This window comes from Primulina tabacum, unplaced genomic scaffold (genome assembly GCF_025594145.1).
Source record: "Primulina tabacum isolate GXHZ01 unplaced genomic scaffold, ASM2559414v2 Contig332, whole genome shotgun sequence".
Lineage (NCBI taxonomy): Eukaryota > Viridiplantae > Streptophyta > Magnoliopsida > Lamiales > Gesneriaceae > Primulina > Primulina tabacum.
The window spans coordinates 12,518-135,017 of record NW_027459730.1 but is presented as its reverse complement, the minus strand read 5'-3'; the positions used below and the strand labels follow the sequence as shown (position 1 = coordinate 135,017).

The 122,500-nt window shown below is 35.5% G+C and overlaps 2 protein-coding genes, 1 long non-coding RNA gene and 1 pseudogene across 3 annotated transcripts; all 4 read left to right on the top strand.

Annotated features, from left to right (window-relative positions):
- The first annotated feature begins 12,141 nt into the window (after positions 1 to 12,141).
- Positions 12,142 to 78,844, top strand: LOC142534093 (serine/threonine-protein kinase ATM-like). Its single transcript, XM_075640999.1, is given in 55 exon segments — positions 12,142 to 12,147; positions 15,582 to 15,734; positions 16,392 to 16,500; positions 16,607 to 16,750; positions 18,723 to 18,884; positions 18,971 to 19,027; positions 19,030 to 19,150; positions 19,259 to 19,415; positions 19,497 to 19,633; positions 19,750 to 19,822; positions 20,814 to 20,887; positions 20,889 to 20,915; positions 21,166 to 21,264; positions 21,785 to 21,841; positions 56,193 to 56,293; positions 56,838 to 56,902; positions 57,255 to 57,296; positions 57,417 to 57,487; positions 59,817 to 59,865; positions 60,703 to 60,774; positions 61,107 to 61,253; positions 61,345 to 61,410; positions 61,504 to 61,651; positions 61,654 to 61,690; positions 62,210 to 62,464; positions 62,466 to 62,803; positions 62,903 to 62,966; positions 63,073 to 63,238; positions 63,668 to 63,793; positions 63,932 to 64,059; positions 64,444 to 64,601; positions 64,814 to 64,856; positions 64,940 to 65,003; positions 65,087 to 65,161; positions 65,238 to 65,357; positions 65,703 to 65,888; positions 67,175 to 67,249; positions 67,503 to 68,032; positions 68,503 to 69,793; positions 70,091 to 70,953; positions 71,036 to 71,177; positions 71,240 to 71,422; positions 71,569 to 71,667; positions 71,781 to 71,827; positions 72,170 to 72,353; positions 72,454 to 72,523; positions 72,526 to 72,665; positions 73,835 to 73,889; positions 75,173 to 75,243; positions 76,221 to 76,290; positions 76,905 to 76,929; positions 76,931 to 77,020; positions 77,132 to 77,225; positions 77,228 to 77,254; positions 78,283 to 78,844. Coding segments are annotated over 55 exon segments (8,136 nt in total). The 3' UTR covers positions 78,466 to 78,844.
- LOC142534097 (uncharacterized) lies at positions 22,575 to 37,571 on the top strand. Its single transcript, XR_012816908.1, has 3 exons — positions 22,575 to 22,599; positions 23,061 to 23,094; positions 37,512 to 37,571. It is a non-coding gene; the product is annotated as an uncharacterized LOC142534097 (long non-coding RNA).
- Positions 78,845 to 96,327: 17,483 nt separating the features above from the next.
- Positions 96,328 to 102,812, top strand: LOC142534095 (serine/threonine-protein kinase ATM-like; annotated as a pseudogene).
- Positions 102,813 to 103,481: 669 nt separating this feature from the next.
- Positions 103,482 to 120,037, top strand: LOC142534096 (serine/threonine-protein kinase ATM-like). The gene is made up of 6 exons (XM_075641000.1): positions 103,482 to 103,929; positions 104,016 to 104,118; positions 119,158 to 119,230; positions 119,562 to 119,707; positions 119,795 to 119,872; positions 119,955 to 120,037. Exons 2-6 carry the CDS (start codon positions 104,083 to 104,085, stop codon positions 120,021 to 120,023), a joined length of 402 nt encoding a protein of 133 aa, XP_075497115.1. The 5' UTR covers positions 103,482 to 103,929; positions 104,016 to 104,082; the 3' UTR covers positions 120,024 to 120,037.
- Positions 120,038 to 122,500: the final 2,463 nt, after the last annotated feature.

Here is a 122,500-nt window from a genome sequence, read left to right as displayed (position 1 = left end):
CGAGTTTACTTACACCGCGCTCGGGCGGTCACAAACTACCGCTCGGGCGCAGAATGTTCTGTTCGAGCCTCAATTGCACCGCGCTCGGGCGGTCAAAAACTACCGCTCGGGCGCGGAAAGTTCTGCCCGAGTAATAACATATTCTACACTGGCGCCCGAGCGGTCATTTTCTACCGCTCAGGCGCCACATGTTCTGTCCAAAATATTAATTTTGTATTGTTTTGGCGTCCGGCTTCTCCACTCGAGCTCTTACAACGTCCATTCATATTCAATACTTATTTTCTCACTTTCATTGTCATGATATACATCATATACATAATCACAGGACAATTTCATAATTATCGATAATCAACATGTGATTTACGATAATACGATACACGGTCCTTATATTTCTCCCCCACTTAAAAGATTTCGTCCTCGAAATCTCAAACATCTCTATATACATAACATTGGCAAACATATATATGTCACCAGTTATAGTACATATCAAAACTAAAATCAGTAAACAGATCAGTATACATTGAATACAATGGAACAGATGGAAGAGAACCAAACAAATGCGGATATGAATCTCGCATCTTGCTCTCCAATTCCCACGTCGACTCTTCCACACCATGCCGTGTCCATTGCACTCGAACTAGCGGAATCGATTTATTTCGCAATATCTTTTCCTTTCGATCCATAATGCGAACATGCTGTTCAACATAGGAAAGAGAAGGATCAAGTTCAACCTCATCAGGTGCAAGTACATGTGATGGATCTGGTTCATATTTGCTCAGCATAGAAACATGAAATACATCGTGAATGAAAAATAGAGCTGGTGGCAATGCCAATCGATAAGCAAGATCACCAACACGATCAAGGATCTCATATGGACCAACATATCGAGGAGATAATTTCCCTCGCATGCCGAATCGAACAGTGCCTCTAGAGGGAGATATTTTCAAAAACACTTTGTCACCTGTCTGGAATTCCAAGTTTCGTCTTCGTTTGTTCGCATAACTCGTTTGACGATCCTGAGCAGCTTTCATCCGCTGTCGAATTAACTGAACCTTATCATTCATTTCCTGTATCATTTCAGGTCCAGTCATTTGTCTCTCACCAATTTCATCCCAGAATAACGATGATCTACATCGTCTCCCGTATAGAGCTTCAAACGGTGCCATACCAATACTCGTTTGAAAGTTATTATTATAAGAAAATTCAACCAGTGGTAAGGCATCTTGCCATCCCATTCTGAAATCCATCACAATCGCACGCAACATATCTTCCAATGTTTGAATTGTACGCTCAGTCTAGCCATCGGTTTGAGGATGATAAGCAGTGCTCATAGCCAAACGCGTACCCATCGCTTATTGGAAACTACCCCAGAATTTAGAAGCAAATATGGGATCACGATCAGATACAATCAAGACTGGCACACCGTCCAGTCTCACAATATTCTCGATGTATAAACGGGTCATTCTTTTATAAGGATAAGTCCGCTCATACGGAATGAAATGTGCAGATTTCGAAAGCCGATCAATAATAACCCAAATAGCATCACAGCCCTTGGGCGAACGAGGTAAATGAGTCACAAAATCCATAGCAATATGTTCCCAATTCCATTTCGGGATTTCGAGACTATGGAGCAATCCTCCAGGTTTCATTCTCTCGGCTTTCACTTGCTGGCAGACAAGACATTTCGAAATAAACTCAGCAATGTCCTTCTTCATACGTTTCCACCAGAATTGAGGTCTCAATGTCAAATACATCTTTCGACCTCCAGGGTGAATACTGTATTTGCTACAATGTGCTTCTCGAAGAAGGGCAGATTTCAAATCAGAATCATTAGGGACTACCAGCCGACCATTAAGTCGTAAAGAACCATCAGAAGAAATCTGGAATCCAGACTGATGTCCTGCAGATACAAGTTCTTTCGACTTTTGGATCTGAGCATCGCTTTGTTGGGCCTTTCGTATTTTCGATATCAAGTTCGGCTCAATTTGCAATGCTGAGACAGTGACAGAATTCCAATTTGAGTGAAAAGTCCAACCAGAAGTACATATATCCTCATGTACTTTGGCGACACAAACAGAAGCTAAAACAGAATCATGAACTTTCCGACTAAGGGCATCCGCCGTAACATTCTCCGATCCAGGGTGATATTGAATCTCACAATCAAAATCCTTCAGGAGATCCATCCACCTGCGTTGCCTCATATTCAAATCAGATTGAGAAAAGAGATATTTCAGTCTCTTATGATCTGAATAAATAACAAACTTTTCTCCGTACAAATAATGGCGCCAGATCTTCAAAACAAACACAATGGCGGCCAATTCAGGATCATGAACATGATAACGTGTTTCATGAGATTTCAATTGACGAGACGCATAAGCAACCACTTTGCCGTGTTGCATCATAACACAGCCCAAATCTTTACCAGACGCATCTGTACACACTATAAATCCTCCGGTACCTGAGGGAATAGTAAGCACAGGTGCTGTGGTCAATCTCGTCTTCAATTCAAGAAAACTAGCTTCACATTCATATGACCAAATGAATCGTTGATTCTTCTGTGTCAGTTGAGTAATATGTTTAGCTATTTTCGAAAATCCTTCAATAAAACGACGATAATATCCAGCTAAACCAATGAAGCTACGGATCTCAGGAACATTCGTAGGTCTTGGCCAATTCAATACAGCTTCGACCTTCGCAGGATCAACAGATATGCCATGTCTCGAAATGACGTGGCCCAAAAATATCACTTTGTCCATCCAGAATTCACATTTGGACAATTTAGCATATAAATGACTAGTACGAAGAGTTTGAAGCACCAGTCTCAGATGTTCAGTATGCTCCTTTTTCGATTTCGAATATACAAGAATATCATCAATAAATACAATAACGAATCGGTCAAGATAATCTCGAAAGACGCGATTCATTAGATCCATAAAGACAGCAGGAGCATTCGTGAGACCAAAAAGCATAACCAAAAACTCATAGTGGCCATACCTCGTACGACAAGCAGTTTTGAGCACATCTTCATCTCGAACTCGTACTTGATGATATCCAGAACGAAGATCAATCTTAGAGTATACAGAAGTACCCTGAAGCTGATCAAATAAGTCATCAATACGAGGAAGTGGGTACTTGTTTTTCACAGTAGCCCGATTCAGTTGTCTATAGTCGATACACATTCGCATAGTACCATCTTTCTTTCGAACAAATAAAACTGGAGCTCCCCAAGGTGATACACTCGGTCGAATATATCCCTTATCGAGAAGATCATGTAATTGTTCTTTCAATTCTTTCAATTCCAATGGTGCCATGCGATAGGGAGCTTTAGATATGGGAGCAGTCCCCGGCACAAGATCAATATAAACTCAATTTCTCGATGAGAAGGAAAATCAGGAATCTCATCGGGAAATACATCTGGAAACTCTTTCGCAACAGAAATTTCAGATAAAGAAGACTCCTTTTTAGAGACATCAATAGCGTAGATAAGATAACCTTCATCTCCGCTAGTCAAAAGTCGAGACATTTCCAAAGAGGATACCAATGGAATTTTGGCTTGAGAACCCTTGCCATAAAAATTCCACTTGGGTCCATCAATCGGTCGAAATCGAACCACTCCATGAAAACAATCAACAGTAGCTCGATTTGTCGTCAAGATATCCATGCCAACAATACAATCAAAGTCGTGCATTGGGAGGACAATCAAATTCAAGAATATCACATTATCCTCATATATCAATACACAATTATGCACAATTTGCTCAGACAAAATAATCTTTCCTGCTGGCGTGGCTATCGATAATGTATCATACAATGGGGTACACTCAATACCGTGAGATGCAACAAATGCATGAGATATGAATGAATGAGATGCTCCTGTATCAAATAAAACACGTGCAGGATAATCGCAAAGCATGCAAATACCTGCAATCACACCACCAGGAGCTTCCTTCGCCTGATCCTCCGTCATAGCATACACTCTTACTTGAGGAGGAACTTGAGCAGTCCGACCACCTGGTCCTCGATATCGTGGGACACTCGACTGCTGAAAAGAGAGAACATGAACAGCAGGTCTCATCATACTAGGGCCACCTCTAAATCCTGGCTGGGTTTGGGAAGAAGTCGTACCCCTGTTCGGACATACTCGAGAGAAATGGCTTTCCTGCCCACACTGATAACAAGTGCCAAACATACCTCGACATTGCTCGATAGTATGTTTACCCCCACAATGACTACAATAAGGAGCAATCACAGGACTCCCTCTCTGGGATCCACTCGAACTCGAAGAAGACGAAGAAACAGTACCAGTCTTTTTGAATTTTTTACCTCTCGGGCGCAATGTAGGCTGCTGAGCTGACACTGGTGGAGGAGGAATATACTGTGGACCTCCTTGCCTGAGTCTAGCCTCGGCTGCCTTGGCTCGTTCAACCGCCTCTGCGTAGCTGGTAGGCAATCCAAAAACAACAAAAGTATATAAAGCAGGATGCAATCCATTTACAAACCTGTTATATTTTGCTTTTGCATTCCCAGCTACGTGAGGTGCATACTTCAACAGAGTAGAAAACTTCGAAGCATACTCTGCAACAGTCATCGTTCCCTGCTGCAGACTATTGAATTCATTCTCTTGGGCAGTATAATAGGAAGGAGGGGAATACTACTCCAAAAATTGGGCCTTGAAGACATCCCATGTGACTTCAATCCCGGCTTCTTTCAATCCAATCTCAGCGGCTTCCCACCAAGATTTTGCTCGGTCTTTCAACTGATAAAGAGCAAGTTTCAGTCTCCGAGCCTTGGAATATTCAACAATATTAAACAAATTCTCGATATCCTTTAACCAAGCCTCTGCTCTTTCTGCACTCTCAGTGCCAAAGATCCTCGGTGGTTTCAGATCCTGGAATCGAGCCATCACTATATCCATGGACAATCCTTCAAATTGCCCAACTATCCTCTCAGTACTGCAACTCGCAGTTTCATTTGTGTGATCCATCTACAAATCAGAGGATAAATATCACAAATCAATATCAATTTCATAATCTCATCATCTCATATAATCAATCTAATTAATAACTTACTCAAACTAAATCAAGTAGGAGCAAGTAATACAAATAAATCAAACACATATGCACAATTCATTTGTGCCTATTCACGTGTACACAGGACTCAATCGAGCATTCCCAGCTATGCTCTGATACCACTCTGTGTGCGGCCCTAAGCTCCTAATCGTTATTACAACACAATCTGATTAGGGTTAATTAATTACAGCGGAAAACGAGTTTAAATTTTCTTTACAATGAGCCCAAAATATTTCTTCTATAATTTGAATACTAAAAATAGTATTTCATCTCACATCATAAAACTAGCCCACACATAATCAAATCTAATCATATACAAACAACTCATATCCTCGGGACATGCCCCGGTATATAGATACATATATATATACTGGGAACAAAACATAAAACCTCAGCCCAAACTGTGACTCCCTCCAGAAGTACCCTCTCCGGCCTCCTGGTATCCTCGAGTACCTGCCATTGTCCACACACAAAGACAACAACAGCCCCCCTTGGGGGTGAGCAAAGCTCCGTATGGAACAACCATCACATATACCACAAGTATCTAAACAATGATATATGATATGCAATGCATGTATGTCGTGGAGGTATCAAGTCAAATGCCCATCCACTGAGCACATGTCAGAATCAATCGAATCGCTATCAAATAAATGCTCGAGCTGGCACACCGGCCTCAATCAGGGATACTCGTATGATAGCGTCGACAAAGCGCCATCAAATCCCAAATCTCAATCAATCATCGGGGCCACAAATGACTATGCTTTAAGGGTCATATAATACCAAACATAGCATTGTGTTCACAAACCCCAGAATCAAATCAAATCATATCAGGGTATCCAAGGATCATAGCTCAACGTGCATGTCATGTATCGATGTAGCATCAAACGATGTGTGTTAACAAAATATTTATTTTATACATCGATATTCCAATCACAATGTCATGTATGCCACATCAAGTCATCAAATAAGGCATATAGACACATATTCTCAATCAAATCAATCAAACATATATCATATTATACAGATACATGTCGTATGTTACTTGGTCGCAACATACCTCAATTCTTCGTTCCAGTCGATGTAGCTTGAAGATATCAGTATAATAATTTATCTACATCAATAATATACTCATTTCAGTCAATAACATCATTCAAAATCGACAATATAAGTCTCAAATATATTTTGAAACTTTAAAAATTCATATCAAATCCAATTCATAACATAATTCAATTCCGACTTCGAATATGAGTTTATTGTCGGTTATTCTACTACATATAAGAATCTCGACTTCAAATACATGCTATTCCAGCACTTTGATATTTAGAACTGCTGAAACTAGAAGAAATTTACCTCAAAAGAAAGCTCTCGACGCGAAGATTCCGAATATATAATTTGTTTCGCGTTTGGGTAACGTTTCGAAGTCGATTCGGACGAAAGAAATCGAATTCTCTAACTTTCCTCTCGAAGCTACGGATGAAAAGGAAGAAGGAAATGAACAGAAATCTTAATCTTATCCTCACCGCTCTCGCGCTCGGGCGGTAGAATTCTCGCGCCCGAGCGCGAGACATTCTGTCCCCGAGTTTACTTACACCGCGCTCGGGCGGTCACAAACTACCGCTCGGGCGCAGAATGTTCTGTTCGAGCCTCAATTGCACCGCGCTCGGGCGGTCAAAAACTACCGCTCGGGCGCGGAAAGTTCTGCCCGAGTAATAACATATTCTACACTGGCGCCCGAGCGGTCATTTTCTACCGCTCAGGCGCCACATGTTCTGTCCAAAATATTAATTTTGTATTGTTTTGGCGTCCGGCTTCTCCACTCGAGCTCTTACAACGTCCATTCATATTCAATACTTATTTTCTCACTTTCATTGTCATGATATACATCATATACATAATCACAGGACAATTTCATAATTATCGATAATCAACATGTGATTTACGATAATACGATACACGGTCCTTATATTTCTCCCCCACTTAAAAGATTTCGTCCTCGAAATCTCAAACATCTCTATATACATAACATTGGCAAACATATATATGTCACCAGTTATAGTACATATCAAAACTAAAATCAGTAAACAGATCAGTATACATTGAATACAATGGAACAGATGGAAGAGAACCAAACAAATGCGGATATGAATCTCGCATCTTGCTCTCCAATTCCCACGTCGACTCTTCCACACCATGCCGTGTCCATTGCACTCGAACTAGCGGAATCGATTTATTTCGCAATATCTTTTCCTTTCGATCCATAATGCGAACATGCTGTTCAACATAGGAAAGAGAAGGATCAAGTTCAACCTCATCAGGTGCAAGTACATGTGATGGATCTGGTTCATATTTCCTCAGCATAGAAACATGAAATACATCGTGAATGAAAAATAGAGCTGGTGGCAATGCCAATCGATAAGCAAGATCACCAACACGATCAAGGATCTCATATGGACCAACATATCGAGGAGATAATTTCCCTCGCATGCCGAATCGAACAGTGCCTCTAGAGGGAGATATTTTCAAAAACACTTTGTCACCTGTCTGGAATTCCAAGTTTCGTCTTCGTTTGTTCGCATAACTCGTTTGACGATCCTGAGCAGCTTTCATCCGCTGTCGAATTAACTGAACCTTATCATTCATTTCCTGTATCATTTCAGGTCCAGTCATTTGTCTCTCACAAATTTCATCCCAGAATAACGATGATCTACATCGTCTCCCGTATAGAGCTTCAAACGGTGCCATACCAATACTCGTTTGAAAGTTATTATTATAAGAAAATTCAACCAGTGGTAAGGCATCTTGCCATCCCATTCTGAAATCCATCACAATCGCACGCAACATATCTTCCAATGTTTGAATTGTACGCTCAGTCTAGCCATCGGTTTGAGGATGATAAGCAGTGCTCATAGCCAAACGCGTACCCATCGCTTATTGGAAACTACCCCAGAATTTAGAAGCAAATATGGGATCACGATCAGATACAATCAAGACTGGCACACCGTCCAGTCTCACAATATTCTCGATGTATAAACGGGTCATTCTTTTATAAGGATAAGTCCGCTCATACGGAATGAAATGTGCAGATTTCGAAAGCCGATCAATAATAACCCAAATAGCATCACAGCCCTTGGGCGAACGAGGTAAATGAGTCACAAAATTCATAGCAATATGTTCCCAATTCCATTTCGGGATTTCGAGACTATGGAGCAATCCTCCAGGTTTCATTCTCTCGGCTTTCACTTGCTGGCAGACAAGACATTTCGAAATAAACTCAGCAATGTCCTTCTTCATACGTTTCCACCAGAATTGAGGTCTCAATGTCAAATACATCTTTCGACCTCCAGGGTGAATACTGTATTTGCTACAATGTGCTTCTCGAAGAAGGGCAGATTTCAAATCAGAATCATTAGGGACTACCAGCCGACCATTAAGTCGTAAAGAACCATCAGAAGAAATCTGGAATCCAGACTGATGTCCTGCAGATACAAGTTCTTTCGATATCTGAGCATCGCTTTGTTGGGCCTTTCGTGCATCGACTTTTGGATCTGAGCATCGCTTTGTTGCGCCCGAGCGCGAGACATTTTGTCCCCGAGTTTACTTACACCGCGCTCGGGCGGTCACAAACTACCGCTCGGGCGCAGAATGTTCTGTCCGAGCCTCAATTGCACCGCGCTCGGGCGGTCAAAAACTACTGCTCGGGCGCGGAAAGTTCTGCCCGAGTAATAACATATTCTACACTGGCGCTCGGGCGGTCATTTTCTACTGCTCGGGCGCCACATGTTCTGTCCAAAATATTAATTTTGTATTGTTTTGGCGTCCGGCTTCTCCACTCGAGCTCTTACAACGTCCATTCATATTCAATATTTATTTTCTCACTTTCATTGTCATGATATACATCATATACATAATCACATGACAATTTCATAATTATCGATAATCAACATGGGATTTACGATAATACGATACACGGTCCTTACATTTCTCCCCCACTTAAAAGATTTCGTCCTCGAAATCTCAAACATCTCTATATACATAACATTGGCAAACATATATATGTCACCAGTTATAGTACATATCAAAACTAAAATCAGTAAACAGATCAGTATACATTGAATACAATGGGACAGATGGAAGAGAACCAAACAAATGCGGATATGAATCTCGCATCTTGCTCTCCAATTCCCACGTCGACTTAGTAAAAAGTGAAAGAAAGAAGATCGAGTTTTTTAAATAAAATAGTAATAAAACTTTAAAACAAACGCAAGCCTAACTCAAATTAAATGAGACATGTTTTTTTTTCTTGTTTTGTTAATTTAATAAATTTATATAATTGTCACTTTTAAAAATATGTAAAATTCAAAAATAAAAATTTGCATTTTGAGATATTAAATTGTATGTGTCTATATAATTAATAAGTTTATCAAGTTATTTCAAATATAAAACATTATACAAAATTATTTTATTAAAATAAATTAAACCCATGTTATAAATTATTACCTAAAACTTATATTTTAAATTTATCCCGAGAGTATTTTATTAAAATAATTTAAAATATTGCAAAGGTGTGAGTCTTGTAAAAATAATGCAATCCGTAGAAAATTTACAGGATTCTTAATTTTTTTTAAAAAAATAAAGGAAACAAAGGCGTAGAATCCGTGACAGACTGTCATTGATTCTGAATCCGTGACACGCATTCACGGGTTCTAGGAATCCGTGACTACCATCATTTAAATTGTGAGCAATTCTTCCGACTTCTTTATGCAATTCCTCCGACTTCTTTGCATTTCCTCGACTTCTTTGCGGAAAATACTTGAAGGCTGTTAAGAAATTCTTGTTTCCGGTTGTGTTCCGACTACGCAAAAATAATAACCTTGAAATATTTTCAAATAGCACATAATTATATTCATTATTTTTTTATATCCCCATTATTATATCTATATGTGATTAATATTAAAAATATACTGTTTAACAAAATTATACTTATTCGTATAATGCTATTGAATAAAATTATAAATACAATATAAATAATACAAATAAAATATTAATAAATCGATTAAATTAACTTCTCAAACACGGTTATATGGAATTTGTAATAAAATCAACGCACGATATTAATATCTGAAATAAATGAAAAACATTAATAGAAATTTACACAAAACAAAATATTATTTCTTAATATATAATTATAATATTATCAACGAAATTAAACATTACCTCTTCACACCACGAATCCTCACTGGTCACTCCAATGAAAATTCACTCGACTCTCCCTTTTTTTTCTCTCTTTTTTTCGTCACTACAAAATACTCACCGGTCAATCCAAAGAAATAACGCTCGCACTCAGGTGTTTTCACTCGAATTTGATAGTTCTCTCTAAGATGTGCTCAAGCTTTGTACACGTATATCAAACCAACAAGATTCAACTCGTGGACACTCGCAACTGTCTCACTTGGACTGCGCAAAACAAAGAACGCTAGAATAACGCAGATCTTACAACAATACAAAGGATAACACAGATTTGAAAACAGAAACGAAAGTATAACACAGATCTGAAAAAAGAATAAAATTTTAGAAAGATCTGAAAATAAAATCGAAAGGATAACACAGATCTGAGAACAAAACAAAATTTTAGACAGATCTGAAAATAGCAACGAAAGGATAACAGATCTGAGAACAGAACGAAATTTTAAATAGATCTGAAAATAGCAACGATAACTTATTTGAATCAAAGAGAACCAAAAGCTCTGATACCAAATGATACGAATCCTCGTACGAATAAGAAGCAAACACGATTAATTAGAATCGCGCCCTCAATTCAATAACGAACAAGGATCGATTAGGTTGTCCCGATCTTTTGAAACAAGCAACGATTTGTGATATTCACCTCTAAGCGATTAACACTTAGCAACAAATATCAACGATAATAACAATCGAATTTCATACGAACCTTCAAAGAACTCATTTTGACAATCCGTTCGAAAACAATTGACAAACGCCATAAAGATGCAATCTTTGATAAGTTTGATTTTGTGAAGAACAAAGCAAAATGCCTTGCAAATTTGAGAGAAATCCTCAAGATATTTGATATTTGTCTGAATTATCTCGTTCATGGTCTATTACAAGGCTTAAATAATCAACAAAAACCATAAAAAGTAGTGTAAAAAGTCATAAAAAAAGTTGTGAACAATTTCTACACGGCAGGGCGCGCGGCTGCGCATGATCTCGCGCGGTGGCGTGCTATATACTGCATTCCCCAGCCTGGTGCGCGCGGCAGCGCCGAATCACGCACGGTGGCGCGCGTGGGGCTCGCGGCCGCGCCGGTTCATGCGCACATGCGCGCGCGCGGCTGCGCCGCTTCTGGTGCGGATGCGCGCGTGCTGCTGTCCTCATGGTCTTTTATAACTTGAATGACATTCCAAACACTTCCATTATTCTGTCCATGTTCCCCAAGCTCCTCTAATTTAGACACCCCATTTGTTGAACTTCCTTGGTAGCTCACCATGAATCCTTGAAGTGCTTCTTTAAACTTCTTGCTACGTCCCCTCGTTATAGGTCCTTCGTTATATTCTTTGTTGAACTCCACCACTTGCTTGAATATGCTTGATTCATCATCTTTAATCACAATCAAGCTTGAAAGTCCGAGGCAACAATGCATATTAAATCTCCTTTTAACCATTAGCACGTAACACCCGGTCAGATTCGTATCATTTTCAATTATACACACTTTTATAGATATATAGATATAGATATAGATATAGATTACAAAATTATAATAAAATCATTGGAAAAAATGTAGAGAGAAAAGTAAAAAGATAAAATATTTAAATGTAGTATAAAGATGTGTTATTTGATAAAAATTAATATAAGAGTTACATTCTATTATTGAAGTGTGTATAAAAGGTTAATTTTGTCATTGCACAATTGGAAAACAATGTCATTTATCCACACTTTTATATGTATATATAGATAAAATGTATTTAATTACAGTACTTTTCACTGTTGCATGTTATGTATATGTACTTGTTATAACGATTCATGTGTGTTGAGTCTTTAGACTCACTAGGTGTGAATGATGCAGGTGAGCACGATGAGTTTGAGACTAGAGGTGCTGAACACAGAGTAGGCGGAGCTGGGAGTGCGCACGATGGCCCGAGGACTTTGCATATTTCCGCACTATATGTTTATGGGATGAACATTGTTTTTTTTATGCCTTTTATATCTTTTTATACGTTGATGATACGATAGGCTTTGATTGCTGCGTTTGAGTTCTTCTCAAACAGTAGTATAGGAATATGATGATATTTAATATTTATTTAACTGCAGTTATTTTTATTCAATAATCGAATAATTTTTTAATACGCATGGTGGACTGTTTTCATTCGCATACATGTGTATGAGCATTTTCAAAATTAGCTTGAATTTTTTTCCCTAGCAGTATTTTAGTAGCACGAGTCATTTCAACCGTCATATTTTTAAACGATGGTGGCAAGTCGGGGATGGACATTTGATGCTTTTCATTCTACCTTATCCATAGTTATGTAGGCATGTTATGTTGATTATCACAACTATTTATAAAATTAGACTATTCTGCAAATCATTGTTTATAAAGCATGTTATGTTGATTCTCACAACTATTTATAAAATTAGACTATTCTGCAAATCATTGTTTATATGACACTGAAATTCAAAATGTTATGTAACAAACTCCAAGTCAAAAGTTCGTCATTGTAACCATGAAGCCAAATCATGTTGCTGACATCTCCTGGTGACTGCCACCCTTGAGCAAGGAACTAATTTTGAGTTGGTCATATATGATATTTTATAGGTTTGATACAAATTGAAAAAATGGACTCATAAGACGATAAAATGTGATTTTTTTTATTAATACGCTTTTTTGTACAACAATACATGTGTAAAAGAGAATATAATTAAAAGATCAAACAATCAAATAATATAGAACACATTCAAAACTTGTGTAATATAATGAAATAAATTTTACAATTTTGTTTAAATAATCACTTAAATATTATATGAACTACAGTTTTTGGCCGCACAAATATTGATAAAATTTTCATGCTCTACATGTTCAAATATTTTTTCTCAATCGATAACATAGCAAATCCGTTCAATCTTTCACGTGACATAGTTGATTGGAGACATTCTTATATTATCCTCAATTTGAATACACTTTTTTCTTTGGATGGAATTGTAACGGGTATTCATAATAAAATTCCACAAGTAACATATATAACATAATGTACATCAATTTATTTTAGATAATTAAGCACTTACTTGGATAACAACCATCCATTTTCTACCATTTTTTAAAAACCCAACTTTTATGAAATTTACTTTGGCTTTCCCATTCTCAAGACAATTAAACAACAAGCCAAGCTATCCTCCATTGCACGTGATTTACGAGTTAAGGAGAAAAATTAACAGTATGTATCACTTGAGAAGATATCACATATAATTTTCCATGAGACGTATTAACCCGATTCATACTAAAGTGGAATACAATACTTTCATTATAAAAATTAAATTTTTTAAATGAAATGGATCGAGTTGTAGATCAAGCTCACACAATTGACCTATAAGACCATTTCACGTAAGTTTTTGTGAATTAATATATATTGTCGAAATAAACAACAAAAAGTTATTTTAAAGAAAAAAAGTAAAAAGCACATGATCCATCCTCGTATCTTACAAAACTCAAGGGCTTTTTTTAAAAAAATAATATTAATTTTAAAACTATTTAGCAAAATATTGCAAAGGTGTGAGTCTTGTAAAAATAATGCAATCCGTAGAAAATTTACAGGATTCTTAATTTTTTTTTTAAAAAATAAAGGAAACAAAGGCGTAGAATCCGTGACAGACTGTCATTGATTCTGAATCCGTGACACGCATTCATGGGTTCTAGGAATCCGTGACTACCATCATTTAAATTGTGAGCAATTCTTCCGACTTCTTTATGCAATTCCTCCGACTTCTTTGCATTTCCTCGACTTCTTTGCGGAAAATACTTGAAGGCTGTTAAGAAATTCTTGTTTCCGGTTGTGTTCCGACTACGCAAAAATAATAACCTTGAAATATTTTCAAAAAGCACATAATTATATTCATTATTTTTTTATATCCCCATTATTATATCTATATGTGATTAATATTAAAAATATACTGTTTAACAAAATTATACTTATTCGTATAATGCTATTGAATAAAATTATAAATACAATATAAATAATACAAATAAAATATTAATAAATCGATTAAATTAACTTCTCAAACACGGTTATATGGAATTTGTAATAAAATCAACGGACGATATTAATATCTGAAATAAATGAAAAACATTAATAGAAATTTACACAAAACAAAATATTATTTCTTAATATATAATTATAATATTATCGACGAAATTAAACATTACCTCTTCACACCTCTTCGAATGAAATGAATGACAAAATCAACAAATAATATTAATACAAGGCCGAAGGAGAAAAGAAGGATTTTACGCAAATGAATCGGAGGAAAGAAACATTTTGCGAGAATGAACCGGAGAAAGGAAGCATTTTGGGCAGATGAAACGGAGAAAATGCGCGCAATTTAAAGAGGAAGAGTGACGGATTCCCTAGAATCCGTGACAGACTCTTTTTCTTCATTTTTTAAAAAAATTTAAAATCCACTATAAATTTCTATGGATTGCAATATTTTTGCAAATATCTAATTTTTACAATATTTTACTAAATACTTTTTTTAATTAATATTACTTTTTAAAAAACCTCAAAACTCGAACTCAAGACTAAACACAAGTCAAATTGGGAATCCGTGACAGGCTGTCATGGATTTAGAATCCGCTATAAATTTCTACGGAAGGCACTATTTTTACAACCATCTCATTTTTACAATATTTTATTAAATAGTTTTTAATTAATATTAATTTTTTGAAAAAGCCCCAAAACTCAAACTCAAGAATAAACACAAGTCAAATAGAAAATCAATCGACTGTCATAACTGCAAGAATATATTATTAAAAAATGAAAGAAAGAAGATCGAGTTTTTTTAATTAAAATAGTAATAAAAACTTTAAAACAAACGCAAGCCTACTCAAATTAAATGAGACATGTTTTTTTCTTCTTCTTGTTTTGTTAATTTAATAAATTTATATAATTGTCACTTTTAAAAATATGTAAAATTTAAAAATAAAAATTTTGCATTTTGAGATATTACATTGTATGTGTCTATATATGTAATTAATAAGTTTATCAAGTTATTTCAAATATAAAACATTGTACAAAATTATTTTAGTAAAATAAATTAAAAACGGTGCAAACTATGTTTATAAATTATTACCTAAAATTTATATTTTAAATATATCCCGAGAGGAGCGTCTGAAAGTTACCAAATGTGAGATTGCAATGTTAACGGCTGAAAAATAAAAAAACGCGTTTTGTCGGTTTCCATATCTGAATTGGCTCCGCTCCCATTGTTGAGTTATCAAATACCCCGTAACAGAGTTCTTCCTCCCCGATCCATCTCCTGATTCTCCCGCCTTTTCTCTCTAGAGAAACCCTATTGGATACGCTAAAAGTGGCCTTGAAACTCACTTCCAGAGACATTCAAGAGATCGTCTCCAAGCTATCATCCGACAAGGACAAAGCTCGAGAAGTAATCAAGAAGATAGACTTTTACTGGCGTGTCTGTTCAGTTTCTTGGAGGGTAACGAGTTTGAGTTTCTTGTATATGAAATCATCTTTTTACATAATTTTCAATGATTTTGTTTAATAGGATCCAGCAATAAGTAGAATTCATACTTGTATAGTTTCACACAGTTCGTTTGTTTTGCTGAAACATTTCCGATTCATATTTCTTATCTTAGGATGGCATTGAGTCCTATTGTTTAATAGGCATTGAACAATATGTAGAGCTCATTGCCATTCCTTTTGTGTATCTATTTAAAAATGAAGGAAACTTTTTTTCCTTTTCTTTGTATTATTTTGTAAAGTTTGACGGGTCATTACCTTGTTTTATTAATTTATTTTCCCCCTGAAATGGGCCAGTCGATAAACATAAAGATAATTTACTTTCTTTTATTTGATTTTGAATTATTCAAGCAGGGAGTCTCATTCGCTACATGTGTTGTGAACTTCGAATCTTTGCGAGAATTATTGGAAATACTTATAATTGGCTTTTTCCCTAATTAAGTTTAGGGAATTTCATATCCGCCTCTTCAATGTGATTAATATTCTGAGATATTTTTTTCGTGGATAATATTTTGCTCATGTAGTGTATTAATGTTTTTTATCTTTTGGTTTATGAATACAGGAAGGGGTTAAGTTGTTGAATACATGGTTAGAAACCGATAGATCCATTGGATTTACTAGATATTTGTCTGATAAAACTTCAGTGCTTAAGCCTAAAGAAGTTCCACATTGTAAGCATATATAACCATCTATGTTTAACCACCTTAAAGATTTCGTTTTATTTTATTGTTTTGGATGAATTGATGGTGTGCAGTTGCTTACTACTTTTTTGTGCAGCTGAGACTTGGCCTTTTCTTGTCAAAATTTTAATGCAATGTGCATCTTCCGAGATCTCATCCAGCAAGAAGAGATTACCGAAGTCAATTTTTGCGAAGACTCTTCGGATTATTGTGAAACGAGCCCAGGATGATGGGTGTTCAGGTTAGTGTTTGAAGTTTTTGTTTCATATGGAACATGAAAGCAATCTGATAATGTTGTGTTTGTTCGCAGAATTTCGTGTGGTGAATATCTTAGATACCTTTTTAATTTGAATGAATTTTGATGTACTCAACTATCTGTGACTTTATCGTAGAAAAGTCTTCCAAGAGTGATGTTGCTTGTCGGCATGCTTGAAATTGTCGTAAAGGTCTGTTCTCATTTCATCTTGTCAATCATGTGTAAAAACATTATCCTCCTCACTTCGAAAGGTCTTGTGTTGAATTACCACCAACATTTTCATCACTTAAATTTAGTGAAAAAGAACACAATCTAGATGACACTGAACTGAAGGAGTCCTTTGCTTTTGTATCTAGTTATTATTATCTTTTTGAAATGTTGCACTAAAGGGGTTGACGCAGCCTTCAAATTTTGTATCTAGTTATTAGTATCTTTTTGAAATGTTGCGCTAAAGGGGTTGATGTAGCCTTCAAATTTCTCCTTAACTTTCAGAAGAGGCCGCACATGGTTAAACTTAATTAATTTCTTATGAGTGTTATATTGTGTTAATAATTCTTTTGCTTGAATTTACTGTATAACTGACATGAAATATTTTAAATTTTTTATTAACAAATACTCGACATATCTTTTTCCAATGCTCCACCTTATCAAGATTTTTAATTTGTCAGATGCATCTTCTGAATTTACCAATTTCATGGAATATAATCTGTCCAAAATTGATATTGAGATTGGTTTATAACTGTAGATTGTGTAGTATGATTTTTAGAGATTTTGAGATAGAAATGATGCATGTCTTTGTCTTCTTTGTAATTCATAAAATGTATTTTGTGAATTCAAAGCTATTGATTTATTTTGCAAATAATGAGTGAAAACACTGAAATGCTCGGAATGTCTCTCATGAACAAAACTGCCTGGAGGGGAGTATGTTATTTTATTTATTTATATATAACAGTTCGTTTGTTTTGCTGAAACATTTCCGATTCATATTTCTTATCTTAGAATGGCATTGAGTCCTATTGTTTAATAGGAATTGAACAATATGTAGAGCTCATTGCCATTCCTTTTGTATCTATTTAAAAATGAAGGAAACTTTTTTCCCTTTTCATCGTATTATTTTGTAAAGTTTGACGGGTACATGATGATAGTTTTTGATGTTTGTCATTACCTTTTATTTGATTTTAAATTATTCAAGCATGGAGTCTCATTCGCTACATGTGTTATGAACTTCGAATCTTTGCGAGAATTATTGGAAATACTTATAATTGGCTTTTTCCGTAATTAAGTTTGGGGAATTTCATATCCGCCTCTTCAATTGATTAATATTACGAGATAATTAATTTTTTTTTAAATGATCTGAAATGCTGTTTACAGATTGAATGTTGATATTAGATAAGAAGATACACAAAATGATAAAACAGTATACAGAAATGCTGTTGGGTTATATCATATAATGAAATAAAAAATATATAAATGCTCTAGAGAGGATTATATTATAATTTGTCTCATGTGTGAGTTATCGTGAAATGACAAGATATGATATTATAGATTGAATATAGATAACAAAATTAAAATCTAATGCTTGAGATGGAATGAAAATCGTCCAACAACTGGAAGATAAATCAGATTTCTTATGGATAACAACATAAGAATCTGATGGCTAAGATTGAATGAAATTCATTAATTGGCCTGTAGATCAGATCAGGTTTTTTATGAATAACAAGAGAAGCATATGTTAGGTGAGATTGAATAAATTCATCCGATGATTAACATCTATCCGAAAATTTAAGGATAAAAAATGGTATCCAGATTCTTGTTTAAGAGAGAATAATTAAGACCTGCAGATTGGTGAGGGGATCCACATGTTTCTGTATCAAAGAAATGTAGTCGTAGGTCATCAATGTAAGATTTATCATTGATGTAGTTTTTTCTGTTTCATTTGATTCCTTCTGTTTTTCAGGCAAAAAAAATCTTCTTCTACATGTGGCTAAATCACTTTTCAATCATGTGTGGGATGTCCTCAAAGATGTTCCAAGTTTCCAATCTGAGTATGGTGTTATCCTTCGCTATCTTTTGGAAGTTACATATTATCGGTTTCACATGCGTAAACGAGTTTACTCCAGTGAGTGTACCTCCAGTAACTTGGCTAATACACTATCTATATGACTGTGTGAATTTCATCTGCATATCGGTTTTCAATGTGGACAGATCTTTTACTTCTGTACGTGGAAAAGGTGGAAAAAAGCCTAAGCACAGAAAATTTTGGTCAGAGGTTTTCCGCTTCACCTTGACACTTCATTCACTTATTGAGAACCCTCCTGGAGATATTCCTGATGATCTTCGAGATAACATTATTTCGAGTTTTGTTGGAATTTTTTCTCATGTAAGGTAGCACATCGATATTTTTGTATTCCGGTTCCACCTTACACAGATTTCTTATAGTTATTTTATTGCAATAATCGTCAACTTTATAATTTTGTTCTTTTTGCATGTTAGGGATGAGGGAAAAATTTCTCGCAAGCTTGTGGAGTGCATCAATACATATTTGTTAAAGGATGGACCAAATTTAGGTGGCAAATCCCTGGAAATTCATCAAGCAGTAAATCATTTCGTGTTTCGGTACTGGTTTGCTACTCATGATCGAAGTCTAAAGGTGTCTTGAGCCGTACTAAATTGATGGTTTTAATTTAAAGTTAAATGTCTGTAGTACTTCTAATTTGTCCTTCATTAGTAGGATTCTCTTATTTGCTATGCAAAATTGCAAGTAAGTTTAACTAGAGGTGTGGATGACGGTTCTATTTTACTAGAACTTGTGGATGTGATGAGCAAGGAGCTTGATCAAATGAGTACTTCCAGCACCAATTCACCCGAGTTAGAATTACAACGTGCTTAATTTTTGGTGGGTTTATGAAATGCTACTTCTCTGTTCTTGTTTGTATTTTATTTATTATTATTATTATTATTATTATTTTGAGTGACTCAATTAGGGGTGAAAAATGTGGGATTATGACAAGCTCACAGTTCAAGGTGGCGGAGCTTGTTGCCCTTGTGTTTTGCCGGGTACTTATTGCAGCAACTTATTGTTGTGCCTTTTAAAGTTGATACTCCATTGCATATTTGTGGTTGTGTGCTTACCAGACATGATATGGCTCTTTTGTATTTCATTGGGTTATGGGCTTGGTTTTATCTTCTGGTGGTTATTTTCAACCTTATTTTATGTTCCATTGTTGCTAAAATTGTAGCAGCTTACTCTATTAAATTTTGAATAATAGGAAGATGGGAAAAACAACAGAAAAAAGTGAAAAGTCTGGTCATAAGTGTTGTCGCCATAAATGATTTTTTCTTCTTGATTTTATATAATTGTCACCACTTCATGCTCGTAAGAGGACTTGGGATATTAATGGTGGAGTAAACCACTTCAATCAAATTACAAATTGATTTCAATATTGAAGATTCAAAGTGAGATTCTATCAAATGAAAAATTGAGTTCTGACCCCTTTTTGATTCAACAATTAACATGAATTTAAGCTTTTAAATGAACTAAAAGGGCTTAATAGAATTTTGGACTTCAATATGTAGAATTCCATTTATATCATTTTGAGCAGAAATAAATACGGTATAAAACTGTTGAAGGCTTTTCAGCTGTGATATGATGCAAAATTTTTAAAACATAATGAGAGGAAAGGACAACTTAGAGAACATAAGTAAATAAACTGAGAGAACATAAGTAAATATTAAGTGTGATTTTAATGAATCAAAATTTGATTTCTAATTCTTTTGCTTTTTGAAATAGTTTGAGATCTTTTTAGTTGCTTCCATGTATTTGGTATGACTTGAAGTATTCCTCTTTATTTATTTTTTTTTTGATAGAAAACTAAATTTATTATGATAATATAATGTTACACCATTTGCGCGGATAAGTAATCCGCAACCACATTACAAGAAGTCTACTTAAACCCAACACTATAAGTAATCCTCTTTATTTCAGTTTTGAGAAAAACAGTTTTCCATATTTATGGTCAAAGGTTACAAGGCAATGTTCACTTTCCAGGTGTGCGCTAATACATATAAAAGTCCAGTTACTGAAAAATGTGCCCGGAGGGAGCATGTGGTTGTCCTGATAAAAGAGAGTCGTGGAGGGCAAATGGCCATGGTAACTTGTTCTTTTGCGTAGATAAAAAAATATAAACATCAAATATCTCAATACTTAACAGTATCCTTTGGGCTGATGGATGGTGTGATATCATGTTTTTTCCTTGTTCATGGATCACACATTCAATGGCAAATCCGACACAATATTTTTCAATAATTTCCAAATTTGTTTTTCTAGTGTTCACATTTGCATTCATGTTGCTACTTATTATCCATCATCTTGAGTTAAAACGAGCTAATATTCGTGGCAGGCATGCTGCACTTGTTTGTCGCATCCGCAATTATTCTACTCGCATCCGTAAAGATCACTTATTGTTTTGGTTTGACAGCATATCTGCAAACTTTGAAAGGTAAAATTCATTGATTTTATTGTGAAATCTTGACTGTTACCTGTAGCTTTATTGACTGGTTTATATTTCATCCTCAGGTGACAAAAAATTTGTGCTCCTGTAGTCTATTTGTCTCCTTCCTGTGTGCTGGAGATGCATTCACATTTTCTTGATATTTTAATCTGGTTAATATCTATACCTCTTCGTTGAGGGAGAGGAGAGCTGTTGTCTGTTTTGCTTTTTGCCTTCATTTCGAACTTATTCTTTTGGTACCAGTAGGGAATTATTTTTTTTCTTGTTAGGGTCTTGCAGGGGCACAGTTCTCTTATCTTTGTTGGTTTGGTCATGTGCTTTGTAGGTTCTCTTTTTCCTTTTGCTTTTCAGTACAAATGTTAATTCATCAGTTTGCTTACTCAAGTGATACCGCCATTCAGACTTGTTTCTAATGTTTCTGTTTTTCATACTTCTGATATCAAATTTGCCCTTTCTGGAGTCCGCAGTCAAATTTTGATTTCCGGAATTCGCTTGTTCTCGATTGCAGAATTATTAACGCTGCAACTTTAGAGCATTCTTATGACGATCTGTTCTGGACGTTGCAGTAGGTTGTTCCTTTACAGGCAAAAACTTCGTTTCACTCTGTATAATTGAGCCTAAGAAATCAGTGTGATATGGTTTGCAACTGTAATAATTTGATGCTTAAACAAACACTATGATATCTTACTTTTTATGTGATATAACTTATTTCTTATGTTCAGAAATGCCTTCTAGTTTCTTTTTTTCTGATAAGATAAGAAACAATATTATTTTAACAAAAGATTTTAATTACAAAAAGGAGACCAGAGGTCATCGCATAACAAAGTAAGAACTGGAATCATATTAACACAATATGAGACTCCAATCCCTAAACAAATCTGACAGCGAAAACATTTTAAACTCCACATTATCATGGCCGATAGCAATCATATATTGTGGATGGACTGGATTGTTGCTCATCAATTATTGCGAACATCTTACCTTCCTACTTCTCTCCCTTTCCTTTCCCTATCTCTTACTCTTATTAATAATTTTTTTCTGGCTCTTTCTATCAACGTCCTTTTTGAAGAAAAATGGCTCTGATTAAATTGTTTGTGTTTGGTTGGCGTCTGGGGATTACTAAGGATAATGAAAATAAACTCCATGAACTTTCTGGACCATTATATGAGGTATCACGTTTGTAGGATGTCTAATGCAGAGACCTGCTTGATATTCTTTTTTCTTTTAATCCTTGTGCATATTTTGGTTTTATTTTTGTAAAAATTCTGCTGGTTGGCAAAGGTTGGCATGTGATATGGAACATATTGCAATCTCACCTCAATTGTAAGCATCCGTTTGTGTAAAATTCCCATCAAGGCATGGTGTAGATAGATCTTTGAAATGCTTCCTTTCCTCTTATGGTGAATTGTTAAGTATAATTCATCTACTTTGCATTTCATATTGTAGGAAAAAGAAGGTACAGTTAGATTCCCTCTCACGAAATCTCAATCTCATTTTGATAAATGCATGTTTAAAATGAACGTGTTTTTAATATGGCATTGATTATGCACTTAAGTTAGGAGAGAAAAAAAGCTACCTCACTTTTGTTATGGGTGCCTCCTAAATTGAAGGTTAAGGATAGCTTAACGTTGTCTTAACACCAGTTTCTTCCTGTTTCCATTATTGTATAATGTTCTTCTATTTGTAATTATGATTGGATGTTCAAGTTTTTATACAATTCTGAAAGCAACTTTTCGAGCTCTAAATTCAGTATTACAGGGTTAGTTGTTCTCTCGTCTTTGCAGGTGGATGCTGCTGCTTTGTAGCATAATGTTGAGCGTAAGATTATAGATAACTGTTTGCTTCTCTTATTTTGATTTGATTGTTTCTTTGCTAGTAAAATGCTTGCTTCTCCATGATTTCAGTATAATAACTTCTTTGCTTGGCATTTACCTAGGATACAAAATATTCATATCTTGTTCCTCTCGAGATATGGGATCTTCGGCTATTTTAACGCACACTTTCAACGTGAGTGATTCACCTTTGCAAACTTTTTGTCGTTCATGTTGCTTTAGAGTATATATCCTTCGTTGTATGACATTGTCGATCTCATCTTTACCCTTAAATCCATTGAATACTTGTCTGATATTCTTTTTTTGTTCCGGAGAGATACATGTTATATATATTTTTGTTCTTTTACTCTCTTGAATATGACCCGTGGTACTATGGGATGGTTCGTTCAGCTTTTTTGGAAACCTCTAGCTACTTGTAATTTCTAGTTCAATTAATTTCTCTTGAGATGGTAAAGTGTTCGCTATTTGGGTCCAACGAAGAATATATGACCTAGGTTGCCACTAAAATATGTCATGCAAAAAGATGCTTTAGGGTCACCAGCCATATTTCGGCAAAAATCCTCCAATGCCCAAGAGAAAATATGAAACGGGAGAATATTTGAATGCATAGTACTTGGTGTAAAATTGGCATACATTAGCATACCTTTTAAAGTTTGTGTACACTACCCACTATTTGTAGCTATAGAGGTATAATTGGTTGAGAAATAATAACTCACAAGGATTTGAAGTTCCATCTCTATCCGAAAATATCGGGACAATCATTCGACATGAAAAAGAGAACATGTTCAATCTAGAATTCTGATGTCGATATTTCTCGCCATTGGGACGAAACTACAAATTAAAAGGATGTAAGAGTGGAGTCCAATGAGAAACAACCCTAAAGGTCTGTTTATTAGATGCGTCAGCCACTCCAGTTTATAAAAAATGAATTATTCTAACATTGCATTTATCATGTCAAGCCAAAGGCATATTTCATAATTCTTGACAGCATTTAATTCACCTTAATATATATCTTAAATGTGACAATTGGTTATTTTATATCAGCACTAACCAAATATTAATCATATGCTGTCTCTTAAGCGGAGTAATCGAGGACAACTTGGCAGACTAGTGTATTAAGTGCATACAGCTTTCAAAATAAATTGCAACTCCTAATATCTTGTGTGACATGGAATTATAGAAGCCTTACTATCGACCTTCCTATATGCTACTTTTTAAAATTTTCATTTTATTTTGCTTTTAATATTTCTAGGTAAATATTTTACGGAATAATCACCTTATACATCCATTTGATCTCCTCCGTGATGGTCTAATAATTCTGAACACCTTAAATAGTTATTTGATTTCCATGATATCTTCGATGGAATTTGTATGATCATATTTTCTCATATTTTTTACTATTGTCTTTTTTATATTTTTCTTCATTAATATCTTGGGTAGAATTAGTTGGTGACAATTGTTGCTTACCTTAATCTAATCGAATTATTAGAATTGTTGGTTCAGTGGTGCTGTTTCAAAGAGTTGAGTCTTTAATGTTTAAAAAATCAGTGCTTTTATTATGTATTATCAAGCACTTAAATTCTATAATTAGTGAAGTGCAATTTAGAGTAAACATTAGGACGGAATTGTTGGTCTTATATGGATGTTGCTTTTTTTTCTTTCTGGCAGCAATGTAGTATTTGTTTGTTGACATTTAAGTTACTATACATTCATAAGGATTTAAATTATGCAGTTACCATCAACTGCATCCTTATGTACAATAGCAATTTTTATTTTATAATTACGAAACTTTTAAGGTTTAGATTCCATTGTCGCCATTAGAATACCATGGTATGTGGAGTTACTTTATAGTATGTTTGAGTGATAAACTAATAACGATTTGATTTTCGCTTATGTTTCAAAGGAAGTGTTTCTCACTGACTTTTTTAAAATAAGAATGCAAACCGTGGGGTTAAAGAAATAGATTTTTCTAGTCTTTTCATGAGATGGCTGATGCACGAATGCAATTTAGTTGAATACTGCCTTTCTTCCGGGGTCAAGTTTTAGAATGCTTTTATGTGATCAGATATTCGTGTTATCATGCAAACTTTTGTTTTAAGGGGAAAATTCTAGTTAAGTGCAGTTTTGGTGAAAATAAAACCCTTGCACAACCAGTATTCAATTCACTGGCTTGAAATTGTTGTGTATGGATCCCCTACAAAAGATTTGTGTTTGAGATTAGTTTTCCACCATATTTTATTGGTGTGCCGTGTGTGATTATGTCAAAGTAACTTGCTGTATGTTCTCTCTTTTTTTTTTGATAATAAACTTGATAATATTATTAAAAAAAGAGTGTTTCTTTTACATGAAATGGACTAGTGGTCCACTACCAAGAAAGATAAAATCATGAAATTAGCAATAAACATAAGTCCAGTCTCTTAAAAGATCAAGTATCGATAAACTCTGAAACTCTTTAATATTTCCAATCCAATTTGCTATCTTGATCTTGATTTTTTCCCAACATTCTTCTGCGCTGTCTTCCAAATCTTTAAAGATTCTTCTATTTCTCTCTAACCAGATACCCCAACAAATGCCATGGATCACCACCCTCCAAAAAATTCTTCCTCTTTTGCCGACCCATTGTCCAAGATCCGTAATAAACAAATCTCGTGCTGTTTTCGGTATGACCCAAACCAATCTCATTTCTTCCAAAGCCCTAGACCATAATTCATTAGCAAGCTTACAATGAATGAGCATATGATCTTGTGTTTCCAAATCATTACGACACAACACGCACCAACTGGGAGAAAGAGCACAATTAGGCCATCTCTTTTGCATCATCTCGGATGTAGGTAATTTTCCAAGGATTGCCGTCCACGAGAATATTTGAATCTTTGATGGAATAGGAGTTTTTTTCCAAATGATATGGTAAAATTTGAAATTTTGCACACAATTATTCGCGGAGAAGAATGAATGGAAAAAAGACTTGACTGTGAACTTCCCAGACGGATCCCCTTCCCACACTCGAAAATCATCGACCCCTTCCACCAAACTAACCCTATCCAAAATGCCTAAAAACGAAGACAACTGAACGACCTCCTCCTCTCGGGGAGACCTACGGAAATGCAAATCCCAAGAATAATCATGTGACACAGTATCGAATGCAACAAAATAAGATATAGGCAAATTACGAACCGAAGTAATTCGAAATAAAGAAGGGAACAAATCCCGGAAAGCTAAATCCCCCCACCAAATGTCCTCCCAAAACCTGATTTTTGTACCCCCTCTAACCACTAATCTTAGTAGTCGGTGATATGTCGGATAAGATCTAGAGATGAACTTCCACGGACATATAAATGTCACATTCGTAGCCAACCCTGCATCCCAACCGTTTTCTTGTAACCCATATTTACTCTTTATTATTATTTTCCACAACGGCTCATTTTCAACGTTAAGCCTCCACCACCATTTTCCCAAAAGCGCTTTGTTTCTCAAACAAATATTACCAATACCTAAGCCACACCTCTCTTTCGGTCTACAAACTTGTTCCCACACAACCATATGACAATGTGATTCACCCTCATTTCCATCCCACAGAAAATCTCTCATTATCTTCTCCATCTTCCCCGCTACTCCTTTTGGTACCCTGAAAAGTGACAGAAAGTATATAGGCAAAGCATTCAATACCGCAGCAATCAATGTTACTCTTCCCCCTTTGGACAAAAATGCCTTTTTCCAAGTTGCCAATTTTCTAGTAATCCTGATCAGGATAGGTTCCCAAAAAGACACTTTTAGAGGATTACCCCCTAAAGGAACTCCCAAGTATATAATTGGCCATTGATCCCTACGACAACCAATCCTCTGGGCCATCTACTCCTCTTCAACTTCATCTTGACATAAACACAATAAAGCACTCTTATCCCAATTGATCCTTACTTCTGACATATCACAAAAAAAGTTCAAGATTTGCACCAAAAAGGTTAAGTGAACCTCCTTTTGAACGAAAAACAGTGTGTCATCCGCAAACTGGATATGTGATACTTCCACCTTTTCTCGGCCCCCTTCAAATCCTTGGATTAAATTCTCCTCCTTTGCTTTATCAATCAAACTTCCCAAAACATCGACTACCATATTGAACAAAAATGGTGATAAAGGATCTCCCTGTCTAAGCCCTTTATTTGCTTTAAATTTCCCCCTCGGTCTCCCATTTATCATGATGGAAAACGAGACATTAGATACGCATCCTCTTATCCATCCTCTCCATCTCTCTCCGAATCCCTTTTTCCCTAACACAAAGTCCAAGAAATCCCATTCCACATTGTCATACGCTTTTTCAAAATCAATTTTCAATACCCAACCTTTTTTTTTTCTTCTTCCCATCTTCCACCAACTCATTAGCAATCAAACAACAATCCAAAATTTGTTTCCCTTCAATAAATGCATTTTGAGATTCGGATAATGTATGTGACAAAACTTTTTTCATCCTTGTAGCCAACACTTTTGCAATTATCTTGTATAAGTTCGTTGTGAGGCTAATGGGTCTGAAATCTTTAACCTTTAATGAGTCATTTTTCTTTGGTATCAAGCATATATACGATTCATTAGTTATCCCGTTTATGATCCCTCCTTCGTAAAATTCCTCAAAAACCTTCATTAACTCCCCTTTGACTACAACCCAACAATCCTGATAAAGTGCCAAAGTATAACCGTCAGGCCCCGGTGCTTTGCATCTGTCACACTCAAAAACCGCCTTCTTAACCTCTTCTTCGAGAAATGGTTGTTCAAGCTCAGCCCTCATATCGTCATCGATAGGCCTCCATTCTACTCCTTCAATCCCAAATCTTCTTACCTCTCTCTTACTGTACAACTGTTGGAAGTAATCGACAATGGCTTTAATTATTTGACCTTCATCCTCTATAACCACTCCATCCTCCTTTTCCAATCTACTAATTATTCCTTTGCTTCTTCGGTGATTAAGTAAAGAATGGAAGAATTTGGTATTGTGATCTCCTTCTTTTAACCATTTTATCTTTGCTTTTTGATATAACATTCTGTTTCGTCGACACAACAATTCTTCCAACTCCCATTTTATCAGTTTTTTTTCATTCACCCCTTCACCATTCTCCCTCCCCTCACTCTCCTTCTCATCCAATGTAATAATTCTGTTGTTCAATTCTGCCTCCCTCATCTCAGTCTTCCCAAACTCCTCGTCATTCCATAATTTGATCTCATCCTTAACAGACTTAAGTTTTCTCATGAATTTATATCCCTCCCAACCTTGAAGTTGTGGGCTATTCCACCATCTCGAAAATTTTTCCTTAAAACCCTTATGTTTCAACCACATGTTCTCGAATCTGAATGGACTCGGCCCCCATTTGAGTTTTTGTGTCTCCAAAACAATTGGAAAATGATCCGATGTTATTCGAGGCAAAACAGATTGCCTATGGTATGGAAATAACTCCATCCACCTTCCCAAAAACAAGAATCTATCTAGTCTGCTGCAAATTGGTATAGCCCTCAAATTTGACCATGTAAATTTCGCATTCAATAATGGGGGATCATACAATTCCAATTCCTGTACCAACATATCAAAACAATCCATACTTGTCTGTGAATGACCGTTCATTTTCTCGGTCAAAGATCTCACAACATTAAAATCCCCTCCCAAACACCACCTATCCCCACACCCCCGCCAATTCATCCCAGAACTTATTTCTCAATCGTGCTTTGCATGGGCCATATACTGCAGTAAACCACCAGCTTTCTAGGTCTTTATCCTTTTCTATACAAACCGAAACCGTAAATTCCCCAATCATATTATCTGTGATGGATACCACTCTTGGATCCCACATCACCAAAATACCACCTGATCTGCCGAGTGAAGGTAGATGAACCCATTCAACGAACCTTGATTTCCACACACTGGATATAAAACTTCTGCCAACAACTGCTTTTTTTGTTTCTTGTAGAAAAACTAAGTCAGGCTTCTCCTTGCGTAACATATCTCGAATGAAACCCCTCCTCGTTGCCGAACCTCCCCCTCTTATATTCCAAGAGAGAATCTTCATCTAAACACCTTTTCTCCCCTTGCACTTATTCCAACCATATTCAATCCAGCCCCCAGTTCCACCCTTTGTACTCCCATCATCTCCAAACATCCATTACCTCTGTCAAGTTCGGAAAATATCATCATTCCCCCACTGTTGTTATCACCCTTGTGGATTTTGATCTCCGACATACCCGACCTATCACTAACCATTTTATCTCCCTTAACCTCTAAATCCCTCCCCTCCCCCGAGATTTGTTTGAAGGAAAAAGACGAAGAAGAATGAAGTGAAGGATTGGAAAAATGATTATGAGAGTAAGTATTTTTGTTGTGTACCTTATCCGAGGTTGGTGCGAAGAAATCTCCTATGTCCTCCAATCCCAAGCTGGTGTGTGTCGTCGTGTCCGAATTTTCAGAAATATGGGTCTCGACGTCACTATAATCGCTTTCCTCTTCCGGCGCAAGACCTCGGTCCATTGTGAAATCCCTGTCCTCCCATGTACCATCCTGTCCCCTGTGCAATGATCCATTATCCATCCGCTGTGTATTTGTCTTTGTCACATCCTCATCCTGTATATTAAAACCACCATAATTTGTCCTTGATTTTCTTCTTGTATAAACTACTTCGAATTTCTGTTCTTGTTTGCTTGTATCAGCTAAACTACCATATCGCTGTGAATTTTCACTGTCTACTTTGCTCATTGATTGAACCATTCCCTTGTCGAAATCATCCACTCCTTTCGGACTAACCCTTTTGAGAATCTTGATTTGTTTGCCTCCGCGCACTGGTTCTGACCCAATTGTTTTAGAACCCTTAATCCCTGTCCTTCTCTCTATGTAAACACCTTCCTGTTGATTTCCAACAAACACTTCCATCCCTTGAATGACTCGAGTATTGCTGTATTTCCGTTCTTTGTATGTTGAAGGAAAATCTCCCCCCAATACCATATCTGTGCCATCTATTTTCTGTTGGGCAGCTTCTTCGTCACTTTTAATCTGTTGGTATTCTGTTGTGGCCATCGAATCCTTCGCTACACCATCTTTTTTAAGATGTCCAGTATCTTCATCAACTGGTCTTTTCACTCTACCCCAGCCAGCTATCACTCTTGCACCATCAACTACTACCTGTGCATAGGATCTTTTTTCGTAGATATCATATGCTGAAATGTTGATCGAATCAACATAAATGCGAACATTCAGAGGACCGCGTGGTGTCTGTATTACCAAAGAGCTATTAATGAATCCCCCTTCTAGTCCCACCACTTTGATTTTAGCAGCTGCCAAATCTTTGAGGAAAATAGTATCTTGACTAATATCCACCGATCCTCCACAACTGTCCCCTATATTTTTGAGCACATCTGTTGTCCACATATCCCATGGTAATCCAATAATCCTGATCCAACTGTTGCAACATTCAAAAACTTCCTCTTCCGTGTTGATGTCGCTCCTCCATCGTTCAAAACTCAAAGAAATCCTCTTCTCCAAAAAGCATCTATTAATTTTCAAGTAGAATTCATAATCCTCCCCGCTATTTGGCCACCACATTGCTTTATTTGCCTTGAAAGGGAAAACCTCAATCTTCTTCTTCACCGCTTTACCAAGGGCTTCTGTTACCATTTCCCAAGATATATTAACGCATTCTTTTGTAACAATCAGTGCTTTATTCCACTCTTTACTCGAGCACTGTCGAAATTCTGAATGGGCATCAATGTTCCCGGACCCTGTAAAGCTTGGATTGATCTTACCACGATACAAAGATTGCCGAATTTGCTGTTTACCCTTCGGTTGGTATGCTCCTTCCATTTTTCTGTTGCTCAGAATTTTTTCAACATAAAACACCATACATCTCCAACCCTCTTCATAACTTCCACTTGGAATTATAATTCGCTGCCTCTTGTTGGATCTCTCAAATTTTGACACTTCAATATAGCTTCCTCGATCATTGATAAATTTTTGCACAGATACAACTGCTTCCCCCAATCTCATTATGTTAAAAGTTTTATATGAGTTCATGCATAGCATATAATAAATGTAAAATTGTAGAGTGAGATTTTTTTGAAAATGCTCCCTCCCTCTTTCACACCTCAAGATACCGGTCTCTTCTTCCGTGCATTCAACATCTCAATCCATAAATATTGTTGATCGTCCTTCCTACTGATAACGGCGCCGGCGGCTGCCCCCATTTAATTTTTTTACCTGCCTACCTGAAAATGCGTCGCCTTATGCTCGGTTTCTTTACTGGAATACTTTGCCGCATATTACCCTCTCCGATTAACTTTCTCCGACCATAACCGACCGAACTTGTTCACGTTTTTTTTCCCAGTACTCCGTCTAGCCTTTTTGCATCCCTGGTAACTTTGTGTTTCTGGATCGGAGCTTCTCTATTTCGTCGCCATAGCCAGTGGAATAATGTCCCAGTCTGTTAAGCCAACGGTAAGAGAGGAAACGGTTAAGATTGAGTTTAAGACGTTTTCTTTAAAGCCGGTGAACGGAGGTTCGATGATTCGGTGGTGTGAAAGAACAAGGAACGCAAGCTATATTCTTGAACTCGACCGCGAGGAGTCTACATGGATCAGCCCTAAACTCAATAACTTCATTCTTAATCCACAATCATGTGTGGACTTCAATCGATTTAGGGGCAGAAGTGCAACAATCATCGCTTAGCGTTTTGTTAACAGAAGAGGCCTGTTTTAGAGATATCAAGATTCAATTCAACGGGGAAGAGACAGAATATCATCGTACCAAGTGGTTTAAAGGCTCTAGGATGGATTAGGATATCTGATATCCTTATCAAACTACTGTCTGGGAAGTCACAGAGAATGGAACAAAAACCGATTGAGTATGGCAAAGCCAGTATCAGAGATAAAACTACTCAGAAGTTAGCTCAGAAGGTCGAACGGATTCACAATCAAGGAATGCAAAAGGTTAAGGAGGACAGTGACTGGAAATTTACAGAGAGAGATTGGCATGATGCCATTATCATCACTAAAGGTAGGGTCAACGTATCGTGGTCACAAGTTGAAATTATACTAGGGAAAGACGTCAAGAGGAGGATCGAAGTACATCCGTTTCAAGCTAACAAAGCGGTTTGGTGGCCAGAATGTACCAAGGAACTTTCGTTTTATCTCAATCTGAAAAGAGGATTTTTCGAATTTGGAGTGGCTCTGGATTTCGAAGAATGGAGGCCAAACATCAATTCAGCAGATTCGGTAATCAAGTGCTGTAACAGTTGGATTAAGATAACGGGGTTACCATGGAACTTATGGACGCTGGATAATTTCAAAGTGATCGGGGCACACTGCGGGGGTTTAGTGGAGGTTAGCAACGATACAAGGAGACTCCGAGATCTAGGGGCAGCAAAGATCAAGGTCAAAGGAACAAAAGATGGGTTCATCAACAACAAAATTTTGATTCCATTTAACGGGGTCAATACGGAACTCAGAATTATCACCCTTTTGATAGTAAGGCTTACGAGACTTACGAAAAGCAGACATACGCCCAAGTAGTGGTTAATGGCAAGAGGACTGTGGCAGGTTGGGGAAATTCAAATATATGCAGGACTTTGGAGAAAATCGAGACGCCACCGCACATCCACAAGGTATTGATTGAAGAGGGGCAGGGTCTTCAGTCTACGGCCAAAGAAGATGAAGAGCATTCAGTCAAATCATTAACTTCAGCTCAACCGACTGAAAGGAAGGTGGGAAAAATCTTACAAAGGATCTCACCCAAACAAATTGAGGATTTCAGAAGATCTCCTATCCATTCATTACCTAACAGAGAAGACAAAGATTCGGGCACACAAAATAGCGAAAATGGACCTACCTCGGTATTGCATACATACCGACAGATTTATTGCAAAAAGTCCAACACAGCTAACAGAGACGTTTCTGGATTAAATGAGGACGGTGGTCAAATCAAATCCGATGAGCGGAACAGGGATGAATCAAGAAAGACAAGGGAGCTTCAACAGGAAGATTTCGAAGATAATATCGACAACGACTCAGAAGACGACCTACTGGACGATGAGTTTGATTTTAGTGATACGGCCAGTCACGTTTCTTCTCAATCGGAGTCCTTGTGCAATAATGATGCAGACGCAATGGACATCACAGGGTTGTTCCTTCAAGAGGAAAAAATAGAGCACATCCCAGAGCCATCTATTCTCGATAATACCAATCCTTTAGTGGGAAAGGTATTTTCCTGCTTTCAATCATCGGGTTTTAATCATTCCTTCAAACTCAATTCTTTTCTTCCTGCGTATTTTTGTGCCTTGGGATTGTCGACTGGGATATTGGGGGGGAGAGGGGGCCAAACAAGTTCACTGATCAAGAATGGTTCCGAGGGAAACACTTACATAGGTGATGAAGGGCTGGTGAAATTAAATGGAATGAGAAATCTTCGGGAAATGAGTACTATTTTAACAGATGAAATTGAAATGAGAGAGTCTACGGGAAAGTTGAGCAGAGAGCTTGTTAGGTTGAAATGTGGGATCAACTATAACAAAGGATCGTCTTAGAGGTGCTCCAAACGTTGTTTATGAAGATATGCTCTTGGAATATTAGGGGGGGAAGGTCGGCGAGAAGGCGGGAGTTAGTGCGCTTGGTTATTCGAAAGGAAAATCCGGACATTGTGGTGGTGTTAGAAACGAAGAAGATTGAAGTGGATCGTCGATTTGTCGCAAGTTTATGGAAATCCAGATTTGTGGATTGGGTTAGTTTACCAGCGGAAGGACGATCAGGAGGCATCCTAGTTATGTGGGATCCACGAGTGGTACAAGTGAGCGACAATCTCATTGGGAATATTTCAGTTTCAGTTCAAATAAAGTGGAAAGAGGGAACTAATTGGTGGTTCTCAGCCATTTACGGTCCATGCAACCCAAGAAACAGAGACTTATTTTGGGACGAAATTGCAGGGCTGCATTCCATTTGTTGGAATAATTGGTGTGTCGGCGGAGATTTCGTCGTTCGGAATTTGAGTGAAAAGATGAACAGCACCACTTATACAACCAGTATGCATTGCTTTGATGCATGGATCGAGGAATTGGGTTTGCACGATCCTTCGTTATTAAACGCGAGGTTCACTTGGACAAACTTCAGGGATAATCTCATTTGTTGCAGACTAGATAGGTTCCTTATTTCTGGGGGGTGGAAGGACCTTTTCCCATATTATAGACTAACAGCGCTGCCGAGAATCACCTCTGATCATCACCCGATAATATTTGACACCACAAGGTTGAAATGGGGACCATCTCCTTTCAGATTCGAAAATGTCTGGTTGACGCACAACAATTTTAAAGAGTCTCTCGAAGATTGGTGGGGCAGTGGGAACACTCAAGGATGGGAAGGTTATAAGTTTATGATGAAACTCAAAGAAACAAAAAACAGGGTTCTACTTTGGAATAAAGAGGTTTTCGGAAATGTAGATTACAAAATTTCGGAATTAAGGAATAAGATTAGCCGGCTAGACGAGCGAGAGGCGGAAGGAATGTGGTCAGAGCAACTAAATGAGACGCGAAGAGAGGTGAGTTGGAGACAATGATCATTCGAAAATTACAGATGGAGAGTCAGAAGGCAAAAGTAAAATGGTTGAAAGATGGGGATCAAAACTCCAAATTCTTCCATTCTCTTTTGAAGAGTAGGAGCAACAAAGCGACGATAGACAAGATAGAGTTGGAGGATGGGTCACTGACTTCAGATGAATTAAAGATTGAGAATGAAATCATTGGGTACTATAATAAGTTATACAAAAAATCAGGAGGGGATGGATCGGGTTTAGACGGGGTGGAATGGAGGCCAGTTACTTTGATGGAGGCCGAGCAGTTGGAACGGCCTTTCTCGGAGGAGGAAATCAGAGGAGCGGTGCTTGAATGTGATGGTGCAAAAGCTCCGGGGCCGGATGGATTTACTTTAGCATTTTACCAAAAGAGTTGGGATACGATTAAAGATGATCTACTCAAAGTGTTTGGTGAATTCTACGACGACGGTATCGTCAATGGAAAAACAAACGAAACATACATTTGCTTGATCCCAAAGAAAAAAGATGCAACGAAGATTAAAGATTTCAGACCTATCAGTCTAATCACAAATTTGTACAAAATTTTGGCAAAGGTCTTGACTAATCGATTGAAGAAAGTTATGAGCAAAACAGTGGCTGAAAATCAGTGCGCATTCATTCGAGGGAGACAGATTACAGACTGTTGTCTCATAGCTAACGAAGTTGTGGAGGAGTACAGAAGGAAAAAGAAAAAAGGATGGATACTGAAAGTCGATTTGGAAAAGACATATGACAACGTGGACTGGCGATTTCTAGACTTTGTGCTTCTAAAGAAGGGCTTTGGGGTTAAGTGGAGGAAGTGGATCAGGGGTTGCGTTTCTAATGTCTCGTACTCAATTTTTATCAACCATAGACCAAGGGGGAAAGTTCAAGGGGGGAAGGGGTCTCAGACAAGGAGATCCATTATCCCCTTTTCTGTCTCAGACAAGGGGTCTCAGACAAGGAATTCGACTTTCAGAAGCCCTTGGAAGTTTATTTCTCGGTCCCATTCTTCTTGTCAACACTTGATTGGCACGGCGCTAAGGGGAGGGAATTTACTGCGGTTTTGGGAGGATTCGTGGGTGGGTGGGTTGTCTTTCAAAGATCGTTTTCCTCACCTTTTTTTACTCTCTTCATCTTCAAATAAACCAATTGATCAATTTTACTCTGTTTCAAATAGTCAAGGAATTACGTCCGTCCAGTGGGATGTGAGGTTCAGGAGAGGGTTGAATGACGTTGAGTTGGGTGAGTACACTTCCCTTCTAAGTATTTTAGAGTCAGCTTCTTTGAGTGTGGGTTCTGTCGATGTCAGGGTTTGGCTAGGGGAGCCATCGGGTGTTTTCTCTGTCAGTTCTCTTTTCTATTCTTTCTTCCCAAGTTTGGCTAATCTATCTTTCCCTTATTTCACAAACATCTGGAAAGTACCGATCCCACAAAAGGTAAAGGCTTTTTCTTGGATAGTGGCTTTGGGCAGATTGCAAACTTGTGACAGTTTACAGAAGAGACAGCCGAGTACCGTTCTACGCCCACAGTGGTGCAGCTTGTGCAAGCTAAGTGAGGAAAACCAAGACCACCTGCTGTTACATTGTTCTTTCACAAGACGAATTTGGATCAAGGTTATGCAACACCTGGGATTCGAGTGGATTTTTCCAGCAGCTTCAAGAGATATGTTTGTTGTGGAGAACGGATTTCTCAATCAAAGGGGAAGAAGAATTTTTTGGTACATCATTGTACATTGCACCTTTTGGTCGATATGGATAGAGCGCAATAACATAATTTTCAACGACAAAGAAGACTCGTCGGAGGAATTATGGAAGAAGATAAGATTCACAGTGGCAAAATGGACGACTAGTGTGCCAGTGTTTCAACATTTACTTCTCTCCGACCTAGTTAGGGATTGGTGTTTTATCTACTTATGAACTTGTTCTAGTTAGCTAATCAGTGGATGGACTGTGGATTGCTCATCCACTAGCTTTGTAATATCAATTATTATCACCTTAATAAATTATTAGTTTCTGATAAAAAAAAAAGTTTTATATGATTTAGGATTGATAATATAATCACACATTATTTTCCTCAGCCAGTAAGCACTCTCACGATCTAGTTCCAGCATGTAGCTCGCATTCCGAGTTTTTTCTGTCACAGATAGAATCACCCCTTTTTCCCAATGAGATTAGAAATAATTTTTGCTCTATTCTAACCTCTTCTACTGCCTTAGCAGCCTGGTACTTACTACACTCCATCCTTAACATATCTGAGTATGGTAAAAAGATTCGGTTATCTGAATGAGTGGCTTTAATTAGAAAGGAACTCAGTGAAGGTCTTTAGACAAAAGAAATAGAAATGGGTATTATCTGGATGAAAAGATTTTAGTAAACCGCCGACAAGGACGGTCGGAGGTGGTCGGAAATGTTCGATGATGGGTGGCGAAGAACGGCTGAGTTCAGTAGATTACTTCGTAAGAGAATACATCCAGCTAAAGTGACAATCGGAAAGGGTAGGCATTTTTTGAATTTTTCTCTCACACTCAAGAAAGGTGCAAAAAATGAGAATATGAATGTCGCCGACGGCCGTCGGCCGGCGCCAATGATTGAGGAAAAGTCGATCGACAAATCTCAGTAGATGAAGGTGATGATTGAGCAGTGGAAGAACCCTAATGTTCGACGTCTGAAGGTGAGAGTGTGCATTTTCAAAAAATTCTCTCACTAGACTTTTTAACTTTTTTAACTTACTGCTTACTGTATGTTCTCTCAGAATATGAAAATTAATCTTTGATTCAGAGTTCAGAATGCAAGAGTATAATTTTCCTTTAGCTGTCGTAATTCTTTTCCGATGATTCTATCCAGTGTCCTGATGTTGGGAAATATACTTCAGGTCTGCTTTGTGCTTATCTCATGCTACTTCTCCAAGAGAACCTCTCTGGTAAGAACCCATTATACCTCTCATTTTTGTATTCCTTTAATAACTGCAAGAGTTCTTTTCAAACGTGTGTATTTGATATTTCTCTCTTAGTTTCTTCACTTATACCCAACCCTAAACATAACAACTCTGCTGTGTAGAAGCATATATGAGAGTCTTTTCTCATCAACTCAAAACAGAATAACTCAAGTGTGTTGAAACATGGCTATTAAAGTTCACGTTGTATTTTTCTTTTGATTTCTTTTGTTATTCAAAGCTGTTATGGTGGTTGGAAAATATCTAATGGTGCTCACTCTACTGTTGATATAGTCAAGAGTATGTTGACCATGAGAAGCATACAGGTAGGCATCTTGTTGCGGTTCCAAATTTGTAGTTTTGGAAGTTGGAATTTCTTACTCTTAATATTTATGGCCATGTTTATAGACTTGGTAATAATTGATTGGTGCTTTAATAATTTCACAAAGTATGTGGAAAGGAAAGGGTTGCCATCCCATTATCATAAACTGCGAATAAAATGGTGAATTTGATTTTTGCGTCATTCCCTGAGATGCAAAGCTTGTTATTTTGTGCTTGTTTCCCGTTGCTATATGTCATACTGGATGACTGTGTTAGTTATTCTTCCTCGTGTATCTAAGCCTGCAAATTTGTTACTAAAATATGTGTTTAATTATTTTAAAGTTTTAAATGCATGATTATTGCATGTATATGTGTTTTATTTCATGGTTTATTAAGGCTTCATGTATTAGGGCGGCTCGAACGAGAAACGGAGACCGAGGATAATTGGAAAAAATATTTTTTAAATAAATTTTTTTAATTATTTTGTATATGGTGTAATTAAGTGAGATTTTGGAAAATGGATCTTGGTGGGATATTTTTACTCGCCGGGTCATATTGTAATCCGACACGCAAAATTTTGGCTAGTTGGAGGACTTTTGAGAGTTCATACTACATTTTCAAAAACGTACCTAAGCGAAAAATTTTATGAGTGTGTAAATGGGTCTATTTTAAAATATTTTGGGCATAAACTTCTACTCCTCCTAATTATTTTAATTAAGGGCGCATTATCACTCAATATTTTAATTAAACCTACCCCAAAAACCATATTCCCACCCTCACCTCTCTCGGCCACCCCTCCCCATTTTCCCAGCAGCCTCCATGAGTTCCAGCAGTAGGAGTGATCGGATTCCTCAAGAATTTACTTAAGAAACGTTGTCACGTCTCTCCGGTGTCCATCTCTCGCCTCGCTTTCATTATTTTTCGAGCGTTTAATCGCAAAGGCACGACCGATACCTCTATTTTCTCGTCTTTCACACCATAACACAATTTTTGATTGAACGTGCATGTTTTATTATCGTTCTAATGTTTTATGTGAGTTTTGAATGCATGTTCGTAGAGGAAACTGATTTGTATGAATTGATTCTAACGTTTTTGTCTCTTGGTTGAAGAGGCTGACTGGATGTGGAGGTAGGGGACTCAAACGCGTCTGAATTATAGTGTTTAGCTGTTAGGATCAGACCGTGAGTCGGTTTGGTGATGGTGCGATCAGGTTTCCTCGATTTAGGGCTTGGGACAGCTAGGTTGTGCGAAGGGCTGAGGGCAACATGCATGGGGATAGGGACCACGACTAGGTCGATCCAAGAGGGTCTTAAGGTGGGCTAGGAAGGGTTGGTTCGAGCATGGTCCGGGCTAGTTGAACATGGGGTAGAGGTTGGCTTCAAATGTTGTTTAGGATTTTTGATCTGTAGGGCCAACGCCGCGGCGCCGCAACACCTGATCTTCGTGGCTGGGAGTGCTGCAGCGCTGATGCCGGGCGCCTAGGCGCTAATCAAGAACCGCAGCGCCACAATGTCAGCGCCTAGGCGCAAGCCCATTGTAGATGGGGTAGTTGTTTTAGCGCTTATGACTCGTTTGGGTGTTGATATGTCGATATGAGTGAGGTTATTGACAGTTAAATTAGATCATACAGAGTTTGATTAGGAGTCTTCGAACTATGGTTTAGGTTTGATTGAGTTCGGGTTAAAACCGGGTTTTCGGTCCAAGTTTTAAAACGAATTAGTCCAAGTTTTAAAACAAATTATAGAAATTGATGCATGCGCTCAAGCTTACATCTAGGAAATGGTTATAAATGTGTTTTGAGGTGTTTTAATAAGTTTGGTTGGCTTCAGGTCGAAAAGTAAAACAGTCAATTAGGGTTTCCCAGGGCAAACTTGTCATTTTTTACTCGGGTCGAGTTAGCAGTCATGGCAGCACCCTAAACACTAAAGTTGCATGTTTAAAAATGTATATGTTATTACGAGCATGAATTTTTATTAAAATACAAAATATACGTTGCATGCTTGATTTTAAAGAAATTTACGTATATGCATGATTTTATAAGTGATGAATACAATGACATGTTTTTGAATGATGAGAGTTGGTTGTGACTAACACAAAAACGAACATGTAAGGCCAAGGCTCAGTGGATGGGTAATACTCTCGCTGATGTCCCCGCCATCGGGTACCGCGGTTATACGTAGATGGATCCATCGACTAGAGCAGATACGAAAGTCACAACTAATGATCTAAATTCAAATAAAGAAAATAAACACGTATATGTTGATATGATGAGATATGTTATGGAAACATTATGCTTGGACATTGTATGTTTAAGTTCATACTTCTAAAATCATGAAATGTATTTTAATTACAGTATTTTTCATTGTTGTATGTTATGTATATATACTTGCCATAACGATTCAGGTGTGTTGAGTCCTTAGACTCACTAGGTGTGAATGATGCAGGTGAGCACGATGAGTTTGAGACTGGAGGCGCCCAACACTGAGTAAGCGAAGCTGGGAGTGCGCACGATGACCCGAGGACCTTGCATATTTCCGCACTATATGTTTATGGGTCATGGATGAACACTGTTTTTTTTTTTACATTTTATATCTTTTTATATGTTGATGATACGACAAGCTTTGATTGTTGCGTTTGAGTTCTTTTCAAATAGTAGTCTAGGAATTTGATGATATTTAGGATTTATTTAACTGCTGTTATTTTTATTCAGTGATTGAATAAATTTTTAATACGCATAGTAGACTGTTTTCATTCGCATGTATGTGTAAGAGCATTTTCAAAATTAGCTTGCAAAAAAAATAAAAATTCTAGCACTATTTTAGTAGCACGAGTCGTTTCAACTGTCATATTTTTAAATGATGGTGGAAAATCGGGGATGGACATTTGATGCTTTTATGAAGGCATGTTAAGTTGATTATCACAACTATTGATAAAATTAGACTATTATGCAAATCATTGTTTGTATTACAATGAAATTCAAAATGTTATGCAACAAAATCCGAGTCGAAAGTTCGTCATTGTAACCATGAAGCCAATCATGTTACTTTTATTATTTTTCTAATTTCTCTATTATTATATTTATATCATGATTAAAATTAAAAATATACTATTTAACAAAATTATACGTATTTGTATAATGCTAGTGAACAAAATTATAATTACATTAACATAATATAAATAATACCAATAAATATTAATAAATTACTTAAATTACCTTCTCAAACGTGGTTATACGGAATTTGTAATAAAATGAACGGACGATGTTAATATCTGAAATAAGTAACAAACATTAACAGAAATATTACACAAAACAAAATATTACTTCTTAAGGCAATGGTTATAAATGTGTTTTTGAGGTGTTTTACGTATATGAATGATTTTTTAAGTGATGAATACAATGACATGTTTTTGAAGGTGTGAGTTGGTTGTGACTAACACGAACACGAACATGCAAGGCCAAGGCTCAGTGGATGGGTAATATTGTCTTCGATGTCCCCGTCGCCGGATACCGCGGTTATACCTAGATGGATCCATCGACTAGAGCTGATACGAAAGTCACAACTAATGATCTGAATTCAAATAAATAAAATGAACACATATATGTTGATATGACGAGATATGTTATGGACACGTTATGCTTGGACATGCTATGTTTAAGTTCATACTTTTAAGATCACTAGCAAGAAGCACGTGCGATGCACGTAAATATTAATTATTTAATAAAATTTAAAATTTGATTTTTTAACAAATAATTTGAATCATTTTTTATTTATATTGGTTTAATATTTTGTCATATTAGACGAATAAATTAATTGAAAACTTATATACCTTACATTCAAAATTGTTTCTCAAATTAAAATTCAAACCGTTGATTTTATGTTATATAATAAATTATAATGAGCATAATATATAGAACAAATTGAACTGAAACAAATTTTGAAAAAATATATATCTAAGCACCACGTATAAGGTATAATAACCTAAAAATCAACCAAATTAAGGATTTTATAAATGCATAAATCATAATTTATATAAGTGAAGCACACTAAGGACAAATAATTATCGATTTAAAATATTTGTAACTAACTTATCAAAATATATCAAAACTAATGAAATAATAATATTGATAATAAAATATAACATATAATATTCAATTTAAATATTATTTAACCTCCTACATAACTTTTTTACATTTTGCTTTAGAATTATATATCATAGATAAATTAATTTTCATATACATTAGTTAATGAATATTTTTAAAAAAGTATATACTTTATATTTTTCATTAAGCCATCGATTACAAATTATATATATATATATATATTATGTATTTGTATGTGTTTAGTGATTGTATATTGTTGGGATCAAGAAATAATTTAGATGAGGTGGATAAACTCTTTAAAAAATATTTGCTTCTAAAATTTGTTTTCAATCATTCTTAGGCGGCTGAAAGATTTTCTCAAACGGTTAGAAATATGAACCACGTGAAAAGTGTGGAAGACGGTTCAATATTTCTAATGATATTTTCAACCTGTTGGCAATCTAAACAACAAGATATAGTTTGAAATGTAAAAACTTGTGAAAAGTAAATACAAGGGAATTTTATGGATGTTCGGATAAAAACACTCATACTTCATTCTTTCTTCCTCTGTAGGAATGATTTCACTAAAGACTTTGTCTGATATATAATTTTTTTTAAAAAAAATGCTACTAAAATATTGAAATTTTTTATTATAGCTAATTCTCTTAATTTTTCTATCTGATTCATATTTTATGATATTATTAGTATATTACCATTCTTAATTAGTGATATAAACTCTACTAAAAAATTTATTAAATTCTTTACTTTCAATTCTTAGTTAAAACAACAAAAAATATATTAGTATTAAATTTCATATTATTATATTATTATATACTTATCATGTTATTATACTATTGCGTATATAATTATTTTGTTCTTATATCTTCTTGTGATACTATAACGATAGTTTATTACTTAATTAGAAACTACACTAAAACATAATTACAAAATTGCATTAAAATCATAAAATAACTTGTAGAAAGAAAATTAAAAGGATAAATTAATATTTAAAGTTAGTATAAAGATGGATTATTTGAGAAAATTAATATAGGAGTTACATTTTATTCTCGAAGTGATATAAATTATTACAATCAATGTATATTATAGTGATAATTCATTAGCATTTGTCAGACTATTAATTATATATTCGGTGGAATAAATAAAAAATTTTGATATTTCATTTTTACACTTACAACAATTAGAAATTTACAAATACATCTTTATTGAATCTTTGGATTTGTATTGATGAGGATGTCATTTTTATCTTTTGACAATTGAAAAACATGACCAGTTATCTACACTTTTGTAGGTATATAGATAAAAAATATATTTTTATTATCAAACATTTATTCATTTTTAATGCATAGATTTTCCAAAATATGTGTAGAAAATTTCCATGCAATTAATCTAAAAACACACAATTTAGGCGGATAGTAGAAAATTTGTTATTCTTTTTACACTTTTATAAGTATAATAGTAAAATCACAATGCAAAAACTTTGCTCATGATCCATACTTTTATAGGTATATAGATAGATATAGATTTATAGGTATATAGATACATTACAATAAGGCTCTAAATGTCAATTAATTATTAGTAATGATGAGTCATTTATATATGTCCTGTTATTTTTATCTTTATATTACAATAATAATAAGTTTTATTTTATTCAAGTTTGCACGAAGGGTATTTTTATTAATGCACAATCGGAAAACAGTTTCTGATATAAATCCTCGTACGAATGAGAAGCAAACACGATTAATTAGAATCGCGCCCTCAATTCAATAACGAACAAGGATCGATTAGGTTGTCCCGATCTTTTGAAACAAGCAACGATTTGTGATATTCACCTCTAAGCGATTAACATTTAGCAACAAATATCAACGATAATAACAATCGAATTTCATACGAACCTTCAAAGAACTCGTTTTGACAATCCGTGCGAAAACAATTGACAAACGCCACAAAGATGCAATCTTTGATAAGTTTGATTTTGTGAAGAACAAAGCAAAATGCCTTGCAAATTTGAGAGAAATCCTCAAGATATTTGATATATGTCTGAATTATCTCGTTCATGGTCTATTAGAAGGCTTAAATAATCAACAAAAACCATAAAAAGTAGTGTAAAAAGTCATAAAGAAAGTTGTGAACAATTTCTACACGGGAGGGCGCGCGGCTGCGCATGATCTCGCGCGGTGGCGCGCTATATACTGCATTCCCCAGCCTGGTGCGCGCGGCAGCGCCGAATCACGCGCGGCGGCGCGCGGTCGCTTCGGTTCATGCGCGCATGCGTCGCTTCTGGCGCGGGTGCACGCGTGCTGCTGTCCTCATAGTCTTTTATCACTTGAATGACATTCCAAACACTTCCATTATTGTGTCCATGTTCCCCAAGCTCCTCTAATTTAGACACCCATTTGTTGAACTTCCTTGGTAGCTCACCATGAATCCTTGAAGTGCTTCTTTAAACTTCTTTCTACGTCCCCTCGTTATAGGTCCTTCGTTATATTCTTTGTTGAACTCCACCACTTGCTTGAATATGCTTGATTCATCATCTTTAATCACAATTAAGCTTGAAAGTCCGAGGCAACAACGTATCTTAAATCTCCTTTCAACCATTAGCACGTAACACCCGGTCAGATTCGTATCATACTCCCCTTCTTCAAAAAGATTTGTCCTTAAATCTTGTCTACCTACGCAAAAACGAAGCAAGTTAGTAATAACAAAATTTATATGACCAACATGCTTACCTTCAGGTTCAAGTTTGTAGGTGCTATTGCCCACGTGCTCCTTCAATGCTTTGAGCCCTAACTCCATGGTTGCCTTCACTGTCAATGTAACAACCTCAACATACACCAATTGACGAGTGACACCAAATGATAAGATATCATTAACTATTACAAAGATCAGATTTCTCCCCTTCTTAGACCTAGTCAACACCAAAATAATATCCATACACGTGTATGACCATAGCTCACTAGAAATAAGAAATAATTGATGCAACATATAAGAATCTAGGTTAGATGCCCTTTCCCCATATCCAATGCACCTCATGCAATGAATTTAGAATAAACAATTTATCCTCCTTAAAATTGTATTCATTATGATCATAAAAATTCTTACGTGCAATGCATGTTTCACAATTCCACTCAATATACCTCCTCATATGCAACCATAGTAAAAATTCATGCCTCATATCTATGGCTCTAGTTACTTCATGGCTACCAATTAAACACATGTCATGTGCCTCAATATCAAGCAACAACTCATGCAATGGATGTAGGATGAAAAATTTATTTTCTTTAAATAGGTATTCATCATGAATAAAGAAATAATCATGTTCATCCTTGCACATCTCAAAACCATCAAACAAGCATAAATCATGCAAATAGAACACCCTAAATATACTATCCATGTAATCTTCACAACCATCACCAATCAAATATAAATAATGGAAATAGGACATGTCACATGTACTATCAATGCAATATCTTATCTTATCACAAAATCTAAGTCTAATGTATATAAACCCTTGTAGTAAACAAACCCCATCAACTTTGTAAATCGTGAGATGTTCAAAATTCAGAGTAGGTACATGCAATTCATCCATGGTCTCAAATTCATAACAATCAAGGAATAAGGATAAATTTATATCCGGCCCCTTAACCACCAACTTTGCAACTCGCTCTACACATTCTTGAAAACAAAACGACACAAAATTAAGGTAAGGAAGCAAATCATACCTCCCAGTCGTTGCAGTGGTAACTACCCTTACCTCACGGTGATTTCTCTTGACATCATATGGATCATCCCACTGCATTCACAGCAATAACACTGTCTCGCCTCCTCATCATGACTTCATCAGATTCCTGCAAAGATGAAGTAACAATGCTCGGGATTGAACCGGCTATTTCATCACAATGAGAATAAACCACTTTGTACAAAGGTACATGAAACGGTTTAAGCAATAATAAATAACTCTCAACCTCACTCTTTTCATTCTTTTAGGCCTTTAATTCAATTTTCTTTTCTTTATCTTTGGCCTCTTTTTCTTTTTCATCTTTTCTCTCTTTCTTATTTTCTATGGCCATCTCACTCTTTTGTTCACTCTTTCTTTCGGCCATTTCACATTTTTTTTTCACTCAATTCGTGAATAAATTTCAATTGATCCTCAAGGACATTTGGATTCAATTGAACCAATGAAACAATAGTTCATCAAGAAATTTATGTATGATAATCTCTCCTTGCCTAATCTCTTCCTCCAAAAGAGACAAATTAAGCATTTCTTCTCCACCTAATGATTCATTCTCAGTTGTATATCGTTCAACAACATTCAACTCACCAACTAGCGGAATACAACCATCATCAACTCTATTAACCACAACCTCAAATTCATATCCTTCTACAACCTCGACTTCATATCCCAGTTCACCAACAATCTCAACCTCCACTTGAGATTTAAGCTCAACCACAACATCAACCTCCATTTGAGATTTAAGATCAACTGGCGATTTTATTATGGTCTCCTCATCACGTGGACATTGACTGATATCATGCCCGACCTCAAAACACCAACAACATATAACATCACAAGTACTAGAAATTGAATTTTTACTTGTACCTTGATATTCATATTTTGTAGTTTCACGTCCCGACTGCTCCATTGGACTATCAATGATTTTCTCTCCCCGGTTGCTATACCCACTACTCTCCTCATATCCCCTATCATCATCACGATGCAAATACAACGATCTATTCCCTCCAAATCTTCTACGTCGCCTATCCTCATCATATTGCCTATCATGTATTTCATCTTCTTCACACCTCCTATATTTTTTTCGTAGAGGTTTAAACTCCTTCTCCCATATTCTATCCAACCCTCTCAACATTGTTTGAAATTGACGATCGTCAACCATTATACCTGCAAGAAAAGGTTAGTAGAAAATAATAAAGAATAATTTTTCTCACCACAAATCCTCGCTGGTCACTCCAATGAAAATTCACTCGACTCTCCCTTTTTTTTCTCTCTTTTTTTTCGTCACTACAAAATACTCACCGGTCAATCCAAAGAAATAACGCTCGCACTCAGGTGTTTTCACTCGAATTTGATAGTTCTCTCTAAAATGTGCTCAAGCTTTGTACTTGTATATCAAACTAACAAGATTCAACTCGTGGACACTCGCAACTGTCTCACTTGGACTGCGCAAAACAAAGAACGCTAGAATAACGCAGACCTTACAACAATACAAAGGATAACACAGATTTGAAAACAGAACCGAAAGTATAACACAGATCTGAAAAAAGAATAAAATTTTAGAAAGATCTGAAAATAAAATCGAAAGGATAACACAGATCTGAGAACAAAACAAAATTTTAGACATATCTGAAAATAGCAACGAAAGGATAACAGATCTGAGAACAGAACGAAATTTTAAATAGATCTGAAAATAGCAACGATAACTTACTTGAATCAAAGAGAACCAAAAGCTCTGATACCAAATGATATGAATCCTCGTACGAATAAGAAGCAAACACGATTAATTAGAATCGCGCCCTCAATTCAATAACGAACAAGGATCGATTAGGTTGTCCCGATCTTTTGAAACAAGCAACGATTTGTGATATTCACCTCTAAGCGATTAACACTTAGCAACAAATATCAACGATAATAACAATCGAATTTCATACGAACCTTCAAAGAACTCGTTTTGACAATCCGTGCGAAAACAATTGACAAACGCCACAAAGATGCAATCTTTGATAAGTTTGATTTTGTGAAGAACAAAGCAAAATGCCTTGCAAATTTGAGAGAAATCCTCAAGATATTTGATATATGTCTGAATTATCTCGTTCATGGTCTATTACAAGGCTTAAATAATCAACAAAAACCATAAAAAGTAGTGTAAAAAGTCATAAAGAAAGTTGTGAACAATTTCTACACGGCAAGGCGCGCGGCTGCGCATGATCTCGCGCGGTGGCGCGCTATATACTGCATTCCCCAGCCTGGTGCGCGCGGCAGCGCCGAATCACGCACGGTGGCGCGCGTGGGGCTCGCGGCCGCGCCGGTTCATGCGCACATGCGCGCGCGCGGCTGCGCCGCTTTTGGCGCGGGTGCGCGCGTGCTGCTGTCCTCATGGTCTTTTATAACTTGAATGACATTCTAAACACTTCCATTATTGTGTCCATGTTCCCCAAGCTCCTCTAATTTAGACACCCCATTTGTTGAACTTCCTTGGTAGCTCACCATGAATCCTTGAAGTGCTTCTTTAAACTTCTTGCTACGTCCCCTCGTTATAGGTCCTTCGTTATATTCTTTGTTGAACTCCACCATTTGCTTGAATATGCTTGATTCATCATCTTTAATCACAATCAAGCTTGAAAGTCCGAGGCAACAACGCATCTTAAATCTCCTTTCAACCATTAGCACGTAACACCCGGTCAGATTCGTATCAGTTTCAATTATACACACTTTTATAGATATATAGATATAGATATAGATTACAAAATTATAATAAAATCATTGGAAAAAATGTAGACAAAAAGGTAAAAAGATAAAATATTTAAATGTAGTATAAAGATGTATTATTTGATAAAAATTAATATAAGAGTTACATTCTATTATTGAAGTGTGTATAAAAGGTTAATTTTGTCATTGCACAATTGGAAAACAATGTCATTTATCCACACTTTTATATGTATATATAGAAATATATAGATAAAATGTATTTAATTACAGTACTTTTCACTGTTGCATGTTATGTATATGTACTTGTTATAACGATTCATGTGTGTTGAGTCTTTAGACTCACTAGGTGTGAATGATGCAGGTGAGCACGATGAGTTTGAGACTAGAGGTGCTGAACACAGAGTAGGCGGAGCTGGGAGTGCGCACGATGGCCCGAGGACTTTGCATATTTCCGCACTATATGTTTATGGGATGAACATTGTTTTTTTTATGCCTTTTATATCTTTTTATACGTTGATGATACGATAGGCTTTGATTGCTGCGTTTGAGTTCTTCTCAAACAGTAGTATAGGAATATGATGATATTTAATATTTATTTAACTGCAGTTATTTTTATTCAATAATCGAATAATTTTTTACTACGCAAGGTGGACTGTTTTCATTCGCATACATGTGTATGAGCATTTTCAAAATTAACTTGAATTTTTTTCCCTAGCAGTATTTTAGTAGCACGAGTCATTTCAACCGTCATATTTTTAAACGATGGTGGCAAGTCGGGGATGGACATTTGATGCTTTTCATTCTACCTTATCCATAGTTATGTAGGCATGTTATGTTGATTATCACAACTATTTATAAAATTAGACTATTCTGCAAATCATTGTTTATAAAGCATGTTATGTTGATTATCACAACAATTTATAAAATTAGACTATTCTGCAAATCATTGTTTATATTACACTGAAATTCAAAATGTTATGTAACAAACTCCGAGTCAAAAGTTCGTCATTGTAACCATGAAGCCAATCATGTTGCTGACATCTCCTTGTGATTGGCCACCCTTGAGCAAGGAACTAATTTTGAGTTGGTCATATATGATATTTTATAGGTTTGATACAAATTGAAAAAATGGACTCATAAGACGATAAAATGTGATTTTTTTTATTAATACGCTTTTTTGTAAAACAATACATGTGTAAAAGAGAATATAATTAAAAGATCAAACAATCAAATAATATAGAACACATTCAAAACTTGTGTAATATAATGAAATAAATTTTACAATTTTGTTTAAATAATCACTTAAATATTATATGAACTACAGTTTTTGGTCGCACAAATATTGATAAAATTTTCATGCTCTACATGTTCAAATATTTTTTCTCAATCGATAACATAGCAAATCCGTTCAATCTTTCACGTGACATAGTTGATTGGAGACATTCTTATATATCCTCAATTTGAATACACTTTTTTCTTTGGATGGAATTGTAACGGGTATTCATAATAAAATTCCACAAGTAACATATATAACATAATGTACATCAATTTATTTTAGATAATTAAGCACTTACTTGGATAACAACCATCCATTTTCTACCATTTTTTAAAAACCCAACTTTTATGAAATTTACTTTGGCTTTCCCATTCTCAAGACAATTAAACAACAAGCCAAGCTATCCTCCATTGCACGTGATTTACGAGTTAAGGAGAAAAATTAACAGTATGTATCACTTGAAAAGATATCACATATAATTTTCCATGAGACGTATTAACCCGATATAATTTTCCATGAGACGTATTAACCCGATTCATACTAAAGTGGAATACAATACTTTCATTATAAAAATTAAATTTTTTAAATGAAATGGATCGAGTTGTAGATCAAGCTCACACAATTGACCTATAAGACCGTTTCACGTAAGTTTTTGTGAATTAATATATATTGTCGAAATAAACAACGAAAAGTTATTTTAAAGAAAAAAGTAAAAAGCACATGATCCATCCTCGTATCTTACAAAACTCAAGGGCTTTTTTTTAAAAAAATAATATTAATTTTAAAACTATTTAGCAAAATATTGCGAAGGTGTGAGTCTTGTAAAAATAATGCAATCCGTAGAAAATTTACAGGATTCTTAATTTTTTTTTAAAAAAATAAAGGAAACAAAGGCGTAGAATCCGTGACAGACTATCATTGATTCTGAATCCGTGACACGCATTCACGGGTTCTAGGAATCCGTGACTACCATCATTTAAATTGTGAGCAATTCTTCCGACTTCTTTATGCAATTCCTCCGACTTCTTTGCATTTCCTCGACTTCTTTGCTGAAAATACTTGAAGGCTGTTAAGAAATTCTTGTTTCCGGTTGTGTTCCGACTACGCAAAATAATAACCTTGAAATATTTTCAAAAAGCACATAATTATATTCATTATTTTTTTATATCCCCATTATTATATCTATATGTGATTAATATTAAAAATATACTATTTAACAAAATTATACTTATTCGTATAATGCTATTGAATAAAATTATAAATACAATATAAATAATACAAATAAAATATTAATAAATCGATTAAATTAACTTCTCAAACACGGTTATATGGAATTTGTAATAAAATCAACGGACGATATTAATATCTGAAATAAATGAAAAACATTAATAGAAATTTACACAAAACAAAATATTATTTCTTAATATATAATTATAATATTATCAACGAAATTAAACATTACCTCTTCACACCTCTTCGAATGAAATGAATGACAAAATCAACAAATAATATTAATACAAGGCCGAAGGAGAAAAGAAGGATTTTACGCAAATGAATCGGAGGAAAGAAACATTTTGCGAGAATGAACCGGGGAAAGGAAGCATTTTGGGCAGATGAAACGGAGAAAATGCGCGCAATTTAAAGAGGAAGAGTGACGGATTCCCTAGAATCCGTGACTGACTCTTTTTCTTCATTTTTTAAAAAAATTTAAAATCCACTATAAATTTCTATGGATTGCAATATTTTTGCAAATATCTAATTTTTACAATATTTTACTAAATAGTTTTTTTAATTAATATTACTTTTTAAAAAACCTCAAAACTCAAACTCAAGACTAAACACAAGTCAAATTGGGAATCCGTGACAGGCTGTCATGGATTTAGAATCCGCTATAAATTTCTACGGAAGGCACTATTTTTACAACCATCTCATTTTTACAATATTTTATTAAATAGTTTTTAATTAATATTAATTTTTTGAAAAAGCCCCAAAACTCAAACTCAAGAATAAACACAAGTCAAATAGAAAATCAATCGACTGTCATAACTGCAAGAATATATTATTAAAAAATGAAAGAAAGAAGATCGAGTTTTTTTAATTAAAATAGTAATAAAAACTTTAAAACAAACGCAAGCCTACTCAAATTAAATGAGACATGTTTTTTTCTTCTTCTTGTTTTGTTAATTTAATAAATTTATATAATTGTCACTTTTAAAAATATGTAAAATTTAAAAATAAAAATTTTGCATTTTGAGATATTACATTGTATGTGTCTATATATGTAATTAATAAGTTTATCAAGTTATTTCAAATATAAAACATTGTGCAAAATTATTTTAGTAAAATAAATTAAAAACGGTGCAAACTATGTTTATAAATTATTACCTAAAATTTATATTTTAAATATATCCCGAGAGGAGCGTCTGAAAGTTACCAAATGTGAGATTGCAATGTTAACGGCTGAAAAATAAAAAAACGCGTTTTGTCGGTTTCCATATCTGAATTGGCCCCGCTCCCCTCCGCTCCCATTGTTGAGTTATCAAATACCCCGTAACAGAGTTCTTCCTCCCCGATCCATCTCCTGATTCTCCCGCCTTTTCTCTCTAAAGAAACCCTATTGGATACGCTAAAAATGGCCTTGAAACTCACTTCCAGAGACATTCAAGAGATCGTCTCCAAGCTATCATCCGACAAGGACAAAGCTCGAGAAGTAATCAAGAAGATAGACTTTTACTGGCGTGTCTGTTCAGTTTCTTGGAGGGTAACGAGTTTGAGTTTCTTGTATATGAAATCATCTTTTTACATAATTTTCAATGATTTTGTTTAATAGGATCCAGCAATAAGTAGAATTCATACTTGTATAGTTTCACACAGTTCGTTTGTTTTGCTGAAACATTTCCGATTCATATTTCTTATCTTAGGATGGCATTGAGTCCTATTGTTTAATAGGCATTGAACAATATGTAGAGCTCATTGCCATTCCTTTTGTGTATCTATTTAAAAATGAAGGAAACTTTTTTTCCTTTTCTTTGTATTATTTTGTAAAGTTTGACGGGTCATTACCTTGTTTTATTAATTTATTTTCCCCCTGAAATGGGCCAGTCGATAAACATAAAGATAATTTACTTTCTTTTATTTGATTTTGAATTATTCAAGCAGGGAGTCTCATTCGCTACATGTGTTGTGAACTTCGAATCTTTGCGAGAATTATTGGAAATACTTATAATTGGCTTTTTCCCTAATTAAGTTTAGGGAATTTCATATCCGCCTCTTCAATGTGATTAATATTCTGAGATATTTTTTCTCATGTAAGGTAACGCATCGATATTTTTGTATTTTGGTTCCACCTTACACAGATTTCTTATAGTTATTCTATTGCAATAATCGTCAACTTTATAATTTTGTTCTTTTTGCATGTTAGGGATGAGGGAAAAATTCCTCGCAAGCTTGTGGAGTGCATCAATACATATTTGTTAAAGGATGGACCAAATTTAGGTGGCAAATCCCTGGAAATTCATCAAGCGGTAAATCATTTCGTGTTTCGGTACTGGTTTGCTACTCATGATCGAAGTCTAAAGGTGTCTTGAGTGGTACTAAGTTGATGGTTTTAATTTAAAGTTAAATGTCTGTAGTACTTCTAATTTGTCCTTCATTAGTAGGATTCTCTTATTTGCTAGAGGTGTGGATGACGGTTCTATTTTACTAGAACTTGTGGATGTGATGAGCAAGGAGCTTGATCAAATGAGTAATACCAGCACCGATTCACCCTGGTTAGAATTATAACGTGCTTAATTTTTGGTGGGTTTATGAAATGCTACTTCTCTGTTCTTGTTTGTGTTTTATTTATTTATTATTATTATTATTATGATTTTGAGTGACTCAATTAGGGGTGAAAAATGTGTGATTATGACAAGCTCACAGTTCAAGGTGGCGGAGCTTGCTGCCCTTGTGTTTTGCCGGGTACTTATTGCAGCAACTTAATTGTTGTGCCTTATAAAGTTGATACTCCATTACATATTTGTGGTTGTGTGCTTACCAGACACGATATGGCTCTTTTGTATTTCATTGGGTTATGGGCTCGGTTTTATATTCTGGTGGTTCTTTTCAACCTTATTTCATATTCCATTGTCGCTAAAATTGTAGCAGATTACTCTGTTAAATTTTGAATAATAGGAAGATGGGAAAAACAACAGAAAAAAGGTGAAAAGTCTGGTCATAAGTGTTAAGTCGCCATAAACGACGTGCCACAAAATTTTTTTTCTTCTTGATTTTATATAATTGTCACGACTTCATGCTCGTAAGAGGATATCTTGGGATATTAATGGTGGAGTAAACCACTTCAATCAAATTACCAATTGATTTCAATATTGACGAGACCAAGTGAGATTCTATCAAATGAAAAATTGAGTTCTGACCCCTTTTGATTCAACAATTAACATGAATTTAAGCTTTTAAATGAACTAAAAGGGCTTAATAGAATTTTGGACATCAATATGTAGAATTCCACTTATATCATATTGAGCAGAAATAAATACGGTATAAAACTGTTGACGGCTTTTCAGTTGTGATATGATGCAAAATTTTTAAAACATAATGAGAGGGAAGGACAACTCAGAGAACATAAGTAAATAAACTGAGAGAACATAAGTAAATATTAAGTGTGATTTTAATGAATCAAAATTTGATTTCTAATTCTTTTACTTTTTGAAATAGTTTGAGATCTTTTTAGTTGCTTCCATGTATTTGGTATGACTTGAAGTATTCCTCTTTATTTCTTTTTTTTTTTGATAGAAAACTAAATTTATTATGATAATATAATGTTACACCATTTGCGCGGATAAGTAATCCGCAACCACATTACAAGAAGTCTACTTAAACCCAACACTATAAGTAATCCTCTTTATTTCAGTTTTGAGAAAAACAGTTTTCCATATTTATGGTCAAAGGTTACAAGGCAATGTTCACTTTCCAGGTGTGCGCTAATACATATAAAAGCCCAGTTACTGAAAAACGATCCCGGAGGGAGCATGTGGTTGTCCTGATAAAAGAGAGAGTCGTGGAGGGCAAATGGCCATGGTAGGTTTCAACAGAACTTGTTCTTTTGAGTGGATAAAAAAATATAAACATCAAATATCTCAATACTTAACAGTATCCTTTGGGCTGGTGGATGGTGTGATATCATGTTTTTTCCTTGTTCATGGATCACACATTCAATGGCAAATCCGACACAATATTTTTCAATAATTTCCAAATTTGTTTTTCTAGTGTTCACATTTGCATTCATGTTGCTACTTATTATCCACCATCTTGAGTTAAAACGAGCTAATATTCGTGGCAGGCATGCTGCACTTGTTTGTCGCATCCGCAATTATTCTACTCGCATCCGTAAAGATCACTTATTGTTTTGTTTGACAGCATATCTGCAAACTTTGAAAGGTAAAATTCATTGATTTTATTGTGAAATCTTGACTGTTACCTGTAGCTTTATTGACTGGTTTATATTTCATCCTCCGGTGACAAAAAATTTGTGCTCCTGTAGTCTATTTGTCTCCTTCCTGTGTGCTGGAGATGCATTCACATTTTCTTGATATTTTAATCTGGTTAATATCTATACCTCTTCGTTGAGGGAGAGGAGAGCTGTTGTCTGTTTTGCTTTTTGCCTTCATTTCGAACTTATTCTTTTGGTACCAGTAGGGAATTATTTTTTTTTCTTGTTAGGGTCTTGCAGGGGCACAATTCTCTTATCTTTGTTGGTTTGGTCATGTGCTTTGTAGGTTCTCTTTTTCCTTTTGCTTTTCAGTACATATGTTAATTCATCAGTTTGCTAACTCAAGTGATACCGCCATTCAGACTTGTTTCTAATGTTTCTGTTTTTCATACTTCTGATATCACATTTGCCCTTTCTGGAGTCCGCAGTCAAATTTTGATTTCCGGAATTCGCTTGTTCTCGATTGCAGAATTATTAACGCAACTTTAGAGCATTCTTATGACGATCTGTTCTGGACGTTGCAATAAGTTGTTCCTTTACACGCAAAAACTTCATTTCACTCTGTATAATTGAGCCTAAGAAATCAGTGTGATATGGTTTGCAACTGTAATAATTTGATGCTTAAACAAACACTATGATATCTTACTTTTTATGTGATATAACTTATTTCTTATGTGCAGAAATGCCTTCTAGTTTCTTTTTTTCTACAAAAAGGAGACCAGAGGTCATCGCATAACAAAGTAAGAACTGGAATCATATTAACACAATATGAGATTCCAATCCCTAAACAAATCTGACAGCGAAAACATTTTAAACTCCACATTATTTGTAATCCAGCATGGAACCCTAAGTTAATCTTGTCTCAGCACTCTTTGTTATTCATTTTAACTTCTGACCAATTTTGTATTTCATTTGAATGAGTCTTCTTAAGATTCTTCTCACCAGTTTTTTATTTTATTTGAAGGAGTCTGCTTAGACTTTCTTTATCGATGTTTTTTGCTGCTCCAAATGAGAAATCATCGCAGAAGCTAGCTTTTCCCTTGAATGAGGTATATCATATTATATGTATGGAGGAAAATATATAGTTTTATTCAGTGTGCCCTCCTGGTTTCTTGAAATAATTTTGTTCCTTGGACTTGTCATTTATAGTCATATGCTAATTAAGAAGGATAGTTTTTAATGCAAGCTTTGGTTGTATCATATGTGGGGAAGGATGCAGTCTAGGTTTCTTTGTTCGCTTTTCTTTATCATGGCCAATATCAATCATATATTGTGAGATGGACTCGATTCTTGCTCATCAGTTATTGCGAACATCTTACCTTCCTACTTCTCTCCCTTTCCTTTCCCTATCTCTTACTCTTATTAATAATTTTTGTCTGCATCTTTCTATCAACGTCCTTTTTGAAGAAAAATGGCTCTGATTAAATTGTTTGTGTTTGGTTGGCGTCTGGGGCTTACTAAGGATAATGAAAATAAACTCCATGAACTTTCTGGACCATTATATGAGATATCGCGTTTGTAGGATGTGTAATGCAGGGACCTGCTTGATATTCTTTTTTCTTTTAATCCTTGTGCATATTTTGGTTTTATTTTTGTAAAAATTCTGCAGGTTGGCATGTGATATGGAACTGCCTTATGCGGTGTTTGCCAACATTTTGCAATCTCACCTCAATTGTAAGCATCCATTTGTGTAAAATTCCCATCAAGGCATGGTGTAGATAGATCTTTGAAATGCTTCCTTTCCTCTTATGGTGAATTGTTAAGTACAATTCATCTACTTTGCATTTCATATTGTAGGAAAAAGTAGGTACAGTTAGATTCCCTCTCATGAAATCTCAATCTCATGCACTTAAGTTAGGATGGCTTAACACTGTCTTAACACCAGTTTATTCCTGTTTCCATTATTGTATAATGTTCTTCTATTTGTAATTATGATTGGGTGTTCAAGTATTTATACAATTCTGAAAGAAACTTTTCAAGCTCTAAATTCAGTATTACAGGGTTAGTTGTGCTCTCGTCTTTGAAGGTGGATGCTGCTTTTATGCTGCTTTGTAGCATAATGTTGAGCGTAAGATTATATAGATAACATTTTGCTTCTCTTATTTTGATTTGATTGTTTCTTTGCTAGTAAAATGCTTGCTTCTCCATGATTTCAGTATAATAACTTCTTTGCTTGGCATTTACCCAGGATACAAAAGATTCATATCTTGTTCCTCTCGAGATATGGGATCTTCGGCTATTTAAACGCACACTTTCAACGTGAGTGATTCACCTTTGTAAACTTTTTGTCTTTCGTGTTGCTTTAGAGTATAAATCTTTCATTGTATGTCATTGTCGATCTCATCTTTACCCTAAAATCCAATGAATAGTTGTTTGATATTCTTTCTTTGTTCCGGGGAGATACATGTTATATATATTTTTGTTCTTTTACTCTCTTGAATATGACCCGTGGTACTGTGAGATGGTTCGTCCAGCTTTTTTGGAAACCTCTAGCTACTTGTAATTTCTAATGCAATTAATTTCTCTTGAGATGCTAAAGTTTTCGCTATTTGGGTCCAACGAAGAATATATGACCTAGGTTGCCACTAAAATATGTCATGCAAAATGATGCTTTAGGGTCACCAGCCATAGTTCGGCAAAAATCCTCCGATGCCCAAGAGAAAATATGAAACGGGAGATTATTTGAATGCATAGTACTTGGTGTAAAATTGGCATACATTAGCATACCTTTATTTGAATGCATAGTACTTGGTGTAAAATTGGCATACATTAGCATACCTTTTAAAGTTTGTGTACACTACCCACTATTTGTAACACTACCCACTATTTGTAGCTATAGAGGTATAATTGGTTGAGAAATAATAACTCACAAGGATTTGAAGTTCTTCTCTGTCCGGAAATATCGGACAATCATTCGACGTGAAAAAGAGAACATGTTCAATCTAGAATTCTGATGTCGATATTTCTCGCCATTGGGACGAAACTACAAATTAAAAGGATGTAGGAGTGGAGTCCAATGAGAAACAACCCTAAAGGTCTGTTTATTAGATGCGTCAGCCACTCCAGTTTATAAAAAATGAATTATTCTAACATGGCATATATCATGTCAAGCCAAAGGCATATTCATAATTCTTGACAGCATTTAATTCACCTTAATATATATCTTAAATGTGAACACTGGTTATATTATACCAGCACTAACCAAATATTAATCATATGTTGTCTCTTAAGCGGAGTAAGAGAGGACAACTTGGGAGACTAGTGTATTAAGTGCATACACCTTTCAAAATAAATTGCAACTCCTAATAACTTGTGTGACATGGAATTATAGAAGCCTTACCATCGTCCTTCCTATATGCTACTTTTTTAAATTTTCATTTTATTTTGCTTTTAATATTGCTAGGTAAATATTTTACGGAATAATCACCTTATTTATCCATTTTATCTCCTCCGTGATGGTCTAATAATTCTGAACACCTTAAATAGTTATTTGATTTCCATGATATCTTCGATGGAATTTGTATGATCATATTTTCTCATATTTTTTACTATTGCCTTATTTATTTTTTCTTCATTAATATCTTGGGTAGAATTAGTTGGTGACAATTGTTGTTTACCTTAATCTAATCGAATTGTTAGAATTGTTGGTTCTTACCAGACAACAATTGTTCTCAGTGGTGCTGTTTCAAAGAGTTGAGTCTTTAATGTTTAAAACATCAGTTCTTTTTTTATGTATTATCAAGCACTTAAATTCAATAATTAGTGAAGTGCAGTTTATAGTAAACATTAGGACGGAATTGTTGGTCTTATATGGATGTTACTTTTCTTTTTCCTTTCTGGCAGCAATGTAGTATTTGTTTGTTGACATTTAAGTTACTATACAGTCATAAGGATTTAAATTATGCAGTTACCATCAACTGCATCCTTATGTACAATAGCAATTTTTATTTTATAATTACGAAACTTGTAAGGTTTAGATTCCATTGTCGCCATTAGAATACCATGGTATGTGGAGTTACTTTATAGTATGTTTGAGCGATAAACTAATAACGATTTGATTTTCGCTTATGTTTAAGAGGAAGTGTTTCTCACTGCCTTTTTTAAAATAAGAATGCAAACTGTGGGGTTGTAAAGAAGTAGATTTTTCTAGACTTGTCATGAGATGGCTGATGCACGAATGCAATTTAGTTGAATACTTCCTTTCTTCCGGGGTCAAGTTTTAGAATGCTTTTATGTGATCAGATATTCGTGTTATCATGCAAACTTTTGTTTTAAGGGGAAAATTCTAGTTAAGTGCAGTTTTGGTGAAAATAAAACCCTTGCACAACCAGTATTCAATTCACTGGCTTGAAATTGTTAGTGTATGGATCCCCTACAAAAGATTTGTGTTTGAGATTAGTTTTCCACCATATTTTATTGGTGTGCCGTGTGTGATTATGTCAAAGTAACTTGCTGTATGTTCTCTCAGAATATGAAAATTAATCTTTGATTCAGAGTTCAGAATGCAAGAGTATAATTTTCCTTTAGCTGTCGTAATTCTTTTCCGATGATTCTATCCAGTGTCTTGATGTTGGGAAATATACTTCAGGTCTTCTTTGTGCTTCATCTCATGCTACTTCTCCAAGAGAACCTCGCTGGTAAGAACCCATTATACCTCTCATTTTTGTATTCCTATAATAACTGCAAGAGTTATTTTCAGACGTGTGTATTTGATATTTCTCTCTTAGTTTCTTCTCTTATATCCAACCCGAAACATAACAACTCTGCTGTGTAGAAGCATATATGAGAGTCTTTTCTCATCAACAACTCAAAACAGAATAACTCAACTGTGTTGAAACATGGCTATTAAAGTTCACGTTGTATTTTTCTTTTGATTTCTTTTGTTATTTCAAAGCTGTTATGGTGGTTGGAAAATATCTAATGGTGCTCACTCTACTGTTGATATAGTCAAGAGTATGAATGTATGATGACCATGAGAAGCATACAGGTAGGCATCTTGTTGCGGTTCCAAATTTGTAGTTTTGGAAGTTGGAATTTCTTACTCTTAATATTTATGGCCATGTTTATAGACTTGGTAATAATTGATTGGTGCTTTAATAATTTCACAAAGTATGTGGAAAGGAAAGGGTTGCCATCCCATTATCATAAACTGCGAATAAAATGGTGAATTTGATTTTTGCGTCATTCCCTGAGATGCAAAGCTTGTTATTTTGTGCTTGTTTCCCGTTGCTATATGTCATACTGGATGACTGTGTTAGTTATTCTTCCTCATGTATCTAAGCCTGCAAATTTGTTAGTTTGAATGAAATTCTTGGGATCCAAAAAAGATTTTCCTTCATCTTAACAGCTTTTCTTTATTTTAGCTTTTGAATTCAGTTTGAATGGATTACATTTTAAAAGGGTGTTTTCACGTGTTTTCAATTTATTGGAAGGATCCAGATTGTATCTTAAATGTATTCGTTTTCTTGCTGCAGGGTGATCTGCAATATTTTTTGGATCTTCGGCAGAATGTGTTACCAGCTGTTTTAGCTATACTTAACTTGAAGGTACATTCCAAACTAGGTACAATGGCTTTGATATTTTGAAGTGATTTGATGAGATTGATCATAACTTTTAATAACCAAGGAAGTTTTTTACGATCTTCAAATGATTCTCTCTGAAATTCCAGTCTATCTGCAAAAGAAATGAATCCCATCTACGTATAGATTGAGAGACAATATATGATGAACATATTCAATTCTGTCCATCAATTTTCTAATCCCTAGTACTACATCCTTTTTTGTATCTCTTTACTTCTTTGCTTTTCTTTTATACATGTATAGGTGGTGCAGGATGTTGACATTATTTAGTATTTTTGATTGACCTCCTAATTACATAGGAATTCACAACACTGAATGAGCGGTTCGTTGTGCTGCTTCCGGCAGCTGCATTTGCCCTTTCTACTGGTTCTACCCCTCTTCTGTATGACGCTTCAGGACTTCTGCCATTGCTCTATGCTACCGAGCCTGTGGAGGAATTGGCCAAGGTATTATTCTTGCAAATCCATCCTTATAAACCTTTTGATCTCACGTATAATGGCTTATCTTAAAAAGTTGTATCCGATGTGTGGTAGATAGAGGAAAGTTCAAGTGATTTTTTGGAATGCTCAGTTGAAGTTTTTGCGAAGATTGATATTGATTATGGTCCAAAGCCGGTGTCACATTCTTCTATTTTTTGCTACTTTTAAAATTTTAATAACTGATGGATTTTCACTGTCATTTATGATAAATTTGTAGGTGAATTTGTCCAATTACTGCCAAAATGTACGATTGCCACTGAATCTAAGAGATCAGCTGCTTCATGAAATGGAAAATCACGTTCTTGAATGCATAAAAGAAGTAGAAATTGACAAAATGCTGCTCTCAGAAGTTATCTACACATGCGCTCTTTAGCTAATTTCATGTTCTGCTCGTATTCAACAAGGTCAATATTCACTTTCATTGATCCTTCCCATTCTCCGTTGCGGCAGTAGTCCTTTTATATGTCCCATGACTTCACTTAAAAGCTTTTGAACTGTGTTGTATGCTCCTCTGTAAACTTTTAATAAGCTCCAAGTAATTGGGGCTTGAGACAAACCTGCACATGACGGTGTGACATTGTTCATTGCCTGCATGGTTACCTATCACACTCTTGTTCTGGTTTGATTAGAAGGTCGATATTTTCTCAATCACTTGATTGGGGATGCCGATTTTATTCATTCAAATATTTTTTTGGCTTTCACTAACAATTTATAGGCTTTTTGTTTCAATCTGATCTTAGTCATTTGTTTCGTCAAATATAATGTTTTTGTGATAAATTTATTGACACGTTTCTCTTTAGCACTAGTTTGCATATTTTATTATTTCCTTCATTTTTCTCAAACGACTATAAATTTTTATGGATATGGTTTTCAATATTCTGTTGTATTCTCAGAGTGTTTCAGGTTTTTTCTTTCACTCTCAGGATCTGAGAAATTCCTCATATCTTTTCTAAATTGGGTGAATCGTTGTTAGGATATCTAAATCATGCCATTTCAATTGTGGAGAAATATTACAATGATGGTTTGTCTGGATGTTTGGAGTGGAACTCCATCATTAATAACATTGACTCGACTGCGACTTCTTTTAAAAGTTTCACTAGCTCGCCTTTTCTTTGCAATTGCCAAGAGAAAAATATTGCAAGTTCTTCATTTTATTTTGGAATTGTTCAATCTTCTGAATGCAAAATTGTATGAAGGATGTTCAGAGTGCAGAAGGAATTCTCAAGCAAAGCCAGACTTCCCCAATTTATCAGACGCCCACTCCATTCATGATCCTTTGCCGCTAAATAGCAGGGAAAAATTGATTTTGGATGTGGAGATGGATATGAACGGTGGGTCTATTGATGTAGATAGGTTAGGTATTGACGGTAGTCAGACAACTGGGTCTTCCGTTTCTTTAGTGAATCAGAAATTGAATTTCCTGTCAATCATTTCAAGTTTTTTCCCAATTTTATCATTGTTGACGTGGGAAATCACGTTCAATCTTAGGGAAAAAGAGAACGACCACAAGTATCTTAGTCTCATACCTTTACGTTCCATGTTTTTCTTGGCATTTGCTTTATAGCTATCATGCACACAAGTAATTTATTTATGTTTCGTATTTGAGTAGGTTTTAGAAAACTTTCTATGCATTCTCAGCCGGCATCCTCACTGGTCTTCCTGCAGACATATATTGGATTTGATATTGTGCTCTTTTTGTCGTCTCTGTCATTTCAATGCAAGCAATTTGGTGACACCATTTGATTATTCTAAAACTACCCGGTCTCTATTTGATTTCCCCTCTGCAGGTTGCGTCTATGACTGATGCAGTAAATTCATATGAAAATCTTAAATTCCCGTGTTCCTACATACTAGATGGCATCTGTTGTTTGGTGGCAAGCCTGTTGCTGTCAAATGGGGTTGGAACTCAGAATACTGTTGCATCTTCCTTTACGAAAAGGGAGTCCGAAGAGGTTTGATAGTTGTGATATGTCTCTAAGCATGCTTGGATGTTTTATTGGTAAATTATTGATGGCAAGTGGGATGTGAGTTCGAGTTGTTAGTGTCAATATTTTTGTTTCTTACTTGATTTTGCTGACTTTATACATCTCATTTTTAGCTTTTGTCAGAACAGTCTTGAGGAATGCAATTGTAAGTTAATGTTTAATTTGTACAAATTATCCAGTGTTAAATAAAAGTTGAAGTAAAAAAGATACAATTGAAGCATAGTTAACTAGAAGTTAGGTCGCGAGAAATTAGGTTTCAGATCAACGAGGACAAACCATGTGAAGAAATTTAGTGTGCGGAATTACTTGAGAAATAGTCATATTTAAAGCTTTCTCATGGTAATACTTGTCAGAAAAATTGTTTTCTTTTTTCTAAATTAGCCTATTGACTTTCAGTGCTTGACTTCTCTCGGAGATTTGGTGACTAAAGTCTTTGATAACAGTCTCTTCGACTGGTATTATCGTGCGAAGCTTGTTAACTGTTTATGCAATTTTGTATTGCTCAGACCACAACTTGCTCAGGTGATTAATCTTTATCCGCATCATGATTTTTAGTTGAGAAAATGTGCAGCTGGTTTATTTATCTTGATTTTCTTTTTCTCAGTAATTAATCTTTAGTCCCTCACTTAGGTTGTCATTCTTTTATTCATTCTTATACAGTTAGTGATCGACAAGCTATTTATGCTGCTCCGAGATCCTGATTATCGAGTTAGGCTTTGCCTAGCTCGTCGGATTGGCGTCCTTTTCCAGACATGGGACGGTCACTTTGAACTCTTCCAAGATGTTTGGTAATTGGCTTGAGATAGACATATTTCCAGTAGCTATGATAATTTATCAAATTTATTGCAGCTTAAGTGTTATTCTAAACGGCCATTGACATGGGTCAGGTCCATTTATAATCTTGTTTGCTTAACCACACTTTCTAATACTTGCTCTACTTATAAGTTTCTTGATGCCGTTGCACATTTTAAGATTGGACGTTCCATACTATATTTTATCCGTGGGCTAATGTTTTAGGCTTTTCTCCATTTTGTACAAGTCTAAAGTAGCCTTGTGTGGTTTAATTAGTGTATCAATTCATTTAGGATTTGCTCGTGTACAATGTGGTTTCTGATATGACTACTCTTCTTTTTGCTTCTAAAATAACATCGTTCTGGAAAATGCCACTGCAGTTCAAATTTTGGAAGGAAATTGGTTACTTCCTCTGGGGAGAAAATAGTTCGAGCACGGGAAGTTTTGTCTGCTGGTCCTCAACCTCGTCCGATTATGGAAACAATTGTCGTAACTCTTATGCATCTTGTACTGCATGGTGAGAAAAATAGAGTTAGAGGTACCAAAAATATTTAGTTCTCGCGAACACTATTCCCACTAATTGTCATAACTCTCATGCATCTTGTATTGCCAACTCAAAATTTTCAAACTATTCCCACGAACCAGCTTAAAATGATGATTGATGCCGCTTCAAAATTTTCAAAATTTATTCAATGAATTGTCGATAAATTACTTTTAGCGTTTTGATTTTCGAATTTTACATATAGGCAGTTTTTATTATATATGTTGTTGCTTCTATCGATCCCTCCCAAAGGTAAGAGTGGAAAAGTAAAGTAGCCACGCCTTTATGTTGCATTTGACCTTGGCTTAATTTTCCAAATATCCATCTTTGTTCAGAGAACTAGTCAGTGCTGTGCTTGGCAGTTTATCTAAGGAAACATGCTATACAAACAGGACAAAGGTGATAAATACATTTCTGATTGATTAATTTAATTACATGATACCAACTTTACAAATTATTTTGTGCTTTCAACATTTTTGAAGTTCTTGGAGGAGCTTATGGGGCCAATTCTTTTTAATTGGGTTGCTTGTGGTGTAAGCTTAGTTGCACTTGTTGAGGTAATGTCATATTTTGCAATCGAGGTGTTTAGCATGTAAATAGAAAACTAGACAGTTAATCTGATTGGATTTGCAGGCAAGAGGCATTTTTGCGTCGAATTTGGAACCTATGAACTTCATAAAATATTGTTGTCCGTGGCTGCTTCCGGCTTTGATCTTGCAGGAAGATGCTAACAGCTTAAAATGGGTTGCTAAGGTAGCTAGCCTTGCATTCATTTCCTCTAAGAATGTTGTAGCTTCATTTAACTTTTTGAACATTAATATTATTTTTAGATTTGTATTAAATCTTTGTCCAAGTTATTTTGGTTTAGATGTCTTCTATGTTTTCTTAATGTGGCGAGGTGTTTGATCTAATTAATGTTAAAAATGATAGTAACTCGAGTCAACGATTTTAGCATAGGGTAGTTGTATGTCGTGTTCACTCGATGTGGATTGATCTTTGCGAATTGATAATATCCATGTCAGGATCATAAGATGACATTTTTGCTATTGAATATCTTGAACTACATATGCTGGTTTTTATTATTGTTCTTTTTCCCAGGTTGCTTGCCAGCCTTGTGCAGCTTTAGTTAAGAGTCATTTTGTGCATATCTTTTCTGTCTGTATGGCAATGCATTGCAGTAAGAAAGCTGGGTGGGAGAGGGGATCAAGAGTGCTGGAAACTTCTATTTTACTTATCGTTCATATCTCTGAACATGAAAGGGATGAACTCATTAACAAGAAAGTGGTACTTTCACTTACTGCCTACAACTTTAGTTTTAGCTTTTAACATCTCATGTTGAAAATCAGCTGCATTCTATTTGATACTTTTTGCATGAAGTTAATGTTGTAATTGTGTTTCTTTGAAATATTTTTCTTTTATACTAAATTGTGGTAAAAATGAACTAATCTGAATAAAATCTTTGTCTGTTACACGTATGTATCAAGTTCAAGTCTCGAAAAACAATTTTAATTCTAATTTATGAAAGCGTTTTGTAAATCAATGGTATAATTTACATTCAATTAAAAAGTTCATTTTTTATGCTTGACCCGCCAAAAGTTGGAGTTTTTTTGAAACCTAGTTTGAACTGTGTGTGATGTTTCTCAGCATAAGTGGATAATTCACACCTTGAACTAGAAAAGAACAAGATGATTTTTGAAGATTTAGAATTCTTTAGAAGAATGTTGGGACAAGATTAAGTTTAGGGTTTCAAGTTGGATCTCTAAGAATGTGGAGGTTAAATCGTTCTCGGTCTCAGACTTGTATAAGAATTGAAGTATAGTATTACGTTGACTCGTAGTACGAGTCTTACCTTACTATGCATGGACCTTTGGTCTGTTTTTTGTAATTAATATCTTTTGATAATATAATATCGTTTCTTTTTTAAAAAAACTAGTGCGAATAGCTTCGTTGTTACTTGGAAAACATGATCAAATTCAGATTGTAACTTTCTCATCGCATCCAAGTAGTAGGTGCATTTTCTCTCCTTGTTAGTATCAATCTCAATCTTTGTAGGATTGTCTTCAAGCAGAGTGAGTGGAAATGCCTCTGAACATTTAAGGTGTTTAGCAATCTCTCTAATAAGACTATTAGAAAAACAAGGTGCAAGCAAGATGGATGAAATGGATAGTCTAAGAGTAAATATGATGTTCCACCTCTTGAGATGATGGACATAGGAGCCAAGCCCTATGAAGAGTTGGGGACAATAGAGTGTTAAGTATGGTGGTTCTGCTAGCTATAAGATTAGTCTCCTTGAATAAATAACCGGGAGACCGAAATTACCTTCTTGAGGAGATAACAAAAAACCTGAGACAAAAATCATTGAGAGAAATATGAGTTTATTTCTTGTTTCCTTTTCAGCTCGTTTCGGTTTGTATTGATATGGATAGCCATCTTTCTCCCAGAAAATATCGATTGAGTATTTAGGGCTATTGCAGTTGGTGCAAGGACGAGTGTTGGCCCTGTATTATTTTTATTGATAGCCATTGCAGAGGCTTTAGAATGATCATTTAATCTAATATTAACACTGTCAGGGACTCAATCCATGGGGCCCAACCCAACTCAAACAAGAATCGAGCAGCAAAAATCAAGGATGTGCTATATCAAAGGTTTACTCATGGAAAGTTTAGAAAATAAGGAGTGAGATTATTGGATTTTTATTTACTTTCCTTTAATAAGTGTTAGAATCTCGAGCTTAGATAGGGGAATAATGGGCATATTTCTTGGATGCCAGTTTAATGCTTATAGTATTTAAAGGGTTGCTGATGAAAGAAATAAACATTCAGCTTTTCTCAAAAAAATATAGCTAATATTGAGATCGCGAGGTTCTCTCAAACGAGCCTCGAACATCCAAAAAAATAGGTAGACAAGGTAGAAAAAGCCACAAACAAAATCTCAGAGTTAAACGATCAACCTCTTCACCGACCCATAACCCGATCCTTTACCCGCGCTCATTACAAGTTGGTATCAGAGCAAGTAGTTATGGGCGATTTGCAAGCAATCCAACAGCAACTTACGACCCTCTTCAACCTGTTCAAATCCGAAAGAGAAGACCAAGCACGCAGACAAGATGAACAAGAACGCAGCCAGCAAGATCTACAAAAAAGGCTTGAAGAATTGGCTGCTCAAGTGTCAAAAACCAGCAAGGACAGTGAGGATAGCAGCGGAGCATCTGATTCACAGACAAGAGATCAGCGCAAAGCCAATGAGTTGGGGAACCTGAATCAATTCATTCCCAAATATTCCAGGATGGATTTCCGGACATATGATGAGTCAACCGACCCCATTAGTTGGATAAGCCGATGTGTACATTTTTTTCGCCATCAACGCACACCCGAAGATCAGCGTGTGGGGCTTGCGTCTTTTCATCTGGAAGGAGACGCTCAACTGTGGTTCTTAAAAAACTTGAGCGAGATCGACCCGATCTTACATGGGAGTTTTTCGCACAGTACTGCCACGTGAGGTTCGGACCACCGATTCGCACCAACAAACTGGGAGAACTATCGAAATTGCGACAAATAGGCACGGTGGGAGAATACCAACGTCAATTTGAACAACTTTTTGCACGCGCTTCCTCCCTCACAAGCGAGCAAGAAGTGGAAATTTTCATTAGCCGGCATACAAGAACACATCGCGATTGAGGTAGACATTCACCACCCAAAAGATTTAACAACTGCTATAGGCCTGGCCCATTTGTACGAAAGACGCACGGGAAGCCTACGACAAGAACCCAATTATCCAAAAAGACGTACCATCCCAACAAACACACGACCATCGATCACGAGGCAATTGAGCAGATCAGAGATGGAGGAACGACGCTCAAGAGGGTTGTGCTTTAACTGTGATGAACTATTCGTTCCAGGACATCGTTGCAAACGGTTGTTTCGTCTAGAAGTGGTCAGAACAGCGACCCAGAAGATGAAGTTGACACGATTAATCCAGACGATCCAGGCATCTCTCTTCACGCCATCACGGGAATCAGTAACGCCCAGACTACGCAAATAATAGGGTACATCCAATCGATACCTCTCCGTGTCCTTATTGATTCCGGCAGCACGCACTGTTTCTTAGACTCCAATTTGATCTCACAATTGAACCTTGAAATATCGCAACGAGGAGACATATCAATGAAGGTCGCAAATGGGAAGAGTCTACCATGTTCGGGGATGTGTTCGGCTGTTCAGATTCAACTGGAAAATCATATCTTCCATGTTGATTTTTACGTCCTCACACTAGGAGAATTTGACGCTGTCATGGGAGTAAATTGGCTCCGCTCTTTAGGAAGTATGACGTGGGATTTTGAAAAAATGCAGATGCAGTTTGTAAGAGAAGGCATGCTCGTTACGTGGCACGGAGACCCATCCTACATTCCGTCACACCGAAACCTCTCGGCAACTATACTAGAGGAGGCACCCCTTACACAGCTACAACACCTTTTGGAAACCTACAACAGCCTGTTCGAGGAACCTCAAGGACTCCCACCCTCAAGAGGATTCAGCCATAAAATCCTACTGGAACAAGGCACCAACCCCATTCTTGTTAGACCTTATCGATACCCTCATATGCAGAAAGATGAAATTGAGAAGCAATGTGATGAGATGCTACAAAGAGGGATTATTAGACCTAGCTCATCCCCTTTCTCCTCATCAGTATTGTTTGTCAAAAAATCAGATGACACTTGGCGCTTTTGTATCGACTATCGTGCCTTGAATGCAAAAACAGTAAAGGACAAGTTCCCCATTGCGGTGATCGACGAATTATTAGAGGAATTACACGGCGCTGAATATTTTTCAAAATTAGACTTGCGATCCGGCTACCATCAAATTTTGATGGACCCCGGTAGCATCCACATGACGGTCTTTCGCACCCACCACGGCCACTTTGAGTTTATGGTGATGCCTTTTGGCCTCACTAATGCGCCTTCTACTTTTCAAGCTTTAATGAATTCAATTTTCGGCGGCATTTTACGGAAATTTGTTTTGGTTTTCGTTGATGACATCCTCGTTTACAGCACAACCTGGGAAGATCACATTTTCCATCTTCGTACTGTCTTCACAATCCTGCAACAACAGCACTTATTCCTTAAGAAATCCAAATGTTACTTTGCTCAAAGACAGGTTGCTTACTTAGGACATGTGGTTTCACGGAAGGGGGTGAGTGTGGATGAAAATAAAATAACAGCCATTCAACACTGGCCACAACCCATGACTCTAAAGGCACTCCGGGGCTTCCTCGGACTAACAGGGTACTACCGCAAATTTGTGCAAAACTATGGAGTTATTGCTGCCCCCTTAACCAATATGCTGCAAAACAAGGCTTTTCATGGACAGCTGATAGCCTGCATGCCTTTGAAACATTGAAGAAAGTGCTCACTTCTACACCCATCCTTGCTCTTTCCGATTTTTCCATACCTTTCATCGTGGAGTGTGATGCATCAGAAACAGGAATAGGGGCTGTACTTCAACAGCAAGGGCGCCCCATTGTCGCCCTCCGCCATAGGAAACTACCCGCCTATGAAAAGGAACTCATTGGACTCATCAAAGCCGTGCGTCACTGGCACTCTTACTTTTGGGGAAACTCCTTCATCGTTCGTACGGATCATTATAGTCTCGAATTTTTGCTCGAACAACGTATTTCAACCTCTCCACAACAACAAGGGAGGGATAAGCAAATTAATGGGTTATGACTTTAAGGTAGAATATCGGGCAGGAAAATCAAATGTCGTGGCGGACGCACTTTCACGCCTAGGCAAGGAGGACGGCTGTTTGATGGCCATTTCGAAACCACAGTGGGATTTTCTTGCAGCCATCAGAGAAGCACACTCTAATACACCAGAAGTACAACACAAAATTCGAGAGGTTCACGATGGAAAGGCTTTCGGACCATGGGAAGTTAAAAACGACATTTTATTGTTTAAATCCAAAATCTACCTTCCTCCACAATCACCATTAAATGCTCCTATTATTGCAATGGTACATGAAGGCTACCAGCGCACTATCCACCGCATAGGACGAGATTTTTATTGGCCAGGGATGAAACGTCAAGTCCAAGCAGTAGTGTCCAATTGTTCCACATGCCAACACAACAAAACGGAAGCAATGAAGCCAGCTGGACTCCTACAACCTCTGCCCATCCCTTACCACATTTGGGCCGACATCTCAATGGATTTCATTGAAGGGTTGCCTACCTCACAGGGGAAGACTGTAATTTTCGTGGTTGTCGATCGCTTTTCTAAATATGGTCACTTCATTGGCTTAGCCCATCCTTACACCGCAGTTTCAGTCGCCAAAATCTTTTTCGACAACATCTTCAAGTTACATGAACTCTCAAGGGGCTTCTTATATCATGTGATCTTGCAATGGTTGGTGTTAATTTTCTGTTACTTTTCTGAACAGTTACCTTCTGAATTTGATTGGTCAATTCATTGGTTGCGACTGTTTACTTGATCAATGTTGTTGTATAATTTCTACGCTGCTCAATATATCAAGAGATTACCCATCAGGGGAGACTATCCGAGTGCTTGGTGAACTACTTCAGGCAACAACATATTTTAATCTCTTTTGTTCATTTAATGTTTTATATTATATTTTTGCTGATAATGTTTTATGATTTATGCTGACTTAGTTGTTTCACTTGATAGTTTTTTAGTGTCAGAGTTGGTCGCATGTTGCATCCCTTGTGGATCTAATAAGAAGCTATCCGTAACTACATCATCCCGAGCTGTATTACTTCTCCAACAACTTACCATTGGTGCTGATTCATCTATGGTTGAATACATAAAAGTATGATCTATGTATCCTTGATTGCAATGATAGATTTCAGAATATACACGTAAAATTTTAATGCTGTAAACTATTTCTTTACCACAATCACTTTCACAGCTTTTAATTGCAATTGATCATTATTGTTGGTCAATATCTTCAATCAGGAACTAGTGGCATTCCCTGATTTCGATATATTTAATGAAATACAAGACCTCCACCAGAAAATACGTCAAACCTACTCACCGAGGGTTCACTTACTGAATGTAAGCAAGTGCTACCTGCCTCATGTTTATTGCCACTGGACCATAATGTTCAAGCCGTTTGTGTTCTTCATTCATATCTTACTTTGTTATAAGAGTGTTTTTAATCTTTACAGTTTGTAAAGAGACCTCACTATGTCCCTCCAAGATTACTTCTCTGCAGGTATGTCCTTTACTCTCCCAGTTCACATTTTTTTGTTTCATAATATTTCTACTGCTGAAACAATATGGTGAAATATGGTATAAACACAACATCTTATTTCTCTTTTTATTTTGTTCTGTAAATGTAATATTTCTTTGGCTTAAACAATTTAGTGAAGAGTATAATTGACACAACTTCTTAGTCACAGTGAGTGCGGTTGGTTTTTTTCCTTAATTACATGTTTTAAGATTTTCTAAAGTGGTAGCATCGTTCTTTTGCTTCATTAGAGGATGTTTAGGAGAGAAATTAACTACTTCTATCTAGAGATAGTTACAAAATCTTGTTTATCAAATATTCTTGCAGTCTGGAAGCATTGCATAAAAATATTGGGTCAAGTGGGATATTTCTTGGAGATCAAAATGATTTCAAAGATGCATATTGGCATTCGGAAAATGAAATTTTTCATGCTGCTTGGAAGCTTGTTCCAATGTGCAGCTTAGATAACACAAATGATCTTAGTGCAATGGTTTCTGATTTCATATCCAAGGTAACCGTAGCTTTGCATTTTGATCTTCTTAGGAAACATTTCTCAAATTCATGAAATATGCTTTCGAGTACCTTTTATTATGCTTCAGTTATGATTACAGATTGGAATTGGTGATCCTCATTGTGTTGTATTCCATCTTCCTGGTGATTATTCAGTACCTGTGTTTGGAATAGCTATTGGCATGCAGAGACTAACATCCATGCAGATACGGGCATCTCGGAAGAAGCTCTTCGAGTCCTTATGAGGCTTCTAAAGAAGTATCTGATGGATGATTCTGTTGAGATAATTGACATGGAATCCCAAGCATTAAGAGTGAGTCTATATGACTGCTGTTAGATTTTGACTGTGCTGTAATCATGCGTTGTGCTTATCTTCATTCTTTGTTTTGAAGTTTGATGTATATGATGTCATTTTTCCTGTGATTTAAGTTTCATTATAGAAAAGATATCTATTGAAGTTTGTAGGACGAGAGATGAACAAATATGTATGAAGAAAACAGTAACTAAAATAGGTTACAAATAATTATGCATATCTTAATTTATTCTACTCCCTCAGATTCTGGACTTTTGCTAAATTTTTTTATATAAAATTTACAATAATACCCCTCAAGTTGGTGCATAGACATTGATCATGCACAAATGTTTATAGGTAGGCTTTGTAAGTTCTTTGGCCGAAACACCTGTTCTTTGTTGAGTTGTTAGCATGAATGACAAGCATATAGTTCAAACTTCATTTTTCTCCTTTATAAAGTGACGATCTTTGTGCTTTGTCTTATCATGTTGAATTGGGTTATGGACAATACTTATTGCTGCTTTGTTGGCGCAGTATAATCTCAAAGGCTTTCTATTGTTTGGAACTTTTCGAGGACTCTTTTTAACCAAAGAACTTCAAAGACTCTTTGGGCCGTAACATTGAATTCAGCCTTTGCACTACATCTAATGACATCACTCTCCTAATTCCACCATGTCACTGAATTACCCAAACAAAGGTGTCATATCCCGAGGTAGATCTTCTGTTAGTGATAGATCTAGTCCAATTTGCTAGCAAAACTGGGTAAGGACACTCGCCAATGTCCTCAGAAGCTTCGCTCCGTGACCACCATCCCAGAACTCTTCTATAGATCTAATATGTATTTACACTGAGAAACAACAATTTCTTGTTTTGCAATTTCCATTCCCATAAAGTATCTCAATGCCCCCAATTCCTTAATTTTAAATAGATTTGCGAAGTTCTTTTTAGTTTTACATCTACATCTCATGTAAAAATAATGTCATCAACTTATATAATTAACACTGGAATTTTGCCATTATGTACAATAAGTCCGTCCTTGCTGATATCCGTGCTACTCTACAGACCGAGTGAATTTTTCAGACGAAGCTCTCGGATACTATATAAGCCTATATAGAGTTTTTTCTAGTTTGAACGCTTTAGTTTACTTTTTATTCTTGATCGCCATTAAGAGATACATTCTTTACATGAAGTTGTTGAAGAGGCCAATCCAAGTTAGCTGCCATTGGCAAAAGGAGCAACACCGTGGTAAGTTTTACAATTGGTGCAAAGGTCTCAAAGTGATCTACTCCATGAGTTTGTGTGAAACCTTTGACTAAAAGTCACTCCTCATATCTCTCCAATGAACGGCCATAGTCGTGTCTTATCATGAAAATCCATTTACAATTAAAGGTTGTTTTCACTTGGTAGTGTCACTGCATTCCAAGTGCTGTCTCCTCAAGCAATGCATCTTTCAACTTTGGAATTTTAAGAGCTTCACATACGTTTTTTAGATTTTTCTGCATTGGACACTTTTGAAGTGAAAACAATAAAAAAAGAAATCTTTTCGTAAGAAACAAATTTCAATAAAGGATGTTTTGTACATGACTTGGTAGCTTGTCAATGAATCATTGGGCTCAGTCTGAATAATTGAAGGAGATGAGGGATCATTTGACAGGTTCTAACAGTTGATTTGATTTGGGTTCAGAGTAATGACTGTGTGACAGAGGAGAGTCCTTGGGTTCTTTGAAGATGATAAGTCGTACTTTTGGGGAAAGAAGAAGAAGCCTTGGGGGCACATAGCAGTGCATAAGCATTTTTTACAGCACTTAGACAAGGAATCTGTAAATTAATTTGGCTGGAGATATTAGTGAATAGTCTACAGATTCTCTCCTGAGAATTGATCGAGGTCATAATGTGTTTTTTAATAATGTTTTATCTAAACTGATCAAGGTCCTAACATGATCGAAGCATATGAGAATCGATCGATCCACAATCGGATGAATCCAATTAAACAAGAGTTATTCTCCAGAATGTATCAAAAGTTTATCCTCCAGAACTTATCCTTTTTCATAAACTCCTCATCAAGTGGTTTGTGGGCTAGAGCTTTGGAAGAATTGAGATTGGTTTGGGTGGTGCCGAGATCAACACAAGATTTATTTACTACGGATCTTGGACATCTTCTTGGCAAGAGGGCAAAATTATTTGGAGAGTGGTGTGGTACATGACATATGTTGGTCTGTGTGCTTTGAGGGGAATATAAGACTTATTGACAACATTGAAGAGGCCAATGAAGAGATTTATTGAGGGATTGGACTTTTGTGTATTGTTGAGATGATCAGAGTCTTGTTTAGTTTTTTGTCGTGAGTGGATCACTAGTCTGCTTATGTTAATTAAAAGCATTTGTATTTAATAAAATATCGTGTCTTATTAAAAAATTAATCTTTTTTCATAAACTCAATATGATTGTGTTCATTGAGGCTTTGTGTTTGTTTGATTTCTAGTTGTTAAGGGACTTGTCCAGAACTTCAATTTTAGTGTTATTTGCTCAGGGTTTCTTTCAACCGAAAATGGTCAACGGGCTTTGATGCAACTGCATTCCTTTGAGAGGTCTCTTATTGAGGTTAGAATGTATTTCAGACTTTCCATTATATTTTATGTTTTATATTTATGATTTATGTGCTCTTTTTCCTATGACCTTGTCTTTTGCTGATCGATTAGGAATAATGTCTCATTGTCTTGGAAAGGTCGATTTATTTGAACTAAAAAAAAGTTTGGCATCTTTATGGTGGTCACGACTGAATGATTGCATTATGTCTTTTGAGCAAATGATATTTTGTCAGTATTATTAAATGAAAGACTTTCTTTCATATAATATATTGTTTTTATTAATTATATCAATCACAAAGTTATGAAGTGCAAAAGCAATTGTTTAGATATTTCATCTTGTTGCTTTAAATATGTACCGTTATGTCATGCTAAATATTTTGTAGCTGCTAAAGTGGGCTTGACTTTTGATTTAACATAAAGAATACTTCATATTTTTTTGAGACGGTCATCGACAAATGTTCAAGCGGCCTAATATACCTGAGTGACTGAAATTGTGGTGATATCTCATTTTTAATAAATATTTTCTCCAAAAGTGTGTTTTTTAATGCTTCGAGTTTCTCTTCTTCTTTTTTTTAATGAATAACATCCATTAAAATAAGTTAAAAAAATTGTTTTGTTCATATACACTATGCATCCCGAGGAGATGGCAAATATTGAACCAATAGAACCAACGATACCATTACCAACTACACGGGGCATACCGACAAGCAAAGATGATCATATCCACACACATCATAGGAAAAAATAATTAATATAATCGAGAGTCTGTATCCATATTGGCAAACATCAAAGGATAAGGATCTTGATTTTCCTAATGATATCCTTGGGACACGGCATTTCTTCTTAAAAAAAATATCGATTGCGTGCATTCCAAATGTTGTAGACACGTGCTGCCACCGCAATACGTCTAAACTTAACAATTTCGCTGTTTGTGCATTTTTTGTGATAAATAGATTTAATTATGTTTTCCAATTTATATAATCATTCTAGGTCCACTCAAAAGGTGTTAATTTGGAGCTTATGCAGAGACTTATTTCTAATCTACAAAGAAAGTTGACAGGTAAGTTGTTACCGAGAAAGATCGTTAGCTCATATTTTCTCCGTGAGATTTCTCCTTCAAAAATATCACTAGTGGCAAAGTGCCATGTGTTTTTCCTTCATCTATATGCTAGCACATTAAGCAAATCTTGCTGCTGGGTGATACTTTTAACCAGCTGTACTCGTTTTTTTTTTTTAAATAAATTCATTACAGAAACTTTGTAACAAACTTCTGGTGGAAATTTAGGAGTTTCCTGGGTCCATATAAATTTCATAGAACATAAACTGATAAAGAGAGGAAACCTTAGCAATAGCAATGGATATGGAAGTGACATGGATCCCCGATTGTCTAGGTCTGTATTTATGCCTGCTGGGAAGGCAATGCCTTTTCTGTGTACATCTCATGATGACACTGGTGAGTAGTAACAACTAGCAATAGAGTAAATGTGACCACCAATTCGACTAATAAAAAGTAGTCTCAACAATTTTTTCTAGCTGAAGCATGGGTTGAACCTTTCATGTATGAACTGAAATTCGAATGACCTCGAAGAAATTTAGTGAAGGCATGCATACACTTAGACAGACAACACAGATATTCTCTTACTTACATCCTGATTTTACTTCCTAATTTTTCAGCTGAATCAATTTCTATCGAGGATTCAAATGTGGACAACTTTGGATAAAACATTTGAAGCGTGGATCTGTCCACTTGTATATGCAGTTATAGGTTATTGCAACGATCTCATTTTAAGGTTTTATACTAGCATTTGAGATAGTTGCTCAATTCCTGCTTTACTATTTTTTTCCATTGGAATTTTCCGTAAATCAATCATGCGGCTGATCTATATTACTGGTTGCTTCAGATTATGTCAAGACATTGTGCTGGTTAAATCAGAAGTTGCAGAATTTCTGTTCCCATATGTCATTGTCAATGTTGCTGGGAGAATGGATTTAGATGTGGATCTTGCAAACTAATCTCTTTGAAGGTTACTTGCTCTGTTTTATGTACACCGGTCTTTACATCATGGTATCATTTGTTCTCAACAACTTAATACAAACAGTGTTTGAGAAAAATACATTCACTAGATTTCTTTCCTGCTTGCTTTATTGTGGGAAGGTGTCCACAAAAGGCATGATTGTTCCTTGTAGCATAAGGGTTTCTTAAACGCCTCATTTTCCCACTTACGTTTTTTATTTTAGTTGCCATGCGTACCTTTCTTTCCCAAGTTCTCTGGTATTTTTTATGATGTGTCTTTTTTACTTGTCATTTCAACTAAAATAATTGAAAAGAGCGAGCGGATCACGTGAGAGGCTAATAAGTATCAAACCCCATAAAGGTAAGTTTGAGTCTCTAGGAGCTTGATACTGAATGTAAAAAATGATTAGCCTTGGCATTGCAAACATAAACGGGGAGCATATTTTATGTAATTTGATTTCCAGAAGAGTTGTCTTAATTTCCTTTATACGCTCAAGAATGTCTTGGTATGTTAAAACGAAGTTCAGAATTGTTGGTGCTTTTGGAATGGAAATGGATGTATTTGAAATCAACTCCTCCAGTGTGAAATATTTTGGGTTGCGTGTTTTGGTTTCCAGATTTAGAGTAGTAGCAATTGCATGAGCATTTTAAATATATGACCAGTGTATCAAAGAATTGACTGATTGATCGTCTTATTATTTCGTCATCTCTGGTTGGTGGATCAATATGACCTCTGAGGGTAAGGCACTTCCTGCATTACTGACTGATATGCATTGACCTAGTTGCTTGCTTTGCTAGTTGTGCATTGTTGTTTGTTTTGAAATTTGAATTGAGATTGCTTGCTTATTCTTGTAATTGGAAATTATATCGGCATATCATGACAAATTTTTGTTCAATAATTTGCGTAAGAAGATAAATTTGTTCAGTTTAAAGGTTATTCATAATTTTACTAAGATCTATTAGAGGAATAATTGCATATAACCAAAAAACAAATCTTGATCTTTGTTGATTTGTAAGTTATTCTCTCATTTTATACAGGTGCATGAAAATATATTTATCGAGTCCAATGCCTCGATCAAATCAATTCAGCTATTCTTGCATGCTCTAAATGAGCTTCGACTGTGTCATGTAACGGGAAGAAAGTCTTCTGTTGTTCCTCAAAAACAGGAAAGCTCGAAGGTAGAGGTGCTAGACAACCTGCATTTGTGCTTTGAATATTGATTTATGATTGGATTAATGTGATAAAAATATAAGCATTACATTCTAAAGATATTCTGAAACATCAAGAAAAATAAAGATTTGTCTGCTTGCTAAATGGGGGCATATGGGTTCAGGACCCTATTCAAATTTGAATTTAAAAATAAATTGCCACCTTCTGATCAAATACTTGTGACCCCAACTTTGGGACAATACCCTTGGGCTATGTTTGGTAGCCATGATAAGGGAATGATTATTAAATAATCATCCATTATCTCATTTTTGGTTCATTTTTAATTTAGCAAGGAGGTCCTTGATTATGATTGAAAGCCCTCATTATTTATGTTATTTGTGTGATTAAATATCCCTTCTCAAAGGTGTGATAATGTATAATTCTTGAATAGTGATAATGATATTGATGATATTTAATATTTATTTAATTACAGTTATTTTTATTCAGTAATTGAATAACTTTTTAATACGCATGGTGGACTGTTTTCATTCGCATGCATGTGTGTGAGCATTTTCAAAATTAGCTTGAAATTTTTTTTCCTAGCAGTATTTTAGTAGCACGAGTCGTTTCAACCGTCATATTTTTAAACGATGGTGGCAAGTCGGGGATGGTCATTTGATGCTTTTCATTCAACCTTATCCATATTTATGAAGGCATGTTATGTTGATTATCATAATTATTTATAAAATTAGACTATTCTGCAAATCATTGTTTATATTACACTGAAATTCAAAATGTTATGTAACAAACTCCGAGTCAAAAGTTCGTCATTGTAACCATGAAGCCAATCATGTTGCTGACATCTCCTGGTGACTGGCCACCCTTGAGCAAGGAACTAATTTTGAGTTGGTCATATATGATATTTTATAGGTTTGATACAAATTGAAAAAATGGACTCATAAGACGATAAAATGTGATTTTTTTATTAATGCGTAATTAAAAGATCAAACAATCAAATAATATAGAACACATTAAAAACTTGTGTAATATAATGAAATAAATTTTACAATTTTGTTTAAATAATCACTTAAATATTACATGTACTGCAGTTTTGGCCGCACAAATATTGATAAAATTTTCATACTCTACATGTTCAAATGTTTTTTCTCAATCGTACCCTAAAAACTCAAGGGCTTTTTTTAAAAAATAATATTAATTTAAAAACTATTTAACAAAATATTGCAAAAGTGCGAGTCTTGTAAAAATAATGCAATCCATAGAAAATTTTACAGGATTCTTAATATTTTTTTTAAAAAAAAAAGGAAACAGAGGCGTAGAATCCGTGCCAAATTGTCATGGATTCTGAATCCGTGACATGCAGTCACGGGTTCTAGGAATCCATGACTACCATCATTTAAATTGTGTACAGTTCCTCCGACTTCTTTGTGCAATTCCTCCGACTTCTTTGCATTTCCTCGACTTCTTTGCGCAAAATACTTGAAGGCTGTTAAGAAATTCTTGTTTCCGGTTGTGTTCCGACTACGCAAAAATAATAACCTTGAAATATTTTCAAAAAGCACAAAATTATATTTATTATTTTTTTAATATCCACATTATTATATTTATATCGTGATTAATAAAAAAAATATACTATTTAACAAAATCATACTTATTCGTATAATGCTAGTGAACAAAATTATAAATACATTAATACAATATAAATAATACAAATAAAATAATAATAAATTACTTAAATTACCTTCTCAAACGTGGTTATACGGAATTTATAATAAAATCAACGGACAATGATAATATCTGAAATAAATGACAAACATTAACGGAAATTTACACAAAACAAAATATTACTTCTTAATATATAATTATAATATTATCAACGAAATTAAACATTACCTCTTAACACCTCTTCGAATGGAATGGATGACAAAATCAACAAATAATATTAATACAAGGCCGAAGGAGAAAAGAAGGATTTTACGCAAATGAATCGGAGGAAAGAAACATTTTGCAAGAATGAATCGGAGAAAGGAAGCATTTTGGGCAGATGAAACGAAGAAAATGCGCGCAATTTAAAGAGGAAGAGCGACGGATTCCCTAGAATCCCTGACAGGCTCTTTTTCTTCAATTTTTTTTAAAAAATTTAGAATCCGCTATAAATTTCTACGAATTGCACTATTTTTACAAATATCTCATTTTTACAATATTTTACTAAATAAAATTTTTAAATTAATATTATTCTATAAAAAAGCCCCAAACCTCAAACTCAAGACTAAACACAAGTCAAATTGGGAATCCATGACAGGCTATCACAGATTTAGAATCCGCTATAAATTTCTATGGATTGCACTATTTTTACAAACATCTTATTTTTACAATATTTTACTAATATTTTTTTTAATTATTATTAATTTTAAAAAAAGCCCCAAACTCAAACTCAAGACTAAACACAAGTCAAATAAGGAATCCGTGATAACCGCTTTTTCTTTAATTTTTTTTAAAATTTAGAATCTGCTATAAATTTCTACAGATTTCACTATTTTTACAAACATCTCATTCAATATTTCATTAAATAATTTTTAATTAATATTAATTTTAAAAAAAGCCCCAAATCTCAAACTCAAGACTAAACACAAGTCAAATAAAAAATCAATCGACTGTCAGAACTGCAAGAATATATTATTAAAAAATGAAGGAAATAAGATCAAGTTTTTTAAATAAAATAGTAATAAAAACTTTAAAACCAGGAGGCAAGCTTACTCAAATTAAACGAGACATCTTTTTATGTGGATGATTTTGACAGACGTTGAGTTCTTTTAAAACAGTAGACTAGAAGATTGATTTCATTTTAAAATTTAATTAGCTGTTGTTATTTTTATTTAGTGTTTGGGAGACTTTTTAAAATGCCTGATTGACTGCTTTTTTTGCATGCATGTGTTTGTGTATTTCCGAAAAAGAGTTTTTAAAAAAAATATTTAAGCATTTATTTTAAGCAGTAGATGTTATACTAGCAGTATAGTGACAACTGACATACACATATCTTAATAAGATATAAGCGTAAATTTGATACTAAGTTAAATAAAAACAAATCACACCATTGTAATTATAATAAAAAACGAATTATCATATGATAATATGATAGATAAAGTGGGATTTCATGTTACATTAACAATTTGGAGCTATTATTTGCAGTTGGTTTGAGATCGAATTAAGCACATTCACTTATATTTGTATATTGTCACACTTCACGTATTATATTAGATATATTATATTATATTTAACTTGAGCATGTTATTTATATACAAAGAACGATTTCTTCAAACATAATACTAAATTGTCATGAAATATATTTTTCTTGTGTACATTAAATTTGTATTTTTTTCTCTTTAACATACAATTTGTATTGATGGGATTCAAAATTTCTATGTAAATTATTCAAAATGTTTATATATATATATATATATATATATATATATATATATATATATATATATAGCATATCGGGATAGGTCTGGTAAACCCGGTACTTCAAACTGGTTCAGCACGAGTCAGATGACGGTCAGCTTCGGATTCGCACAAACTAACATAAAGTAAAGGGCGTCCTAAGTATTTTCGTTACAAATTATCTGATATTCAGATCAGTACTATGTATTCACCACCATAATTATTTGGGACTTTACTTGATAAAATTTATCATGTTGCTCGACTGGTCTGCCCTGATCATCTATAAGCTGACCAAGTAGATGACAGTTTGGAGTTCACGCAAAATTCTGGCCCGAGCCCAGGCCCTAATTGTATCAATAATACGCCCATTATTTATATCATTTAAGTGAATGATGTGCGATATGAGTGCTCGGGTCAGATCTGGATCGGATCGGCTACATGGAGTATCAGGTTTGATTTATCATTATATATAATATTAATAATTATATAAATATTTTTAACTACTATATTATTATTTTTTAAAATTTAACCTTGTATTACATAAATATTTTTTTTAAGAAGACAAATATTATACCATTTTCTCACACATTTCATAATGATGCAATGGTAAGTTTACAAAAAAATGGCAAATGGAAGTAATTGAAGAAATACCGTTGTAAGGTCTAGAAAATTCGAACTACGTACCTGACTGCATGCAATATATGGTTTTACTAAAATATGTGTTTAATTATTTTAAAGTTTTAAATGCATGATTATTGCATGTATATGTGTTTTATTTCATGGTTTATTAAGGCTTCATGTATTAGGGCTTTTAGTAGTATTTCACGCTCGAACGAGAAACAGAGACCGGGGATAATTGAGGAAAAATATTTTTTAAATAAATTTTTTTAATTATTTTGTAAATGGTGTAATTAAGTGAGATTTTCGAAAATGGATCTTGGTGGGATATTTTTACTCGCCGGGTCATATTGTAATCCGACACGCAAAATTTTGGCTAGTTGGAGGACTTTTGAGAGTTCATACTACATTTTCAAAAACTTACCTAAACGAAATATTTTATGAGTGTGTAAAATGGGTCTATTTTAAAATATTTTGGGCATAAACTTCTACTCCTCCTAATTATTTTAATTAAGGGCGCATTAGCACTCAATATTTTAATTAAACCTACCCCAAAAACCATATTCCCACCCTCACCTCTCTCGGCCACCCCTCCCCATTTTCCCAGCAGCCTCCATGAGTTCCAGCAGTAGGAGTGATCGGATTCCTCAAGAATTTACTTAAGAAACGTTGTCACGTCTCTCCGGTGTCCATCTCTCGCCTCGCTTTCATTATTTTTCGAGCGTTTAATCGCAAAGGCACGACCGATACCTCTATTTTCTCGTCTTTCACACCATAACACAATTTTTGATTGAACGTGCATGTTTTATTATCGTTCTAATGTTTTATGTGAGTTTTGAATGCATGTTCGTAGAGGAAATGATTTGTATGAATTGATTCTAACGTTTTTGTCTCTTGGTTGAAGAGGCTGACTCGATGTGGAGGTAGGGGACTCAAACACGTCTGAATTATAGTGTTTAGTTGTTAGGATCAGACCGTGAGTCGGTTTGGTGATGGTACGATCAGGTGTCCTCGATTTAGGGCTTGGGACAGCTAGGTTGTGCGAAGGGCTGAGGGCAACATGCATGGGGATAGGGACCACGACTAGGTCGATCCAAGAGGGTCTTAAGGTGGGCTAGGAAGGGTGGGTTCGAGCATGGTCCGGGCTAGTTGAACATGGGGTAGAGGTTGGCTTCAAATGTTGTTTAGGATTTTTGATCTGTAGGGCCAACGCCGCGGCGCCGCAACACCTGATCTTCGTGGCTGGGAGTGCTGCAGCGCTGATGCCGGGCGCTTAGGCGCTAATCAAGAACCGCAGCGCCACAGTGTCAGCGCCTAGGCGCAAGCCCATTGTAGATGGGGTAGTTGTTTTAGCGCTTATGACTCGTTTGGGTGTTGATATGTCGATATGAGTGAGGTTATTGACAGTTAAATTAGATCATACAGAGTTTGATTAGGAGTCTTCGAACTATGGTTTAGGTTTGATTGAGTTCGGGTTAAAACCGGGTTTTCGGTCCAAGTTTTAAAAAGAATTATAGAAATTGATGCATGCGCTCGAGCTTACATCTAGGAAATGGTTATAAATGTGTTTTGAGGTGTTTTAATAAGTTTGGTTGGCTTCAGGTCGAAAAGTAAAACGGTCAATTAGGGTTTCCCGGGGCAAACTTGTCATTTTTTACTCGGGTCAAGTTAGCAGTCATGGCAGCACCCTAAACACTAAAGTTGCATGTTTAAAAATGTATATGTTATTACAAGCATGAATTTTTATTAATATACAAAATATACGTTGCATGCTTGATTTTAAAGAAATTTACGTATATGCATGATTTTATAAGTGATGAATACAATGACATGTTTTTGAAGGATGAGAGTTGGTTGTGACTAACACAAAAACGAACATGTAAGGCCAAGGCTCAGTGGATGGGTAATACTCTCGCTGATGTCCCCGCCATCGGGTACCGCGGTTATACGTAGATGGATCCATCGACTAGAGCAGATACGAAAGTCACAACTAATGATCTAAATTCAAATAAAGAAAATAAACACGTATATGTTGATATGATGAGATATGTTATGGAAACATTATGCTTGGACATTGTATGTTTAAGTTCATACTTTTAAAATCATGAAATGTATTTTAATTACAGTACTTTTCATTGTTGTATGTTATGTATATATACTTGCTATAACGATTCAGGTGTATTGAGTCCTTAGACTCACTAGGTGTGAATGATGCAGGTGAGCACGATGAGTTTGAGACTGGAGGCGCCCAACACTGAGTAGGCGAAGCTGGGAGTGCGCACGATGACCCGAGGACCTTGCATATTTCCGCACTATATGTTTATGGGTCATGGATGAACACTGTTTTTTTTTTTTACATTTTATATCTTTTTATATGTTGATGACACGACAAGCTTTGATTGTTGCGTTTGAGTTCTTTTCAAATAGTAGTCTATGAATTTAATTATATTTAGGATTTATTTAACTGCTGTTATTTTTATTCAGTGATTGAATAAATTTTTAATACGCATAGTAGACTGTTTTCATTCGCATGTATGTGTAAGAACATTTTCAAAATTAGCTTGCAAAAAAAATAAAAATTCTAGCACTATTTTAGTAGCACGAGTCGTTTCAACTGTCATATTTTTAAATGATGGTGGAAAATCGGGGATGGACATTTGATGCTTTTCATTCTACCTTATCCATATATTTATGAAGGCATGTTAAGTTGATTATCACAACTATTGATAAAATTAGACTATTATGCAAATCATTGTTTGTATTACAGTGAAATTCAAAATGTTATGCAACAAAATCCGAGTCGAAAGTTCGTCATTGTAACCATGAAGCCAATCATGTTACTTTTATTATTTTTCTAATTTCTCTATTATTATATTTATATCATGATTAATATTAAAAATATACTATTTAACAAAATTATACGTATTCGTATAATGCTAGTGAACAAAATTATAATTACATTAACATAATATAAATAATACCAATAAATATTAATAAATTACTTAAATTACCTTCTCAAACGTGGTTATACGGAATTTGTAATAAAATGAACGGACGATGTTAATATCTGAAATAAATAACAAACATTAACAGAAATATTACACAAAACAAAATATTACTTCTTAAGGCAATGGTTATAAATGTGTTTTTGAGGTGTTTTACGTATATGAATGATTTTATAAGTGATGAATACAATGACATGTTTTTGAAGGATGTGAGTTGGTTGTGACTAACACGAACACGAACATGCAAGGCCAAGGCTCAGTGGATGGGTAATATTGTCTTCGATGTCCCCGTCGCCGGATACCGCGGTTATACCTAGATGGATCCATCGACTAGAGCTGATACGAAATTCACAACTAATGATCTGAATTCAAATAAATAAAATGAACACATATATGTTGATATGACGAGATATGTTATGGACACGTTATGCTTGGACATGCTATGTTTAAGTTCATACTTTTAAGATCACTAGCAAGAAGCACGTGCGATGCACGTAAATATTAATTATTTAATAAAAATTAAAATTTGATTTTTTAACAAATAATTTGAATCATTTTTTTATTTATATTGGTTTAATATTTTGTCATATTAGACGAATAAATTAATTGAAAACTTATATACCTTACATTCAAAATTGTTTCTCAAATTAAAATTCAAACCGTTGATTTTATGTTATATAATAAATTATAATGAGTATAATATATATAACAAATTGAACTGAAACAAATTTTGAAAAAATATATATCTAAGCACCACGTATAAGGAATAATAACCTAAAAATCAACCAAATTAAGGATTTTATAAATGCATAAATCATAATTTATATAAGTGAAGCACACTAAGGACAAATAATTATCGATTTAAAATATTTGTGACTAACTTATCAAAATATATCAAAACTAATGAAATAATAATATTGATAATAAAATATAACATATAATATTCAATTTAAATATTATTTAACCTCCTACATAACTTTTTTACATTTTGCTTTAGAATTATATATCATAGATAAATTAATTTTCATATACATTAGTTAACGAATATTTTTAAAAAAGTATATACTTTATATTTTTCATTAAGCCATCGATTACAAATTATATATATATATTATGTATTTGTATGTGTTTAGTGATTGTATATTGTTGGGATCAAGAAATAATTTAGATGAGGTGGATAAACTCTTTAAAAAATATTTGCTTCTAAAATTTGTTTTCAATCATTCTTAGGCGGCTGAAAGATTTTCTCAAACGGTTAGAAATATGAACCACGTGAAAAGTGTGGAAGACGGTTCAATATTTCTAATGATATTTTCAACCTGTTGGCAATCTAAACAACAAGATATAGTTTGAAATGTAAAAACTTGTGAAAAGTAAATACAAGGGAATTTTATGGATGTTCGGATAAAAACACTCATACTTCATTCTTTCTTCCTCTGTAGGAATGATTTCACTAAAGACTTTGTCTGATATATAATTTTTTTTAAAAAAAATGCTACTAAAATATTGAAATTTTTTATTACAGTTAATTCTCTTAATTTTTCTATCTGATTCATATTTTATGATATTATTAGTATATTAACATTCTTAATTAGTGATATAAACTCTACTAAAAAATTTATTAAATTCTTTACTTTCAATTCTTAGTTAAAACAACATAAAATATATTTGTATTAAATTTCATATTATTATATTATTATATACTTATCATGTTATTATACTATTGCGTATATAATTATTTTGTTCTTATATCTTCTTGTGATACTATAACGATAGTTTATTACTTAATTAGAAACTACACTAAAACATAATTACAAAATTGCATTAAAATCATAAAATAACTTGTAGAAAGAAAATTAAAAGGATAAATTAATATTTAAAGTTAGTATAAAGATGGATTATTTGAGAAAATTAATATAGGAGTTACATTTTATTCTCGAAATGATATAAATTATTACAATCAATGTATATTATAGTGATAATTCATTAGCATTTGTCAGACTATTAATTATATATTCGGTGGAATAAATAAAAAATTTTGATATTTCATTTTTACACTTACAACAATTAGAAATTTACAAATACATCTTTATTGAATCTTTGGATTTGTATTGATGAGGATGTCATTTTTATCTTTTGACAATTGAAAAACATGACCAGTTATCTACACTTTTGTAGGTATATAGATAAAAAATATATTTTTATTATCAAACATTTATTCATTTTTAATGCATAGATTTTCCAAAATATGTGTAGAAAATTTCCATGCAATTAATCTAAAAACACACAATTTAGGCGGATAGTAGAAAATTTGTTATTCTTTTTACACTTTTATAAGTATAATAGTAAAATCACAATGCAAAAACTTTGCTCATGATCCATACTTTTATAGGTATATAGATAGATATAGATTTATAGGTATATAGATACATTACAATAAGGCTCTAAATGTCAATTAATTATTAGTAATGGTGAGTCATTTATATATGTCCTATTATTTTTATCTTTATATTACAATAATAATAAGTTTTATTTTGTTCAAGTTTGCACGAAGGGTATTTTTATTAATGCACAATCGGAAAACAGTTTCTGATATAAATCCTCGTACGAATGAGAAGCAAACACGATTAATTAGAATCGCGCCCTCAATTCAATAACGAACAAGGATCGATTAGGTTGTCCCGATCTTTTGAAACAAGCAACGATTTGTGATATTTACCTCTAAGCGATTAACATTTAGCAACAAATATCAACGATAATAACAATCGAATTTCATACGAACATTCAAAGAACTCGTTTTGACAATCCGTGCGAAAACAATTGACAAACGCCACAAAGATGCAATCTTTGATAAGTTTGATTTTGTGAAGAACAAAGCAAAATGCCTTGCAAATTTGAGAGAAATCCTCAAGATATTTGATATATGTCTGAATTATCTCGTTCATGGTCTACTACAAGGCTTAAATAATCAACAAAAACCATAAAAAGTAGTGTAAAAAGTCATAAAGAAAGTTGTGAACAATTTCTACACGGCAGGGCGCGCGGCTGCGCATGATCTCGCGCGGTGGCGCGCTATATACTGCATTCCCCAGCCTGGTGCACGCGGCAGCGCCGAATCACGCGCGGCGGCGCGCGGTCGCTTCGGTTCATGCGCGCATGCGTCGCTTCTGGCGCGGTTGCGCGCGTGCTGCTGTCCTCATAGTCTTTTATCACTTGAATGACATTCCAAACACTTCCATTATTGTGTCTATGTTCCCCAAGCTCCTCTAATTTAGACACCAATTTGTTGAACTTCCTTGGTAGCTCACCATGAATCCTTGAAGTGCTTCTTTAAACTTCTTTCTACGTCCCCTCGTTATAGGTCCTTCGTTATATTCTTTGTTGAACTCCACCACTTGCTTGAATATGCTTGATTCATCATCTTTAATCACAATTAAGCTTGAAAGTCCGAGGCAACAACGTATCTTAAATCTCCTTTCAACCATTAGCACGTAACACCCGGTCAGATTCGTATCATACTCCCCTTCTTCAAAAAGATTTGTCCTCAAATCTTGTCTACCTACGCAAAAACGAAGCAAGTTAGTAATAACAAAATTTATATGACCAACATGCTTACCTTCAGGTTCAAGTTTGTAGGTGCTATTGCCCACGTGCTCCTTCAATGCTTTGAGCCCTAACTCCATGGTTGCCTTCACTGTCAATGTAACAACCTCAACATACACCAATTGACGAGTGACACCAAATGATAAGATATCATTAACTATTACAAAGATCAGATTTCTCCCCTTCTTAGACCTAGTCAACACCAAAATAATATCCATACACGTGTATGACCATAGCTCACTAGAAATAAGAAATAATTGATGCAACATATAAGAATCTAGGTTAGATGCCCTTTCCCCATATCCAATGCACCCTTCACTACACCTCTTAACATACATCTTCATATGCAACCAACACATATAATCATGCATTTTATCAAAGATAAAGACACCACTATATGCATCACCACCACGTAACTCATGCAATGAATTTAGAATAAACAATTTATCCTCCTTAAAATTGTATTCATTATGATCATAAAAATTCTTACGTGCAATGCATGTTTCACAATTCCACTCAATATACCTCCTCATATGCAACCATAGTAAAAATTCATGCCTCATATCTATGGCTCTAGTTACTTCATGGCTACCAATTAAACACATGTCATGTGCCTCAATATCAAGCAACAACTCATGCAATGGATGTAGGATGAAAAATTTATTTTCTTTAAATAGGTATTCATCATGAATAAAGAAATAATCATGTTCATCCTTGCACATCTCAAAACCATCAAACAAGCATAAATCATGCAAATAGAACACCCTAAATATACTATCCATGTAATCTTCACAACCATCACCAATCAAATATAAATAATGGAAATAGGACATGTCACATGTACTATCAATGCAATATCTTATCTTATCACAAAATCTAAGTCTAATGTATATAAACCCTTGTAGTAAACAAACCCCATCAACTTTGTAAATCGTGAGACGTTCAAAATTCAGAGTAGGTACATGCAATTCATCCATGGTCTCAAATTCATAACAATCAAGGAATAAGGATAAATTTATATCCGGCCCCTTAACCACCAACTTTGCAACTCGCTCTACACATTCTTGAAAACAAAACGACACAAAATTAAGGTAAGGAAGCAAATCATACCTCCCAGTCGTTGCAGTGGTAACTACCCTTACCTCACGGTGATTTCTCTTGACATCATATGGATCATCCCATTGCATTCTCACAGCAATAACACTGTCTCGCCTCCTCATCATGACTTCATCATATTCCTGCAAAGATGAAGTAACAATGCTCGGGATTGAACCGACTATTTCATCACAATGAGAATAAACCACTTTGTACAAAGGTACATGAAATGGTTTATGCAATAATAAATAACTCTCAACCTCACTCTTTTCATTCTTTTAGGCCTTTAATTCAATTTTCTTTTCTTTATCTTTGGCCTCTTTTTCTTTTTCATCTTTTCTCTCTTTCTTATTTTCTATGGCCATCTCACTCTTTTGTTCACTCTTTCTTTCGGCCATTTCACATTTTTTTTTCACTCAATTCGTGAATAAATTTCAATTGATCCTCAAGGACATTTGGATTCAATTGAACCAATGAAACAATTAGTACATCAAGAAATTTATGTATGATAATCTCTCCTTGCCTAATCTCTTCCTCCAAAAGAGACAAATTAAGCATTTCTTCTCCACCTAATGATTCATTCTCAGTTGTATATCGTTCAACAACATTCAACTCACCAACTAGCGGAATACAACCATCATCAACTCTATTAACCACAACCTCAAATTCAGATCCTTCTACAACCTCGACTTCATATCCCAGTTCACCAACAATCTCAACCTCCACTTGAGATTTAAGCTCAACCACAACATCAACCTCCATTTGAGATTTAAGATCAACTGGCGATTTTATTATGGTCTCCTCATCACGTGGACATTGACTGATATCATGCCCGACCTCAAAACACCAACAACATATAACATCACAAGTACTAGAAATTGAATTTTTACTTGTACCTTGATATTCATATTTTGTAGTTTCACGTCCCGACTGCTCCATTGGACTATCAATGATTTTCTCTCCCCGGTTGCTATACCCACTACTCTCCTCACATCCCCTATCATCATCACGATGCAAATACAACGATCTATTCCCTCCAAATCTTCTACGTCGCCTATCCTCATCATATTGCCTATCATGTATTTCATCTTCTTCACACCTCCTATATTTTTTTCGTAGAGGTTTAAACTCCTTCTCCCATATTCTATCCAACCCTCTCAACATTGTTTGAAATTGACGATCGTCAACCATTATACCTGCAAGAAAAGGTTAGTAGAAAATAATAAAGAATAATTTTTCTCACCACGAATCCTCGCTGGTCACTCCAATGAAAATTCACTCGACTCTCCCTTTTTTTTCTCTCTTTTTTTCGTCACTACAAAATACTCACCGGTCAATCCAAAGAAATAACGCTCGCACTCAGGTGTTTTCACTCGAATTTGATAGTTCTCTCTAAAATGTGCTCAAGCTTTGTACTTGTATATCAAACTAACAAGATTCAACTCGTGGACACTCGCAACTGTCTCACTTGGACTGCGCAAAACAAAGAACACTAGAATAACGCAGACCTTACAACAATACAAAGGATAACACAGATTTGAAAACAGAAACGAAAGTATAACACAGATCTGAAAAAAGAATAAAATTTTAGAAAGATCTGAAAATAAAATCGAAAGGATAACACAGATCTGAGAACAAAACAAAATTTTAGACATATCTGAAAATAGCAACGAAAGGATAACAGATCTGAGAACAGAACGAAATTTTAAATAGATCTGAAAATAGCAACGATAACTTACTTGAATCAAAGAGAACCAAAAGCTCTGATACCAAATGATATGAATCCTCGTACGAATAAGAAGCAAACACGATTAATTAGAATCGCGCCCTCAATTCAATAACGAACAAGGATCGATTAGGTTGTCCCGATCTTTTGAAACAAGCAACGATTTGTGATATTCACCTCTAACCGATTAACACTTAGCAACAAATATCAACGATAATAACAATCGAATTTCATACGAACCTTCAAAGAACTCGTTTTGACAATCCGTGCGAAAACAATTGACAAACGCCACAAAGATGCAATCTTTGATAAGTTTGATTTTGTGAAGAACAAAGCAAAATGCCTTGCAAATTTGAGAGAAATCCTCAAGATATTTGATATATGTCTGAATTATCTCGTTCATGGTCTATTACAAGGCTTAAATAATCAACAAAAACCATAAAAAGTAGTGTAAAAAGTCATAAAGAAAGTTGTGAACAATTTCTACACGGCAAGGCGCACGGCTGCGCATGATCTCGCGCGGTGGCGCTCTATATACTGCATTCCCCAGCCTGGTGCGCGCGGCAGCGCCGAATCACGCACGGTGGCGCGCGTGGGGCTCGCGGCCGCGCCGGTTCATGCGCACATGCGCGCGCGGCTGCGCCGATTCTGGCGCGAGTGCGCGCGTGCTGCTGTCCTCATGGTCTTTTATAACTTGAATGACATTCCAAACACTTCCATTATTGTGTCCATGTTCCCCAAGCTCCTCTAATTTAGACACCCCATTTGTTGAACTTCCTTGGTAGCTCACCATGAATCCTTGAAGTGCTTCTTTAAACTTCTTGCTACGTCCCCTCGTTATAGGTCCTTCGTTGTATTCTTTGTTGAACTCCACCATTTGCTTGAATATGCTTGATTCATCATCTTTAATCACAATCAAGCTTGAAAGTCCGAGGCAACAACGCATCTTAAATCTCCTTTCAACCATTAGCACGTAACACCCGGTCAGATTCGTATCAGTTTCAATTATACACACTTTTATAGATATATAGATATAGATATAGATTACAAAATTATAATAAAATCATTGGAAAAAATGTAGAGAGAAAAGTAAAAAGATAAAATATTTAAATGTAGTATAAAGATGTGTTATTTGATAAAAATTAATATAAGAGTTACATTCTATTATTGAAGTGTGTATAAAAGGTTAATTTTGTCATTGCACAATTGGAAAACAATGTCATTTATCCACACTTTTATATGTATATATAGAAATATATAGATAAAATGTATTTAATTACAGTACTTTTCACTGTTGCATGTTATGTATATGTACTTGTTATAACGATTCATGTGTGTTGAGTCTTTAGAATCACTAGGTGTGAATGATGCAGGTGAGCACGATGAGTTTGAGACTAGAGGTGCTGAACACAGAGTAGGCGGAGCTGGGAGTGCGCACGATGGCCCGAGGACTTTGCATATTTCCGCACTATATGTTTATGGGATGAACATTGTTTTTTTATGCTTTTTATATCTTTTTATACGTTGATGATACGATAGGCTTTGATTGCTGCGTTTGAGTTCTTCTCAAACAGTAGTATAGGAATATGATGATATTTAATATTTATTTAACTGCAGTTATTTTTATTCAATAATCGAATAATTTTTTAATAAGCAAGGTGGACTGTTTTCATTCGCATACATGTGTATGAGCATTTTCATAATTAACTTGAATTTTTTTCCCTAGCAGTATTTTAGTAGCACGAGTCATTTCAACCGTCATATTTTTAAACGATGGTGGCAAGTCGGGGATGGACATTTGATGCTTTTCATTCTACCTTATCCATAGTTATGTAGGCATGTTATGTTGATTATCACAACTATTTATAAAATTAGACTATTCTGCAAATCATTGTTTATAAAGCATGTTATGTTGATTATCACAACAATTTATAAAATTAGACTATTCTGCAAATCATTGTTTATATTACACTGAAATTCAAAATGTTATGTAACAAACTCCGAGTCAAAAGTTCGTCATTGTAACCATGAAGCCAATCATGTTGCTGACATCTCCTGGTGACTGGCCACCCTTGAGCAAGGAACTAATTTTGAGTTGGTCATATATGATATTTTATAGGTTTGATACAAATTGAAAAAATGGACTCATAAGACGATAAAATGTGATTTTTTTTATTAATACGCTTTTTTGTAAAACAATACATGTGTAAAAGAGAATATAATTAAAAGATCAAACAATCAAATAATATAGAACACATTCAAAACTTGTGTAATATAATGAAATAAATTTTACAATTTTGTTTAAATAATCACTTAAATATTATATGAACTACAGTTTTTGGCCGCACAAATATTGATAAAATTTTCATGCTCTACATGTTCAAATATTTTTTCTCAATCGATAACATAGCAAATCCGTTCAATCTTTCACGTGACATAGTTGATTGGAGACATTCTTATATTATCCTCAATTTGAATACACTTTTTTCTTTGGATGGAATTGTAACGGGTATTCATAATAAAATTCCACAAGTAACATATATAACATAATGTACATCAATTTATTTTAGATAATTAAGCACTTACTTGGATAACAACCATCCATTTTCTACCATTTTTTAAAAACCCAACTTTTATGAAATTTACTTTGGCTTTCCCATTCTCAAGACAATTAAACAACAAGCCAAGCTATCCTCCATTGCACGTGATTTACGAGTTAAGGAGAAAAATTAACAGTATGTATCACTTGAGAAGATATCACATATAATTTTCCATGAGACGTATTAACCCGATATAATTTTCCATGAGACGTATTAACCTGATTCATACTAAAGTGGAATACAATACTTTCATTATAAAAATTAAATTTTTTAAATGAAATGGATCGAGTTGTAGATCAAGCTCACACAATTGACCTATAAGACCGTTTCACGTAAGTTTTTGTGAATTAATATATATTGTCGAAATAAACAATGAAAAGTTATTTTAAAGAAAAAAAGTAAAAAGCACATGATCCATCCTCGTATCTTACAAAACTCAAGGGCTTTTTTTAAAAAAATAATATTAATTTTAAAACTATTTAGCAAAATATTGCGAAGGTGTGAGTCTTGTAAAAATAATGCAATCCGTAGAAAATTTACAGGATTCTTAATTTTTTTTTTAAAAAATAAAGGAAACAAAGGCGTAGAATCCGTGACAGACTGTCATTGATTCTGAATCCGTGACACGCATTCACGGGTTCTAGGAATCCGTGACTACCATCATTTAAATTGTGAGCAATTCTTCCGACTTCTTTATGCAATTCCTCCGACTTCTTTGCATTTCCTCGACTTCTTTGCGGAAAATACTTGAAGGCTGTTAAGAAATTCTTGTTTCCGGTTGTGTTCCGACTACGCAAAAATAATAACCTTGAAATATTTTCAAAAAGCACATAATTATATTCATTATTTTTTTATATCTCCATTATTATATCTATATGTGATTAATAAATAATACAAATAAAATATTAATAAATCGATTAAATTAACTTCTCAAACACGGTTATATGGAATTTGTAATAAAATCAACGGACGATATTAATATCTGAAATAAATGAAAAACATTAATAGAAATTTACACAAAACAAAATATTATTTCTTAATATATAATTATAATATTATCGACGAAATTAAACATTACCTCTTCACACCTCTTCGAATGAAATGAATGACAAAATCAACAAATAATATTAATACAAGGCCGAAGGAGAAAAGAAGGATTTTACGCAAATGAATCGGAGGAAAGAAACATTTTGCGAGAATGAACCAGAGAAAGGAAGCATTTTGGGCAGATGAAACGGAGAAAATGCGCGCAATTTAAAGAGGAAGAGTGACGGATTCCCTAGAATCCGTGACAGACTCTTTTTCTTCATTTTTTAAAAAAATTTAAAATCCACTATAAATTTCTATGGATTGCAATATTTTTGCAAATATCTAATTTTTACAATATTTTACTAAATACTTTTTTTAATTAATATTACTTTTTAAAAAACCTCAAAACTCGAACTCAAGACTAAACACAAGTCAAATTGGGAATCCGTGACAGGCTGTCATGGATTTAAAATCCGCTATAAATTTTTACGGATTGCACTATTTTTACAAACATCTCATTTTTACAATATTTTACTAAATAGTTTTTATTAAAAATAGTAATAAATTTTTTTGCATTTTGAGATATTACATTGTATGTGTCTATATATGTAATTAATAAGTTTATCAAGTTATTTCAAATATAAAACATTGTACAAAATTATTTTAGTAAAATAAATTAAAAACGGTGCAAACTATGTTTATAAATTATTACCTAAAATTTATATTTTAAATATATCCCGAGAGGAGCGTCTGAAAGTTACCAAATGTGAGATTGCAATGTTAACGGCTGAAAAATAAAAAAAACGCGTTTTGTCGGTTTCCATATCTGAATTGGCCCCGCTCCCCTCCGCTCCCATTGTTGAGTTATCAAATACCCCGTAACAGAGTTCTTCCTCCCCGATCCATCTCCTGATTCTCCCGCCTTTTCTCTCTAAAGAAACCCTATTGGATACGCTAAAAATGGCCTTGAAACTCACTTCCAGAGACATTCAAGAGATCGTCTCCAAGCTATCATCCGACAAGGACAAAGCTCGAGAAGTAATCAAGAAGATAGACTTTTACTGGCGTGTCTGTTCAGTTTCTTGGAGGGTAACGAGTTTGAGTTTCTTGTATATGAAATCATCTTTTTACATAATTTTCAATGATTTTGTTTAATAGGATCCAGCAATAAGTAGAATTCATACTTGTATAGTTTCACACAGTTCGTTTGTTTTGCTGAAACATTTCCGATTCATATTTCTTATCTTAGGATGGCATTGAGTCCTATTGTTTAATAGGCATTGAACAATATGTAGAGCTCATTGCCATTCCTTTTGTGTATCTATTTAAAAATGAAGGAAACTTTTTTTCCTTTTCTTTGTATTATTTTGTAAAGTTTGACGGGTCATTACCTTGTTTTATTAATTTATTTTCCCCCTGAAATGGGCCAGTCGATAAACATAAAGATAATTTACTTTCTTTTATTTGATTTTGAATTATTCAAGCAGGGAGTCTCATTCTCTACATGTGTTGTGAACTTCGAATCTTTGCGAGAATTATTGGAAATACTTATAATTGGCTTTTTCCGTAATTAAGTTTAGGGAATTTCATATCCGCCTCTTCAATGTGATTAATATTCTGAGATATTTTTTGGTGGATAATATTTTGCTCATGTAGTGTATTAATGTTTTTTATCTTCTGGTTTATGAATACAGGAAGGGGTTAAGTTGTTGAATACATGGTTAGAAACCGATAGATCCATTGGATTTACTAGATATTTGTCTGATAAAACTTCAGTGCTTAAGCCTAAAGAAGTTCCACATTGTAAGCATATATAACCATCTATGTTTAACCACCTTAAAGATTTCGTTTTATTTTATTGTTTTGGATGAATTGATGGTGTGCAGTTGCTTACTACTTTTTTGTGCAGCTGAGACTTGGCCTTTTCTTGTCAAAATTTTAATGCAATGTGCATCTTCCGAGATCTCATCCAGCAAGAAGAGATTACCGAAGTCAATTTTTGCGAAGACTCTTCGGATTATTGTGAAACGAGCCCAGGATGATGGGTGTTCAGGTTAGTGTTTGAAGTTTTTGTTTCATATGGAACATGAAAGCAATCTGATAATGTTGTGTTTGTTCGCAGAATTTCGTGTGGTGAATATCTTAGATACCTTTTTAATTTGAATGAATTTTGATGTACTCAACTATCTGTGACTTTATCGTAGAAAAGTCTTCGAAGAGTGATGTTGCTTGTCGGCCGGCTTGAAATTGTCGTAAAGGTCTGTTCTCATTTCATCTTGTCAATCATGTGTAAAAACATTATCCTCCTCACTTCGAAAGGTCTTGTGTTGAATTACCACCAACATTTTCATCACTTAAATTTAGTGAAAAAGAACACAATCTAGATGACACTGAACTGAAGGAGTCCTTTGCTTTGTATCTAGTTATTATTATCTTTTTGAAATGTTGCACTAAAGGGGTTGACGCAGCCTTCAAATTTTGTATCTAGTTATTAGTATCTTTTTGAAATGTTGCGCTAAAGGGGTTGATGTAGCCTTCAAATTTCTCCTTAACTTTCAGAAGAGGCCGCACATGGTTAAACTTAATTAATTTCTTATGAGTGTTATATTGTGTTAATAATTCTTTTGCTTGAATTTACTGTATAACTGACATGAAATATTTTAAATTTTTTATTAACAAATACTCAACATATCTTTTTCCAATGCTCCACCTTATCAAGATTTTTAATTTGTCAGATGCATCTTCTGAATTTACCAATTTCATGGAATATAATCTGTCCAAAATTGATATTGAGATTGGTTTATAACTGTAGATTGTGTAGTATGATTTTTAGAGATTTTGAGATAGAAATGATGCATGTCTTTGTCTTCTTTGTAATTCATAAAATGTATTTTGTGAATTCAAAGCTATTGATTTATTTTGCAAATAATGAGTGAAAACACTGAAATGCTCGGAATGTCTCTCATGAACAAAACTGCCTGGAGGGGAGTATGTTATTTTATTTATTTATATATAACAGTTCGTTTGTTTTGCTGAAACATTTCCGATTCATATTTCTTATCTTAGAATGGCATTGAGTCCTATTGTTTAATAGGAATTGAACAATATGTAGAGCTCATTGCCATTCCTTTTGTATCTATTTAAAAATGAAGGAAACTTTTTTCCCTTTTCATCGTATTATTTTGTAAAGTTTGACGGGTACATGATGATAGTTTTTGATGTTTGTCATTACCTTTTATTTGATTTTAAATTATTCAAGCATGGAGTCTCATTCGCTACATGTGTTATGAACTTCGAATCTTTGCGAGAATTATTGGAAATACTTATAATTGGCTTTTTCCGTAATTAAGTTTGGGGAATTTCATATCCGCCTCTTCAATTGATTAATATTACGAGATAATTAATTTTTTTTTAAATGATCTGAAATGCTGTTTACAGATTGAATGTTGATATTAGATAAGAAGATACACAAAATGATAAAACAGTATACAGAAATGCTGTTGGGTTATATCATATAATGAAATAAAAAATATATAAATGCTCTAGAGAGGATTATATTATAATTTGTCTCATGTGTGAGTTATCGTGAAATGACAAGATATGATATTATAGATTGAATATAGATAACAAAATTAAAATCTAATGCTTGAGATGGAATGAAAATCGTCCAACAACTGGAAGATAAATCAGATTTCTTATGGATAACAACATAAGAATCTGATGGCTAAGATTGAATGAAATTCATTAATTGGCCTGTAGATCAGATCAGGTTTTTTATGAATAACAAGAGAAGCATATGTTAGGTGAGATTGAATAAATTCATCCGATGATTAACATCTATCCGAAAATTTAAGGATAAAAAATGGTATCCAGATTCTTGTTTAAGAGAGAATAATTAAGACCTGCAGATTGGTGAGGGGATCCACATGTTTCTGTATCAAAGAAATGTAGTCGTAGGTCATCAATGTAAGATTTATCATTGATGTAGTTTTTTCTGTTTCATTTGATTCCTTCTGTTTTTCAGGCAAAAAAAATCTTCTTCTACATGTGGCTAAATCACTTTTCAATCATGTGTGGGATGTCCTCAAAGATGTTCCAAGTTTCCAATCTGAGTATGGTGTTATCCTTCGCTATCTTTTGGAAGTTACATATTATCGGTTTCACATGCGTAAACGAGTTTACTCCAGTGAGTGTACCTCCAGTAACTTGGCTAATACACTATCTATATGACTGTGTGAATTTCATCTGCATATCGGTTTTCAATGTGGACAGATCTTTTACTTCTGTACGTGGAAAAGGTGGAAAAAAGCCTAAGCACAGAAAATTTTGGTCAGAGGTTTTCCGCTTCACCTTGACACTTCATTCACTTATTGAGAACCCTCCTGGAGATATTCCTGATGATCTTCGAGATAACATTATTTCGGGTTTTGTTGGAATTTTTTCTCATGTAAGGTAGCACATCGATATTTTTGTATTCCGGTTCCACCTTACACAGATTTCTTATAGTTATTTTATTGCAATAATCGTCAACTTTATAATTTTGTTCTTTTTGCATGTTAGGGATGAGGGAAAAATTTCTCGCAAGCTTGTGGAGTGCATCAATACATATTTGTTAAAGGATGGACCAAATTTAGGTGGCAAATCCCTGGAAATTCATCAAGCAGTAAATCATTTCGTGTTTCGGTACTGGTTTGCTACTCATGATCGAAGTCTAAAGGTGTCTTGAGCCGTACTAAATTGATGGTTTTAATTTAAAGTTAAATGTCTGTAGTACTTCTAATTTGTCCTTCATTAGTAGGATTCTCTTATTTGCTATGCAAAATTGCAAGTAAGTTTAACTAGAGGTGTGGATGACGGTTCTATTTTACTAGAACTTGTGGATGTGATGAGCAAGGAGCTTGATCAAATGAGTACTTCCAGCACCAATTCACCCGAGTTAGAATTACAACGTGCTTAATTTTTGGTGGGTTTATGAAATGCTACTTCTCTGTTCTTGTTTGTATTTTATTTATTATTATTATTATTATTATTATTTTGAGTGACTCAATTAGGGGTGAAAAATGTGGGATTATGACAAGCTCACAGTTCAAGGTGGCGGAGCTTGTTGCCCTTGTGTTTTGCCGGGTACTTATTGCAGCAACTTTATTGTTGTGCCTTTTAAAGTTGATACTCCATTGCATATTTGTGGTTGTGTGCTTACCAGACATGATATGGCTCTTTTGTATTTCATTGGGTTATGGGCTTGGTTTTATCTTCTGGTGGTTATTTTCAACCTTATTTTATGTTCCATTGTTGCTAAAATTGTAGCAGCTTACTCTATTAAATTTTGAATAATAGGAAGATGGGAAAAACAACAGAAAAAAGTGAAAAGTCTGGTCATAAGTGTTGTCGCCATAAATGATTTTTTCTTCTTGATTTTATATAATTGTCACCACTTCATGCTCGTAAGAGGACTTGGGATATTAATGGTGGAGGTAACCACTTCAATCAAATTACAAATTGATTTCAATATTGAAGATTCAAAGTGAGATTCTATCAAATGAAAAATTGAGTTCTGACCCCTTTTTGATTCAACAATTAACATGAATTTAAGCTTTTAAATGAACTAAAAGGGCTTAATAGAATTTTGGACTTCAATATGTAGAATTCCATTTATATCATTTTGAGCAGAAATAAATACGGTATAAAACTGTTGAAGGCTTTTCAGCTGTGATATGATGCAAAATTTTTAAAACATAATGAGAGGAAAGGACAACTTAGAGAACATAAGTAAATAAACTGAGAGAACATAAGTAAATATTAAGTGTGATTTTAATGAATCAAAATTTGATTTCTAATTCTTTTGCTTTTGAAATAGTTTGAGATCTTTTTAGTTGCTTCCATGTATTTGGTATGACTTGAAGTATTCCTCTTTATTTATTTTTTTTTTGATAGAAAACTAAATTTATTATGATAATATAATGTTACACCATTGCGCGGATAAGTAATCCGACAACCACATTACAAGAAGTCTACTTAAACCCAACACTATAAGTAATCCTCTTTATTTCAGTTTTGAGAAAAACAGTTTTCCATATTTATGGTCAAAGGTTACAAGGCAATGTTCACTTTCCAGGTGTGCGCTAATACATATAAAAGTCCAGTTACTGAAAAATGTGCCCGGAGGGAGCATGTGGTTGTCCTGATAAAAGAGAGTCGTGGAGGGCAAATGGCCATGGTAACTTGTTCTTTTGCGTAGATAAAAAAATATAAACATCAAATATCTCAATACTTAACAGTATCCTTTGGGCTGATGGATGGTGTGATATCATGTTTTTTCCTTGTTCATGGATCACACATTCAATGGCAAATCCGACACAATATTTTTCAATAATTTCCAAATTTGTTTTTCTAGTGTTCACATTTGCATTCATGTTGCTACTTATTATCCATCATCTTGAGTTTAAAACGAGCTAATATTCGTGGCAGGCATGCTGCACTTGTTTGTCGCATCCCGCAATTATTCTACTCGCATCCGTAAAGATCACTTATGTTTTGGTTTTGACAGCATATCTGCAAACTTTGAAAGGTAAATTCATTGATTTTATTGTGAAATCTTGACTGTTACCTGTAGCTTTATTGACTGGTTTATATTTCATCCTCAGGTGACAAAAAATTTGTGCTCCTGTAGTCTATTTGTCTCCTTCCTGTGTGCTGGAGATGCAGTTCTCATTTTCTTGATATTTTAATCTGGTTAATATCTATACCTCTTCGTTGAGGGAGAGGAGAGCTGTTGTCTGTTTTGCTTTTTGCCTTCAGTTTCGAACTTATTATTTTGGTACCAGTAGGGAATTATTTTTTTTCTTGTTAGGGTCTTGCAGGGGCACAGTTCTCTTATCTTTGTTGGTTTGGTCATGTGCTTTGTAGGTTCTCTTTTTCCTTTTGCTTTTCAGTACAAATGTTAATTCATCAGGTTTGCTTACTCAAGTGATACCGCCATTCAGACTTGTTTCTAATGTTTCTGTTTTTCATACTTCTGATATCAATTTGCCCTTTCTGGAGTCCGCAGTCAAATTTTGATTTCCGGAATTCGCTTGTTCTCGATTGCAGAATTATTAACGCTGCAACTTTAGAGCATTCTTATGACGATCTGTTCTGGACGTTGCAGTAGGTTGTTCCTTTACAGGCAAAAACTTCGTTTCACTCTGTATAATTGAGCCTAAGAAATCAGTGTGATATGGTTTGCAACTGTAATAATTTGATGCTTAAACAAACACTATGATATCTTACTTTTATGTGATATAACTTATTTCTTATGTTCAGAAATGCCTTCTAGTTTCTTTTTTTCTGATAAGATAAGAAACAATATTATTTTAACAAAAGATTTTAATTACAAAAAGGAGACCAGAGGTCATCGCATAACAAAGTAAGAACTGGAATCATATTAACACAATATGAGACTCCAATCCCTAAACAAATCTGACAGCGAAAACATTTTAAACTCCACATTATCATGGCCGATAGCAATCATATATTGTGGATGGACTGGATTGTTGCTCATCAATTATTGCGAACATCTTACCTTCCTACTTCTCTCCCTTTCCTTTCCCTATCTCTTACTCTTATTAATAATTTTTTCTGGCTCTTTCTATCAACGTCCTTTTTGAAGAAAAATGGCTCTGATTAATTGTTTGTGTTTGGTTGGCGTCTGGGGATTATCTAAGGATAATGAAAATAAACTCCATGAACTTTCTGGACCATTATATGAGGTATCACGTTTTGTAGGATGTCTAATGCACGAGACCTGCTTGATATTCTTTTTCTTTTAATCCTTGTGCATATTTTGGTTTTATTTTTGTAAAAATTCTGCTGGGTTGGCAAAGGTTGGCATGTGATATGGAACATATTGCAATCTCACCTCAATTGTAAGCATCCGTTTGGTGTAAACTTCCCATCAAGGCATGGTGGTAGATAGATCTTTGAAATGCTTCCTTTCCTCTTATGGTGAATTGTTAAGTATAATTCATCTACTTTGCATTTCATATTGTAGGAAAAAGAAGGTACAGTTAGATTCCCTCTCACGAAATCTCAATCTCATTTTGATAAATGCGTGTTTAAAATGAACGTGTTTTTAATATGGCATTGATTATGCACTTAAGTTAGGAGAGAAAAAAGCTACCTCACTTTTGTTATGGGTGCCTCCTAAATTGAAGGTTAAGGATAGCTTAACGTTGTCTTAACACCAGTTTCTTCCTGTTTCCATTATTGTATAATGTTCTTCTATTTGTAATTATGATTGGATGTTCAAGTTTTTATACAATTCTGAAAGCAACTTTTCGAGCTCTAAATTCAGTATTACAGGGTTAGTTGTTCTCTCGTCTTTGCAGGTGGATGCTGCTGCTTTGTAGCATAATGTTGAGCGTAAGATTATAGATAACTGTTTGCTTCTCTTATTTTGATTTGATTGTTTCTTTGCTAGTAAAATGCTTGCTTCTCCATGATTTCAGTATAATAACTTCTTTGCTTGGCATTTACCTAGGATACAAAATATTCATATCTTGTTCCTCTCGAGATATGGGATCTTCGGCTATTTTAACGCACACTTTCAACGTGAGTGATTCACCTTTGCAAACTTTTTGTCGTTCATGTTGCTTTAGAGTATAAATCCTTCGTTGTATGACATTGTCGATCTCATCTTTACCCTTAAATCCATTGAATACTTGTCTGATATTCTTTTTTTGTTCCGGAGAGATACATGTTATATATATTTTGTTCTTTTACTCTCTTGAATATGACCCGTGGTACTATGGGATGGTTCGTTCAGCTTTTTTGGAAACCTCTAGCTACTTGTAATTTCTAGTTCAATTAATTTCTCTTGAGATGGTAAAGTGTTCGCTATTTGGGTCCAACGAAGAATATATGACCTAGGTTGCCACTAAATATGTCATGCAAAAAGATGCTTTAGGGTCACCAGCCATATTTCGGCAAAAATCCTCCAATGCCCAAGAGAAAATATGAAACGGGAGAATATTTGAATGCATAGTACTTGGTGTAAAATTGGCATACATTAGCATACCTTTTAAAGTTTGTGTACACTACCCACTATTTGTAGCTATAGAGGTATAATTGGTTGAGAAATAATAACTCACAAGGATTTGAAGTTCCATCTCTATCCGAAAATATCGGGACAATCATTCGACATGAAAAAGAGAACATGTTCAATCTAGAATTCTGATGTCGATATTTCTCGCCATTGGGACGAAACTACAAATTAAAAGGATGTAAGAGTGGAGTCCAATGAGAAACAACCCTAAAGGTCTGTTTATTAGATGCGTCAGCCACTCCAGTTTATAAAAAATGAATTATTCTAACATTGCATTTATCATGTCAAGCCAAAGGCATATTTCATAATTCTTGACAGCATTTAATTCACCTTAATATATCTTAAATGTGACAATTGGTTATTTTATATCAGCACTAACCAAATATTAATCATATGCTGTCTCTTAAGCGGAGTAATCGAGGACAACTTGGCAGACTAGTGTATTAAGTGCATACAGCTTTCAAAATAAATTGCAACTCCTAATATCTTGTGTGACATGGAATTATAGAAGCCTTACTATCGACCTTCCTATATGCTACTTTTTAAAATTTTCATTTTATTTTGCTTTTAATATTTCTAGGTAATATTTTACGGAATAATCACCTTATACATCCATTTGATCTCCGTGATGGTCTAATAATTCTGAACACCTTAAATAGTTTTTGATTTCCATGATATCTTCGATGGAATTTGTATGATCATATTTTCTCATATTTTTTACTATTGTCTTTTTTATATTTTCTTCATTAATATCTTGGGTAGAATTAGTTGGTGACAATTGTTGCTTACCTTAATCTAATCGAATTATTAGAATTGTTGGTTCAGTGGTGCTGTTTCAAAGAGTTGAGTCTTTAATGTTTAAAAAATCAGTGCTTTTATTATGTATTATCAAGCACTTAAATTCTATAATTAGTGAAGTGCAATTTAGAGTAAACATTAGGACGGAATTGTTGGTCTTATATGGATGTTGCTTTTTTTTCTTTCTGGCAGCAATGTAGTATTTGTTTGTTGACATTTAAGTTACTATACATTCATAAGGATTTAAATTATGCAGTTACCATCAACTGCATCCTTATGTACAATAGCAATTTTTATTTTATAATTACGAAACTTTTAAGGTTTAGATTCCATTGTCGCCATTAGAATACCATGGTATGTGGAGTTACTTTATAGTATGTTTGAGTGATAAACTAATAACGATTTGATTTTCGCTTATGTTTCAAAGGAAGTGTTTCTCACTGACTTTTTTAAAATAAGAATGCAAACCGTGGGGTTAAAGAAATAGATTTTTCTAGTCTTTTCATGAGATGGCTGATGCACGAATGCAATTTAGTTGAATACTGCCTTTCTTCCGGGGTCAAGTTTTAGAATGCTTTTATGTGATCAGATATTCGTGTTATCATGCAAACTTTTGTTTTAAGGGGAAAATTCTAGTTAAGTGCAGTTTTGGTGAAAATAAAACCCTTGCACAACCAGTATTCAATTCACTGGCTTGAAATTGTTGTGTATGGATCCCCTACAAAAGATTTGTGTTTGAGATTAGTTTTCCACCATTTTATTGGTGTGCCGTGTGTGATTATGTCAAAGTAACTTGCTGTATGTTCTCTCTTTTTTTTTTGATAATAAACTTGATAATATTATTAAAAAAAGAGTGTTCTTTTACATGAAATGGACTAGTGGTCCACTACCAAGAAAGATAAAATCATGAAATTAGCAATAAACATAAGTCCAGTCTCTTAAAAGATCAAGTATCGATAAACTCTGAAACTCTTTAATATTTCCAATCCAATTTGCTATCTTGATCTTGATTTTTTCCCAACATTCTTCTGCGCTGTCTTCCAAATCTTTAAAGATTCTTCTATTTCTCTCTAACCAGATACCCCAACAAATGCCATGGATCACCACCCTCCAAAAAATTCTTCCTCTTTTGCCGACCCATTGTCCAAGATCCGTAATAAACAAATCTCGTGCTGTTTTCGGTATGACCCAAACCAATCTCATTTCTTCCTAGCATATGATTTGTGTTTCATCCAATCATTACGACACAACACGCACCAACTGGGAGAAAGAGCACAATTAGGCCATCTCTTTTGCATCATCTCGGATGTAGGTAATTTTCCAAGGATTGCCGTCCACGAGAATATTTGAATCTTTGATGGAATAGGAGTTTTTTCCAAATGATATGGTAAAATTTGAAATTTTGCACACAATTATTCGCGGAGAAGAATGAATGGAAAAAAGACTTGACTGTGAACTTCCCAGACGGATCCCCTTCCCACACTCGAAAATCATCGACCCCTTCCACCAAACTAACCCTATCCAAAATGCCTAAAAACGAAGACAACTGAACGACCTCCTCCTCTGGGGAGACCTACGGAAATGCAAATCCCAAGAATAATCATGTGACACATATCGAATGCAACAAAATAAGATATAGGCAAATTACGAACCGAAGTAATACGAAATAAAGAAGGGAACAAATCCCGGAAAGCTAAATCCCCCCACCAAATGTCCTCCCAAAACCTGATTTTTGTACCCCCTCTAACCACTAATCTTAGTAGTCGGTGATATGTCGGATAAGATCTAGAGATGAACTTCCACGGACATATAAATGTCACATTCGTAGCCAACCCTGCATCCCAACCGTTTTCTTGTAACCCATATTTACTCTTTATTATTATTTTCCACAACGGCTCATTTTCAACGTTAAGCCTCCACCACCATTTTCCCAAAAGCGCTTTGTTTCTCAAACAAATATTACCAATACCTAAGCCACACCTCTCTTTCGGTCTACAAACTTGTTCCCACACAACCATATGACAATGTGATTCACCCTCATTTCCATCCCACAGAAAATCTCTCATTATCTTCTCCATCTTCCCCGCTACTCCTTTTGGTACCCTGAAAAGTGACAGAAAGTATATAGGCAAAGCATTCAATACCGCAGCAATCAATGTTACTCTTCCCCCTTTGGACAAAAATGCCTTTTTCCAAGTTGCCAATTTTCTAGTAATCCTGATCAGGATAGGTTCCCAAAAAGACACTTTTAGAGGATTACCCCCTAAAGGAACTCCCAAGTATATAATTGGCCATTGATCCCTACGACAACCAATCCTCTGGGCCATCTACTCCTCTTCAACTTCATCTTGACATAAACACAATAAAGCACTCTTATCCCAATTGATCCTTACTTCTGACATATCACAAAAAAAGTTCAAGATTTGCACCAAAAAGGTTAAGTGAACCTCCTTTTGAACGAAAAACAGTGTGTCATCCGCAAACTGGATATGTGATACTTCCACCTTTTCTCGGCCCCCTTCAAATCCTTGGATTAAATTCTCCTCCTTTGCTTTATCAATCAAACTTCCCAAAACATCGACTACCATATTGAACAAAAATGGTGATAAAGGATCTCCCTGTCTAAGCCTTTATTTGCTTTAAATTTCCCCCTCGGGATAAGGACGACATCCTCTTATCCATCCTCTCCATCTCTCTCCGAATCCCTTTTTCCCTAACACAAAGTCCAAGAAATCCCATTCCACATTGTCATACGCTTTTTCAAAATCAATTTTCAATACCCAACCTTTTTTTTTTCTTCTTCCCTTCTTCCACCAACTCATTAGCAATCAAACAACAATCCAAAATTTGTTTCCCTTCAATAAATGCATTTTGAGATTCGGATAATGTATGTGACAAAACTTTTTTCATCCTTGTAGCCAACACTTTTGCAATTATCTTGTATAAGTTCGTTGTGAGGCTAATGGGTCTGAAATCTTTAACCTTTAATGAGTCATTTTTCTTTGGTATCAAGCATATATACGATTCATTAGTTATCCCGTTTATGATCCCTCCTTCGTAAAATTCCTCAAAAACCTTCATTAACTCCCCTTTGACTACAACCCAACAATCCTGATAAAGTGCCAAAGTATAACCGTCAGGCCCCGGTGCTTTGCATCTGTCACACTCAAAAACCGCCTTCTTAACCTCTTCTTCGAGAAATGGTTGTTCAAGCTCAGCCCTCATATCGTCATCGATAGGCCTCCATTCTACTCCTTCAATCCCAAATCTTCTTACCTCTCTCTTACTGTACAACTGTTGGAAGTAATCGACAATGGCTTTAATTATTTGACCTTCATCCTCTATAACCACTCCATCCTCCTTTTCCAATCTACTAATTATTCCTTTGCTTCTTCGGTGATTAAGTAAAGAATGGAAGAATTTGGTATTGTGATCTCCTTCTTTTAACCATTTTATCTTTGCTTTTTGATATAACATTCTGTTTCGTCGACACACCAATTCTTCCAACTCCCATTTTATCATTTTTTTTCATTCACCCCTTCACCATTCTCCCTCCCCTCACTCTCCTTCTCATCCAATGTAATAATTCTGTTGTTCAATTCTGCTTCCCTCATCTCAGTCTTCCCAAACTCCTCGTCATTCCATAATTTGATCTCATCCTTAACAGACTTAAGTTTTCTCATGAATTTATATCCCTCCCAACCTTGAAGTTGTGGGCTATTCCACCATCTCGAAAATTTTTCCTTAAAACCCTTATGTTTCAACCACATGTTCTCGAATCTGAATGGACTCGGCCCCCATTTGAGTTTTTGTGTCTCCAAAACAATTGGAAAATGATCCGATGTTATTCGAGGCAAAACAGATTGCCTATGGTATGGAAATAACTCCATCCACCTTCCCAAAAACAAGAATCTATCTGTCTGCTGCAAATTGGTATAGCCCTCAAATTGACCATGTAAATTTCGCATTCAATAATGGGGGATCATACAATTCCAATTCCTGTACCAACCTATCAAACAATCCATACTTGTTGTTCGTGAATGACCGTTCATTTTCTCGGTCAAAGATCTCACAACATTAAAATCCCCTCCCAACACCACATATCCCCACAACCCCGCCAATTCATCCCAGAACTTATTTCTCAATCGTGCTTTGCATGGGCCCATATCTGCAGTAAACCACCAGCTTTCTAGGTCTTTATCCTTTTCTATACAAACCGAAACCGTAAATCCCCAATCATATTATCTGTGATGGATACCACTCTTGGATCCCACATCACCAAATACCACATGATCTGCCGAGTGAAGGTAGATGAACCCATTCAACGAACCTTGATTTCCACACACTGGATATAAAACTTCTGCCAACAACTGCTTTTTTTGTTTCTTGTAGAAAAACTAAGTCAGTGCTTCTCCTTGCGTAACATATCTCGAATTGAAAACCCCTCCTCGTTGCCGAACCCTCCCCCTCTATATCCAAGAGAGAATCTTCATCTAAACACCTTTTCTCCCCTTGCACTTATTCCAACCATATTCAATCCAGCCCCCAGTTCACCCTTTGTACTCCCATCATCTCCAACATCCCATTACCTCTGTCAAGTTCGGAAAATATCATCATTCCCCCACTGTTGTTATCACCCTTGTGGATTTTGATCTCCGACATACCCGACCTATCACTAACCATTTTATCTCCCTTAACCTCTAAATCCCTCCCCTCCCCCGAGATTTGTTTGAAGGAAAAAGACGAAGAAGAATGAAGTGAAGGATTGGAAAAATGATTATGAGAGTAAGTATTTTGTTGTGTACCTTATCCGAGGTTGGTGCGAAAAGAAGAATCTCCTATGTCCTCCAATCCCAAGCTGGTGTGTGTCGTCGTGTCCGAATTTTCAGAAATATGGTCTCGACGTCACTATAATCGCTTTCCTCTTCCGGCGCAAGACCTCGGTCCATTGTGAAATCCCCTGTCCTCCCATGTACCATCCTGTCCCATGTGCAATGATCCATTATCCATCCGCTGTGTATTTGTCTTTGTCACTCCTCATCCTGTATATTAAAACCCACATAATTTGTCCTTGATTTCTTCTTGTATAAACTACTTCGAATTTCTGTTCTTGTTTGCTTGTACAGCTAAACTACCATATCGCTGTGAATTTTTCACTGTCTACTTTGCTCATTGATGAACCATTCCCTTGTCGAAATCATCCACTCCTTTCGGACTAACCCTTTTGAGAATCTTGATTTGTTTGCCTCCGCGCACTGGTTCTGACCCCAATTGTTTTAGAACCCTTAATCCCTGTCCTTTTCTCTATGTAAACACCTTCCTGTTGATTTCCAACAAACACTTCCATCCCTTGAATGACTCGAGTATTGCTGTATTTTCCGTTCTTTGTATGTTGAAGGAAAATCTCCCCCCAATACCATATCTGTGCCATCTATTTTCTGTTGGGCAAGCTTCTTCGTCACTTTTAATCTGTTGGTATTCTGTTGTGGCCATCGAATCCTTCGCTACACCATCTTTTTTAAGATGTCCAGTATCTTCATCAACTGGTCTTTCACTCTACCCCAGCAGCTATCACTCTTGCACCATCAACTACTACCTGTGCATAGGATCTTTTTTCGTAGATATCATATGCTGAAATGTTGATCGAATCAACATAACTGCGAACATTCAGAGGACCGCGTGGTGTCTGTATTACCAAAGAGCTATTAATGAATCCCCCTTTCTAGTCCCACCACTTTGATTTTAGCAGCTGCCCAAATCTTTGAGGGAAAATAGTATCTTGACTAATATCCACCGATCCTCACACAACTGTCCCCTATATATTTGAGCACATCTGTTGCTCCACAATATCCCATGGTAATCCAATAATCCTGATCCAACTGTTGCAACATTCAAAAACTTCCTCTTCCGTGTTGATGTCGCTCCTCCATCGTTCAAAACTCAAAGAAATCCTCTTCTCCAAAAAGCATCTATTAATTTTCAAGTAGAATTCATAATCCCTCCCCGCTATTTGGCCACCACATTGCTTTATTTGGCCTTGAAAGGGAAAACCTCAATCTTCTTCTTCACCGCTTACCAAGGGCTTCTGTTAACCATTTACCCAAGATATATTAACGCATTTCTTTTGTAACAATCAGTGCTTTTTTCCACTCTTTTACTCGAGCCACTGTCGAAATTCTGAATGGGGCATCAATGTTCCCGGACCCTGTAAAGCTTGGATTGATCTTACCACGATACAAAGATTGCCGAATTTGCTGTTTACCCTTCGGTTGGTTATGCTCCTTCCATTTTTCTGTTGCTCAGAATTTTTTTCAACATAAAAACACCATACATCTCCAACCCTCTCATAACTTCCACTTGAATTATAATTCGCTGCCTCTTGTTGGATCTCTCAAATTTTGACACTTCAATATAGCTTCCTCGATCATTGATAAATTTTTTGCACAGATACAACTGCTCCCCCCAATCTCATTATGTTAAAAGTTTTATATGAGTTCATGCATAGCATATAATAAATGTAAATTGTAGAGTGAGATTTTTTTGAAAATGCTCCCCCTCTTTCACACCTCAAGATACCGGTCTCTTCTTCCGTGCATTTCAACATCTCAATCCATAAATATTGTTGATCGTCCTTCCTACTGATAACGGCGCCGGCGGCTGCCCCATTTAATTTTTTTTACCTGCCTACCTGAAAATGCGTCGCCTTACTGCTCGCTTTCTTTATGGAATACTTTGCCGCATATTACCCTCTCCGATTAACTTTCTCCGACCCATAAACCGCCCGAACTTGTCAAGTTTTTTTTCCCAGTACTCAGTCTAGCCTTTTTTTGAATCCCTGGTAACTTTGTGTTTCTGGATCGGAGCTTCTCTATTTCGTCGCCATAGCCAGTGGAATAATGTCCCAGTCTGTTAGCCAACGGTAAGAGAGGAAACGGTTAAGATGAGTTTAAGACGTTTTCTTTAAAGCCGGTGAACGGAAGGTTCGATGATTCGGTGGTGTGAAAGAACCAAGGAACGCAAGCTATATTCTTGAACTCGACCGCGAGGAGTTACATGGATCAGCCCTAACCTCAATAACTTCATTCTTAATCCACAATCATGTGTGGACTTCAATCGATTTAGGGGCAGAAGTGCAACAATCATCGCTTAGCGTTTTGTTAACAGAAGAGGCCTGTTTTTAGAGATATCAAGATTCAATTCAACGGGGAAGAGACAGAATATCATCGTACCAAGTGGTTTAAAGGCTCTAGGATGGATTAGGATATCTGATATCCTTATCAAACTACTGTCTGGGAAGTCACAGAGAATGGAACAAAAACCGATTGAGTATGGCAAAGCCAGTATCAGAGATAAAACTACTCAGAAGTTAGCTCAGAAGGTCGAACGGATTCACAATCAAGGAATGCAAAAGGTTAAGGAGGACAGTGACTGGAAATTTACAGAGAGAGATTGGCATGATGCCATTATCACTAAAGGTAGGGTCAACGTATCGTGGTCACAAGTTGAAATTATACTAGGGAAAGACGTCAAGAGGAGGATCGAAGTACATCCGTTTCAAGCTAACAAAGCGGTTTGGTGGCCAGAATGTACCAAGGAACTTTCGTTTTATCTCAATCTGAAAAGAGGATTTTCGAATTTGGAGTGGACTCTGGATTTCGAAGAATGGAGACCAAACATCAATTCAGCAGATTCGGTAATCAAGTGCTTGTAACAGTTGGATTAAGATAACGGGGTTACCATGGAACTTATGGACGCATGGATAATTCAAGTGATCGGGGCACACTGCGGGGGTTTAGTGGAGGTTAGCAACGATACAAGGAGGACTCCGAGATCTAGGGGCAGCAAAGATCAAGGTCAAACGGAACAAAAGCTGGGTTCATCAACAACAAAATTTGATTCCATTTAACGGGGTCAATAACGGGAACTCAGAATTATCACCCTTTTGATAGTAAGGCTTACGAGACTTACAGGAAAAGCAGACATACGCCCAAGTAGTGGTTAATGGCAAGAGGACTATGGCAGGTTGGGGAAATTCAAATATATGCAGGACTTTGGAGAAATCGAGACGCCACCGCACATCCACAAGGTATTGATTGAAGAGGGGCAGGGTCTTCAGTTACGGCCAAGAAGATGAAGAGCATTCAGTCAAATCATTAACTTCAGCTCAAACCGCTGAAAGGAAGGTGGGAAAATCTTACCAAGTATTCACCCAAACAAATCTGAGGATTTCAGAAGATCTCCTATCCATCATTACCTAACAGAGAAGGACAAGATTCGGGCACACAAAATAGCGAAAATGGACCTACCTCGGTATTGCATACATACCGACAGATTTATTGCAAAAGTCCAACACAGCTAACAGAGCCGTTTCTGGATTAAATGAGGACGGTGGTCAATCCAAATCCGATGAGCGGAACAGGGATGAATCAAGAAAGACAAGGGAGCTTCAACATGAAGATTCGAAGTAATATCGACAACGACTCAGAAGACGACCTATCTGGACGATGAGTTGATTTTAGTGATACGGCCAGTCACGTTTCTTCTCAATCGGAGTCCTTGTGCAATAATGATGCAGACGCAATGGACATCACAGGGTTGTCCTTCAAGAGGAAAAAATAGAGCACATCCCAGAGCCATCTATTCTCGATAATACCAATCCTTTAGTGGGAAAGGTATTTTCCTGCTTTCAATCATCGGGTTTTAATCATTCCTTTCAAACTCAATTCTTTTCTTCCTGCGTATTTTTGTGCCTTGGGATTGTCGACTGGGATATTGGGGGGGGAGAGGGGGCCAAACAAGTTCACTGATCAAGAATGGTTCCGAGGGAAACACTTACATAGGTGATTGAAGGGCTGGTGAAATTAAATGGAATGAGAAATCTTCGGGAAATGAGTACTATTTTAACAGATGAAATTGAAATGAGAGAGTCTACGGGAAAGTTGAGCAGAGAGCTTGTTAGGTGAAATGTGGGATCAACTATAACAAAGGATCGTCTTAGAGGTGCTCCAAACGTTGTTATGAAGATATGCTCTTGGAATATTAGGGGGGGAAGGTCGGCGAGAAGGCGGGGGAGTTAGTGCGCTTGGTATTCGAAAGGAAAATCCGGACATTGTGGTGGTGTTAGAAACGAAGAAGATTGAAGTGGATCGTCGATTTGTCGCAAGTTTATGGAAATCCAGATTTGTGGATTGGGTTAGTTTACCAGCGGAAGGACGACAGGAGGCATCCTAGTTATGTGGGATCCACGAGTGGTACAAGTGAGCGACAATCTCATTGGAATATTTCAGTTTCAGTTCAAATAAAGTGGAAAGAGGGAACTAATTGGTGGTCTCAGCCATTTCACGGTCCATGCAACCCAAGAAACAGAGATATTTTGGGACGAAATTGCAGGGCTGCATTCCATTTGTTGGAATAATTGGTGTGTCGGCGGAGATTTCGTCGTTCGGAATTTGAGTGAAAAGATGAACAGCACCACTTATACAACCAGTATGCATTGCTTTGATGCATGGATCGAGGAATTGGGTTTGCAACGATCCTTCGTTATTAAACGCGAGGTTCACTTGTGACAAACTTCAGGGATAATCTCATTGTTGCAGACTAGATAGGTTCCTTATTTCTGGGGGGGTGGAAGGACCTTTTCCATATTATAGACTAACAGCGCTCTGCCGAGAATCACCTCTGATCATCACCCGATAATATTTGACACAACAAGTTGAAATGGGACCATCTCCTTTCAGATTCGAAAATGTCTGGTTGACGCACAACAATTTTAAAGAGTCTCTCGAAGATTGGTGGGGCAGTTGGGAAACTCAAGGATGGGAAGGTATAAGTTTATTGATGAAACTCAAAGAAACAAAAACAGGGTTCTACTTTGGAATAAAGAGGTTTTCGGAAATGTAGATTACAAAATTTCGGAATTTAAGGAATAAGATTAGCCGGCTAGACGAGCGAGAGGCGGAAGGAATGTGTCAGAGCAACTAAATGAGACGCGAAGAGAGGTGAGTTGGAGACAATGATCATTCGAAAATTACAGATGGAGAGTCAGAAGGCAAAAGTAAATGGTGAAAGATGGGGATCAAAACTCCAAATTCTTCCATTCTCTTTTGAAGAGTAGGAGCAACAAAGCGACGATAGACAAGATAGAGTTGGAGGATGGGTCACTGACTTCAGATGAATTAAGATTGAGGAATGAAATCATTGGGTACTATAATAAGTTATACAAAAAATCAGGAGGGGATGGATCGGGTTTAGACGGGGTGGAATGGAGGCCAGTTACTTTGATGAAGGCCGAGCAGTTGGAACGGCCTTTCTCGGAGGAGGAAATCAGAGGAGCGGTGCTTGAATGTGATGGTGCAAAAGCTCCGGGGCCGGATGGATTTACTTTAGCATTTTACCAAAAGAGTTGGGATACGATTAAAGATGATCTACTCAAAGTGTTTGGTGAATTCTACGAACGACGGTATCGTCAATGGAAAAACAAACGAAACATACATTTGCTTGATCCCAAAGAAAAAAGATGCAACGAAGATTAAAGATTTCAGACCTATCAGTCTAATCACAAATTGTACAAAATTTTGGCAAAGGTCTTGACTAATCGATTGAAGAAAGTTATGAGCAAAACAGTGGCTGAAAATCCAGTGCGCATTCATTCGAGGGAGACAGATTACAGACTGTTGTCTCATAGCTAACGAAGTTGTGGAGGAGTACAGAACGGAAAAAGAAAAAAGGATGGATACTGAAAGTCGATTTGGAAAGACATATGACAACGTGGACTGGCGATTTCTAGACTTTGTGCCTTCTAAAGAAGGGCTTTGGGTTAAGTGGAGGAAGTGGATCAGGGGTTGCGTTTCTAATGTCTCGTACTCAATTTTATCAACCATAGACCAAGGGGGAAAGTTCAAGGGGGGAAGGGGGTCTCAGACAAGGAGATCCATTATCCCCTTTCTGTCTCAGACAAGGGGTTCTCAGACAAGGAATTCGACTTTCAGAAGCCCTTGGAAGTTTATTTCTCGGTCCCATTCTTCTTGTCAACACTTGATTGGCACGGCGCCTAAGGGGAGGGAATTTACTGCGGTTTTGGGAGAGATTCGTGGGTGGGTGGGTTGTCTTTCAAAGATCGTTTTCCTCACCTTTTTTACTCTCTTCATCTTCAACTAACCAATGATTCAATTTTACTCTGTTTCAAATAGTCAAGGGAATTACGTCCGTCCAGTGGGATGTGAGGTTCAGGACCGAGGGTTGATGACGTTGAGTTGGGTGAGATACACTTCCTTCTAAGTATTTTAGAGTCAGCTTCTTGAGTGTGGGTTTGTCGATGTCAGGGTTGGTAGGGGAGCCATCGGGTGTTTTCTCTGTCAGTTCTCTTTTCTATTCTTTCTCCCAAGTTTGGCTAATCTACTTTCCCTTATTTCACAAACATCTGGAAAGTACGATCCCACAAAAGGTAAAGGCTTTTTCTTGGCTAGTGGCTTTGGGCAGATTGCAAAACTTGTGACAGTTTACAGAAGAGACAGTCCGAGTACCGTTCTACGCCCACAGTGGTTGCAGCTTGTGCAAGCTTAAGTGAGAAAACCAAGGACAACCTGCTGTTACATTGTTCTTTCACAGAGAATTTGGATCAAGGTTATGCAACACCTGGGATTCGGTGGATTTTTTCCAGCAGCTCAAGAGAATTGTTGTGTGGAGAACGGATTTCTCAATCAAAGGGGAAGAAGACTATTTTTTGGTACATCATTGTACATTGCACCTTTTGGTCGATATGGATAGAGCGCAATAACATAATTTTCAACGACAAAGAAGACTCGTCGGAGGAATGTATGGGAGAAGATAAGATTCACAGTGGCAAATGGACGACTAGTGTGCCAGTGTTTCAACATTACTTCTCCTCCGACCTAGTTAGGGATGGTGTTTTATCTACTTATGAACTTGTTCTAGTTAGCTAATCAGTGGATGGACTGTGGATGCTCATCCACTAGCTTTGTAATATCAATATTATCACCTTAATAAATATTAGTTTCTGATAAAAAAAAGTTTTATATGATTTAGGATTGATAATATAATCACACATATTTTCCTCAGCCAGTAAGCACTCTCACGATCTAGTTCCAGCATGTAGCTCGCATTCCGAGTTTTTTCTGTCACCAGATAGAATCACCCCTTTTTCCCAATGAGATTAGAAATAATTTTTGCTCCTATTCTAACCTCTCTATCTGCCTTAGCAGCCTGGTACTTACTACACTCCATCCTTAACATATCTGAGTATGGTAAAAAGATTCGGTTATCTGAATGAGTGGCTTTAATTAGAAAGGAACTCAGTGAAGGTCTTTAGACAAAAGAAATAGAATGGGATTATCTGGATGAAAAGATTTTAGTAACCGCCGACAAGGCCGGTCGGAGGTGGTCGGAAATGTTCGATGGATGGGTGGCGAAGAACGGCTGAGTTCAGTAGATTACTTCGTAAGAGAATACATCAGCTAAAGTGACAATCGGAAAGGGTAGGCATTTTTTTGAATTTTCTCTCACACTCAAGAAAGGTGCAAAAATGAGAATATGAATGTCGCCGACGGCCGTCGGCCGGCGCCAAGATTGAGGAAAAGTCGATCGACAAATCTCCAGTAGATGAAGGTGATGATTGAGCAGTGGAAGAACCCCTAATGTTCGACGTCTGAAGGTCGAGAGTGTGCATTTTCAAAAAACTTCTCTCACTAGACCTTTTTAACTTTTTTTAACTTACTGCTACTGTATGTTCTCTCAGAATATGAAAATTAATCTTTGATTCAGAGTTCAGAATGCAAGAGTATATATTTTCCTTTAGCTGTCGTAATTCTTTTCGATGATTCTATCCAGTGTCCTGATGTTGGGAAATATACTTCAGGTCTGCTTTGTGCTTATCTCATGCTACTTCTTCCAAGAGAACCCTCTCTGGTAAGAACCCATTATACCTCTCATTTTTGTATTCCTTTAATAACTGCAAGAGTTCTTTTCAAACGTGTGTATTTGATATTTTCTCTTAGTTTCTTCACTTATACCCAACCCTAAACATAACAACTCTGCTGTGTAGAAGGCATATATGAGAGTCTTTTTCTCACCAACTCAAAACAGAATAACTCAAGTGTGTTGAAACCATGGCTATTAAAGTTCACGTTGTATTTTTCTTTGAGTTCTTTTGTTATTCAAAGCTGTTATGGTGGTTGGAAAATATCTAATGGTGCTCACTCTACTGTTGATATTAGTCAAGAGTATGTTGACCAGAGAAGCATTACAGGTAGGCATCTTGTTGCGGTTCCAAATTTGTAGTTTTGGAAGTTGGAATTTCTTACTCTTAATATTTATGGCCATGTTTATAGACTTGGTAATAATTGATGGTGCTTTAATAATTTCACAAAGTATGTGGAAGGAAAGGGTTGCCATCCATTATCATAAACTGCGAATAAAATGGTGAATTTGATTTTTGCGTCATTCCCTGAGATGCAAAGCTTGTTATTTTGTGCTTGTTTCCCGTTGCTATATGTCATACTGGATGACTGTGTTAGTTATTCTTCCTCGTGTATCTAAGCCTGCAAATTTGTTAGTTTGAATGAAATTCTTGGGATCCAAAAAAGATTTTCCTTCATCTTAACAGCTTTTCTTTATTTTAGCTTTTGAATTCAATTTTAATGGATTACATTTTAAAAGGGTGTTTTCACGTGTTTTCAATTTATTGGAAGGATCCAGATTGTATCTTAAAAGCATTCGTTTTCTTGCTGCAGGGTGATCTGCAAGATTTTTTGTATCTTCGGCAGAATGTGTTACCAGCTGTTTTAGCTATACTTAACTTGAAGGTACATTCCAAACTAGGTACAGTGGCTTTGATATTTTGAAGTGATTTGATGAGATTGATCATAAATTTTAATAACCAAGGAATTTTTTTACAATCTTCAAATGATTCTCTGTGAAAATTCCAGTCTATCTGCAAAAGAAATGAATCGCATCAACGTATAGATTGAGAGACAATATATGTTGGACATATTCAATTTTGTCCATCAATTTTCTAAACCCTAGTACTACGTCCTTTTTTGTATCTCTTTACTTCTTTGCTTTTTTTATACATGTATAGGTGGTGCAGGATGTTGACATTATTTAGAATATTTTATTGACCTCCTAATTACATATGAATTCACAACACTGAATGAGCGGTTCGTTGTGCTGCTGCCGGCAGCTGCATATGCCCTTTCGACTGGTTCTACCCCTTTTCTGTATGACGCTTCAGGACTTCTGCCATTGCTCTATGCTACTGAGCCTGTGGAGGAATTGGCCAAGGTATTATTCTTGCAAATCCATCCTTATAAACCTTTTGATCTCACGTATAATGGCTTATCTTAAATAGTTGTATCCGATGTCTGGTAGATAGAGGAAAGTCCAAGTGATTTTTTGGAATGCTCCGTTGATGTTCTTGCGAAGATTGATATTGATTCTGGTCCAAAGGTGTCACATACTTCTATTTTTTGCTACTTTTGAAATTTTAATAACTGATGGATTTTCACTGTCAGTTATGATAAATTTGTAGGTGAATTTGTCCAATAACTGCCAAAATGTACGATTGCCACTGAATCTAAGAGATCAGCCTGCTTCATGAAATAGAAAATCACGTTCTTGAATGCACAAAGGAAGCAGAAATTGACAAAATGTGCTCTCAGAAGTTATTACACATGCGCTCTCTTAGCTAACTTTCATGTTCTGCTCATATACAACAAGGTCAATCTTCATTTCATGATCCTTCCCATTTCCCGTTGCGGCAGTAGTGTCCCTTTTATATGTCCCATGACTTAGCGTAAAAGCTTTGAACTGTGTTGTATGCTCCTCTATAACTTTTAATAAGCTCCAAGTAATTGGGGCTTGAGACAAACCTGCACCATGACGGTGTGACATTGTTCATTGCCTAATGGTTACCCATCACACTCTTTTATGGTTTGATTAGAAGGTCCATATTTTTCTCAATCACTTGATTGGGGATGCCAATTTTATTCATTCCATTATTTTTTTTTGCTTTCGCTAACAATTTATAGGCTTTTTGTTCAATCTGATCTTAGTCATTTGTTTAGTCAAATATAATGTTTTTGTGATAAATTTATTGACACGTTGATTCTCTTTAGCACTAGTTTGCATATTTATTATTTCCTTTCATTTTTCTCAAACGACTATAATTTTTTATATATATGTTTTCAATATTCTGTTGTATTCTCACAGTGTTTCACATTTTTCTTTCACTCTCAGGATCAAAGAAATTCCTCGTTTCTTTTCTAAACTGGGTGAATCGTTGTTAGGATATCTAAATCATGCCATTTCAATTGTGGAGAAATATTACAATGATGGTTGTCTGGATGTTTGGAGTGGAACTCCATAATTATTAACATTGACTCGACTGCGACTTCTTTTAAAAGTTTCACTAGCTCGCCTTTTCTTAGCAATTGCCAAGAGAAAATATTTGCAAGTTCTGGATTTTATTTTGAAATTGTTCAACTCTTCTGAGAGGCTTCTGAAAGCCCTTGCAAAACTGTATTGAAAGATGTTCAGAGTGCAGAAGGAATTCTCAAGCAAAGCCAGACTTCCTCGACTTATCAGACACCCACTCCATTGTTAGTATCAATCTCAATCTTTGTAGGATTGTCTTCAAGCAGAGTGAGTGGCAAATGCATCTGGACATAGGAGCCGAGCCCTATGAAGAGTTGGGAACAATAAGTGTTAAGTATGGTGGGTCTGCTAGCTATAAGATTAGTCTCCCTGAATAAACCGGGAGACCGAAATTACCTTCTTGAGGAGATAACAAGAAACCTGAGACATAAATCATTAAGAGAAATATGGTTTATTTCTTGTTTCCTTTTCAGCTCGTTTCGGTTTGTATTGATATGGATAGCCATCTTTCTCCCAGAAAATATCGATTGAGTATTTAGGGCTATTGTAGTTGGTGCAATGACGAGTGTTGGCCCTGTATTATTTTTATTGATAGCCATTGCAGAGGATTTAGAATGATCATTTAATCTAATATTAACACCTTGTGCTTCTCGATTGGGCCTGCGAATAAGCTTCCTCTAGATTTGGCAAGGAGAGGAAGCCAAAGCCCTGATCACTAAATCGATGTAGATTGTGATCAAGACAAAAAAAATATATTGATCCGATACTTAGCGATACATTTCCTTAGTTTCTCAATATCCTATGGACATTTCATATCATTTAGCCTACAGTAATCAAGTTTGCAAGAATTTTGAGTCCAACTCACTACATTACACCACAAGAGGGCGATCTCTTTGCTGTGGTTGGAATGTTTGCTCATTGGCTTTAGGCTCGAGAAGAATTTGACACATCCCAGATAGTTCTTGATTCTATTCAAAACTTCTTTAGCCGCCACACAACGCAAATAGGCCATCAGCCTTCTATCATGGAATTGATGAGCAAAGACTTGACCCTTAGCATCTTTAGCCTCCCATTCCTCATAGCTTGGGCCGCTTCTATGCGATGCAACCTTCGTCATTGTGATGCATCCCAATTTCTTCTGCCTGCAATATGCATCTCTATAAGTTGAGACCAAATAGGATAATTAGCATTATTCCAACTCGATCAATTTGTTGGAAACAAAATTTCATGAACAGTTGCTATGAATTGCTTTTTGCCATCAAGAGGTGTCCACATTGCTTTTCCAGACATGATGTAAGAACTAGATGAAAGATTAAGAAAGACATGGCTTCTAATTCAGCCGAAAAGAAAGAACAATTTGCGGTTTCTACTCTCCTATACCAATACAAATTGATAAATGGCTTGAATGATCTCCATATATACTAGGGAAACCTCTATCACAATATACATAACCTATTCTTAATAGTAAACTATACAATCAATAGGAATCACTCATGCAATTAATATTTTGATTGTCAGACATCAAAGCCTATCTAAAAAGAAAATTTATCGATACAAAATATTGGACGGCTAATTTTCTGACTCTAATACATCAATTCTATTTAAAATGAAAATATGATAATGCAAACATTGTGCGAGCTATTTACGCTTACTGATTGTTGTTATGTTCTTCACTTTGTATGCAGGTTTTCTATTGTGAAC

What these genes read in the sequence shown, in the direction of transcription:
- LOC142534096 (XM_075641000.1), top strand. Translation starts at nt 104,083, where the DNA reads ATGGGATCTTCGGCTATTTTAACGCACACTTTCAAC. An exon ending in TTTTAACGCACACTTTCAAC is followed by an intron (nt 104,119 to 119,157) that starts GTGAGTGATTCA and finishes TTCTTGCTGCAG; the next exon opens with GGTGATCTGCAAGATTTTTT. An exon ending in CTGTGGAGGAATTGGCCAAG is followed by an intron (nt 119,708 to 119,794) that starts GTATTATTCTTG and finishes GATGTCTGGTAG; the next exon opens with ATAGAGGAAAGTCCAAGTGA.